At 43.7% G+C, this 144,179-nt stretch overlaps 2 protein-coding genes across 3 annotated transcripts; one reads left to right on the forward strand and one right to left on the reverse strand.

The window, feature by feature from the left end:
- Window positions 1-38,127: 38,127 nt before the first annotated feature.
- plppr5a (phospholipid phosphatase related 5a) lies at window positions 38,128-91,892 on the reverse strand. Of its 2 annotated transcripts, XM_077225505.1 has the most exons (7): window positions 91,873-91,892; window positions 90,894-91,082; window positions 83,465-83,597; window positions 54,738-54,988; window positions 52,368-52,544; window positions 48,678-48,812; window positions 38,128-40,204 (listed from the first exon to the last, which is right to left on the reverse strand). In XM_077225505.1, the coding sequence occupies exons 2-7, from the start codon at window positions 91,071-91,073 to the stop codon at window positions 40,175-40,177; spliced, it is 906 nt and encodes a 301-aa protein (XP_077081620.1). In that variant the 5' UTR covers window positions 91,074-91,082; window positions 91,873-91,892; the 3' UTR covers window positions 38,128-40,174. The 2 variants fall into 2 exon arrangements, with proteins under 2 accessions (XP_077081620.1, XP_077081621.1); XM_077225506.1 differs by lacking the exon at window positions 91,873-91,892 and having other exon boundaries at window positions 90,894-91,438.
- Window positions 91,893-99,504: 7,612 nt separating this feature from the next.
- On the forward strand, window positions 99,505-116,926 carry plppr4a (phospholipid phosphatase related 4a). The gene is made up of 7 exons (XM_077225504.1): window positions 99,505-99,919; window positions 103,279-103,464; window positions 108,815-108,944; window positions 109,236-109,431; window positions 111,989-112,046; window positions 112,179-112,352; window positions 113,373-116,926. The coding sequence occupies exons 1-7, from the start codon at window positions 99,842-99,844 to the stop codon at window positions 114,876-114,878; spliced, it is 2,328 nt and encodes a 775-aa protein (XP_077081619.1). The 5' UTR covers window positions 99,505-99,841; the 3' UTR covers window positions 114,879-116,926.
- Window positions 116,927-144,179: the final 27,253 nt, after the last annotated feature.

The following is a 144,179-nucleotide window of genomic DNA, read 5'->3' on the forward strand; positions in this document are numbered from 1 at the left end:
CTAGTTGGTTCATGGAAGACAGAAGAGGAACATAGATTCAATACTTTATTTAATCAAAAGGCACGGAAGACCGGCAAACAGGTCCGACAGCGTGTAAACACGTACATAGAGCATTTTAACACAAACAATACCGGACACTGAACAGAAGACAGGCAGGAACTAAATACACAGTGATGATGATACAAACGACAGGCAGCTGTGAGGAAGGTAATCAGTGTCCATGGGAACAGATTGTGGCGGGAAACACAGACAGGGAAACACACGTGAGAGAATCCAAAACAAACTGAAAGTCAATGAGCCTATTGGTGAACGAGTTATATAGAATAGTTTCAAACAACGTGAGAGCAGAATCAATTCAAGTCTCTGAGCAGCACAGAATTCTGTTTTTTTTTCTCCTCATTACTGAATGAATCAGTGTTTTTGAATAAATCGGTTAAATTAATAATTCAATGACTCCCTCATTAAGAAAGTGTACGAAATTGCCCCCTTACCCTTATGCAGTGCACTAAGGGGACAGCCGTGTGTATAGGTGTCAGAAGGCATAGTGGACATTATCGAGTGCACTCATTCTATACAAGTGCACCTCAATAATAAATGTACAACCAATGTAAACTGAACAGCTAGCCACTGCAGAATACCCACGCATTGTGAGTGACACGCCAAATGAATTCCTGCATCTCGTTTACAGCCCTTCTGGCTATATTAGTTGAATAATGTTGGGAATAGTGAATAAGGGTACAGAAGGTGATTTCATAGATCCACTGCCCTAAAAGGTTCTATATATGAAACATCTGATAGAACCATTTGAGGTTCTATGTAGAAGCTTTTCATAAGAGTGATTAGATATACAGGTCATACAAAAGCATGTTTGGTCTGACCTGCTGATAATGAAGAAAACTACCAGCTGGATTGAGACTGCTTTTAAGTACCTAAGGCCTCGGCGTCAGGTTGGTTATAATAATCACATGTGAGGTGTTATGTCCAAAGGTCTGCTTGTGCATGCAAGCTCAGACAGAGTCAGTTCACATCAGAAAAATTAGTTTTTCTTCTCGGCAGTAAAGACACTAAAACACTGTGACTTTAAATGTCACCCTTAAACACAGAAGAATTCCTTTTGCAGCTGAAGAAATTCAATCTAAAAACCTTTATAAGCCAGAGGTCTGTTGGCATTGAAATGTCGATATTACTATATCTGTGGTGAATGGTAAAGTGAAAATTAAAAAGGGTGAATTACTGTTATCACACAGAACGATTAGTCCATCAGTGAACTATTCAAATATGTCCTTTAAAGTACATAGATAATGTCATAAAAAATGACATGCAATTATGATTAAAATCACTCATTCTTGAAGTCTTGCTGTTAAACTGCAATATGAAGGAAACCAACATATTAGATTCAGAAGCATATTCTTTAAAAAAAAATCCATGAAGAAATTCAATGATTATAAGTCATTACTGTGCGAATTATTTCTTCCAACAGAAACAATCTGTAACAATTGGTTGAAGCATAGGAGGAAGCAGGATCCACGTGGAATAAGTACTTTTTAAATAAACTCAAATTACAGACTTAGACTAGGGAACAACCAACAAAGTTAAGAACTCAAAGACTGAACTAGACACAGGGATTAAATACACAATCAAACAAGATAAGTGGGCGCGGCTAATCAGAAACACCTGGGGAGACTAATAAACAAGTAAACTACAAAGGACTACAAAACGTGGCACAGAACAGGAAAATAACAAAAGTCCACACAAGACAAGGGGAACACAAGACAGGAATCATGACATAGGACCGGCGGGGACCGGGACCGGCAGTGCAGGAAGCCAGGGCGGAGCCGGCAGTTCAGGAAGCTAGGGTGGAGCCGGCAGTGCAGGAAGCCAGGGTGGAGCCGGCAATGCAGGAAGCCAGGGTGGAGCCGGCAGTGCAGGAAGCCAGGGTGGAGCCAGCAGTGCAGGGGAACAAGGAGGCAAGGCCTCTGAGGCCTTAATCAGGTTTCATAAGCACACAATGTGCCAACTACACACTGATGGTATGAATAAAAAACACATTAAATAACACATCTGGCTTTTGCTTTCTCTGTGCACAAGGTAGGCTATGTCAGTTTGAGGTCATACTTTTGTCATTGTTCTGTAAACATACAGGGATCCAAGTACCAGTACTAGTGTTTATTTACACACATCAAAACAAAAACAAGTGTCTTTTTCCAAGTCAAAACACAAAATAGTAATTTCACTGAGAGAAAAAAAATCAGTCTACATTGTGTCGTCTCTGGGTCTGGCCACAAAATTTCGTCTACATCACAAGCAATGTCCTCTAGTCCAAGGTACTGGGGAAAATATCTTCTGGAATGCCGTATCCAGGCCTGACATGATGCCTGGTCAATGTCCCCACATGCCTCCTCCACTGCCTGTAAAAGGGCTATGCGTTGATGGGGATGACGGTCATAGACCTTCCAGCGCTAGGCAGAGAAGAACTCTTCAATTGGATTCAAGAATGGAGAGTATGGGGAGGTTGAGTACAGTGAAGAGTTGGTGATCTGTAAACCACTTGCGGACCAAAGCAGCCCTATGGAAACTAACATTGTCCCATATGATGACGTATCTGGTCTGCTCTGGTCATTACAGAACCCCTTAGGCTTTGCTTTTGCATGCAGTACTGTGAATATGCTTGCCAATTGAAGGTTCATGAAATGCAACTTTGAGCTATTTCAGAGAACTGATTTCTCATCGTTTGATCTACATTCTCTTCATTAGTGAAAGTCAAGATTCACTTGCACAATTCATCAATTCATGGTACATTTACAAAAAGTCTAATAGAAATGTGTAGAAAATATGCTTGACAGTTTATGACAACTAGATCAACCATTTTGCATTTAATGACTTATACGGTGAACTAATGACTAGATGTTTTGTGGGGTAAGACTATTGCACAGAGAACTATTTAATACATTTTGAGCAACATGGCAATAGCAACTGATAATGTAGGAAACTGCAGGCAATTGTACATAATCAAATGCATGAATGTACTGAAACAATCGCAATTTTTTCAAAAGAATGAGAAACTCCTCGGTTCTGATCCACAGATCTGATATGTGGCACGATTTGTCTCAGTGTAAACATTTTGAACTTTAGCTGAATGACTGACTCGTTCAGAACTCTCAGATCCAAAATAGGACGCAACCCCCATCCTTCTTTGGAACGATGAAATACAGACTGTAAAACCGGTGTCCCTGCTGGAGGGAGGTACATGTTCTATGGCCCCTTTTTCCAACAGGGTTTTCACTTCTTGTTCCATTACCAGAACCTGCTCAGGGCCCACCACGGTGGAGAGGACCCCCATAAACCTGGGTGGGCGAGACCCGATGATAACCCTTTTCTGCGGTCTGTAGGACCCAACGAGAAATATTTGGCAGTATCTTCCATGCTGTCAAAAATTCGACTACAGTTACCAGCCTCTCGAGACTGGCTTCTGGATTTAGTTGTTGTTGAGCAGACTGTAACGGCGAACAGGCAGGGAACAACTGAAATGACTGCTCTGGGACCCTCCTCGGAGGGTCCACCCCACCACTACATTTCCGGGTGGACCCTGAGATATGTGCTCGCCGGAGAACGCTGTGCCCCGAAACACACAAGGTGGCGGGGTTAGCATAACCGTCCCCTGAGGGTGCCGAAGGGCAGCATAATATAATGAAGTGTTAACCGCTTTACTTCGGGGGAGACTGCCCTCATTGGCCTGACCCCTCGGGCGTCAGGACCTTTTCTCTACAGCCTTCTTGGAAATAATGACAGTCCTCAGATCCGTCCTACCCCTTAAAGGCTGCGGTTCAGAGCGTCAGCCCGAATCCCAGTCCTTGGGGGTTCGGGAGCAGACACTCTGCTACCCAGCCACCCAATGGGGTTATATATATTATAAGATGTATTATAATGTATATTATAAGACATAATATATATATACCGTAGTTCCTTAAATAAAGACCGGGGCCTTTATTTACCTGAACTGCAGAAGGTAACAGGCTTTTATTTGAAGCAGACTTTTGTTAGAGGCAGGCCTTTATTTCTAATTCCATCTTTTTGAAAAATAATAGGATTTGGCCGATGGACGATGCAATCATCTATTGCGATGGCTGACAAACATCACTATGTTGAGATGGCATCGCGATCCCCCCCGCCCGCCATATTTCCATGGTGACGCGTCATGCTTGGCACGTGATTCACCACAGCCAAAAAAGCGCTGTATTACAGATGTAGCACTTTTATTTCTAAATATTAACTGTCGGCTGTGTACGGACGTTGTTTTGTGACGCTATTTTGTATTGAAGTCTGAAGTCTTTTTATTTTCCCCTAAAAATGAATCTGTTCAGCGTGAATCTGTTCAGAGACATTCTATGACGTTGTAAGTATACGCCATTGGACTGATTTTACATGTGCTTCATGACGCAATCACACAGAGCGTTCCCATAGCTTCATCTCGATGCAACGTGAGTTCGCTTTTATGATGTGCACAAGTGACTAGACAATGTGGAGGTTGAACAAGTAGTTTTGAGAATTTCATTTCTGATCTGAGAAATGCACCAAAGCGACTGAGAAAAACTGTAATACAGAAATGCTCACATTGTGTATGTTTTGGAAGGTGATGTCATCCTCAATAATGTGCTGCTGTATTTCTCATAGCCTTATGGAATTATTTGCAATCACCATATTGACTATATGGGTCTCATGTTATGCAGTGAACATTCCTCTGCCCCCCGGATCTGGACGTCTAGCAATTCTGTAAAGTAACAATTTCAGTACTTTTACATGTATGGTATTGTTGTGTTTCTCATGTATGTCAGTGCTACAAAACTTAGTTCAAAGTGACTGTACTAACCGATTCTTATTTCGAAATGTCCTCATGATGCTTGCTACAGTGTAGCGGCTCAAGTTAGGCTGAACCCATCGGCCAGCTTCCCTCAGGGTCATTCCATGGTTGATTACATGGTCCACTATTGTAGCTCTGATGTCATCAGTAATTCAATTGCTTACTCTTCTTACCCTTCCTCTTCCCCCTCCTCGTCCTCCTCTTGCTCCTCCTTGTCCTCTTCATCTAACTTCACCTCCTTGTCCATGTCGTCCTCTCCCTCTTGCTTCTTCACCTCTGCGTCCTCTTCCTCCTCCTCTTCCTCCTACTTCTTTCCCTCCACGTCCTCGTCCTCTGCCTCCTCTAATTCTCACTCTTCTCACTCTTCCTGCTCCCTCCATTGTACTCCACACGAACAGCTTACGTGTGGCTTTTTTATAGTGCTTTGGCTGATTGCAAAGTGAACTAATTATCTAAAACAGTTTTCACATGTGACAGTGTGCCAGACAGTTGGCAAAATAGTGTAAATAATAGCCAAACATGTGTATAGTTTTGCTAGGAGTGTGTTGATCATTTGGAAATTGAGTGTAAAGCAGTGAGTTGTGTTTACAGTTCCGCAAAAAGAGTGCTAAGTGTGTGTTACAAAATTGCAAACTGAGTGGAAAGCAATGTTTGTGCTTTTAGTTTTTGAAAACTCAGTGAGTGTTTTTGCTATAAGTATTAGTAGTTTTAGAAATTGTGCTAGAATCACAGTAAGGGTTTAATCATTCAGAAAAAACGTACTCGGTTACTAACGTAACCTCGGTTCTCTCTAGAGAGGGAATGAGTACTGCGTAATATCTTACGCTATGGGGAAAATCTCTTTTCCACGAGATATTGAAGCCAAAAATTATCCTTAATTTTGAATAAATGTAAAACACGTTGCGGCAGCATGCAGACATAGGCAAGGCAGCTTGCGTACCTATTGGCTGACCTGCGGCAAAAGCTGCAGCCTATCGAGAGAGGCCCTGCGTGACGCCATATCCAATGGGGGCGCTTCGCGCCACTACGTCACGTCCCGCCGAAATAGGCGTGGCCTTGACCTATAAATATAGCTCGACAGGCTGATACAAACTGGTTTTCATCGCCGAAGCGAACCAGAGCATGCTGTAAGCACGGCAAGATCCTCAGTACTCGTTCCCTCTCTAGAGAGAACCGAGTTTGCGTTAGTAACCGAGTACGTTCTCTTAAGAGAGTTCCTCTCGTACTGCGTAATATCTTACGCTATGGGGAACACAATGTGAAACGCCGTGCGTACTGGGATCCGACACCAAAGTCCCAAGGGCAGTAACCCGGGGCTCATATAGTGCATAATCACCATAGACTCACAGAGAGTCGGAGAAGAGAGGCTGTAAGCATCATTCCCCATAAATAGCATCCTACAGGAGCTAATCATGTTAACAGTGTTCCACGCAGTCAGGGTGAACAGCGTTCAGCCTGAACTGGGTAGCAGTACGGGTTATTCAACGCCCATGGAGCTGTTCTATCGATCAGTGAACGATGCACAAGCAAAACTCAGCCTTCTGAGCCGGAGCAACGGGGCAGACAGAGCTGATTACTAGACCGACAGAAGCTTAGCCTGTAAGGCGGGAACCTCTAGGTTATAAAACCTTATAAATGTAGACGGTGAGGTCCAGCCTGCCGCCGTACAGATATCCTGCAAGGTAATCCCGCTGGACCACACCCACGAAGAGGCCACGCCTCTCGTGGAGTGCGCTCTGACACCCAAAGGACACTGCAGGCCCTTAGAAGTGTAAGCCAGCTCTATGGCCTCGACTATCCATCTGGATAGGCTCTGCTTTGACGCGGCCAGTCCCTTAGAACGCCCGCCAAACAAAACAAAGAGCTGCTCAGTCTGTCTGAAAGCAGACGAGCGGGACACATAAGTCCTCAGCTCCCTGACAGGGCATAGGAGACTCGCATCCTCCTCCTCATCATGAACCGGAAGGGTGGACAGGGAAATCACCTGGGCCCTGAACGGTGTGTTGAGGGATTTGGGCACGTACCCGTGCCTTGGTTTGAGTATGACCTTCGAGTCATTAGGACCGAATTCCATACATGTCCCGCTCACCGAGAGCGCTTTTAAATCCCCAATGCGCTTCACCGAAGCGAGAGACACAAGAAACACTGTTTTGAAAGACAAATGTTTCATGTCTGACAAATGGATTGGCTCGAATGGGTCACCTTTCATGGCTTCCAGAACCGTAGAAAGGTCCCACACGGGGACTGAAGGAGGTCTGGGAGGGTTCAGCCTCCTAGCTCCTTTGAGGAATCGTACGATCAGATCGTTTCTCCCCAGTGACTGGCCAGATGCTGGTTTAGTAAACGCTGCTTTGGCCGCCACATAAACTTTGAGCGTGGTTGGGGTTCTGCCCTTATCCAGTAGCTCTTGAAGGAATGAAAGAACTTCCGTAACCCCATTAACAGCAGTCTGATCGTCAGCGGGTGCAGCGACCATTCTCCTGCTGGACCATTGTTTCTGGACAGTCTGTCTGGTCCCAGATTCAGGTGACCATTAATTTCTGTCCAGGAAACCCACCCTGGAAACATTAACTAACATTAATAATGTTACAAAAGACAATTTCAAATATAGCTGTTTTAAAGCTTTTTGTTGATCAAAGAATCAGTATAAATTCTAGCAGTCAGTTTATGAAGAAATTCATCTTAAATTTCATCTCATGCTTCTTGTAGTTCTTCGCATCCGAGTCATTGCTTTGTAAGACACTTCTCTCCAAATGGTTCAAAACAGCTCAGCTCCTCAAATTTAGATTCAAACTTAGAGAACGGTTGAGTAAAGTGTTGTAGTTATATGGCATCTACCAGAAGGGACCATGCTAACCACCAAACCTTGACCCCCCTGGCTTCATCGTTATCCTGTTTATTTGTCACTAGTCATGTATTTTCCTTATCAAAATTTGTGCGTGAGGCAATACACTCTTAAGCCCATGACTCATTAGCTCTGTTTACAAATACTTAGCACATCTGATTAAAGAGCACCGTGACAGACTTTGAAACATGATCTTAATCAGAGTTTTGTGCTGGACTGTGCCATTCAGATCGTCAGAACAATAGGTTTGCCCACTCCTCCATCCACTCAGCTGACCCTCAGTTCCCTCGCTGATAAGAGAGCAAAGGCAGGTGTGATATCAGGAAAGCAGGAGCTGTGATGTAGAAAGAGGGTCACAGGTCTGAGTGGCACCTCCAACAGCGGCTCAGCGCCTCACAGTAACAAAGAGAAACGAGTCAAGAGGAGCCACTTGTGCTTTCTACACAAGGCATTTCCTTAAGACCTGGATGCTGGTGATGCCACTAGAGACCTCCATGATCAACCATCATCAGAGGAACTATGCTGGTCAGACAGGACAATAGAAAAATTATGCAAATGAACAACATGAGCAACGGTCAACCATGTGTCTGTCAAAAGCTTAAACAAATCAAAGCAGGCTTTAAGGCCGGGATAACACTAATGTAACTTTTCATGGAGAACATCCCTGGGTTTATTTAGATGGTAGGAATGAGATTTTAAAAAAGGTTCATGACTGAACAATTCACTTTAAATATAAAGCTTTTTTAAGCTAATGAACACTACTGATAATTGAGAATAATATTATTTTAATATCATTTTAAGGTATTGAAAGCATTCTGTGCAAAACTTGAAGGGAAAAATATCCAACTGTACTGTTTTGAACTTATCCGCAAACATATTTCAAACATATTTCGTCGATCTCTCTCTCTCTCTCTCTCTCTCTCTCTCTCTCTCTCTCTCTCTCTATATATATATATATATATATATATATATATATATATATATATATATATATAAGCAATACATATATAAGCACGCAATCAGTTCTTGTAATCAGTGTGTTGCATGCAGGAGAAATGGCAGGAATAAAGATCCTTTTAAAGTGAAAACGGCCAAATAGTTATGGCAAGGCGACTGGGTTTACGTGTTGGAAGTGGCCTCTTTCAGAAGGATAATGCACCCTGTCACACTGCACACATTGTTCTCGAATGGTTTGAGGAACATGATGAAGAGTTTAAGTGAAAATGTTGCCTTGGCCTCCAAATTCCCAAGATCTCAATCCAATTTAATATAACTTAATATAATCATAACCATTTAAGTGAAAAGTTGATTTGTGAAAAGTAAAATTAAATTCTGAATTTCTTAATATTTGGTTTGTCTCACTTTTATTTTAATGACAACAAAACTGGAGCTGCATGAACTCCACAAGTTTGTGTTGATTATGTTCTCCGGCATGAACTGAGATTATCCAATAGCATCTAGAGATTTAATGGAAGAACATCTGACCGTCTGTACATGATCAGGTAATTTACTTGATTCAGTGACCAGGAATGTATTAAACAATTACGTAATATATTCCATAGCATTTCTTTATTTTAAATTTTGTTTAAAAAACTTTTTTTGTTATGTTAGATTTAATTATTTAAATTATATTTTTCTAATTTTATTTTTTTATGTAACCCATGGGACAATTTATATTCTCTGTACTAAACTTGCCCCATACTATCTAGATGAGCTGATGTTGATGATAAATTACATGCCATTATGTCTCTGTGCAAGTGGCCAGTGTAAGCCCCGGGAGCTCTCGCTTTCAGCTTTCTGTTTTATCTCTGCAGTGAAAACTTTCATTGTAAGAGAGGATGAATTTGGGGCACTGAGATACTCGCCTGATTCAATGAGACAGAGAGGCAGGCAGCCCATCATATGACCATTCTTCTCTCTCTCTCTCGCTCTCTCACTCTCTTTTGAAACTCTGAATTCCCTTAGCTCTGTGGCATATAGGCTAAAGAGACACACTCAGCCTGCTTACTGAGGGATAAAATTTACCTAGTCAACACATGAAATTATGCGATGATCACAGTGACATCACACGATTATCATACTGTGAAATTTACAGTGTGAGTATAAGTGAGCTCATTGTGAATTCAAACGATTCTCATACTGTGATACAGTGTGAGTAATAAGTGAGCTCATTGTGAATTCAAAATGTTGAGCAGTGACATCACATGATTATCATACTGTGATACAGTGTGAGTAATATGTGAGCTCATTGTGAATTCAAAATGTTGAGAAAACAGTTTGCATGTCGGTCACCGGGGGAACATTATGAGAGAAATCCCAGAGACTGTCATTTCCTTGAGTTAGCTCTGGTGAATGAAGTGCTGACTATTGTGGCCACGGCCATGTTGTGTGTGTGCACACACATCGGCCTCAGCAAAGATGCCCACCGCTATGCCCGGGTATTCAGCCAAGATGGCCACCACTGTGCCTGAGAATTTGCCGCCGGTCCCTGAGCCCGCTTCAGCCACGAGCCAGCTCCAGAATCCAAATCTCTACCCAAGAAGAATTTGGGGGGGCTATCCGTCCACAGGGGCTGTCCCCGAGACGCTCAGCCCTGAAGGGCCGTCTCCGCCCTGGTCCCCTGAGTGGCCGTCTTATAATGTGATGACGATGAAGATAATGTGTCTCTTTTAACAGTTATTTGTTTTAACATTTTACTCTAACCTATACTCTACAGTTGTTACACTGACTCTGATTTTAAAAATAGACACAATGCAAGAGGAACCAGCTCTGAATTCATAGTAAATGCAATTACACTGGTCATTTTCAGGTCCACAGCCAGATAAAGCATTGCAATGAGACTTGATTTATGTCAAATCAAGTGCAGCTTCATGCAATGCAGAGTTTGTGTCTCAGCAAAGGAAAGCATCCAATTATTGCGCCTCAATGAAAGTGTACATCCACATGGCTGCTGAGGAAATTGGTGCTGTGAGACCTTGCACATCTGTCATTGGCAGATGTGTGTTTGTTATTCACCTCACTCTGCAGTGTGTTATGATTGTGCCATGCTTTGTGATTTACACATTACAATTATAAAAAAACATTACAATTATAAAAAAATCACATTTAAGCCCATTTTATCAACATGATAAAAACTAGGCCCTTACCGTTATGATCACATTATGAATATACTGTAATGGCAGCATATTTGATTGTCACAATCGATAAGCTGTATAGATAGGTTAAGTGTTTACATGGCTGTAAAAAGTACTGATAAATTGTATTTAAGTTTAAAGTTAAAGTACACATAGGCTACCATGTCAAAAATTTGACTCAATTAAAAGTCTAAGTAACTACCCAAAAAGTGATTGAAAGTAAAAGTGTATCCAAAATTATTTGTACTTAAGAATTGAAAAGTTTAAAAATTGAACACTTTTCTAAGGTAAAAAAAGAAACCTTTTGAAAACAAGAGGTGGTAGTGGTTCCCTTTCAGTCGATAACGTCGGACGTAGTCGACGCGACTGAAATGGGATCACGCTAGGGAGCCTATCATCTTCGATTACTATTGAACGAGCCAATGGAATTTGGCGTGCGTGATTTGCATCACACACTCCGCCCCCGCGGCGCGGGTATAAATACGGAAGTGGATGCACGCACTAGTTGCCTTTCGCTGAGGAGCCGTTCGTCTTTGATGTCTCTGAAGAGTGCTGTTGTGTTCAACGAGCGAGTGTGTCGGTGTTCTTGCGGGAAGACCTCTCCAGTGTTGGTGTTCTACAGCGTGGTGCAGCGGTGATCGCGAGCTTCTCAGCTCTCAACTGCTGTTTTAACAGCATCAAATTTCTACTGTTTGTTTGTGTGTTGACGGTTGGTTAGAGGGCGAGAAGTGAGTGCTTCACTGTTAGTTGAAAGACTATTCAGTGTTTGCCGCGGTCATTCCCTGTGTGCTCCGGCACTGGTGACGGTCCCATTTCCTAAAAGAGAAACACGGGTGTGAGTGCGTCTTTTTCAAGATGCCATTCCATCCGTGCGTTTCTGGGTGCGGTCTGGCACTATCCCCTTCTGACGGTCACGAAAGTTGTGTCGCATGTTTGGGCTTACAGCATGCTGAGGCAGCTTTCGTGGATGAGGCATGTTCTCACTGCGGGAACATGTCCATCTCGGTGTTGAGATCTAGACTCGCCTTCGTCAAAAGCGTTGGTGCAGTCCCCACCTCTGGGCCCCGCCCCTGTTCTTCCTCTGGGTTACCTTCCCAGAGGAGGACTGGGGTGCCGTCCAAGCTGGGTGATCTGAGGATCACAGTGAGGGGTAATCCGCCCGGCCACGCCCCGTGGGTCCCTCACTCCTCTTTCACACCGCAACCGGTGGAGCTCCCCATTGATCCCGCTGGTCCCTCTGTAATGGACGGGCCAGCCGTGTCATTTGGGGCCCCTCCAGGGGATACGTTGTCAATCGCAGCATCGGAGGGGGAGCTGAACTCTGGAGATGATGACTCGGCTGCACTGCCCCCCTCCGGGAGACCAGTGTTGCCCGAGCCAGATCCAGAGATGTCAGCTATGCTGAAAAAGGCCGCCGAGGCGGTAGGGCTCGTGTGGAACCCTCCACCGTGTCCCGAGCCGTCTCGGTTGGATGATTGGTATATCGGGGCGGGCCGTACTGGTTCTCAGTCCGCCGCCCCGGTTCCTTTCTTTCCTGAAGTGAATGAGGAGCTTACGAGGGCATGGATGGCACCTTTCTCTGCCAGAAACCGCCTGAGTAGCTCCTCCCCCCTCACTACCCTTGATGGGGGAGCGGTGAAGGGTTACGAGGCTATCCCTCCGGTGGAGCGGGCCGTTGCGATGCAGTTATGCCCAACGGCGGCCGCTTCCTGGAGAGGTGATCCTCGTCACCCCTCTAAAGCCTGTAAGTTCTCGTCCGCTCTTACGGGCAAGGCTTACAAAGCTTGTGGGCAAGCCGCTTCCTCCTTGCATGCCATGGCGTTGCTCCAGGTCCACCAGGCCCAGGCACTCATGAACATGCACGAGGGTAGTTCGGACCCTGAGCTCATGGGTGAGCTCCGCACTGCAACTGACCTCGCCCTCCGGGCGGCGAAGGTTGCAGCTCGCGCGGTGGGTTCGGCGATGTCCACACTAGTGGTCCAGGAGCGCCATCTCTGGCTCAACCTGGCCGATATGAGAGATGCGGACAAGGTTCGGTTCCTGGACTCTCCCATTTCCCAGGTTGGGTTATTCGGCGACGCTGTGGAGAACTTTGCCCAACAGTTCTCTACAGCTCAGAAGCAGACGGAGGCCATCCGGCACATCCTGCCTCGGAGGGACGCTGCTGCCTTCACCCGCCCCCCGAGGTCAGATCCTCCGCCTGCTCGTCGCCGAGGGCGTCCGCCTGCAGCCGCCTCAGCTCCCGCCGGACCACCGCAGCAGCCTTCACCCAGGTTCCGGCGCGGAGCCGGCCGCGGAAGGGGCGCCCAGCCCACTCCAGGCGCTGCCAAGCCAGGTGGTAAGCTCCAGCGCAAAAGAAAACGCTGAACCTGGACGGGCTCTCAGGGATGGAAGAGTTGCTTGTGGAGTGGTCGCCGATCCACTCCCTCTGGCTGGTTGGAGGGCCGGCTGGAGTTTTTTGTTATGTGTGTGTCTGTTCCGCCGCTGGCCCCTATAAAAACGGGGTCAGCGGTACCCACATATTCAGAAAAAGAGCAATTTTTCTATTCCTGAGTCCCAAGTGGGCCAGTATGGCGGATGTGACCCTGTATAATAGCCTTACATCCCCCAGCTTCCCTTGGTCGCCAACAGGCAGCTTGGGGCGTTCGAGGACCCGGTCATCCGCCTTCTCACGTCCCCTGCCGCTAGTGGAGACAGGTAAGTGTTGCACTGCACACTAACACCACTATCTCTACTTTGCTGCCCCACCTCAGGCTCGGCTACCCCGCTCAAGTCAGTGATAGTAACATCACATTAGGTGTTGAGCAGACGTGCTCCTGAAAATTCTGTGATATTCTTCACACCAAGTGTTGAGCAGTGCTCCTGACTTGTGCGTGCTTATCTTATCCTGCTGGCGAAGGATTTGATATAGCCGCTCCTCCAGCCGGTACGAAGGCCAGTTGTAAACTCGTTCTTCGTGCTACTAGGTGGTGGGTCGTGACCATCTTGGCCCAAGATTGGTCTGCAGCTTTGACCTGAAGGACACGTGATGTCCTTCCCCTCGAGTGCTCCAGAGCCCGTTGGGTCTTCAGGTCAACTGGAAGAGAGTAATCTCGCCCACGGGCTGAGTATCTCTTTTTCAGTTTTGGAGAGGTACTCGGTCCAACACGTCTCTCCAGTGAGAATGTGTTCAGCTGGTGTTGAAGTGAGAAAGGGTCCCACTGAAAAGATTCAGAGGCTCCTGGGGTATACGATGGGGCAGCCTAAGTTGGCTTCCTCCGTATGTGACCGCTTCAGCGCTAGCTTTACGATCGAGTCCCGAGGTGACCGTGGCAGAGCAGCTCACCCTGTGTGACTATAGTTCATCCCGGTCTGCTGCCAAACCCTCCTCAGCAGAGGGGACATGTACAAAGGGCGTGTTTTAACGGGGGCCTGGGCGACCCCCGACTACACGGGCATTCGTGCCTCGAGTTGTTAGACATTGCGGGTATCACAAACTCTCCCGTCACCTCCTCCTTGGAGTCAGACGCTTCTGAGGGCGCCTTGTTCCACCCCTCCCGCTTACTCAATCGTGCCGCCATCGAGCCTCACGACAGTTATAGCCAGGGCAAGTGGAGACTCCATCCCCTGGGTCCGCTGGGTCTTGACCATTCCGGGGCCGCTCAATTGCCCCCCCGGTTTTATTTTTCCGCCAGTGTTTGGGTAAACCGAGCGGACTACCCTTGGACAAACACTGGGTCCCAGCTGTCCCAGGGGCCCGCAGAATACGTTTAACCCCAGTGAGCCTTCTAAGAAGTGACGGCGACTCAGGGTCGCCTTGCGCTGCTCAAGTCAGTGAGATCATCACACTTCATGTTGAGCAGAGTTGCTCCTGAAACTCAGTGAAGTCCATCGCACTCAGGTGTTGAGCAGCAATGCTCCTGTAGCTCAGTGAGTCCATCACAGGTAGCGCAGTGAATTCATCACACGCAGTGCTGAGCAGAAATGCTCCTGGTGCTCAGTGAAGTTCCTCGCACTCAAGTGTTGAGCAGTAATGCTCCTGAAGCTCAGTGAGTTTATCACACTCAGGTGTTGAGCAGTAATGCTCCTGAAGCTCAGTGAACTTGTCACACTCAAGTGCTGAGCAGAAATGCTCCTGTCGTTCAGTGAAATTCTTCGCACTCAAGTGTTGAGCAGAAATGCTCCTGAAGCTCAGTGAGGGAATGCTCCTGAAGTTCAGTGAACTTGTCACACTCAAGTGCTGAGCAGAAATGCTCCTGTCGCTCAGTGAGGTTCTTCGTACTCAAGTGTTGAGCAGAAATGCTCCTGAAGCTCGGTGAGTTTATCACACTCAGGTGTTGAGCAGGAATGCTCCTGAAGCTCAGTGAACTTGTCACACCCAAGTGCTGAGCAGAAAATGCTCCTGAAGCCCAGTGATCTTCACATGTTGTGTTGAGCAATGCTCCTGTCTTTTGCGCCCGTCGCTTGCACCTACGTGCCAAGTCAGGAGAGGAACAGGTCTTCATAGTTGCCCCTTATTGGCCCAACTAGACCTGGTTCCCTTCAACAGCCTTCCTGACTTCCCCTGAGAACTCTTTCGGGGACGGGGCACGATGGCACACGCGTTCTTCCCCCGGAGATTCCGGGTGGTCTTACATCTGAACGCGGAGGTTCAGGTGGCTATCACAAGAACATGTGATAGTTACCATCACTAGGTAGCGTGCTTACGCCTTTAGAAGTGGAACCTAGTCGTTGAGTGCGTCTTCTCTCCAGAGGAGATCCTGAAAGCTTTCGATCACTTCAGTGCTCTCTTTCCTGCAAAATGGGTTGCAGTAGGCTGTTTTCCTTCACCCTCAAAATGATGTTGCCTCGGTGTTTAAACGACGCTCATCGTGTTGCAGCAGTATGCAGAAGCACGTTCTGATCGTCAGGTTCCTGAGGAGCAAGGTCTTGTAAATCCTTGTGTCCCTCTTTATCCTCTTGGGCCTTGTCCCTGGTGTGACTGCACTGCAGAGACCGCCCCTGAGCCACTGCAGGCAGTGAGTTAAAAATTCTGTTATATCAGTTCTCCTGCTCGCGTGGTCTCTACTAGAGGGTAGGGACTTGCTCGCTTTCGGTCAACGTATTGTGCCTGGAGTCTGGGCCGGCTAACTCTCACAAGCTGAGACCCCGGCTCGGATTGCGCCCAAGGTTCCTACCTCTCCCGTAGGAGGAGCAGGTGGTGAGCCTGCAAGCGCTGCCCTGGAGGAGGCAGATCCAGCCCTGGCTTCTCTGTGCGTTCGCTTGGACGTGTACAGAATGCAAGTCATAGACCTCAGACCAGCTCTTCAAATATCTGTTGGAATTCAGCAGAGAGGGAAGGCTGTTTCCATGCAAAGTTGCACTTAGTGCTTGCCTTCATTTCGGCAAAGATCCGAGATGCAACATGTCCACTTAGGTGTTGAGCTCCTCTATGATGAGTGTAAAGTGCTCCGCCTGGGCGTTGACGATAAACTTTGCTAAACAGATTCTAGAGTTGGGGGCTGGACGACACCTGGTTGAACCGCTGCTTCCCGTGGGCTCCCTTCTCATGAAGCCAGTTTCACCGTGAGCCCGGTTCAAGTGTCGGCTTGCTGCGCCATTCCCCTCCTATGGACTGGATACGTGCGCCTTTCTACTCCAGTTGAGTTCCCTTAAAATCGAACCCTGTTGAGTTCCTCCACACCCCTCCGACGTCGGACGTGCGGAACGTCTGGTGTTAGGCCTACCACTCGTAAGCAGTGTGGAACCTGTGTTAGGCTGGGTCCATATGTTGCGGTCCCTTCGGTGACCCCTTATGTGTATTCTTCCACGATACGGCTCCCTGCGGTGAGCCCGTGTCTTCCCTCGGCAGAGTCTCTCTGCCGTCACTGTCCGGTGTGTCTCCCCCCGTCTTAGGCTGGAGCCACCCCAGTGACATTCCATATGTTAGACTGCCCGGTTTCCGCCCAGTTCATATGTGTATTCTCCACGTTACCTCCCTCGGGTTGGATGTGGCTTCCGCAGCGTCCCTTCCTTCCAACGTACGGGGAACGCTTTCCCAGTGGTCCTGTAGGAACAGCAGTGACTTCCCTGGCCTAAGCCCTGTCCTTCCCCGCCTTAAATTTGCGGGGGCATCAGGAGGCTTTGGTTTAGGCACTGGAAGGTGGCAGCGTTAGTGGCGTGTTCAATGGTTGATCCCATTTCAGTCGCGTCGACTACGTCCGACGTTATCGACTGAAAGGGAACGTCCTGGTTGCGTATGCAACCCACCGTTCCCTGAAGGAGGGAACGGAGGACGTAGTCCCCTTGCCACTACCGCTGGACCACCGCTGACCTCGGGTTACTCTCGGCTCCTCAGCGAAAAGCAACTAGTGCGTGCATCCACTTCCGTATTTATACCCGCGCCGCGGGGGCGGAGTGTGTGATGCAAATCACGCACGCCAAATTCCATTGGCTCGTTCAATAGTAATCGAAGATGATAGGCTCCCTAGCGTGATCCCATTTCAGTCGCGTCGACTACGTCCTCCGTTCCCTCCTTCAGGGAACGGTGGGTTGCATACGCAACCAGGACGTTCTCTTTTTTGATGCAAAAACTGTGCAAAGAAACCTGTTAAAAATCATTATTCTCTCATTGTTCTTACTATGTAGCAGAACAATATAGAAAATGTTAAGGTAAACCAGTTTCCTGAAACCTAAAATAAGCAGCGGATGATTTTTACAGTGGTTCGACACAGTTACAGTGGGATGTATGATGAATAATTCAAACTAATCATGAACCTTATTCACCTACGAACTCAAGTTCATCCATCTGCAACGATGGTTATCATAAATAACACAATAGCTCAGAGTCTGTGTCTGAAAGGCATAGTTCACTCAAAAAATGATCATTCTGTCATCATTTACTCACCACCATTTTTTAATAGGATAAAAAAAAAATGTATATACTTTATACTTTTAAGTCTACATGAAACTGTAATTGTGTAAAAAGTATTATTTTACCTTGTAAATGTAAAAGTATCCGTAAAGTACTGGTACTGATCAAGTAATACATGGTTCCCTCAAATATTATATTATCTCTATAATATAATATAATATAATAATAATAATAATAATAATAATAATAATAATAATAATAATAATAATAATAATAATAATAATAATAATAGATATATAATAATAGATATTATCTATTAATTATAGTACTGTTACTCAAATATTTACACCTCTGAGAGTTTAACACCCAGCACATGGTCACAGGGACTGAACTTCTGTATTACTCACTTATGGGAACTTCACACACAGAATATGAGAGACGTATACCTGTGTAGTTCTCTTCTATGTGATCTGCGAATGAATGGAGAACAGTAGAGGATGAAAGAGACGCTGCATCCAACTGACACATCAACAACATTTCTCAAGGTCAGGGTGTTTGTTACTCATGATGAAATCATACTGTTCTTCACAACTGATCTGAGATCAGCTTATATGTATAAATTACTGTCAATTGGTTTTGGCCTGAGTTTAAAAATTGTTCTCCTTATTTAATGACTGGGCTCACAAAGTATAAGTTAAAGTTTGACTACAGTGTTAAACTTTTACTCAAAAGTCAAAGTTGCCAAAAAACATACCCAAGTTACAAAGTTTCCACATTTAATTCTTCTAAACTTTTAAAAAGAATGCATTTCTGTAGCTCAGCCAAGGTCATGGGTTGAACTCACACGAACACACAATATGGTAGAATTTCCAGCTTGAATGAACTGTAAGCCATGCACTTTGGCATCAAAGTGTAAAATATATAAAAACAAAAACAGCTTTTGAAATTGACTAATTAAGTGAATAGACATTTAAGATTTTTAATTAATTGAAGTAACACTGCAAATCAACCTGTTTAATCTTGTTTTTATCTTTTTCTTTACATCCTGACTGTATAATATTCTATTAGACACGCCAGATGCTTCCACTGCTTCCACAGTGCTGTTCATGATGGTGAGTGGGGGGAGTGCTGGGCTGTTCCTCCTGAAGTCCACGATCAACTTGCCACAGGAGCTGCTGATTCAGTTCTACTCAGCCGTCATTGAGTCTGTCTTATGCACATCCATCACTGTCTGGTTTGGTTCAGCTACCAAATCAGACATCAGGAGACTACAACGGACAGTCCGGACTGCGGAGAGGATTATTGGTGCCCCCCTACCATCCCTCCAGGACCTGTACTCTTCCAGAGTGAGGAAGAGAGCAGGTAAAACCATCACAGACTCCACTCACCCTGGACACCTCCTGTTTGAACTGTTACCGTCAAGAAGGCGACTCAGATCACTGGCCACTAGAACATCTAGGCACAGGAACAGTTTCTTCCCACAGGCCATTTCCCTCCTGAACAGTTAACACTCCTCCCAAGGCATATACCTTTAAGTGCAATACTCCCACTGTTTAGTGCAATATCCTACAACTCAGGTGATACTTATATGTAGATTTATTTATTTATAATATTCAAAACACTGTAAATATGTTCATAATCTGTAAACCTGGAAATGTCTATTCTGACTAAACCCAACTGTGATAGTTTTATTCTCATATATTTATATTTTTATTCTTTATTCTTATAATTTGTAGTATTATGTTTCATGTTTATTGTTCTAATTCTATATGTCCACTGGAAGCCTCAGCACCAAAACAAATTCCTTGTGTGTGCAAGCACACTTGGCAATAAAGCTCTTTCTGATTCTGATTCTGATTCAGATGTTAACTGAAACCAATATCCTGAAAGCTGCAATTATAAATTATTAAATTCAGTTGCAGATGATTTTATAGTTGTTTTGTTGTTGTTTATAAGCTGATTGCGTTTCAATAATTCCAAGTTATTTTTTAATGATGATTATTAAAAAAAAAAATTGATTTGACTTGTCAGGTTAGCAAGACAAAAAAATATATACACTTACACTACCATTCAAACACTGTAAACCCAGATTTTGTTTCTAATTAAACTTAGGAGTGATCATTACTTATTCTTTTGTTTTGTCAAAACCTGCTATCATTACTAAACAACATTAGTTGTTTGTACTATTTAGCTGAAAGATTAATTGCACTAATCATGTTTAGTAGAGATAACTTGGCATGTTTAGTTTCATAAGGAAGGGGAGGGGCTAATTCAACAACCTGCCTGGTCACGTGAAAAGACCCGCGCGTCTAACGTGCGGCCAAGAGGCTCTACACCTGGCGGGACGAGCACAGGCCTCGGCAGCAGACGGTACCCTGACTAGGAAGCAACATTACTGCAATTGGAATGGTTAGTATTTAAAATAACTATTGTAGCCTAGTTATATTTGTGGGAATTTTTAATACCCAAAAGCTTGCAGATAATTTGTTGACGGAACTTTTTTTTTCCGTCTAATGTTACTGTTTGAACTTGTGCATGGTGTTAATACATGCTTATTGCTAACACTAGCTAACTAAGTTAATCAAAAAAGTGTCATCTGAATGTTTAAGTTAGCTTAGTGTTAACAGTCTAAGGATTGCTCACATACCGGCGAGTTTGCTCGACTGTATCATATATAAATGTCATTTTACAAAATAGAAAAGCGATTCAACCGCTGTTGGGGCAAATGAGTGTAAATTAGCACTCGCTGTGGTGGTGTAAATAATAATGAATAATTATCGATTTTCAAATATTGCTCCTGTGAATACAGAACGGAATATTTTGTAGCCTTTTTTGCCGTCAATACTGCCGACATTGTCTTTGCTGTAATCAAATTTGCTGTAATAATTTTTACCATTATTTATTTTTCACCATGACACTCTTATATTGATTAAAGTTGTTTTTCAAATGAGAAATATAATGTAATGATTGTGCTCTTCTGTTATTTTTTATTTAGGAATCTGATGTTGATGATTATTTTCGTGACCTTGACGTTGGGATACTTCTTATTGAGCGTGAAGGTGCTGTGCTCATGTCTTCCCAGCATCTCAGTCCAGCCTCGTTGAAAATCATCATTGAGGGAGAAGTTGTAATGGAGAACATTCAAGATCTGCCAAAAGCAATGTGCATTCTGTTTGGACTCATGTATGCACTCCATCTTAACTACCCCAAGACCATGAAGCTCACATTTCAGTTCATCCAACAGGTATTGCTATTGTTAGGCCACACTGACCTAAAGCCAAAGATACAGACTTTGAAAAATCAGCTCGCAATGTAAAAAGAGAGGTCAAGTCTACTGTAAGAAGCTGTTGCTTACATTTTTCTTTTTGCCACACTAGTAAAATACTTTCTTACCTGTGGGGTAAACCTTTTTATTTTCTGTAAAACTAGCGGACGAACAGACACACGTAAAATGCAGACACACACGTAGAACACCCACACACAAACAACACTGACACACACTTAAATGCTGTAGGAATCATGCTGAAGGATGTGACTTGTGTGAAAATTTAAACTGAGAAGAGTTGTAGCAGAAAGACATAGGCCTAAGACATTATTGTTCCAGTTCTTCACCAGTCTATGTAGATTGTTCTGATATGATAGTCTGTTGGTTCATGCTCTGTCCTCCCTTCATTTAGCCAGATGAAACAGATCCTGTTTGTTTGCGTTTTCTTGTACATTTGAGTGGGTGTTTCTGGTAAATTTTATTTTGTTTATGGATTTACCACTCAGGGGACATCTATGGTTTTATCTTGTAAATTTGTGACACATACAACACCCACACACGGACAACACCCACACACACGGCAACACCGACACGGGCAACACGCACGGACAACACCCACACACACGGCAACACAGACACGGGCAACACACACAGACAACACCAACACCCACGGCAACACATACACGGGCAACACACACGGACAACACCCACACACACGGCAACACAGACACGGGCAACACACACGGACAACACCCACACCCACGGCAACACACACGGGCAACACACACGGACAACACCCACACACACGCTAACACACACGGACAACACCCACACACACACTGCAACACAGACACGGGCAACACACACGGACAACACCCACACCCACGGCAACACACACACGGGCAACACACACACACGCTAACACACACGGACAACACCCACACACACACTGCAACACAGACACGGGCAACACACACGGACAACACCCACACACACGGCAACACAGACACGGACAACACCCACACACACAAACAACACCCACACACACACAAGGCAACAGACACGGACAACACCCACACACACAAACAACACAGACACGGACAACACCCACACACACACAAACACATATACACCCACACACAATTGTTTCAATGATTTGAAATTACCTTTTTAAGATTCATCATTTTAGATTGGATAATTGATGTTTTGATTGTTGATGTTTACCTGATGTTTGGCTGTGTTTTGCCATTTAAAAATAAAATAAAATGCATGGAAGCATTAAGAGGTGTTTCTTTTTTCCATCCATCCAATTTAATTGAAAATGTTTTATAACATATTTTTGTTTTAAAAATCAAAAGCTAATTAAATTAGTGGAAAATACAGTAATTGTGTTAAATGATGAGTAGCAATAACAAGTCATAATAGCTAGTTTTATCTAATGATTTTGAGAACACACTACTAATAAATATAAATACTAAACTTAAGGTTCCATGTTAATACAACTCAACATGTTTAGTTTCAGCTTGTGTAAAAAGTTAGGGTTCCATGTTAATACAACTCAACATGTTTAGTTTCAGCTTGTGTAAAAACTAAGGGTTCCATGTTAATACAACTCATACCACTTTAGTTTTTACACAAGCTGAAACTAAACATGTTGAGTTGTATTAACATGGAACCTTTAGTTTTTACACAAGCTGAAACTAAACATGTTAAGGCAACGGGTTTCCACGCGATTTGCGAGTAAAGTCAACTAATTCGGGTTAAGAGTGAAAGTTTGATGTCAAAATTTTATTCAGCAAGGATGCATTACATTTAATAAAAGTTACAGTAAAGACTTTTTACATTATTACAAACAAACTTCTAGTATATCAAATAAACATGTGACACTTAAAGGGACACAATAATGAACAATGAATAATGCCAAACTAAGGCAATATTCTCAGAATGTTAGGAACATGGAAGAAGTAATAATAAAAATATTGGACTGGAAATATCGAAATCTATTGGTTTAAACCACATAAAATATGCAGTAATACAGTCAAAAATGTCAGTAATCCCACCTAGGATGTTTATAATGCCTATAATAGACTTTCATTTAATGGAATAAGTGAAGAAACAGAATTGTGACGAAATAAAAATACGAGTTAATTAATATATTGACCAGAAATATGATATGAGACAATTATTTACAGATGGATCAAATGATCCAGGATCTTAGAAAACATGAGTAGCAGTATTTGTACCTCAAAATTAAATATTTATTAAAAAAAGAACTCACGATATTTTCAGTTGGTAGCTATTGTCATGGCCCTCTAGTGGGTAGAGGAAGAATGAAGGAAGCAGTAATATGCTCAGATTCATTTGGCAGCATTAAAAAGTATTCAATCCGGCCAATCTAGCTGCAGACAAGATCTTGTTATTGAAATAATGGAGTGCATAGAATTATTCATCAGGGCACTGCTATTTCATGTATTTGGGTTCCAGCGCATATTGGAGTAGAAGGAAACAAGAAAGGAAAGGAAAAATCATTGAACATAAATAATATAGAAATTAATATAAAAATCATGAGGATTGAATGGCAATGAAACGACTCAGGTTACGTATGTAACCCTGGTTCCCTGATAGGGAACGAGACGCTGCGTTTGAGACGCGGTGGGAACGCTCTGCGTGATACTTCGTGAAGCACGTGTAAAATCAGTCCAATGGAACCCCGCTACGACATAGGTGACATCATTGACCAGGAAACTATAAAGCACCCTTGAAATCAGACCGCGACAGCTTCTGAAAGGCCTGAAGCAAGTCGACCAGGGCATGCAGGAAGTATGGCAGGCAAACGCAGCGTCTCGTTCCCTATCAGGGAACCAGGGTTACATACGTAACCTGAGACGTTCCCTTTCAAGGGAAATCGAGCTGCGTTTGAGACGCGGTGGGAACCCCATCCCCACTATGCCATAATAACAAATGCCCGTTCTGTGTGAAGTCCTGCGCACACTAAGAAGCAAGCAACCTCGCCCCAGGAGTGGAGAGGTCAAGGTCATAAAACCTGACAAATGTATGCGGAGAGGACCATCCTGCCGCATTACACACGTCAAGAAGGGAAACTCCCGAAATAAAGGCCATAGAGGCCGCCATACTCCGAGTACAATGGGCCCGCACAGCCATGGGTGAAGGCTGTCCGGCCGCTTCATAAGCCAATGAAATAGCCTCGACTATCCATTTACTCATCACCTGTTTAGATGCAGGGCATCCTCTCTTGAGTGACCCAAAACAAACAAATAATTGCTCAGATTTACGCCACAGAGCAGCTCTGTGAACGTAGGCATCTAAAGCCCGGACTGGACATAACAGGTTAAGCTGTTCCTGATCTGGGGTATTAAAGGGTGGAGGATAAAAGGCCTGCCGCACTATTGGGCCCCCAACATTTAGTGGGACCTTTGGAATATAACCCGGTCTAGGGTAGAGGAATGCTTTCACCATACCAGGTGCAAATTCCAGACATGAAGGAGCAACCGACAGAGCATGTAAATCACCAATTCTCTTGAAAGATGAAATAGCAAGGAGAAATATAGTCTTTAGAGTGAGGAATTTTTCTGAAACCTCCTAGATGGGCTCGAAGGGAGCCAAGGCCAGACCGTCAAGTACAATGGCCAAATCCCAAGCCGGTGCTCTAGATCAGGGGTTCCCAAACTTTTCCATTCCAGGACCCACGTAGACAAGAATAATCTATCTCAAGACCCACCTAAATAATTTTAAAGCATGAATGTGGGGTGGGAGGCGATAGTTCTCTTTAGAGCAGTTTTTCTTGTCATAGTATGACATATAAGTTTAATTGCAATAAACTTATGGTACATTATCAAAAAGTTTGAGAATTAAAATAGTAGCCTTATGGCTGTTGAAATAATGTGAAGAATACTGAGTAGTTTTTGTCTGCTGCCTCAACTGATTTACCCAAACATGGCAAAACAAATTTAAATAAATGAAAAAGATTAAGTTAGCTTAATCTTAACCAAAGGTTTGATATGACAAAAAAATCAGAATATAAAATATATATATATATATATATTATATACTAATAATTTTATTTGACAGTAGGCTATGCCCAGGACCTAGAATTTCAATACTAATAGCCTATTTATGCTGCGAGTGTTGTTAAACTCATTGCGTTGTTCAGCGCAGAAAACGCTTTCGTGCTCGTGTGTATAAATTTTAATTACTTTTTACATATATATTTTCCTTATGCGTTGGTAGGTATCAAAATGCATGCGAGGGAACACAAAACAACGCACTCTTACGACGACCATATCTCTGAAAGACAACAGCGCTGTGTTGAACAGACGACAGAGATTAATGCGTTTCCCAAAAGCATCGTATGCCTAAGTAGATCGCAGAACCATTGCCACCAATGGTCTCTACAAACAACTTAGCTCACGATGCTTCTGGGAAACGCAGCCCAGACCTGAATCAACCTTTCGTGACATTTGAATTCTGCGGTGTAATGCGATCTCATGCAGAATGCAGTTCAGTGATTGGAGTAAACGAGTTTCTTCTCGTTAATAATGCGCACCAAACATTTTTTGAACGCTTAATGAACCGAAGCCGCTCTGAGACGGTGAAAATTGTTATCACAACAAGTCGCACGCGCGCGCTTCATGAAACACAATACTGACATTTATCTAACTTTAAATCGCTCTAAGCAATATAGCGATTTCTATTTAACGTTGGTTCAACGTGCAACCTGTTTGTATGTGTCACTCATGAAACGTAAATTCAGCTGCAGCCAATAAAGTGATTGCGCGACCCACCTCTTCCCAATCTGCGACCCACAAATGGGTCGCGACCCACAGTTTGAAAACCTCTGCTCTAGATTGCAGTGCAGTCCTGAGCCTCAATGTACTGCGGAGAAAACAAATAATAAGAGGATCTCTCCCAAGAGAAGAAGCCCCTAGAGGGGTGATAAGCAGATATAGCCGCTACGTACACCTTTAAGGTGGAGGGAGATAATCCAGCAGAGAAACGGTCTTGTAGGAAATCGAGAACTGGACCAACCGGGCAGTTAACAAGATTAAAAAACGTTCTCCACGCCATGTAGAGAACAGTTTCCATTTCAATGTACATAGTTTTCTCGTGGAAGGAGCTCTGGATTGATGGACGGTCTCAACGACCTCAGTCAAGAGACCGGATTCTATGAGCTGGGCCCCCTCAGAGGCCAAGCCCACCGTTTCCACAACTCCGTTTAACCCTTTTCTATTATGTGCAGGACCCATAGAGAAATATTTGGCAGAAGTTTCCACGCTGCCAGAAATTCCAATAAGGGAACCAGTCTCTCGAGATTGGCCTCTGCATTTGATTGAACAATCATTTCGGTGCCCTGAAGCGGCGAACCGGCAGGGAACAACCGAACTGACCGTTCTACAACCCTCCTCAGAGGATTGCACGGGGACGCTGACACCTCGGCGCCCTGAAGCGGCGAACCGGCAGGGAACAACCGAACTGGCAGCGCTGCGACCCTCCTCAGAGAGTCGCACCCCAGCAGAACTCCCGGGAGCATTGATATCGGGGGGAATGTGTACAGGTGCAGCCTTGGCCACACCTGCACCATAGCGTCCAGTCCGAGAGTAGCTGGATATGTGAGGGAAAACCATAGCGGACAATGGGTTTTATCGTATGATGTGAAAAGATCGACCTGAGCTTGACCAAAGATCTCCCATAGGAGCTCCACCACCTCAGGGTGAAGTCTCCATTCCCCGGGCCTCAGCCCCTGCCTCAACAGGATATCTGCTCTGATATACGAGATCGTCAGGGTGTTGTCCGGACCCTCCGCCGAGCGACCACTCATGATCACTCCCGACTTGTGAGGGAAGCATCCGTCGATAGCACTATGCGTCGACAAGAAACCCCCAACACTGGGCCTGGGCAAGGAACCAAGGTTCTTCCACATGACCGAGGCACGTAGGCATAGCCGCGTGACCTTGATCATGCAAAATAGGATTTCCCCTCGGAGAAAACCCCTTGGTCCTGAGCCACCACTGTAGAGGTCTCATGTACAGAAGGCCAAAAGTAATTACGTTGGACACAGCTGCCATGAGACCCACAGTCTGAAACTGTTTCACAGTGAGTGACTGGCCTAGATAAACCCATAATACACCTAGAAAAGTGGTCCTCTGAGCTGGGAGGATCACACTCTTCTTGGCGTTGAGTGGCAACCCCAACATCTTTAAATGAGACAGAACGACATCTCGATGCCGAACTGCCATATGCTCAAATTGAGCTAGGATCAACCAATCGTCGATATAATATAATACGCGAATGCCCTGGAGTCTCAAAGGAGCCAGAGCTGCATCCACGCATTTTGTAAAGGTGCGGGGTGATAAACCTAGGCCAAATGGAAGAACCCGATACTGGTATGCTTCGCCCCCGCTTTTAAAGCGAACCTCAGGAACTAACGTTGATGAGGATGGATAGATACTTGGAAGTACGCGTAAGTCCATTGTGACAAACCAGTCCTTGGACTGAATCTGTGATACAATCTGTTTGAGTGTAAGCATTCTGAACTTGAGTTTCTGAACTGCTGTTTAAATGGCGCAGATCTAGAATAGGACGCAACCCTCCATCCTTCTTTGGAACAATGAAGTAACGGCTGTAAACCCCGACTCTCTGCTGGGAGGAGAACCCCTTTCTATAGCTCCTTTTTGAAGAAGTGTCAGTACTTCATGCTCCATAACCAGAGCCTGCTGTGAGTCCACTACCGTAGGGAGGACCCCCTGAAATCTGGGCGGACGAGAACCGAGCTGAATTCTGTAACCCTTTTCTATTATGTGCAGGACCCATAGAGAAATATTTGGCAGTAGTTTCCACGCTGCCAGAAATTCCGATAAGGGAACCAGTCTCTCGAGACTGGCCTCTGGATTTGATTGAACAACTATTTCGGTGCCCTGAAGCGACGAACCGGCAGGGAACAACCGAACTGACCATTCTACAACCCTCCTCAGAGGATTGCACGGGGACGCTGACACCTCGGCGCACTGAAGCGGCGAACCGGCAGGGAACAACCGAACTGGCAGCGCTGCGACCCTCCTCAGAGAGTCGCACCCCAGAGGGCGCCGTTAGGAGAAACGATTTCTCAAAATCGTCCCTCTTTTTTCATTCGACAGGACTTCTTGTCTAAGCTTTATTAGAGATGACGACAGTCCTCAGATCTTGCCTACCTCTAACTAGCTTAGTTCCTACGACCCTCCTCGGAGGATCCTAGGAAAAAGCAGGCACCTCGGCACCCTGAAACGGCAAACCGGCAGGGAGACCGAACTGACTGCTCTACGACCCTCCTCGGAGGATCGTATGGGGACGCTGACACCTCGGTGCCCTGAACGGCGAACCGGCAGGGAACAACCGAACTGGCAGCGCTGCGACCCTCCTCAGACCCCAGAGGGCGCCGAGGAGAAACGATTTCTCAAAACCGTCCCTACCCCGGAGGGGACCACCCTTAGAAGCCTGATAGCCTCGGCATCAGGTCTTCTTCTTTGTACTCTATGCCAGTTTCAGGAACATAGATTGGTGAGGAAGAAACCTCTGGAACGCCGCTGAAAGGTTTAGTTTTCTTGAAAGCGGAGCGTCCAGAAGAACAGACATTTTTATCTTTCTTTTTCTTTATTTTTATATCAGAAAACATATACATATAAACATATATATATATATATATATATATATATATATATATATATATTCTCGAATAGAGTCAATGCTGACACCCTCACATTCATCTATGTCCTTAAATACTTTACCCACTAGTACTGTCTAATAAAATTTATTTATTATTAAAGATGGCTGGTGGGTAACGTCGGGGTTAGAAATGACGCCGACTCGGGAGAGAGAAAGCTGGCAAGCGTCTCTATAATCCAAGGCACTGTCATACCATGATACTTAATACCCATAACATTACTCTAGTTAGACGTTTGGGTATTAAACACGTAAAATAGAAACCGGTTTATTCCCTGATCTCGTCATCTCAGTGTGGAGATAGGGAAAAACCAGTAGTCCCCGACGAGGAGGCTGAGATACAGAGTTTTCCTGTTTTTTTAGATATATTTCATCTAATAAACTCTTTTTATTTTCACTCTCATAATGTTCAGCTGTCCAGTAAATATTTAACTAGCAACAGCATTAGAAAAACCTTCTTTTAAAAGCTCCTCTTTATTCAACAGAGTTATGAGCTGCCTATTTATTGAAAAATCAAACATCTGCCTTTTTCTTAATATTTTATTTGTTTTGTTCACTTTTTCTTAACAAAACACTAACGATACCAATTCCTCAGAACTGGAAATCGCAGCACACTGGATCTGCAGGTGAAAGCTGAGATAGGGCGGGGCCCGTCCCAACCCACGCTGTCAGATCCGTTTTCGAACCCCAAAATGCGAGTCGCCGTCGTGTCTAGGCAACAGCGGGACCCGCGCGGGGAGCGCAAACCGTACCGTCCTCCTCAAAGAACGATCGGCAAGAGCGGAGCGTCTTCATAGATAAACTCATACAATGCTCACAATCAGCCCCCTCGAGGACTGACTGAGCATGCTCCACTCCCAAACAAGCAATACAAAGCTGATGTGTGTGTCCCCACCCGTATATAACGAGGGCAGGGAACAACACACCGTCTATAATCTGGCTTGCTCGCCATAATAATGATAGATATATTGGGCTTGACAGACAACAATAAATAGACAAGGACAGATATACAGAGAGCGCTTGCTGAAGGTGCAGAAGCTGTCGCGGTCTGATTTCAAGGGTGCTTTATAGTTTCCTGGTCAATGACGTCACCTATGTCGTAGCGGGCTTCCATTGGACTGATTTTACACGTGCTTCACGACGTATCACGCAGAGCGTGATTAATGTAAAACGCTGTGCGGCAGCGTGCAGACATAGGCAAGACGGCTCGCGCGCCTATTGGCTGCCCTGCGGCAACAGAATAGGCGTGGCCTTGGCCTATAAATACGCTCAACAGGCTGATACAAACTGGTTTTCAACGCTGAAGCGAACCAGCGCTGTTGTATGCACGGCAAGATACGCAGTACTCGTTCCCTCTCTAGAGAGAACCGAGGTTACGTTAGTAACCGAGTACGTTCTCTTACGAGAGTATCTCTCGTACTGCGTAATATCTTACGCTATGGGGAACACAATGTAAGACGCCGTGCGTACTGGGATCCGACACCAAAGTCCCCAGGGCAGTAGCCCGGGGCTCATATAGTGCATAATCACCGTAGACTCACAGAGAGTCGGAGAAGAGAGGCTACCAGCATCATTCCCCACGAAATAGCATCCCATAGGAGCTAGTTATGTCAACAGTATATCCCGCAGACAGGGTGAACGCGTTCAGCCTGAACTGGGCAAAAATACGGGCTATTCAACACCCATGGAGCTGTTCCATCGATCAGTGAGCGATACTCAATCAAAACTCAGCATTCTGCGCCGGCGCAGCGGGACAGATAGTACTGAATTCTAGACCGACAGCAGCTTGGCCTGTAAGGCGGGAACTTCTAGGTTATAGAACCTTATAAATGTAGACGGCGAGGCCCAGCCCGCCGCCATACAGATATCATGCAAGGAAATCCCACTAGACCACGCCAACGAAGAGGCCACGCCTCTCGTGGAGTGTGCTCTGACACCCAAAGGACACTGCAGGCCCTTAGAAGTGTAAGCCAGCGCTATGGCATCGACTATCCATCTGGATAGGCTCTGTTTTGATGCGGCCAGTCCCTTGGAGCGTCCGCCAAACAAAACAAAGAGCTGCTCGGTCTGCCTGAAGACAGACGAGCGGGACACATAAGCCCTCAGCGGCCTGACGGGGCAAAGGAGATTAGCATCCGCTTCCTCATTGTTCAACGGGAGGGCGCACAGGGACATAACCTGGGCCCTGAACGGTGTGTTGAGGGATTTTGGCACGTACCCGTGCCTTGGTTTGAGTATGACTTTTGAGTCATTAGGCCCAAACTCAATACAGGACGCGCTTACTGAAAGCGCTTGCAAGTCCCCCACGCGCTTCATTGAAGCAAGAGCCACAAGAAATACCGTTTTGAAAGACAGGTGCTTCATGTCTGACAAATGGATTGGCTCGAATGGGGCACCTTTCAGGGCTTCCAGAACCGTAGAAAGGTCCCACATAGGGACTGAGGGAGGTCTGGAAGGATTCAGCCTCCGAGCTCCCCTGAGGAATCGCACGACGAGGTCGTTCTTCCCCAGTGACTGGCCAGACGTCGGTTTTGCAAACGACGCTGGGGCCGCCACGTATACTTTGAGCGTGGACGGGGTTCTACCCTTATCCAGCAGCTCCTGAAGGAAGGAGAGCACTTCCGTAACCCCGCAGTCTACGGGTGAAAAGCCCTGAGCTTGACACCAGGTAGAGAACACTGACCATTTCGAGGAGTAGAGCCGTCTAGTAGACGGGGCCCTAGCCTGCGTGATCGTGTTTAACACTCCCTCCGGGAGGTTAGCGGGTACCCGTTGATGGCCCACACATGTAGGGACCATAACTCCGGGCGAGGATGCCAAATCGAGCCCTTTGCCTGAGAGAGGAGGTCTCTCCTCACCGGTATCGGCCACGGGGCAGTGCTGGCCAGCTGCATCAGGACTGGGAACCAGGTTTGGTTTGTCCATAGTGGAGCCACGAGCAGCACTGGGCATCCATTTTCCCTGATTCGTTCCAGCACTTGAGGCAGGAGCGAGACGGGGGGAAAAGCATAGAGGAGGCGTCGGGGCCATACGTGGGCCAGCGCGTCCCTGCTCTTGGAGAAAAAGTTCGGACAGTGAGCGTTTTCCTGGGACGCGAACAGGTCCACCTGCGCTCTGCCGAATGTCTCCCACAGCAGTTGGATCGTCTGCGGGTGCAGCGACCATTCTCCTGCTGGGACATTGTTTCTGGACAGTCTGTCTGGTCCCAGATTCAGGTGACCAGGCACATGCGCTGCTTTCAGTGAAAGCAGGTTGTGCTGAGCCCAGCCCAGGGAAGCGTTTCGTCAGCCTGTAAAGGCTTCGGGACCTGACGCCGCCCTGGTGATTTATGTACGCCACCACTGACATGTTGTCCGACCGGACTAAGACGTGGCGGCCTTTTATCTGGGGACAAAAACGCCTTAGCGCGTTGTCTACTGCCAGCATTTCTAGACAGTTTATGTGTAGGAGCTTCTCCCGTTCTGACCACTGGCCAAAGAACGGTCTGCCCTCGAGCAGGTCTGCTGGAGACAGGCCGAACGGTAGGACTGTGTATTGATATGCCTGGCCCTCGAAGGCGAATCTCAAGAATCGCCTGTGACGTGACGCAATCTGTATTTGGAAATAGGCGTCTTTCAGATCTATTGACATGAACCAGTCTCCCTGGCGCACGTGCGCGAGGATTTTGCTGGTTGTCAGCATTTTGAACTTGCGTTTCAGAAGCGCTTTGTTCAATTGTCGCAGATCTAGAATGGGTCTGAGACCCCCGTCTTTTTTCGGTACCAGAAAATATCTGCTGTATACACCCCCTTCGCTCTGAGCCTGAGATAAAGGTTCTATGGCCCCTTTGCTCAGTAGTTTCGCTATTTCGGTTCGAAGTAGATGAGATACTTCATTGTCCACCGTGGTTTCGACACGCGCCGTGCAACGGAGGGGACGTCGAGCGAACTGTAGCGAATAGCCTCTCTTTATAGTGTTCAACACCCATTCTGATACCCCGGGAAGCATTGCCCATGCATTCGCGTGGATAGCTAGAGGCAGAATGATATCCGGGCTCTGGCCGCGGCACAGCGGCGGCTGCAGAGCTTCGGTGTGCTGAGACATGAACACTGTGTTTAAAGTGCGCGAGGCGGGGGGCGCGCCGATCACGGCGGGCAGCCTGTTCGCACTCGCTTTCTCTATGACAAATTGTGGAGAGAGAACGAGCGGGACAAACCCCGTAGGGTTCAGCGTGTCTGTGAGTGAATGTGGGCGCGGGACAGCGGGCACATTTACTGCACTGAAAACACCGTCGGCTTGCACTGACTGAATATGTGTTGGTTTCGTTTTTACAGAAACCGTGGGACACGCACTGTGTAGTGTTTGTGGGCACTGTGTCGTGGTCACATTCACTACGTTTGCACAATCGACATGAGTCGATTTTATTTGTGCTAGCCCTGAACTGTGGCGGGCTGTGTCTGTGTGTGGGAATGGGCACTGTGACGTGGGCATTCTTACAACACTCATAACACCATCGGCTATGGCCGGGACACCAGAAAATACACTCTTTATTGGATTTATCTGGGTCGCCGTAAAAATGGCGTTAATGTGCAGGCAAGCGGGCTGTGGTACCGGCTTGTTTACTGCGAAATACACTGGAACAGTCACATTGTTTGGAACTGAACGAGCGAGAGGTTTCGGTGGAGTCTGGCCGCGGCAAGACTTAAACACCGTGGGTCTTAGCTGACTGTATGTGTGTTGGTTTCGTTTTACAGAAAACGTGGCACATGCAGTGTGTAGTGTTTGTGGGCACTGGGTTGTGGGCACATTCACTACATTTAATGCACAATTGACATGAGTCGATTTTAGGGCTGAATCAACTAATCGATAAAATCGATTATAATCGATTATGAAAATCGTTGTCAACGAATGTCATTATCGATTAGTTGGTCTGCTTACGTCACGGGGAGCGTTTACTGGTACGCACACACACGCAAGGTCTCTCTCCCTCAGGCGCTCTGCCGAGCGCGCGCGCTACACGGTTTGGAGCAGTCTCTTGTGTCGCATGCGCGCTCTTGCTTGCGCGCTCTAGATTTCAGGAGTTTGAACTAATTCGCGGGCATCAGGGAGCCGCAATCAATATGCGGGAGACTCCCGGGACTTCCGGGATCTTGGGATGTCTGTATTTTGTCTCGAGCATCAGGTTGCGCAATCAGTTCGCTCGCAACGTAAGTGATGGATTAAAATAGCGCTACCGCAGAAATAGGTTAAATTAAAACGGTCTTTACAAAGCGAAGCACTAAATATAAAGGCAGTTAATAACAGCAGCAGTAAAATATTGTTTTTTAGTCACTGTACTCAGTGGTTTTCAGCGAATGCTTGTGCACTAATGCATAATTTCTCCTGTCCTTTACTCAAGCCTGTTAGCTTGCTGGGTAACGTTACCTCCATTCCGTTCTCTTTTTATAGCATTTGTCTACTAAGTTTTAATTGTTTTTCAAACGCGATCTACTGCGGCTCTACGTTCACACAATTGTTTTCAGTCTTTCTATATTTATTTAATCAATTTATCCTTATATTATTCTTTTATATATTATATATATTATATTCTTTATCCTTATATTCCTTATATATAATTAATTTTAAATAAAAATTAAATGAATTATATATTTTAGATGTTTTTAGTTTGTTTTTAGTTCAGATATTCACATCTGAACAACATGTCTGTGTAAATTTGTTTTAACAAAAATTGTGTTAAAACATAATATCTTGGATATCATTTTTTAAACAATAATCATGTTTGTCAACTTGCCATCAGCAATTATCATTAAAAACAATGCAAATATTGATATTAGTAAACTCAATGTGTGGCTTTTGCACTTTTTAAAGTACACTTTTACACATAAATACCCTGATTTACGGTTTTATTTTGTTATAATAAAAAAAAAACTAATTTAATTTCTATCCGATTAATCGATTAATCGAAAAAATAATCGTCCGATTAATCGATTATCAAAATAATCGTTAGTTGCAGCCCTAGTCGATTTCATATGTGCGAGCCCTGCACTGTGGCGGGCTGTGTTTGTGTGTAGAAATGAACACTGGGCTGTGGGCATTTTTATTACACTCAAAACACCATCGGCTGTGGCCGGAATACCAGACAATACATTGCTTATATGATTTTTCTGGGTCGCCGTGGAAACAGCATTTGTGTGCAGGCAAGCGGGCCATGGTACCGGCTTGTTTACTGCAAAATACACTGGAACAGTCACATTTTCTTGGAACTGAACGAGCGAAAAGTATCAGTGCAAGTCTGGCCGCGGCGAGACTAAATTTTATCTGCTGCGAGAGCTGGGATCTAACACGGGTCTCCCGTGCGATGGCTGTAGGTTTCGCCACTGAACCACAGGGGGAAACGACAAAAGCTTAAAATAGCTCGAGCACATAATAGAGCGTCATCACAGTTTTGTGTGTGTTGGCGTTTGTTTGCATGCGTGCGTGTTATACAACAGGCTCATTGCTGCAATATTGACATTTTCAGCCGCTCAAACTAAGAGGAACTGAGAAATGTTTGAGAAATGGAGATTGGTCCGGCCTCGGCGGGACTAAAAATACACTCTACCCTCATTTCGCCGATGACGCATGCCCTCGGGGGGCGGGGTAGCTTTCTTATAACGTAAAGAAAGCTAGCCACGGTTTAATGCTGGCCCGTTTCCCTGACGACTCGCGGGCAGAAGGGGGAGATCCACAGAGCTCGCCCAATCCTCACTGTCCGACGCGGGGATATAGCAGCTGGCCTCCTCTACAGATGCAGCTATCTCGTCGTCATTAATGGCGGAAGCGGCGGCGCGCGGCGGCCGTTGTCCGTCAGTGAGCGACTCGATTGAAGCTGGTGAAGCTGGCGGGCGAACCGGCGAGCTTTCACGGCTGGAGAAGGATCGGGGACCCGCTGAGTATGGCGCTTTGCGGCGCGGCACTACAGCGGGCGGGAGTCTCACTCACCATGGCAATAGCTGGCCTCCTCTACCGATGCAGCTATCTTGTCGTCACTAATGGCGGAAGCGGCGGCGCGCGGCGGCCGTTGTCCGTCAGTGAGCGACTCGATTGAAGCTGGTGAAGCTGGCGGGCGAACAGGCGAGCTTTCACGGGCTGGAGAAGGCTCGAGGACCCGCTGAATACGGCGCTTTGCGGCGCGGCACTACAGCGGGCGGGAGTGCAGACTCGGAGAGAAAATGCCAGGCAAGTCCTCAGAGTCACCATGGCAATAGTTCCACAGGAACGAAGCGTCTTCAAAAAGACGCTTGCTCTTTTAGAACAGATACAAAACAGAGATAGAGTGAGAGTCGCAGCGGCGAACACACACTCAGCAGTGAAAAGGATATGAACGCCGGAAAGCGTAGCAGGTACGGCGGCTGAAGGCGGCGAGGTGTAGGCCAGCGACTTCAGGCTCGAAGGGTCGTCCCGCAGAAGGCTTACAATCAGACGGCGCGGCTTCTCACTCCGGATCCAGCGATGCAGTAGTGCTTCGCTGAAGAGTTGAAAATCAGTTTGTATCAGCCTGTCGAGCGTATTTATAGGCCAAGGCCACGCCTATTCTTGCGGGACGCGACGAAATGGGCGCGAAGCACCCCCATTGGATGTCACGTCACGCAGGGCCTCTCTCGATAGGCTTGCTGCTGTTGCCGCAGGGCAGCCAATAGGCGCGCGAGCCGTCTTGCCTATGTCTGCACGCTGCCGCACAGCGTTTTACATTAATCAAAATTAAAGGATAATTTTTGGCTTCAATATCTCGTGGAAAAGAGGTTTTCCCCATAGCGTAAGATATTACGCAGTACGAGAGATACTCTCGTAAGAGAACAGCTTCTCAAATAATGTCATGGTTAGTTTTACATTGTCAACAAACCAATATAATTTTAATATTTAGTTATTGTCTGACTGATTAGAGAAAAAGAAAGAAGAAATAAATTAAACAAATAGGATCGTTTGATCATGTTAATTAGGCTAAATGCTGTTTCAGTAGCACTTCTTTTTTTATATCTTCAGATGTTTTATCATAGTGATCAATTTCAGTCAAGCTACATGGTCTTACGTAACTTTTCTAGGGATGTGATGTTATTTACATTGCTCAAAATGTTACATTGCTAACATATGTTTTACAACAGCTATCTTCCATCCTCTTAACAATCCAAACATTCACATCACTTATGAATAGAGATGTAGGAAAATGTGTGCTGTGTTTTTCTGGTTAAATCAGTTCTTAGGTCACGTATCAGCTGCTGGTCCAAGCATAAGCATGCTGGAGTTCGGGGGTCCTCCTGGACGTCCTGCTTTCATCTCCTCCATTAATGAAGCTCATGTGTGGTGGGTGAGTCTCAGTGCCCACCGCCTCCCCTCTGCCCCATTTACAGTGCAAGTCTCCCATGAACAAAATGTAAATTAAAGATGCATTGGATGTTTCGAATGACATTTCAAGAACTCTATACCCAGGAGGAATCAATCTTGATTTAATTTCTGAAGATTTCATTCAAGCTTCTAATAAAATTAATTTAATTCAAAGGAAGGGCATGACAAGGGCTTACGTCTTAGTCCAGATAAAAGAAGACAGGACACAGTCTATGAGATACTGAGATATATTTGAACAGAAACATTTTATTTCAATATCATAAGTCATCACAGTTTTCATGTTCACACTTCACGGTCATCTTGATTTTCATGATTCTATACTTCATATTGATCTATTTTAGAAAGTAGTGAAAACTTTACTCAATTATATTTCTAAGGAAATTAAATACTTTTAATAACTTATATTTTAATTTAGACCTTGAGGTACAAACACAGTTCAGTAGTCACTCACTTTTCAGTAGTCTTACTCGCTAAGAATCGTGTGCTCGCAAAAATACAGTAAAAACAATAATATTGTCAAATATATTACAATTTAAAATAACTGTTTTCAGCCATTACTCCAGTCTGGGTTAGTTAACTCAAAATTTGAATTTCTGTCATTACTCACCCTTGGCCTTGTGGCGTTCCAAACCCGTAAGACCTTTGTTCATCTTCGGAACACAAATTAAGATATTTTTGATTAAATCCAAGAAGCCCATGAACTGTTAAAAAGATTTGTTTCAATGATTCTCAGGCATTAATCACTTAAAGGTGTTAAAAGCCTCAGCGTGGCATTTTACATGATTTAACGTGTTGCAGCAAAAAATGTCAGGTAAATATGTTTGTTGTTTGCATTGTGATAGCCTTCTATAAAAAAAATTACACTATTGCAATCAACAACAATCACTCATTTAAGCCATTTCAGAGAAAATATGAAGATATAAATTGACTATTACAAATGACTAAAAAATGTTTTTTTATTTTAGCTATATCATCCAACTCAACACACATATTTCTGTTTTTTTACATAACAGAACAGTAAATTATAACTTTAAAATGAGAAAATGCATCTTCAAATGACATATTATGGACATTAAAAAAATCACAGAACGCAAGAGATCATACATAAAAGATACAGAGTGACAGTGAGTCTTTTATTACTGTTTGACACCTCGGGCTCAGGGAAAATCTGCTTTCCTTTCCAGCTCAGTCTCAGAGGTCAATGATTGACCATCGACACATGCTGTTTAAATATACTGTCCAACGCATTCACAATATGGTTATAAAATTATTTCAAGCTTTTTCACAATCAAAATTCCATTCACAATTTTTGGGTTTTAGGCTTCAAATCCTATTGTAAACCAAATATGAAGGAAAGTATGTATACTATAAACAACTTTTTAAAAGTTTGTTAAAAACCTCATAGGAAAAAACGAAGAGTTACCATATAGCTTTCATGACTGGAACATAATCTCAAACATGTATATGCATATCACATACTGTACCAACCCAGGGGGGGAAGGGGGTGAATCAAACAATTGTCATTATAAATAACCCTGAATTAAAGTCATTGTGCAGTTAATGCAGTAGCTTTATCTGATTCATTTTAATTTCAATTTATATAGTACTTTCACAATCTCAACGCAGCTTTGTGTGCCTTATAAACTCCTCAGTTAGCTAGCCAAAAACTCTCACAGTAGTTATATTCACAAGCTTTCCATGAGGAAAACATCAACTGCTGACACTAATAGTGGACATAAAAGGGTTGGGGATGTTCAGTAGTACTACATGAGATAAAAATGATAAATGATTTACATCATTAGGAGACACTATATTTAATGTATTCAAGCACTTATCACTGGCCAGTGAGAGATTAAACATATGCTCAGTATAGGATATAAAATCACTCTGCAGAATGTAAATTCAACCAAATACTATTTTTAATTTTTAATGCTACGAGGTCTGTGATACAATTAAAACTTATCCAACTGTGAAATCGCAAATGTGTCCATATGCAAACATTGCTATATAGTTGTATGAACTGACTGAGAAGCACTGTTTTCCACACAATGAAGGTGCATCCCCTCTATCTTTCCTTCTCCATCTCTGTGTCTTCGACATGTACAGGTATTATTCCAGTGTTTGGCAAAAAAAACAAAAAAAAACAACGACAACCAAACAGCCTTCTCTAAGCAACTAGAGACTGTGTTCTCACAGAGGCAACATCAAGGGCAGACTCACAAATACACACACTGGCCATATAAAAGCACACAAAGCAACCCTTCATAGACAACCTAGCACCTTCTTTGGACAAAAGCTTGAGCATCTAATCTTTTGTGAGCCCTGTAATGCATTGCCAGTCACAATTAAAGCCCTCAGCTCTGCCCAAGGTGCTCTCTGCCATTATGACACCAAAATCAATCATGATTTCGGTTTATCACCTCATGCCCACATCAGCTCACTTTAAAGACCCTGTGAAATCAAAATTAGAGGGTTTATTTTTGGTCCATTGAGACTATATGCTAATATATCGCTATAAGTTCCTAGAAATACTCATCATGTTATGACTACAGTGAGTTTGGACCAATCAAATGCTTTCTATAATGAGCATGTCTCCTCCTCCGATACATCTCCACGATTAAGTCGAAAATCATGGTTCATGACTGTAACATAACTGAAACCTATCGGATATTTAAACGTGCTTCAAAATACGGAGAATAACACCTGATTCAACAGTGATACAGTTTCCTGTTCTGAAAAGAAAAACTTTGATACTATCATCAAAGAAAATATCAGAAGAACCAGATTTCTATGAGGATCAACAACAATATTTCTTGTTAGTCAGATACCTCTTCAAAAAATTCTGCTATGGACTCACAGTTGTAAATGGAACATCAGAATTTGTTCAACACATTTCATTTGACATCATGTTGCAATTCCACGTTCACTCCATACCCTCAGCACCTAAAAAATCCTAACAGTGATATGTTTGTATAAAAATATGGATGCGACCCTACCATTCCTATTTTCAAAAAAAGAGTTACAAGGAGGACAACAATTTTTTCACACACTTGAAAATAGAAGTCTAAAAGTAGAACACATCGACGTTGCACTCAAAGTAAGAAGTCACACCGGAGAGCAGCAACATTATCCACAGCAATTCGTCTCGCTAGCAGGCTTTTCATTGTCATGTGATCTCAGCATAGGTGATGGGATTCTGAAAATCAAACAAAAATATACAGTTAAGTATCTGGGTCAATTACATCACACTCATATTTTCCAGATCTAATAAATAATTCACAAACATTCAAATGTAATTCATAGATACTATAACTACAAAACCCCTGTTCTATCCTGAGAATGATTTAAATGTCTAAATTAAAATATTTTTGGTGAGCATTATGGCAGAAATGTCAGGTTGATACAACTGTCCTAAAAACAATTAAGAAAAAACCCTCATAAAAAGATGAATTTCTTACAAAGAAAACCTTATTATCAAAACCTGGTCATTAAAAATATTGACAGTATAATACTTCTTATTAAAGCATCACTGCTTATTAATATAAGATACAAAAAAAATACAGAAAACAAAAAGGATATCATTCCTTATGACTGTATGTCCATATTCACTTAAGATAAAAGATTTATATGACAAGACGATAGGTTTGTTTGGAGCTGCACAGACCGACCGATCGGTGCATGACGTCAAAGTACCGCGAGAACAATTAGAGAGCATACGGCTCTGTTTGCTGTTGAATAGCTCTGGATACTTTGATGTCATAAACCGATCGGTATATACAGCGCCGCTTCAAGTCCAACAAATCTAATGTTTGTTTAGGTTGTAAAATGTGCATCCCTTGTCATGTCTTGGCCCCACCCCCTCGTTTCCTTATCATTAGTCTATTTGCCTCACCTGTTGCCTCTTATTACCCTCTTAGCTTGCTGCCCTATTTATTACCTTTGTATGTGCCAGATAGTTATTTGCCTCTGCTCTCAATATCCAGTTAGTGTTTTTTTGTTTGTTTTTTGGCTCTAGGATTCTCTGCCTGCCCTGCATTCCCTTGTTGTCTACCCCTGCCTGGCTTAGTCTGCATGATCTGGCCTGCTTGGGACCCTGAGATTTTCTTCTCCTGACCTGGTTCTGTTAGCCTGGACTGTTAAATCTCTCCCTTTCTCTTGCCCCGGGTCATCAAGCCAGCACACCTGCCTGTTTCCTGGATTCTCCAGTTGTCAACTTTTGTCTCTTTGTGGTCTGTTAGAGGCCTGTCCTCCAATCTGCCCATCCACTGGTTCTGCCTGCCCTACTGACCCTTCCCTGTCCCAACATCAGTACCAGCCTGCCCATTCTGGGTTTTTTGCCTTCTTGGTTTTTTCCTGCTACACAGTGTCTGTTTTTTCCTGGCTAAGGATTGTTTTCTTCTGACCTTATTGGGCTGGATTTAGCAGAGTTTTGCTTTTTGTATTCATCTGCATGTGGGTTCCCTTTCAGTTGAGAACGTCAGACGTAGTCGACGGTCGACTGAATTGGGAGATCGCTAGAGAGCCTGTCTTCTTCGAGTACTATTGAACGAGCCAATGTAATTGGCGTGCGTGATTCGCATCACACACTCCGCCCCCGCGGCGCGGGTATAAATACGGAAGTGGATGCACGCACTAGTTGCCTTTCGCTTCGGAGCCGATCGTTTGATGTCTCTGAGAGTGCTGTTGTCTACAACGAGCCTGTGGGCAAGCCCCTTCCTCTTGCGTGCCATGGCGTTGCTGCAGGCTAGGGCACCCATGGCATGCACAAGGGTAAGCCAGACCGTGCGCTCGTAGGTGAGCACCGCACTGCATCCGACCTCACCCTCCGGGGTACGGGTGTCGTAGCGTGCGTGATCGGTCTGGCGATGTCCACCTTGGTGGTCCAGTAGCGCCTTCGTTGGCTCAGCCTGGTTGGTATGGCGGATGCGGACAAGGTTGGGTTCCTGGTCTCCCCAATTTCCCAGGTTGGGCTGGTCGGCGACGCGGTGGAGAACTGCATCAAACAGTTCTCTGCCGCTCAAGCGCAGACGGAGGTCATCCGGCACATCCTGCCCCGGTGGCCAGCTGCTGCCTCCACCCGCCGCCGGTGGCAGCTCCTCCGCCTGCTCGTCGCCGTGGGTGTTCTCCGGCCGCCGCTCCTGCTGGCCCTCCGCAGCAGCCTCCACCCAGGCCTCAGCATGGAGCCGGCCGCAGTAGAGACGCCCAGCCCGCTCCAGGCGCTGCAAAGCCAGGTGGCAAGCGACAGCGAAAGCATTCCGGAGCGGGCCGCCCAGGAAGGGATGAGATGCTCTTGGAGTGGCACGATCACTCCCTCCCGCCGGGGGGAGCCTTTGTTTGTGTGTGTGTCTGTTCCGCCGCTGGCTCCCTAAAAAAAAAAAAAAAAAAGCGGAGCAAGCGGTACCCACACTTCAAAGAGAGAGCAATTTCATCTGTTCCTGGGTCCCAAGAGGGCCAGTCTGGCGGGTGTGACCCTGTATAGCCTTACACCCCTCAGCTCCCCCTTGGTCGCCAGCAGGCAGCTTGGTGCGTTCGAGGACCCGGTCATCCGCCTTCTCACGCGCCCCCTGCCGCTTGTGGAGACAGGTAAGTGTTGCACAGCACACTAACACCACTCTCTCTACTTTGCTGCCCCACCTCAGGCTCGGCTACCCCGCTCAAGTCAGTGATAGTCATCACATTAGGTGTTGAGCAGACGTGCTCCTGAAAATTCAGTGATATTCATCACACCCAGTGTTGAGCAGTGCTCCTGACTTGTGCGTGCTTATCTTATCCTGCTGGCGAAGGATTTGATATAGCCGCTCCTCCAGCCGGTACGAAGGCCAGTTGTAAACTCGTTCTTCGTGCTACTAGGGGGTGGGTCGTGACCATCTTGGCCCAAGATTGGTCTGCAGCTTTGACCTGAAAGACAGGTGCTTCAGATCTCTACCTCCCGCACCGCAGGCCATCCTGTGTGTTGCGTCTAAGGGTGGAGTATCAGTACAGTGTCCTTCCCCTCGAGTGCTCCAGAGCCCGTTGGGTCTTCAGGTCAACTGGAAGAGAGTAATCTCGCCCACGGGCTGAGTATCTCTTTTCTAGTTTTGGAGAGGTACTCGGTCCAACATGTCTCTCCAATGAGAATGTGTTCAGCTGGTGTTGAAGTGAGAAAGGGTCCCACTGAAAGAACTTTCAGAGGCTCCTGGGGTATATGGTAGTCGCAGCCTTTGGCTCCCTCCATATGTGACCGCTTCAGCGCTAGCTTCACGATCGAGTCCCGAGGTGACCGTGGCAGAGCAGCTCACCCTGTGTGACTATAGTTCATCCCGGTCTGCTGCCAACCCCTCTTCAACAGAGGGGCCATGTACAAAGGGCGTGTTTTAACGGGGGCCTGGGCAACCCCCGACTACACGGGCATTCGTGCCTCGAGTTGTTAGACATTGCGACCGTTGCGCAAGCTTCCCCTGCATGTCACAAACTCACCCGTCACCTCCTCCTTGGAGTCAGACGCTTCTGAGGGCGCCTTGTTCCACTCCTCCCGCTTACTCAATCGTGCCGCCATCGAGCCTCACGACAGTTATAGCCAGGGCAAGTGGAGACTCCATCCCCTGGGTCCGGCTGGGTCATGACAATTCCGGGGCCGCTCAGTTGCCCCCCCGTTTTTTTTTTTTTTCGCCAGTGTTTGGGTAAACCGAGCGGACTACCCTTGGACAAACACTGGGACTCAGCTGCCCCAGGGGCCCGCAGAAATGCGTTTAACCCCAGTGAGCCTTCTAAAAGTGACTGCGACTCATGGTCGCCTTGCGCCTGCAAGTCAGTGAAATCATCACTCTTCATGTTGAGCAGAATTGCTCCTGAAACTCAGTGAAGTTCATCGCACTCAGGTGTTGAGCAGCAATGCTCCTGTAGCTCAGTGAGTCCATCACAGGTAGCTCAGTGAATTCATCACACGCAGTGCTGAGCAGAAATGCTCCTGGTGCTCAGTGAAGTTCCTCGCACTCAAGTGTTGAGCAGAAATGCTCCTGAAGCTCAGTGAGTTTATCACACTCAGGTGTTGAGCAGTAATGCTCCTGAAGCTCAGTGAACTTGTCACACTCAAGTGCTGAGCAGAAATGCTCCTGTCGTTCAGTGAAATTCTTCGCACTCAAGTGTTGAGCAGAAATGCTCCTGAAACTCAGTGAGTTTATCACACTCAGGTGTTGAGCAGGAATGCTCCTGAAGTTCAGTGAACTTGTCACACTCAAGTGCTGAGCAGAAATGCTCCTGTCGCTCAGTGAGGTTCTTCGTACTCAAGTGTTGAGCAGAAATGCTCCTGAAGCTCGGTGAGTTTATCACACTCAGGTGTTGAGCAGGAATGCTCCTGAAGCTCAGTGAACTTGTCACACCCAAGTGCTGAGCAGAAAATGCTCCTGAAGCCCAGTGATCTTCACATGTTGTGTTGAGCAATGCTCCTGTCTTTTGCGCCCGTCGCTTGCACCTACGTGCCAAGTCAGGAGAGGAACAGGTCTTCATAGTTGCCCCTTATTGGCCCAACTAGACCTGGTTCCCTTCAACAGCCTTCCTGACTTCCCCTGAGAACTCTTTCGGGGACGGGGCACGATGGCACACGCGTTCTTCCCCCGGAGATTCCGGGTGGTCTTACATCTGAACGCGGAGGTTCAGGTGGCTATCACAAGAACATGTGATAGTTACCATCACTTCTGCGAGCACCCCCTAAAATTGGGTAGCGTGCTTACGCCTTTAGAAGTGGAACCTAGTCGTTGAGTGCGTCTTCTCTCCAGAGGAGATCCTGAAAGCTTTCGATCACTTCAGTGCTCTCTTTCCTGCAAAATGGGTTGCAGTAGGCTGTTTTCCTAAATCACCCTCAAAATGATGTTGCCTCGGTGTTTAAACGACGCTCATCGTGTTGCAGAAGTATGCAGAAGCACGTTCTGATCGTCAGGTTCCTGAGGAGCAAGGTCTTGTAAATCCTTGTGTCCCTCTTTATCCTCTTGGGCCTTGTCCCTGGTGCGACTGCACTGCAGAGACCGCCCCTGAGCCACTGCAGGCAGTGAGTTAAAAATTCTGTTATATCAGTTCTCCTGCTCGCGTGGTCTCTACTAGAGGGTAGGGACTTGCTCGCTTTCGGTCAACGTATTGTGCCTGGAATCTGGGCCGGCTAACTCTCACAAGCTGAGACCCCGGCTCGGATTGTGCCCAAGGTTCCTACCTCTCCCGTAATAGGAGCAGGTGGTGAGCCTGCAAGCGCTGCCCTGGAGGAGGCAGATCCAGCCCTGGCTTCTCTGTCCGTTCACTTGGACGTGTACAGAATGCAAGTCATAGACCTCAGACCAGCTCTTCAAATATCTGTTGGAATTCAGCAGAGAGGGAAGGCTGTTTCCATGCAAAGCTGCACTTAGTGCTTGCCTTCATTTCGGCAAAGATCCGAGATGCAACATGTCCACTTAGGTGTTGAGCTCCTCTATGATGAGTGTAAAGTGCTCCGCCTGGGCGTTGACGATATACTTTGCTAAACAGATTCTAGAGTTGGGGGCTGGGCGACACCTAGTTGAACCGCTGCTTCCCGTGGGCTCCCTTCTCATGAAGCCAGTTTCACCGTGAGCCCGGTTCAAGTGTCGGCTTGCTGCGCCATTCCCCTCCTATGGACTGGATACGTGCGCCTTTCTACTCCAGTTGAGTTCCCTTAAAATTGAACCCTGTTGAGTTCCTCCACACCCCTCCGACGTCGGACGTGCGGAACGTCTGGTGTTAGGCCTACCACTCGTAAGCAGTGTGGAACCTGTGTTAGGCTGGGTCCATATGTTGCGGTCCCTTCGGTGACCCCATATGTGTATTCTTCCACGATACGGCTCCCTGCGGTGAGCCCGTGTCTTCCCTCGGCAGAGTCTCTCTGCCGTCACTGTCCGGTGTGTCTCCCCCCGTCTTAGGCTGGAGCCACCCCAGTGACATTCAAAATGTTAGACTGCCCGGTTTCCGCCCAGTTCATATGTGTGTTCTCCACATTACCTCCCTCGGGTTGGATGTGGCTTCCGCAGCGTCCCTTCCTTCCAACGTACGGGGAACGCTTTCCCAGTGGTCCTGTAGGAACAGCAGTGACTTCCCTGGCCTAAGCCCTGTCCTTCCCCGCCTTAAGTTTGCGGGGGCATCAGGAGGCTTTGGTTTAGGCACTGGAAGGTGGCAGCGTTAGTGGCGTGTTCAATGGGTGATCCCAATTCAGTCGACCACGTCTGACGTTCTCGACTGAAAGGGAACGTCCTGGTTGCATATGCAACCCACCGTTCCCTGAAGGAGGGAACGGAGGACGTAGTCCCCTTGCCACTACCGCTGGACCACCGCTGACCCCGGGTTACTCTCGGCTCCTCAGCGAAAAGCAACTAGTGCGTGCATCCACTTCCGTATTTATACCCGCGCCGCGGGGGCGGAGTGTGTGATGCGAATCACGCACGCCAATTACATTGGCTCGTTCAATAGTACTCGAAGAAGACAGGCTCTCTAGCGATCTCCCAATTCAGTCGACCGTCGACTACGTCCTCCGTTCCCTCCTTCAGGGAACGGTGGGTTGCATACGCAACCAGGACGTTCTCTATTACTGGTCCTGACATACATATTAAAGGTGTAAAGATAATATAATTACTAGTAAATATTCGTGGTAAATATGGTATTTTTTACTTGGTTACACAACATTTTTAGATGCCTTAAATTTGAACTTTTTCTCCAACAACAGATTTGCCACGTTTCAAACTTAATTTTAAATATGGTTGGTCATTGAGACATAACAGTTGCTTTTTTACTTCTCCATCTCATTGCAAAGTTAAAGAACTGGTGCACACTTTTCCAAGGCTGTGGAAATAAGTAATAGCTACCTTAAAGATTAATGATTTATCTTTGAAATAACCAAGTGTGATGTTAGTGCTACCCATGCATTGCAGGTGCACATGTCTTGGGCTTATACGTAATCTTGATGAACGGCCTCACAGAGCCCCTGAGCTCACACTTATATGAATTCTAAATGAATCCTGGGAAGTCATATCAAACTATTAATCAAAGATGGGTGGGACTCCTCTGATTTTGATTTATAATGGAATTCAAAGGCAACAATATCTGCTACCGGACTGTGGGATCATGACCTTATGGGGACCGACTACCTGTTGAATATTGTATGGCAGCCCTGCTGAACAATGCTGTTGTATACTGAAATGATCAGCAGTGTATATCTGTTCTGTGGACATATGCAATTTTATAATTAGCTCTCTGAGGTGGAAAACATAGACTTAAAAGCCTAATTCATGCAGCCTGGAAATCAGCAACAGGAAGGTGTGCACATCTAATTCATTGGTTTGGTTCAAAAGCATGAAGAAGAAATTATATATTCAGCTGCATGTGCCTATTTTTTCTGAGACTGGAAGATAAACCCACTGACTAACTCTGATCTGTTGTGACACAGATACAAGAAATTCTGGCCTGCAGCAAAGGAGCCAAATGAACATACTGAAAAGATATAATGGGATTTACTAGGGGAGAACATTTAACATTCAGAACATAATATTCAGTGTCCAAAGGCTGTTCAATGTGATGGCTGTCATCAAAAGTATGTTATTATGCTTGAAGGAACTGAAGTGGACGGAGATTACGTTCAGTTCTCACAAAAAGAAGCTAAAAGGAAAGCTCTTTTTATCAAACAGCTGCATTCCTGTTGATTTCATCTTTGACATTTTTAAGCCCCTTTACCAAAAATGTGTGTTTAATACCGTTTAAGGTTTTATATTCATGTCCCTACAGTAAAAAATTCAATGAAAACTGCCCCAGGGAAACTCATAAGATGACCCACATAAGGCTGACATCGTATTTTGCAAATTTCTAAAGTGTGAATGAATGATTCTGGTTGGAGACGTATGTAAGAAGCTCATCTACATTAGAGTAAAGGACCTTTCACACCAAGGACAATAAATATAACATGAACTATAAAGATTAATGATCGTTCTAATTCTATGAGAACTATAATGACACAGCGCAAATATATTGTTGGAATAACTTTCAAAGCAATTTTTTTCCAGCTGATGAATGATAAAAACAATGACAGCTAATCAGAATCAGAATTTTAAATGAATGGCTGTTAATGCATCCTAATCTCTTTTCCATATACACTGTGAAAAAATTGGCCAACCAATAAGATTTGAGCTTTTGGTCACATGCCCAGAGTTGCTGTTGTTACAAAAAAAATACGACTCTGCTCACGAACAGAGTATTTTGCTAAGCGACAGTGAATATCACAGAAAGAATCCAGAATCGGCTCTTGTCTCTGTACTCTTGTATTTGGTTGTTATGGGATGAACATAGCGAATACAACAACCTAAAATGCTGTTTGAACAAGTGTAAATACTGCTTGACTTCTGTGACAGACAGGTGTCAAAAAAGAAAAGTTGCGGAGTGCTGCTTTGGGTAATTTTTTGGTTTTCAATGAGCACCACCTACTTCAGAGATTGTGTGTTCAATCAACAGTCTAAAGACAAATCACATGCGAAAAGTGGACAGGAATTTCTCATAAAATATTTGTGATGATATAAACAGGCTTTAATATTGTTAATAATCTCATTTTGGATAGAAAATGGCCACTTACTATAATAAATCACTTATATGTAATAATAACTGAATTGTATTAATGATTCTAGACTACATGAAGGCTTGAGGTTGAATACCTGGGACGCTATGTATTTCTCCATGGTGTGCTCCATCCTTGGCTGACTGATCATGGGACCACTGGACACACTCTCCTCCGGCGGTATCTCATCCAGTAAGGGCTTCCCTTTGAAATTTTTCACCACACACACCACCTAACACAAGATTGCCCGTGGGGAAAGAGAAAGGAAAGGGAGAAAAGAGGAAAGTTTTACACCTCTGAAAGGCTTTTTGTAGCACACATACATATGCATGGCTTTTCTCGGAGTGTAAATGATGATTTATGTAAGTCTCGAAAGGGCAAAGATGCTCGCATGACTTGTTGCCCAAAGTAAAAAGGCTCTGTGCTCTTTCGGGAGGGAGGAAGCATGCGAGTCCATGTCCTGGAGGAGATTCATCCATTATCGGACCAAAATGAGTACTTTCAATGAGACACTACAGGCAATGCTCTGCTAGAATGCAGCATAACACAAGGGAGAGTTTCAGTGGAGGACATCTCAGGGCGTCTCATTCCCCGGGGCCCTAAGTTGAACTAAACAGATGGAGGAATTAATTTTCTTTTAAAAAATTTACAGCAGGGCTGTACTATAAAAATGACCCTGGGCCTATCTGAGAGGACAGAGGAGAGTTTGGCATATACACTGTCTTTTGGTTGTTGATAATGTATATGTGTTATTATGCCTTAAATGAAAATGTTTTTGTGATTTTTGGGATGTACTGAACATTGTTGTCCAATTGTACTTATGTAATGTGGCTAAGGTAGCCCTGTCTGATTTTATCACAACATAAAATGACTTGTGATGGTATTAGAAGTATCAGAACTGGTGGAACAATATATCAATAAAGTTTTTACCATATGCCACTAAAAGTGCTTAATTTATGATGTCATGCCACTACTATTTTTTGTATAGAAAACTTAAACACTCAATTACAATAAGCCAAGACAAGTCTTCACAAGTGAGTCAATGATTCATTCACTAAAGTGATTCGTTCAGAAATAAAACAAGTAACTGGTTGCATCCGAAATCCAAGGATGGATTAACGGACGGCCCAAGCAGTGGGGGTCCCTGTCGGCACAATGCCCAAAACACTCTACACTCTATGTACTTTTAGATGAGGCCACAGGAGAGGATTTGTGAATCGAAGTGAAACGACGTAACTGACACTGGAAGGTCACATGATAATGACAACATGCGGAATGAAGTACGCCCAGACTACATTCATTCTACTCACATTCATACTATATACAACATACTTTTTTAGTGGTTGCAAAGTAAGAAATTGTTCAAAATAATTCTAGAGTGAGTCATTGGGCCCTATCAGACACTCGGTGCAATGCCGCGCCAGGCGAGACGTAAGTGTTTATTGCTAGTTTCAGCCTGACGCAGTTATCATTTTCACGTCCAGCGCCATGTTGTTTAAATAGCCAATGCATTTGCTCCCATTTGTGTGCCCATGGGCGTGCTGGTCCGAAAATGAGGCGTGTTCGGGCGCATTGTTGGTGCATTGCTATTTTGAGGCAACTGAAATAGACTGCGCCATTAACCAACTGAAACCTGGTCTAAAATCTATGGTGCAATATTTTTTTTTTGTTATTTAAAGAGCGCGTTAGTAATGTGCGCCTATATGCGGGTCCATGGCACGCATACACTCTGCTTATTATTACACACATAAGGACGCGCAGCAGCATACAAACTAGCCAAATATTAAAAATGAAAGGATTACAATATAAAGTTTAATATTGTGTACATAAAGATATGGTGGAATCTGGCTTGTCCCATAGAAGGTCTGCTTGCGTGCTTTTAATTCGCGCACAAGCAGATCCATTTGCTCTCTGGAGACGCTAAGTTCACATGGTCTTCAAGCCGTGCGCTTTAGACCATGAGTTTAGACCATGAGCTTACTCCTGCTAATAATCGAAACAACAGCCCTCTTGCATGCATGATACTGGTTAAAAAAAAATCCTGACACAAATAAAAGGTCAAGTAAAATCAGAACTACTCTCCTGTCCTGACAATGTCAGCGGGGGTAAAATCTCATTACTGAGCCCTGAGCTGAACTCCACAGCAAAACAAACTGCTATGGAATCAGAAGGAAACAGACATTAGCAAGAATACTGCAATGCATTTACTTAAGCACAAACTGTTGTTCCCCACTACTGCCTCCTTTCTGATGATGTGACGTTTGAGAGATTTGAGCTGACTATGAGTTTGATGTGTATATTCACCTTCCTCCCAGCAACCCTCCCCCAACCTACCCTAACAGCAGAAATAGGTCAGAGCATATCTCATACAGTATGACTAAAGCACCACAAAAAATAAAATATTCACGCTTCCACAAACTCACTCACAATGCTGTTATGCCTGATGTGATGCAAGCATGAATGAGCTCATGTGTGACCTTCCTCTAATGCTCACAATGAGTTTCTCATCTTCACTGTGCACTCTTCAAACAACAGTGTGCCCAGCACTGTACAAACTGTAGTGTTTTGTTGAAGAGGAAGCCACACATGTACCCTTTCCTGTGCCCTGACCTAATTATCTAGCCATATGTCACATTTCTTCTTGAATGTAACATTACTTTATGAATGACCATATTTGTTAATATAAATAATGCACATATATTTATGTATTTCTGGCTTTTACTAAGAAATACAACTTAAATATTTTCTCTTAGTATGTAGGCATATACAGTGTGTGTGATGGGCAAAAGTCTGCATAAGATCAGTGGTTTGCTGCTATATGGCTTCTTTAAATTTCAGATGGCTTGAAGGCAACTCTGTACCGCAGATCCCTCAAACTCTCTGTCAAGATGCACTGTGTACTGTCAAAATGTTGTACAGTGAGTCAGGCACTTTAAAAAAAAAGGTATTTAAACAGAAGCTTGCATTTCTGTTAAAGCACTACGGAAATATTAATTTATTTACAATGTACAATCATGTTTATTTATAATTTGTCTAAATCAGGTGTCTACAAACTTTTTGATGCCCACTTTCTCAACACTGCATAGAAATGTCTTCCTGGTTATATACTGTTATATGGGACCAGATTAAACAGGAGTTGCAATGAAATATTTGCTTTTACTGTTCCACAACACATTATTTTAAACAGTTTTTATTTTAGTGTGTGCATTTTTGGTGACTTCGTAGGACTTCATAGGCATTTAGATTTGTGCAAGGAACAGCACTGAATAAAACTACAGTATATTTTACTTTATTCTGTACAATTGTTCAAAGGTTTGGGGTCAATAAGATGTTTCTTAACACAAATTTTCAACATTGATAATAATAACAAATGTTCCTTGAGCATCAAATCAGTATATTAGAATGATTTCTGAAGGATCATGTGACACTGGAGAATAAATTACTTTTTTTAATATATTCAAATAGAAAGCAGTTATTTTAAATTGTAATATTTCACAATATTACTGTTTTGATGTATTTTTTTAATCAAATAAATGCAGACAGGGTAGAGGCTTCTTCCAAAAAGCATTTTAAAAATTCTTACTGACCTCAAACTTTTGAACGGTAGTTACTATAACTAAACATAATATTAATAAAAGGTATTCACAAATAAGAACAAATAGTTCATTAGAAACACTCAGTACTTGTGTTTGTAAATATTCAAGAAGATCAACTATAACAAAGACATTTGTATTTAAAAATGAATTGAATTTTTATCTTTATTATCAATGTGTTCTCATGAGCTCACCATAAAGACAGCAATGGCTCCACCGATGATGAAGCCAGCGATGACATCAGACCAGTGGTTGCGGTACTCCACCACTCGATTAATCCCAGTTAGGAAAGCCAGACACATGAGCCCCAGAGAGAGCACCGGCTTGGCCAGCCGTGTCCCTTTGGCCTTCACAGAAAATGTGATGTACATCTGAGGAAGAACGGAGCACTCTGTAATACATCTTCATTCTGACCACTGTATAAACGCTTTTCATAGTTCATTCATTCCCTGCTCACGTGTGGACATGTTTGTCTAAATACACACAGGTTTCATTTTTACTGTTTAATCACCTGTTCAATAAACTGCACTCTAACATGCACCAATTACTTTGATCAGTGTACGCAAACATTTGAATGTGTCTGATGCTGCTGACATGAAGGTGCTTTTCAAATTAAATACATTTGCATGGTTCAGCTACATTGTTTCAATTATCCAAGACATTGGCATTGACTGGAAGGGTGACATTAGAAGGCTAGTCTAGTGGTATTTGTAGAAAACCTGTGTCGCTTTAGTCCAGAATTAAGCCCTAGGGGAATGAAGGAATGTGGACAAGGGGGGGGGATTGGTCTTGTATTCATCTGACTGTAAGTCACTGTAATGTCTTGAGCAGGGAGCACCAGCGACATTCAGACAGACGTTATTCTACCAAGCATCCATTTAACTGTTCCTGTGGAAGCCCACGTCTTAAAATTCTGGCCAATACGATAAGCCGATAATTATATCCATGTTTTGTCCGTTTACGGATAAATGGATAATATTATAATTCTATACAATTTTGTCTAAATATAATGCTGCAAATGGTTTAGTCTTTACAACAGTACGGCGTTACATTTAGATTTGATAAATATTACATTTAAATGATTTGTATTTTTCAATATTAACTTCATTTGAGCATTAGATAATGAAAAAGATAATCTAAATTTTAAAAAGCAGCAATTATTAAATAACCAATATCAGCCGAAACTGATCATTTCTTCTTCTTTTAATCTGTAAAATTGTATGATAACCGGTATGGTACTAATATTTCTGTCATTATATACTTTCATCTCAATCTAAAATATCTTGCTGGTATTTTTTAGAAGAAGACAAGTAGACATTTTTGAAGATTTGTTTCGTAGAACTTGTCATTTTGGTGTCAAATATTAAAGTTGAATGATTTTTTAATCTGGATGCAAACTAGATGCACACTTTGTTATGGTATATTTTACAGCTCATGAATTTGTACTTTTGTGCTACACTGGACAAAGATAGCAGAAAATGGGGTTTGAATGAGTGTGAGTGAGTAAATACTATTAATAAATAAATATAGTATAAAGTACTATTTTAAGATTCCATCACAGGCAAAACGAGGTGATTAAAATAGAGCAGCCCCTAGTCATGGTAGATTTATTGAACTCTATGATACAATGCCATTTGGATATGACAGATGAATGTTTTTCTGTCTACAGGGAAGTTATTTGTTTTATTATTGTAATAGGAACCATTTAATGGATCCTCTACCATCTGCCTTGAGGCTTTTAGCATTTAAACGTGCCGACTCAGAATGTAAACCATTTCTGATTTATTTAATGACTGGAGTCATAGAGAGTAATCAATTTGATTAGTATGATTAAAGTTTGAAGGTTGCAATGTGAAATGTGCACTTACATTATTGTTATTTATTTATTTATTAAGACAATGCACAAAAATGTGAAGTTTGATGTGTACACTAACTTGTGACACTGCTTAAAGTTGAATGGATTTGACTGAGATGAAAGCCCTGAGTGAGATCTCACAGGTCAATCCAGATGTTAACATGATCAAAAATCAGAAAGCAAGGCAAAGTAACTTAAAAACCTTAAGAGAACTGATGGAAAATGGAAATCAATTTTCTGTGGCCAAATTGAATGCTGTGTGTTGCTGGGACAGGGCTTGTAGCTTTTAGACTTCAATTATAAATGGAAAATGCATTTTTATGCTTTTTTAAAAAGCAGTACCATTTTTGAAAAACATGTTATGAAACCCAATTCATGCCTGGATCAATACCTTAATAGGGATAAAAAGCTTCTCTAATTAGAAGTTGAAGGAATGTTAGCACAAAATCCTTTAGTCTAAAATGTTGATTCTGACAAAAATTTTACTTTTCCTTGAGCTACACTTATAATTTTTTGCTGATTTAATTTATACATAAACAACCTCTTCACATGTGAAATAACATGCATAAAGCTTCCACAAACAGAATGAAACTGTTTACAAACCTTTTTAGCCGTAGAAAACCAGATACCTATTTGTTATTTGCTGTTTAGATTACAGTGTGATCCTTTTATATTGTGTACTGTATGTGTACAAGCAGGGTTTACTCACAGCAACATAAACAGCTGCATAAACACTGATGGCCGCCTCTTTGGACGGAAAGGATTTGCGAGCATGCAAGACATCATCCTCATTGCCTGTGCAGGCTTCCTGTTGGTTGATGAAACGCACCACCTGTTGGCACCCTAGCGCTGTGTAGTTTGGTTTGCACACCGTCAGGAAGTGTGGGGACAGATTTCCTGTTACCACCTGCCCGGCATTTACAAAGATGTCAGTGGCAAAGAGGCCAAAAGCATACACACCTGCAGGGACACAAAGACACTGTATTATCCAGAGGCCAATTTCAGTCTTAAGGAATTTATACTACCGAGCGGAAGTTTGGGGTCGGTAAGATTTTACAATGTTTTTGAAAGAAGTCTTTTATGCTCACCAAGGCTTCATTCATTTGATCCAAAAAAAGTAAACGTCTCGGTTACATATGGTAACCCTCGTTCCCTGAGGGAGGGAACGGAGACGTAGGTCATGACTGACCAATAGGAATCTCGCTAGAGAGGCCAATCTACTTCGCGTGAAACTAAAACAAGCCAATACACAATGGCTTGCAATCATTTGCAACAGCTGTGCAGCCTTGCAGCGCGGGTATTTAACAAGCAGCTAGTGCGATTGCACACTAGTTTTTTGCTGAGGAGCCAAGCCTGAGAAAGCTGGCCGCCCCGGCGGGCGGCAGCAGATGTGGCGACGGGACCTACGTCTCCGTTCCCTCCCTCAGGGAACGAGGGTTACCATATGTCATGACTGACCAATAGGAATCCCTACCAAAGCGCCACAGCTGTTGCACCCCATCCAGCGCCCCTGTGCAAGCCTCTACACCTTCTTGCCTGGAAGGATGATAGGAGGAGGCTTACACAGAGTGAGTCTGACACTGTTGTTCCGTGATAACCCATACAGTGAGATATTGGATAACACTGGGAAGCGTGCCCTTCTGTTTAGGAAGGAACGCTGCGTAAGCCACTTCTTCAAAGAGTTATGTGGAAATACATATGGACTAGCCCGAAGGCTGTACTGCATATGAATAATGGGTGAGATAGCCCAAGGGAAAGACACGGGCTTCCGATAGGAGCAACCGTGGAGAATATACACCTATGGGATCCCCGTAGGGTCACACATATGGAACCAAGCCCAGATCCGGTTCTCAAGGATTCAGCGGATAAGGGCCTGGCGCCGGACGCTCCGCCAAGTCCGGGCCGAAGGGTTTGGTGGACTCGACAGGTTTTTACTCTGGAGCAATAAGGGTGCACACTAGGGTGCATTAAGCCGACAGAGCCAGACCTCTCAGTGCTTCTACCCGTCTAGGGTGAGAACACGGGAGGAGACCGGCTCTACACGTAGGCTATAGTACCTAGCGAACGTGTTAGGTGTCGCACAGCCCGCAGCTCTACAGATATCTGTTAGCGAGGAGCCACGTGCCAGCGCCCAGGAGGATGCAACGCCTCTCGTGGAGTGTGCATGCAACCTGAGCGGGCAGGGCACGCCTTGTGCTTGGTAAGCCAAGGCGATGGCATGCACTATCCAGTGGGCCATCCTCTGCTTGGAGACAGCCTTTCCCTTCTGCTGGCCTCCGTAACAGACAAAGAGCTGGTCTGAGGTCCTGACGCTTTGAGTTCTGTCCACGTACAAACACAGAGCGCAAACGGGACAGAGCAAAGCCAGGGCTGGGTCTGCCTCCTCCAAAGGCAGCGCTTGCAGGTTCACTACCTAGTCTTTGAAGGGAGTGGTAGGAACCTTGGGCACATAGCCAGGCCGGGGTCTTAATACCACGTGGTTGTCACCCGGCCCGAACTCTAGGCACGATTCGTCGACCGAAAACGAGTGCAGGTCTCCTACCCTCTTGACAGAGGCCAGTGCAACCAGCAACAAAGTTTTCATGGAAAGAAGCTTTAAGTCCACTGACTGCAGAGGCTCAAAGGGAACATCCTGAAGTGCTCGAAGCACCAGGGAAAGATCCCAAGAGCGTATGGAGGGGGGTCGAGGAGGATTTAATCGTCTCGCCCCCCTAAGAAACCTGACGACCAGGTCGTGCTTTCCAACTGTTTTGCCATCTATTTGGTCGTGAAAAGCTGAAATAGCGGCAGCATGTACTTTGAGGGTGGAGGGAGACAGTCTACGCACCAACCCCTGCTGCAAGAAGGAAAGCACAGACCATATCGAACATCTTCGGGGGTCTTCTCGGCGAGAAGAACACCATTCGACGAACAGGTTCCACTTCAGGGCGTAATCACGTCTCGTGGACGGCGCCCGTGCTGATGGTGTTAAAGGGTTAGTTCACCCAAAAATGAAAATTTAGTCATTAATTACTCACCCCCATGCTGTACCAACCCCGTAAGACCTTCGTTCATCTTCGGAACACAAATGAAGATATTTTTGATTAAATCTGAGAGGTGGATCACTGCTACATAGGCTGCCAGAGGGAATGAAACTTGACGGCCCAGAAAGTCATTAAAGAACATGTTTAAATATTCCATGTGCCTACAGTGGCTCAACTATAAGTTTATCAAGCGACGAGACTACTTTTTTCCCGAAAAAAACCCCCATAAATAACGACTTTATTCGACTATTCCTTCTCTTCCTTGTGGGCCTGAGACGAGAGTTCAAGAGATTTCCACGGCGCATGCGCGAGAACTGAACAAGAAGTATTAGAAGAAGAACGTCCTCTTCTCAGTTCACGCGCATGCGTCGTGGAAATCTCTTCAACTCTCGTCTCAGGCCCACAAGGAAGAAAAGGAGTAGTCGAATAAAGTCGTTATTTATGTTTTTTTTTTTCGGAAAAAAAGTATTCTCGTCGCTTGATAAACTTATAGTTGAGCCACTGTGGGCACATGGAATATTTAAACATGTTCTTAATGACTTTCTGGGCCATCAAGTTTCATTCCCTCTGGTAGCCTATGTAGCAGGGATCCACCTCTCAGATTTAATCAAAAATATCTTCATTTGTGTTTCGAAGATGAACAAAGGTCTTACGGGGTTGGTACAGCATGGGGGTGAGTAATTAATGACTTAATTTTCATTTTTGGGTGAACTAACCCTTTAAGTACCCCAGGGGGTAAGTCACCTAAAACCTCCGCGTCCCGTCTAGGGACCAGACATGGAGTTTCCAGAGGTCTGGACGCGGGTGCCATAGGGGGCCCCTCTCTGAGTCAGAAGATCCTTCCTCAGAGGAATGGGCCAGGGAGGGACTGTCACGAGGAGTATGAGTTCTGGGAACCAAGTCCGGGTGGGCCAATAGGGAGCCACCAAAAGGACCTGCTCCTCGTCCTCCCTGACTTTGCACAGTGTCTGCGCAAGTAGGCTCACTGGGGGAAACGCATATTTGCGAAGGCCCCAGGGCCAGCTGTGTGCCAGTGCGTCTGTGCCGAGTGTTCCCTCGGTCAGGGAGTAAAACAGCTGGCAGTGGGAGGTCTCTGAGGAGGCAAACAGGTCTACCTGAGCCTCCCCGAACTCTCTCCAGATCAGCTGAACCGCCTGGGGGTGGAGTCGCCATTCTCCCGGAAGCACAGCGCGTGATAGCTCGTCGGCCACACGGTTGCAGTGTTGCAACGGTCGCAGTGTTGTCCGTGCGGACCAGCACGTCCCTGCCCTGCAGCAGCCTTTTCAAGCGGCTCAGAGCGAGATGTACTGCTACCAACTCGAGTCAATTGATGTGCCAATGAAGCTGGGGGTCCGTCCACACCCCTGACACTGCACGCCCGTTGTACGTGGCACCCCAGCCGGTGGCAGACACCTGTTCCAAGGGGACTCCTGCCCGCAGGAACAAGGGGTCTGACCACGGGCTAAAGGTCTGGCGGCACGCCGGTGTGATTGCCACCCGGTGAGTGCCGTGATGCCACGCCCATCTCGTGACTCGGCCGTAAAGCCAGTGCCGAAGCGGCCTCATATGAAGCAGGCTGAGCAGGGTTACTGCTGCTGCTGCTGCCATATGCCCCAGGAGCCTCTGAAAGAATTTCAGTGGGACCACTGTCCTGCCTTTGAACGTGTTCAAGAAGTTCAGCACCAACTGAGCACGCTGCTCTGTGAGGCGCGCTGTCTGAGCGACCGAATCCAACTACATACCGAGATAAGAGATCCTCTGCACAGGGGAGAGTTGCTCTTTTCCCAGTTGACCTGAAGACCCAACTGGCTGAGGTGCCTGAGCACTAGGTCCCTGTGTTCGCATAGCTGATCTCGAGAGTGTGCTAGTATGAGCCAGTCGTCGAATTAGTTGAGGATGCGAACGCCCTGTTCTCTCATGGGATAATAATGGACAGGGACAGCCCGAAGGGTAGGACTTTGTACTGATATGCTCGACCCTCGAACGCAAAGCGCAGGAACGGCCTGTGTCGAGGAAGAATCGAGACATGAAAGTACGCATCCTTCAGGTCGCTGCAAACCAATCTCGGGGACGGATGCATTCGAAAATCCGTCTCTGCGTGAGCATTTTGAACGGTAGCTTGTGGAGGCTCCGGTTCAAAACTCGCAGATCCAAGATCGGTCGTAACCAACCACCCTTTCTTGGGTACAATGAAGTAGGGACTGTAGTGCCCTGACCTCATATCGGCTGGAGGGACCGGCTCTATCGCATCCTTCGCCAGTAGGACTGCGATCTCCGCACGCAAGACATGGGCATCGGCTGCTCTCACTGTAGTGGAGTGGATGGCCCGAAACTTGGAGGGACGCCGGGCGAACTGAATCGCATAGCCGAGCCTGATGGTGCGAATGAGCCAGCGAGACGGACTGGGGAGCGCTAGGCAGGCTCGCAGAGACCGTAAAAGCGGGACCAAAGGGACCATAGGCGTACCCGGAGTGGGGCAGCGAGGTGGAACACAGGGACGCGGCTCGGGAGGCTCTCTCTGGGAGGCGGCCCGTAGCGGGGTCTGAGTGTGCTGTGCAGCACTTACCTGGTTCCACGGGGCAGGAGGTGCGGGAGGCGGCTCGGTGGCGTTCTCGGGCCGTACACAGCTGCCGGCTGGCGATAGAAGAGGCGGATGAGTGTGGTGAGGATTCCGTCCCCCCACTGCTCTCCGGGTCCTCTTGGGACCCAGAGATGATAGAAACTGCTCTTTTATTGAAAATTTGGGTACCGCTGGTTTTAAGGCCAGCGGCGGAACACAAACAAAATGAAACAAAGGATTTTCCACCCGGCCCTCTTCCGGGGGAGAGAGCGATGCAGTCATCGTCTCCTGGAGAGCAGTCCCTTCCATCTCTGGGTCGCCCATCCTATGGCCGCTTACCCCTGGTTTTGCCGCCCTTCTTGGCGGGGGCCTGGACGGGCGTGGCGCCCTGCTTGCGACTGGCTCCACGGCGCCGTTTAGATGGAGGCTGCTGCTGCGGCGCGGGAGCAGGGGCAGACGCAGGAGGACGCCCACGGCGATGAGGAGACCGAGGAGCTGCGGGTGGTGGGGTGGAGGCAGCAGCTGACCGCCGCGGAAGGATGTGTCTGATGGCCTCAGTCTGCTTCTGTACAGCCGAGAACTGCTGGGCGAAGTTCTCGACCGCGTCGATGAAGAGGCCGGTCTTGGACACGGGGGAGTTAAGGAACCTGATCTTGTCGGTCTCCCGCATGTCAGCCAGACACAGCCAGAGATGGTGTTCCTGGACCATTAGTGTGGACATCGCACGACCCACTGACCGCGCAGTGACCTTCGTCGCACGAAGCGCAAGGTCAGTTTCGGCACGAAGTTCCTGGAGAACTTGCGGATCGTGACCACCCTCGTGCAGGTCCTTCAGTGCCTTAGCCTGATGAACCTTTAGCAACGCCATGGCGTGCATGGCAGAGGCAGCTTCCCCACAGGCCTTGTAAGCCTTGCCGGTTTGGTCCGACGAGTACTTACAGGCCCGGGAAGGAAGACACGGTTCTCCACGCCAAGTGGAGTTAGGACACAGTTGCATGGCAACGGCCCACTCCGACGGCGGGATACGCGTGTATCCCTTAGCTGCCCCGCCATCAAGGGTGGTGAGGGAAGAGCCACCGAGACGGTTTCTGGCAGTAAAAGGTGCCGCCCACGTCCCTGTGAGCTCCTCATGCACCTCCGGGAAGAAAGGCACTGGGGTGGGTTGCTGAGAACCAGCGCGCGCCACCCTCAGATACCAATCGTCCAACCTCGAGGGCTCGGGACACGATGGAGGGTTCCACACGAGCCCGATCCTGTTGGCGGGAAAGCATGGCTATCATCTCCGGGTCCGACTCGGGCACTGCTGACACACCCGAAGGAGGCAGCGGCTCCGAGCCGTCGTCCGCGGAGAGGTCTGACCCACCCTCCGATGCAGCGATCGACATCTGGTCGTCGCAGGGAGCGCCGAACGAAACGACTGGTACACATCTCGAGAATGTTCCAGCACGCTCCGTTGGCAGCTCAACTGGTTGCGGAGCGTGAGAGGGGTGAGGGTTCCTAGGAGGTTGGTTCCCTGAAGGAAGCGCGCTCACCGTAATCCTCAGGTTACCCGTGTCACCGCCCGAAGCAACCCGCGGAGGGGGGTTGGAACGAGGCGTAGGCACGGGGACTCCGCCCCTTTGCAGGAACAAGAGTCTCGACCGTAGCTCCGAGATGGTCATCTTCCCACAATGGGTACATGACTCATCCACGAACACTGCCTGTGCGTGTTCGAGGCCCAGACACACGAGGCAGCGATCGTGACCATCCCGTGACCCCAGGTAACGACCGCATCTAGAAACACACAGATAGAACGTCATCTTGAAAAAAATGCAAACTATCTGTGTAAGCTCTTTTAGGAACTACTCTCATTGGTGCTGAAACACACAGGGGAACAGTCACAGCGATCACAGATGGGAATGTGCACCCGTCTGTGCGCTGAATCTCTCTCGTTCGAGGTCTTACCAGCTGTTATAACAGCTTTTGAGCGCTCTAAGGCGCACCTTACCAGCTGTTACAACAGCTTTTGAGCGCTCGAACCGCACCTCACCAGCTGTTAAAACAGCTCTTTTTTTTTTGCTCAGTTTTAAAACAACAACAAAAAAGAGAAAGAGAGAGAGAGAGAGAGAGACTGCTCGCGCTGTCACGCCCGCACCGGGAAGGAGAGGTTCAGAAAGGCTCGTAGTTGGTTTCACTTTCAACTGAAGCAGAGGCATCAAAGTGTTTGGCTCCGAAGCAAAAAGCTAGTGTGCAATCGCACTAGCTGCTTGTTAAATACCCGCGCTGCAAGGCTGCACAGCTGTTGCAAATGATTGTACCCCAATGTGTATTGGCTTGTTTTAATTTCACGTGAAGTAGATTGGCCTCTCTAGCGAGATTCCTATTGGTCAGTCATGACCTACGTTGTAGTGACCGACCGATAGGGAACTGCAATATTGTGAAATATTATTTATGTTTGAAATAACTGTTTTGTATTTTAATATGTAATTTATTTCTGTAGTGGCAAAGCTGAATTTTCAGAATCATTACTCCAGTCTTCACTGTCACATGATCAATCATTAGAAATCATTCTAATATGCTGATTTGCTACTCAAGAAACATTTCTTAATATACCAATGTTGGTATATTAAGAAATGTACCAACATTGTTGTGCTTAATATTTTTTAGTTGAAATCGTGATACTTTTTTTCAGGTTTTCTTATGAAAAAAGAAAGGTCAAAAGAACAGCATTTATTTGAAATAGAAATATTTTGTAACGTTATAAATGTCTTCACTGTTTTGATGCATTTTAACATTTTAATGCATCCTTTCTAAATAAACGTATACATTTATTTAAAAAAAAAAAACATTCTGACCTCAAACTTTTGAACATAGTTGGATGATTAATTGTGCATTATTAATCACACTAAATTAACATGTTCAATAGATAGCCCAAATATAAATATCTCACAATAGCAATGATTTAAAGATGACTTCTGTTGTTTGTCTGTAATGCCTATTCACTAAACAAATCCTGAAAAGCCCATTCAGCACTGGGTGAGTCTAGAGCTTTTTTACAACCAGAATATTTGGCACGAAAGCAGAGCAACCAGACTTAAATCTTAATGTAAGCGTGGGCAGCTTTGTCACATTGAATGTTGTCTATGAGCGAAGCAGCAGACTGAAACTAGTTTACAATGAGCGCTACCACTGTCAGTTTACTCACAGCTCCTCCGTCGGCCTCCACATTAACGTGCTTATTCATTATGCTCCAGAGGACTCCATATTTAACCAGGGCACAGCACTGAATTCCGGCTGAGTTGTTCTTACAACAAAATTCAAGAATAATCATATGGTTCGGAAAACCACGATAGCACACTTATATGAGAAGCGCGAGGTGCCTTGTAACAGACAAGAGCCAGTAAATTTACTGTACAAAACTTTCTGAAAATACAAAATGAGAATTAACAGCACCATTACTAGAAATGTGTACCATGGATATTATACAATTTGCATACATACAAAATTTGTGGAAAAGGGGACATTTTTTACAAGACTTTTCCAACTCTGACTTTGAACCAATTCTCTGGAATGGCCCATATAAATAACTGCTTCTATGATCAACAGAAGATACAAACAAAAGTTTCACACTTTAAAAAACTGTTTACCACCTGCTTTCGGTAAGTTTGTGAAGAAGGCACATTCTATAACAAGCTTCATAGGAAGGATGTGTTGATTTGAATATTTCAGCACATTCACAATCTGGTTTAGATGTTTTCCAGGTAGTTAGTGACCATTATCAAGGTTTTTGAGCTGAAATGCCACTGTTTAGTACATTTCTTTACAATATTCAGGGGGGACCAAACATATAAGTGAACGTAAAATTGATTATACACGCTTTTTTGATTATATACACTCAACAAAATTATAAACAAAACACTTTTGTTTTTGCCGCTATTTTTCATGAGCTGAACGTCTCAGGTTACGTATGTAACCCTGGTTCCCTGAGAGGGAACGAGACGCTGCGTTGAGACGCGGTGGGAACGCTCTGCGTGATTGCGTCGTGAAGCACGTGTATAATCAGTCCAATGGAAGAGCGAGACGTCATAGGCGGGTGACGCAATAGACCAGGAAGCTATAAAGCACACCAGAAAACAGACCGCGACAGCTTCTGAAAAGGCCTGAAGCAAGTCGATCAGGGCATGCAGGAAGTATGGCAGGAGAACGCAGCATCTCGTTCCTTCTCAGGGAACCAGGGTTACATACGTAACCTGAGACGTTCCCTTTAAAGGGAACTCGAGCTGCGTTGAGACGCGGTGGGAACCCCATATCTACTACGCCATAAAGAGAAATGCCCGTTCTGTGTGGAGTCCTTGCGCACACTAAGAAACAAGTAGCCTAGCCCCGGGAGTGGAGAGGTCTAGGTCGTAAAATCTGACAAATGTATGCGGTTAGTTACAGCCTGCCGCATTGCAAACGTCCTGAAGGGAAACCCCTGAAATTAAAGCCTTAGAGGCAGCCATACTCCTAGTAGAATGGGCGCGGACAGCCATAGGTGAAGGCTGTCCGGCCGCTTCATAAGCAAGTGAGATGGCCTCAACTACCCACTTGCTCATTACCGGTCTCGATGCAGGGCAACCTTTCTTGGTTGAACCGAAGCAGACAAATAACTGCTCTGATCTACGCCACAGGGCAGCTCTGTGAACGTAGGCATCCAAAGCCCTAACGGGACATAACAGATTGAGACTTTCCTGATCTGGGGTAATGAAAGGTGGAGGGCAAAAAGCCAGCAGCACAATAGGGCCCCCCACATTAGTGGGGACCTTAGGAATGTAACCCGGCCTAGGGTGTAAAAATTTTTTCACCATACCAGGTGCAAATTCCAAACATGAAGGAACCACCGACAGGGCTTGCATATCTCCAATTCTCTTGATAGAAGAAATAGCGAGAAGAAATGGAGTTTTTAGTGCAAGGAACTTCTCTGAAACCTCTTCAATAGGCTCGAAGGGAGCCAGGGCCAGACCCTCAAGTACAAAGCCCAAATCCCAAGCCGGTGCTCTAGAGTGCAGTGCAGGCCCCAGCCTCAATGTACCACGTAGAAAACGAATAATAAGACGATCTCTCCCAAGAGAAGAAGCCCCCAGAGGGGAGCGATAAGCAGATATAGCCGCTACGTACACCTTTAAAGTGGAGGGAGATAATCCAGCAGAGAAACGGTCTTGTAGGAAATCGAGAACTGTACCAACCGGGCAGTTAACAGGATTTAAAAACATTCTCCACACCATGTAGAGAACAGTTTCCATTTCAATGAATATAGTTTCCTCGTGGAAGGAGCTCTGGATTGAAGGATGGTCTCAACGACCTCAGTCGAGAGACCGGATTCTAAGAGCTGGGCCCCCTCAGAGGCCAAGCCCACAGTTTCCACAACTCCGGGCGAGGGTGAAATATCGTGCCCCCTGCTTGAGATAACAAGTCCCTTCTGACAGGAATCTCCATGGGAGAGCCGTGCAGAAGGGACACTAGGTCCGAGAACCACACTCGGGTCGGCCAGTGCGGGGCTACTAATAATAGATGAGCCCCTTCTTGGCGAACCCTCTCCAGAACTCCCGGAAGCAATGATATCGGGGGGAATGCGTACAGGTGCAGCCTCGGCCACACCTGTACCATAGCGTCCAGTCCGAGAGGAGTTGGATATGTGAGGGAGAACCAAAGCTGACAATGGGTTGTATCGTAAGATGCGAAAAGATCTATCTGAGCTTGACCATAGTTCTCCCATAGGAGCTCCACCACCTCGGGGTGAAGTCTCCGCTCCCCGGGCCTCAGCCCCTTCCTTGACAGGATATCTGCTCCCACATTCAAACACCCTGGAACATAAACTGCCCTGAGTGACAGTAATTTCCACTGGGCCCATAGGAGGATCTGATGAGCCAGTTTGCATAATAATCGGGAACTCAGACCCCCTTGATGGTTGATGTAAGAGACCACCGATGTGTTGTCTGTGCGGACAAGCACATGATGGCCTCTCAGGTCTGGCAGGAAGTATTTGAGAGCCTGAAATACCGCCATCATCTCTAGTCGGTTTATATGCCACGAAAGCTGATGGTCCTGCCAGACACCTGTCGCCGAGCGGCCACTCATGACCGCCCCCCAGCCTGTGAGGGAAGCATCCGTCGATAGCGTTACGCGTCGACAAGAAGCCCCCAATACTGGGCCTTGGGCGAGGAACAAAGGTTTCTTCCACATGACCAAGGCACGTAGGCATAACCGCGTGACCTTGATCGTGCGAAACGGATTTCCCCTCGGAGAAAACCCCTTGGTCCTGAGCCACCACTGCAGGGGTCTCATGTGCAGAAGGCCAAAAGTAATTACGTTGGACGCAGCTGCCATGAGACCCACCAGTCTCTGGAACTGTTTCACAGTGAGTGACTGGCCTAGTTTTACCATCTTTACGGCTGTGAGAATCGCAGAAATACGTGCTGGAGACAATCGTGCTTGCATAGTTGTCGAATCCCACATCACCCCTAAAAAAGTGGTCCTCTGGGCTGGGAGGAGCACACTCTTATTGGTGTTTAGCCGCAACCCCAACCTCTTTATGTGAGACAGAACGACATCTCGATGCCGAACTGCCAACTGCTCGGAACGAGCCAGGATCAACCAGTCGTCGATATAGTTTAATACGCGAATGCCCTGGAGTCTCAGAGGAGCCAGCGCTGCATCCACGCATTTCGTAAAGGTGCGGGGTGATAAACCTAGGCCGAATGGAAGGACCCGATATTGGTATGCTTCGCCCCCGAAAGCAAACCTCAGGAACTTCCTGTGATGAGGATGAATGGATACATGAAAGTAAGCGTCCTTCAAGTCTATTGTGATAAATCAGTCCTCGGACTGAATCTGTGCTACAATCTGTTTGAGTGTAAGCATCTTGAACTTGAGTTTCTGAACTCTGCTGTTTAACTGACGCAGATCTAGAATAGGACGCAACCCCCCATCCTTCTTGGGAACGATGAAGTAACGGCTGTAAAACCCTGACTCTCTGCTGGGAGGAGAAACCCTTTCTATAGCCCCTTTTCGCAGAAGCGATAGTACTTCTAGCTCCATGACCCAAGCCTGCCTTGGGTCCACCACTGTGGGAAGGACCCCTTGAAATCTGGGCGGACGAGAACCGAACTGAATTCTGTAACCCTTTTCTATTATATGCAGGACCCACTGAAAAATATTTGGCAGTAGTTTCCACGCTGCCAGAAATTCTACTAAGGGGACCAGTCTCTCGAGACTGGCCTCGGGATTCGGTTGTACGGACATTTCGGTGCCCTGAAGCGGCGAACCGGCAGGGAACAACCGAACTGACCGTTCTACGATCCTCCTCGGAGAATCGTATGGGGACGCTGACAACTCGGTGCCCTGAAGCGGCGAACCGGCAGGGAACAACCGATGTGGCAGCGCTGCGACTCTCCTCAGAGAATCGCCCCCCAGAGGGTGCCGAGGATGAACGATTTCTCGAAATCGTCCCTCCTCGGAGGGGACCACCCTCAGAAGCCTGACGCCTTGGGCGTCAGGACTTCTTCTTAGCCCAAGCCTTCTTAGAGATGACAGTCCTCAGATCTTGCCTACCCCTAGCTGGCCTGGACTGCGACCGCCACTCAGGTTCCCCAGATTGTGGAGGAGCCCGAGTGGCGACGCTCTGTTTTTGATGCACTCTGTGCTGTGAGGAGCTTGTACTCGGACGAGACAGCTCGGATTTAATAATAATTTTCCGCCCAGCAGTCTCTGGGACATCGAAACGAGGAGGAAGAAACCTCTGGAACGCAGCCGATTGTTTTTTCGTTTCTTGAAACCTATCGACGACACAATTGATAGCATCGCCGAACAAACTTGAAGGTGACAGTGGTGCGTCCAGAAGAACAGACCTATCTTTATCTTTTATATCAGACAGATTTAACCAAAGATGCCGCTCCGTGGCCACCAGGGCTGCCATAGAACGGACCACTGATTTGGCCGTCTCCTTGGTGGCCCGGAGAGACAGGTCTGTTGCGCGACGCAATTCTCGAATTGCGTCAGCGCTGACTTCCTCACGTTCATCGATATCCTTCAGCAGATCAGCCTGGTATGCCTGCAGTATAGACATAGTGTGCAGACATGACGCATCCTGACCTGCTGCCGAATAAGCTTTACCCACCAGCGAAGATGTAGATTTTAATGGCTTGGTGGGTAACGTCGGGGCTTTTAATGATGACGATGACTCGGGAGAGAGATAGCTCGCGAGCGTCTCTTCAGCCCGAGGCACCGTCAAATAACCATAATCAGATGCACCCAAAACATTACTGTAGTTGGAAGTTTGTGGGTTAAATACTCTGAATGACGCCGGTTTATTCCACGATCTCGAAACCTCATTGTGGAGATCGGGAAAAAACGGGAGTCCCCGACGTGGAGGCTGTGTTTTAGATGGTAGAAATCTTTCATCTAATAAACTTTTCTTAGTAACACTCTGAGAATCATCGGCTGGCCATTCAATATTTAATCTAGCTACAGCACGAGATAAAACCTCCATAAGCTCCTCATCATTACCGGAGGCATGAGCTGGCGAAGACTCAAAATCCCCCATGTCAACACTGACGACATCCAGATCCTCAGAACTGGATAGCCTCAGCAATGGTGCCCCAACCTGGGAAGGAGAGGCCGCAGCGCGGGCTCCTTCCTGGGCAGAGGCACCGGATCCAGCAGGTAAGGGTTGAGAAAGGGCTGGGCCCGTCTCAAGCCCCGCTACTAGATCCATATGCGAACCCCAAGATGAAAGCCTTCGCTGTGCCTCGGCAGCAGCGGGACCCGCACCTCGGGGAGCGCGAACCGAACCGTCCTCCTCAAAGAACGCCCGGCGAGAGCGGAGCGTCCTCACGGACAGCTTCTCGCAATGCTCACAGTCAGCTCCCTCGAGAACTGACTGGGCATGCTCCACTCCCAGACAAGCAACACAAAGCTGATGTGTGTCCCCACCCGTGAAGAAACGAGGGCAAGGGACAACACAACGCTTGAATTCTTGTTTCGCCATAATATATATATATATATATATATATATATATATATATATATATATATATATATATATATATATATATAGATAATGTGCTTGTGACAGACAACAGTAAATAGACAAGGACAGTATACAGAGAGCGCTTGCTGACGGGAACAGAAGCTGTCGCGGTCTGTTTTCTGGTGTGCTTTATAGCTTCCTGGTCTATGATGTCACCCACCTATGACGTCTCGCTCTTCCATTGGACTGATTATACACGTGCTTCACGACGCAATCACGCAGAGCGTTCCCACCGCGTCTCAACGCAGCTCGAGTTCCCTTGAAAGGGAACTCAAAGTTCTAAGACTTTTTCTAGGTACACAAAAGGCCTATTTCTCTAAATCTGTGTTAGTGAGCACTTCTCCTTTGCCGAGATAATCCATCCACCTCACAGGTGTGGCATATCAATATGCTGATTAGACCCAAAGACCCAAAAGACCCAAATCAGAACGACATCAATTCATTTCTCACCAGTATTAATCTGCCTCAACTCAGTAAACTTCAGATAAATACTCTTGAAACTCCCATAACAGAACAGGAATTTTTTTTAATGCCCTAAAACTCATGCCGAACGATAAAGCACCAGGTCCTGACGTATTCCCTGCTGAGTTCTACAGACAATTTTGGTCCATTTTATCACCACTCTTCATCCAAATGATAAATGAATCAAAACTAACAGATAACATGAACACTGCCACAATCTCACTCCTTCTCAAACCCAATAAAGACCCAAACTTACCGTCAAGCTATCGTCCGATAACCCTAATCAATGTAGACATTAAAATCATTGCCAAAGCACTAAACCATAGAATAGAAAAAGTCACACCATCTATAATCCATCCAGATCAAACCGGTTTCATTAAAGGTAGACTCGCTTCCACTAATACACATAGACTTTTTAACTTAATGTATTACTCGTCAATTCAAAAAGCCAAAACCATCATAGCTACTCTCGATGCAGAAAAAACCTTTGATAGAGTCAACTGGAAATTCCTGTTTTCCACATTGGAGAGGTTTGGTTTTGTAGAGTCATTCATTAACTGGATCAAAATTCTGTATTCTTCACCTTCAGCCACTGTCATCAGAAATGGACTTACATCACCTAGCTTCACACTGCATCAGGGGACTAGACAAGGATGCCCACTCTCCCCTTCACTATTCACCATTTTCATTGAACCGTTAGCAGCAGCAATTCGTCAAAACAGACACATTAAAGGTATTCAAACACCAAATATACACCATAAAATTAGTCTTTACGCTGATGATATACTACTATATTTGCAAGACCCCTCATCATCATTACAAGAAACAATTAAACTCATGAATTCATTCTCAAATATCTCTGAATACTCAATCAACTGGAGTAAATCTGCTATCCTTTCATTATATTCAAACAACTTGGATGTGACATCCCAGTCACTACCTATCCCTCTGTGCACCAATTACACCACATATTTAAGTATTAACATTTCCCCCAGGTTGTCAGAGCTGTTTGGACTCAACTTTACCCCATTACTTAAAACAATAGATGATAATCTTCAACGCTGGATGAACTTAACACTATCCATTATGGGCAGAATATCAATAATTATGATGACCATACTTCCTAAATTAAACTATTTATTTACAATGATACCTTCACAACCCACCCTCACCTGGTTTAAATCGCTAGATTCAATCATTATCAAATTCTACTGGAAAAATAAGACCCGAAGAATTAAATTGACTACCCTACAGAAACCAAAAACACTAGGAGGACTGGAAGCACCACATTTCTACCACTACTTTCTGGCCAATCAACTCCAAAATATATACAAATGGACTCACCCTAACCCATTAATAAACACTTGGCTAGATGTTGAAAAAACAATTTGTTAGGACATTACCATTTGAGAATTACCATTCTATGGTCAGGCAATAAAAAAACACCACTGTTTCAAAACGCCAACAATAGCAACAACTCTGACAGCCTGGTGGAAATTACATCAAATCACAAATACTCCGTTTGCACCATCTAAACACACCCCCATCTGGAATAACCCAGATTTTATAGTTAACAAGAAGCCACTCAACTTACGCACATGGGCAGAAAAGGGTATCACACAACTTCAACATATCTTTCATAATAATAACATAGCACCATTTCCCCACTTGGTCCAGAAATATGGCATTGGGAGTAATTTTTTTTTGGAATACTTACAAATCAAATCATCTATTCAATCAAGAATCGACACTCAGACAATTAACCTTGACCTTCCGCCCTCAATTTCAGAGTTGATTAATTTATCCTCTTCACAAAAACTACTCTCCAAAATATACAGAATGATATAAAAATCAGACAAGACATTAAGCCTACCAACTGCTAAATGGGAATCAGACCTATCCATTACTCCCGATGCCGCTTTCTGGACACAAATCTGCAATAATATCTTCTTCATGACAAAAATGGCAACCTACAACTCATACAATATAAAGTACTTCATAGATGTCACCTAACAGGACAAAAATTATTTAAAATGGGATTTACTTCTGAAACCTGCTCACAGTGTACACAAAATACCCCAGATACCTATGTTCACACCATTTGGCATTGCACCTCAATTAAAAGATTTTGGGAAAACGTTACTGACTCACTATCCAACCTTATGGGATGTCACATTCCAGTGTCTCCTTCCCTCTGTATATTAGGTGACATATCCATAATTAATATAAACAATACAAATAGTCAATTACTCCTAGTGGCTATTGCCAAGAAAACTATCCTCATGAACTGGAAATCAAGGAACACCATACATATTATATCTTGGAAAAACGTATTAATAGAGTACATCACCATGGAAAACCTGTCCACCTCCATTCAAAACAATACACTAGAATTACACCCCTCATCTTTTATCAAAGGGGTTTAAAACATTGTTGGGGGTAAGGGGAGGGAAGGATAAGTTAACTATATCTCTCTTTCTATCTCTCTCTCTCTCTCCCTCCCTCTCTCCCCCTCTCTCTCTCTATGTATGCATGTAGGCTGTGCATGTATTTATATGCGTGTATGCTGCACACGTATGTACGCATGTATGCTCTGCATGTATGTACTGTATATATGTGTGTATACTGTCTCTGGACCCAGGTTGGCCGTGGCATCCCAGTCCTTGTTCTATGCAGTTGGCATTAGTTCTGGGCGAGTGTGGGGCGTGGGGCCTGGGGCCTTGGGATTGTACATTCCCGCCGTCTGTCTATACTCTTTCGCCCTGGATTTCTTGCCTCTGGCTGGTTCAGCACTACATGTCTTACTTTTTTAATGCATTACATATTAGTTGAGATACATACACATTTAATTGGTCGCTTAAACAAGGAAAAAAGAAAAGAAAAAAATATCACATACGCAGGATAAGCGAGGCATGGACGTGGTGACCTGGGCTTTGCACAGAGCTGGTTCTACGCTACACGTCTCGTTTTTTTAATGCCACACACTGGCTGACATGCATATACATCGATCACAAGTAAAAAAATAAAATAAAATAAATAACAAACAGGGTAAGCATGGTGTGTGTGTGACGGCCAGAGGTGGGGAGTGTTCTTGGTGATGAGTGATGGGGGAGGTCCTTGGGCCCCAGACTCCAGAGCATCTTCTTAGTGGCCCATTGTAGTGTGTTGTGGCCAGGGGGAGATCAGAGGTAGTTTTTTTTTTTTTTTTTTACATATTAGTAATAGCCTTATTTTTTTGTTTTGTTATTATTTGTCCTCTTCTTTGTCCTCCGACCTCCCCCTCATTCCTGATGAAAAGATTAGTTATTATTGCTACTACTATTATTATGCTTACTTTTATTATATTTTTATAAGACTATATTATCATATCTTCCTCATCCTCCAGTTAATAGTATGTTTTGTTCATGTTTACATGTTGATGTCTATGTATGTGGCCTTGATGTTTTTTGTTGTATCAGTCACTTGTAAGTATTGGATTGCATAATAAAAGATAATAAAAAATCTTTTAAAAAGATGCTGATTAGACAACATGATTATTGCACAGGTGTGCCTTAGGCTGGGCACAATTAAAGACCACTCTAAAATGTGCAGTTTTATCACACAGCACAATGCCACTGATGTCACAAGTTTTGAGGGAGTGTGTAATTGGCATGCTGACTGCAGGAATGTCCTCCAGAGCTGTTGACCGTGAATTGAATGTCTACCATAAGCCGTCTCCAAAGACGTTTCAGAGAATCAGTACATCCAACCGGCCTCACAACCGCAGACCACGTCTAACCCCACCAGCCCAGGAGCTCCACATCCAGCATCTTCACCTCCAAGATCGTCTGAGACCAGCCACCCGGACAGCTGCTGCAACAATCGGTTTGCATAACCAAAGAATTTCCGCACAAACTGTCAGAAACAGTCTCATACTGCCTGCTCGTCGTCCTCATCAGGATCTCGACCTGACTGCAGTTCGTCGTAGTAACCGACTTGAGTGGGCAAATGCTCACATTCGATGGTGTCTGGCACTTTGGAGAGGTGTTCTCTTCACAGATGAATCCCGGTTTTCACTGTACAGGGTAGATGGCAGACAGTGTTTATGGCGTTGTGTGGATGAGCGGTTTGCTCATGTCAACGTTGTGGATCGAGTGCCCTGTGGTGGCGGTGGGGTTATGGTATGGGCAGGCGTATGTTATGGACAACGGCATTTTGAATGCACAGAGATACTGTGACAAGATCCTGAGGCTCATTGTTGTGCCATTCATCCACGACCATCACCTCATGTTGCAGCATGATAAGGATCTGTACACAATGCCTGGAAGCTGAAAACATCCCAGTTCTTGCATGGCCAGCATACTCACCAGACATGTCACCCATTGAGCATGTTTGGGATGCTCTGGATCGGCGTATACGACAGCATGTTCCAGGCCCTGCCAATATCCAGTAACTTCGCACAGCCATTGAAGAGGAGTGGACCAACATTCCACAGGTCACAATCAACAACCTGATCAACCTTATGCGAAGGAGATGTGTTGCACTGCGTGAGGCAAAAAGGTGGTCACACCAGATACTGACTGGTGTAGCGTATGCGTCTGGATGAATCATGATTCGTTTAAGCCGAATCATCGTTGTTAATGAACACATTTTTGCTAAGTTTCCTTAAACTGCAAACTGTGACTCTGTCTAATAATTAACCCTCTGGGGTCCAAGATGTTTTTGGGGTCCTGGAGGTGTTCTGACATGCTCTGACATTTTTGAGATGTTATATATAAACATGTTAATGGCAAAGGTGTAAATTCACTCTATATAGCACAAACAGGGATACCATAATATGTGAGCAAGATGCATGTACATGTTTGTATTTTTGAGAGAATATTGTTTATGCATGGTTATTGAAAAAACTAAAACTTAAAGTTTCTGAAATAAGGCCACAAAACACATACTAAATATGTGTCCACAAGACTTTTGACTAATGGATGTTCTCGCCTAGGATTTTTCCTTCAAAATGATCTGAAAATCATCCTGCCAAATCATTCACATAAAACAATACATTGATTTAAATTTAGTAAAACACTTTTTGTTTGGAAAGGCAATATGCGAAATGGGCGTGACTCATGTTTAATGGTCTGATTCAAACCTGTGAAGACAAAAGACCTGCTTAATGAGCCTGCATAATGAGCTTTTCACAGGTGTGTCAATGAGCCACAAGAAAGAATACAAGGACACAAGAAAAGAAATATATATATATATACTACAAAATTGGTTCACAGTTGGAAACATCTAGAAAAAAATAGTATTTTTCCACTTGTATTTTTGCTTGCAAATTGTATAATATCCAAGGTGAACATTTCTAGTAATTGTGTAGTTCATTCTCATACTGTATTTTCAGAAATTTCTGGATATGTATCCTCTCCCCAAATTTGTCACTAATAAAACACAATAAAAATAATTTGAAGAGAAGGCTTATATTGACCTTTTAAGATTTTTTTACATCTACCTTGTAAATATATTATTTGCTATTTTATTAAAAAGGTTACAATTACAGCAACAATTAAAATAACAATATTTCAAGTGTAATATTTCTTTGTAAAAACTTAAGTATACATTTTATCATACATATTTCAAAGTTAAGGATTCATTAGTTTGAATAAAGCCTACATTGGAACAAACACTATAGAATCCTAGTTGATGACTTTATTTTTGACAAAACAAACATAGCCTAATATATAACATTTGAGCAGAAATTGGTGAACAAAAGCTTATTCAATGTGGCAGTAGTCTAGTTTACAGTAAACAGTTAATAATCTATCCAAAACTAGTCAACGAAATGGTGTATTTCATATTTCGTCTGTAACATAGGCATATCGTTTGTTGTTTTTATGAGCCTATATTAGGGCATATAAATATTAATTTGCTGTTTAATACGTTGCTAATACAAAGCAAAATTTTAACGTTATTTCAACATATTTCAGTCGATTTTCACTCATCTCAGTATAGCAATAGGGTTTGGTAAAAACTGTTCAGTTCATTCACTCACACACAGACGCGATTCATATTTAAACAGTCTTTTTGCGGTTTACATACACTATGATATCGCGATTAGAACAATAATAATAAAAAACGTACTTATCAGATGGATCCGTTGCTCCTCGAAATGAAAATAAACCAGCACATGTTCTGAGGTAAATGTCCCCTCACACAGCCTCGCAAGAAGAAATAGTACATTAATCTGATGATTACATCTGTTGTGTTATCGCGTTTATGACGGGCGTTGACACGTTTGCATGTGTTGCTTCAGATCATTTGCGTTTGAATACCGCGCGCTCTCCGTGGGCGTGTCACATTAGCAGAATAATGAGCTGAGAGAACGATAATGAGATCGGCTGACACCTCTCTCTTTTTTTATAGATTACATAAACAGAGAATATTTATTTTAGTTTTGAATTAGATATTTTAAAAGTACAAACTTAAATGATTATAAAGATATATTGCTCGTGCTTGTGTGAATAGTATTCGCTGAGCTTTGTTTAAGTTTAGAGACGTGCACCAGAAAAAAATTTAACGGAGACAGAGAGGCAGAAAGCACAACCTGTTTATTTTCTTTATTTTACAAAAGCACATGGTTTTGATGTTAATGTGAGTGTACACAAAAAAAGAAGACCCTCTATAGTTTATAATCATGTTTTGATTTTATATATATGACCAAAAATGATGTAGTATTTTAAGTCTATGTTGCTGCTATGTGGAAAAAAAACAGCAAAACGCGCCGGCGCGTTTCTGGACCCCAGAGGGTTAACCAGCTCAGCGCCAAAAAGTCTGGGGAAGATGGCCCTTTCGACACTTTTGTGGCACTCAGAGCGATGCCAGAACGGTCTACACATTCCCCCCAGCTCTAGGTCCGAGCTTCAGAGAGATTTTAATCGGCTCTCCGAAGAGACTGAGAAAGCTCTCTCCAAAACGCACACACATAAACAGACATTCCTTCATTGAAATCTGTAACTTGATGTCACGTTGTCATGTGTTTGTGTTTCTGGTCTGTTGTGAGCACATGACTGTCTTGTTATTTCTTGTGCCATGTGCTCTCCTGTCTATTGTCTAACCCCGCCCATCTTGTTATCAGATTATTGGTTAATTTGTCCCACCTGTACTGCTCGTTACCCTCCTTTGTTTGTTCCCCTATTTAGCCTCCCTGTGTTTGTAGTCCTGTGCTGGTTCGTTGTCAATGTTTCCTGTTTCCTTGTGTTACCTGTTTTTGCCTGAAACCTCTCTTGTTTTTCCCCCTCGGGGTTGTTTTGTTTATAGCCTGTTTTATTTTGTATTATTTAATAAACCTCATCTCATCCTGCTCTTGTATCCTCATCTCCGTTCAACCGTTCCGTGACACTTGACTAATTCTGGAAAGAATACGATATTTTCCTTCATACCCAGGTGTTTTATTGCCATTTTAGTGTAATCATGACTTCTCTAGATGTGTTAGACAAACTCTGAATGACTATATACATGCACATGAATGTAAACATGATGTATTCCTGTATGTTTGAATTTTATACTGTGCACGAGTCTATCTAGGACTGTTAGTTATGTAGTTGACCTAGCTGACTTCTATAAAAGTCTAAGAGTATATATACACTATCTATATATCCTTGTATGCGTAACGTCCTGGTTGCGTATGCAGCCCACCGTTCCCTGAAGGAGGGAACGGAGGACGTAGTCGACGTCGACTGAATTGGGATCTCGCTAGAGAGCCTATCCTCTTCGAGTACTATTGAACAAGCCAATGTAATTGGCGTGCGTGATTCGCATCACACACTCCGCCCCCGCGGCGCGAGTATAAATACGGAAGTGGATGCACGCACTAGTTGCTTTTCGCTGAGGAGCCGAGAGTAACCCGGGGTCAGCGGTGGTCCAGCGGTAGTGGCAAGGGGACTACGTCCTCCGTTCCCTCCTTCAGGGAACGGTGGGTTGCATACGCAACCAGGACGTTCCCTTTCAGTCGATAACGTCAGACGTAGTCGACGTCGACTGAATTGGGATCACCCTTTGAACACGCCACTAACGCTGCCACCTTCCAGTGCCTAAACCAAAGCCTCCTGATGCCCCTGCAAATTTAAGGCGGGGAAGGACAGGGCTTAGGCAAGGGAAGTCACTGCTGTTCCTACAGGACCACTGGGAAAGCGTTCCCCGTACATTGGAAGGAAGGGATGCTGCGGAAGCCACATCCAACCCAGAGGGAGGTAACGTGGAGAATACACATATGAACTGGGCGGAAACCGGGCAGTCTAACATATGGAATGTCACTGGGTTGGCTCCAGCCTAAGACGGGGGGAGACACACCGGACAGTGACGGCAGAGAGACTCTGCCGAGGGAAGACACGGGCTCGCCGCAGGGAGCCGTATCGTGGAAGAATACACATATGGGGTCGCCGTAGGGACCGCAACATATGGACCCAGCCTAACACAGGTTCCACACTGCTTACGAGTGGTAGGCCTAACACCAGACGTTCCGCACGTCAGACGTCGGAGGGGTGTGGAGGAACTCAACAGGGTTTAATTTTAAGGGAACTCAACTGGAGTAGAAAGGCGCACGTATCCAGTCCATAGGAGGGGAATGGCGCAGCAAGCCGACACTTGAACCGGGCTCACGGTGAAACTGGCTTCATGAGAAGGGAGCCCACGGGAAGCAGCGGTTCAACTAGGTGTCGCCCAGGCCCCAACTCTAGAATCTGTTTAGCAAAGCATATCGTCAACGCCCAGGCGGAGCACTTTACACTCATCATAGAGGAGCTCAACACCTAAGTGGACATGTTGCATCTCGGATTTTTACCGAAATGAAGGCAAGCACTAAGTGCAACTTTGCATGGAAACAGCCTTCCCTCTCTGCTGAGTTCCAACAGATATTTGTAGAGCTGGTCTGAGGTCTATGGCTTGCATTCTGTACACGCCCAAGCGAACGGACAGAGAAGCCAGGGCTGGATCTGCCTCCTCCAGGGCAGCGCTTGCAGGCTCACCACCTGCTCCTATTACGGGAGAGGTAGGAACCTTGGGCAGAATCCGAGCCGGGGTCTCAGCTTGTGAGAGTTAGCCGGCCCAGACTCCAGGCACAATACGTTGACCGAAAGCGAGCAAGTCCTTACCCTCTAGTAGAGACCACGCGAGCAGGAGAACTGATATAACAGAATTTTTAACTCATTGCCTGCAGTGGCTTAGGGGCGGTCTCTGCAGTGCAGTCGCACCAGGGACAAGGCCCAAGAGGATAAAGAGGGACGCAAGGATTTACAAGACCTTGCTCCTCAGGAACCTGACGATCAGAACGTGCTTCTGCACACTTCTGCAACACGATGAGCGTCGTTTAAACACCGAGGCAACATCATTTTGAGGGTGAAGGAAAACAGCCTACTCCAACCCATTTTGCAGGAAAGAGAGCACTGAAGTGATCGAAAGCTTTCAGGATCTCCTCTGGAGAAAAAGACGCACTCAACGACTAGGTTCCACTTCTAAAGGCGTAAGCACGCTACCCATCTCTAGGGGGTGCTCGCAGAAGTGATGGTAACTATCACATGTCCCTGTGATAGCCACCTGAACCTCCGCGTTCAGATGTAAGACCGCCCGGAATCTCCGGGGGAAGAACGCGGGTGCCATCGTGCCCCGTCCCTGAAAGAGTTTTCAGGGGAAGTCAGGAAGGCTGTCGATGGGAACCAGGTCTAGTTGGGCCAATAAGGGGCAACTATGAAGACCTGTTCCTCTCCTGACTTGGCACGTACGTGCAAGCGACGGGCGCAAAAAGACAGGAGCATTGCTCAACACAACATGTGAAGATCACTGGGCTTCAGGAGCATTTTCTGCTCAGCACTTGAGTGTGATAAGTACACTGAGCTTCAGGAGCATTCCTGCTCAACACCTGAGTGTGATAAACTCACTGAGCTTCAGGAGATTTTCTGCTCAACCCTTGAGTGCGAAGAACTTCACTGAGCACCAGGAGCATTTCCGCTCAGCACTGCGTGTGATGAATTTACTGAGCTACAGGAGCATTTCTGCTCAACACCTGAGTGTGATGAACTCACTGAGCTACAGGAGCATTGCTGCTCAACACCTGAGTGCGATGAACTTCACTGAGTTTCAGGAGCATTTCTGCTCAACATGAAGTGTGATGAATTCACTGACTTGAGCAGGCGCAAGGCGACCATGAGTCGCAGTCGCTTTTAGAAGGCTCACTGGGGCTAAACGCATTTCTGCGGGCCCCTGGGGCAGCTGAGAGCCAGTGTTTGTCCAAGGGTAGTCCGCTCGGTTTGTACAAACACTGGCAGGAAGACGAAACCGGAGGGGCAACTGAGCGGCCCCGGAATGGTCATGACCCAGCTGGACCCAGGGGATGGAGTCTCCACTTGCCCTGGCTATAACTGTCGTGAGGCTCGATGACGGCACGATTGAGTAGAGCGGGAAGAGTGGAACAAAGCGTCCTCAGAAGCGTCTGACTCCAAGGAGGAGGTGACGGGTGAGTTGTGACATGTAAGGGAAGCTTGTGCAACGGTCGCAATGTCTAACAGCTTCAGGCCCGAATGCCCGTGTAGTCGAGGGTCGCCCAGGCCCCCGTTAAAACACGCCCCTTGTACATGGCCCCTCTGTTGAAGAGGGTTTGGCAGCAGACCGGGATGAACTATAGTCACACAGGGTGAGCTGCTCTGCCACGGTCACCCTGGGACTCGATCATGAAGCTAGCGCTGAAGCGGTCACATATGGAGGAAGCAAATGGCTGCAACTACCATATACCCCAGGAGCCTCTGAAAGTTCTTTCAGTGGGACCCTTTCTCACTTCAAACACCAACTGAACACAACTGAACACATTCTCATTGGAGAGACGTGTTAGACCGAGTCCATCTCCAAAACTGAAAAAGAGATACTCAGCCCGTGGGCGAGATTACTCTCTTCCAGTTGACCTGAAGACCCAACGGGCTCTGGAGCACTCGAAGGGAAGGACACTGTACTGATACTCCACCCTTACACGCAACCCACAGGATGGCCTGTGGTGCGGAAGGTAGAGATCTGTTTTTAAGCACATGTCTTTCAGGTCGGAGCTGCAGACCAATCTTGGGCCAAGATGGTCACGACCCACCACCTAGTAGCACGAAGAACGAGTTTACAACTGGCCTTCGTACCGGCTGGAGGAGCGGCTATATCAAATCCTTCGCCAGCAGGATAAGATAAGCACGCACAAGTCAGGAGCACTGCTCAACACTCGGTGTGATGAATATCACTGAATTTTCAGGAGCACGTCTGGTCAACACCTAATGTGATGACTATCACTGACTTGAGCGGGGTAGCCGAGCCTGAGGTGGGGCAGCAAAGTAGAGAGAGTGGTTTTAGTGTGCTGTGCTACACTTACGTGTCTCCACAAGCGGCAGGGGGCGCGTGAGAAGGCGGATGACCGGGTCCTCGAACGCACCAAGCTGCCTGCTGGCGACCAAGGGGGAGCCGAGGGGTGTAAGGCTATACAGGATCACACCCGCCAGACTGGCCCTCTTGGGACCCAGGAACAGATGAAATTGCTCTCTCTTTGAAGTGAGGGTACCGCTTGCCCCGGTTTTTTTTTTTTTTTTTTTTTAGGAAGCCAGCGGCGGAACAGACACACACACAAACAAAGGCTCCACCCGGCCCTCACACGGGGGGAGGGAGTGATCGTGCCACTCCAAGAGCATCTCATCCATTCCTGGGCGGCCCGCTCCGGAATGCTTTCGCTGTCGCTTGCCACCTGGCTTGGCAGCGCCTGGAGCGGGGCTGGGCGTCTCTACTGCGGCCGGCTCCATGCTGAGGCCTGGGTGGAGGCTGCTGCGGAGGGCCAGCAGGAGCGGCGGCCGGGGAACGCCCACGGCGACGAGCAGGCGGAGGAGCTGCCACCGGCGGCGGGTGGAGGCAGCAGCTGGCCACCAGGGCAGGATGTGCCGGATGACCTCCGTCTGCGCTTGAGCAGCAGAGAACTGTTGGATGCAGTTCTCCACTGCATTGCCGACCAGCCCAAACTGGGAAATTGGGGAGACCAGGAAACGAACCTTGTCCGCATCCGGGACCGTCACCAGTGCCGGAGCACACAGGGGAATGACCGCGGCAACACTGAACAGAGAACTGAAACAGTGAAGCACTCACTTTTCCGCCCTCTAACCAGCCATCAACACACACAAACATTTAGAAATTTGTTGCTGTTAAAACAGCAGTTGAGAGCTCAAAGTTCGCGATCACCGCTGCACTCGCGCTGTAGAACACCAGCACTGGGAGAGTCTTCCTGAAGAACAACGACACACTCGCTCGTTGTAGACAACAGCACTCTCAGAGACATCAAACGATCGGCTCCGAAGCGAAAGGCAACTAGTGCGTGCATCCACTTCCGTATTTATACCCGCGCCGCGGGGAGCGGAGTGTGTGATGCGAATCACGCACGCCAATTACATTGGCTCGTTCAATAGTACTCGAAGAGGATAGGCTCTCTAGCGAGATCCCAATTCAGTCGACGTCGACTACGTCTGACGTTATCGACTGAAAGGGAACAAACAGACTGAGTGGTATCAAACGACATCTCTCGACTTGGCCAAGCCATATATGTATATGAACATAGCGTAAAATGTATTTTACTATGCTGTACCATATTTAGAGTGATTCTGACTAAATTCTGACACTGTCATAAACCATGCAAATGAGCCTCCCGACAGGACAAAGGAACTTTCCTGCTCAAGGTTTGCTGAATGATTATTGGTCAGTGGCACTCCACAGAGGCGTGGACTGAGTTCCTTAAAGAGAACAGTTCATCGCTCTTCTCTCTCTCTTACTTCTCCTCTCTTCGCATCATGTAACTGCTCCGTGTGATTCCCCTCCGGGAATCTTTTCTTTTGTTTGTTTAAGTTTTATTTTTCCTTTCTACTTTGTTAATTTCCTCAGACGAGTAAGTGAACTTAGCTTGAATCGTTTCTTTGGTGTATGTACGTCCCAGACCTTTTCACCTTTGTTTGAAAGTGCGCGCTCCAGACCATCTGCAGACCACGTGACTCTCCCACGGAACAAATCCACATGCCTTCGAAGCAGCCACACAACGAGCAACTGTGCAAGTATATATTTGTATCGAGCTTTTAGAGTATTAAGATGTGTTTTTCCGTGTTGTCTCTCAAAGGTTTTGAGGTCTGTAATTTGCCACTGATCCTTCCAGATTCTCTCTCTCTCTCTCTCTCTCTCTCTCTGATTCGCTCTCTTTATTGATGCATTCTCTTTCATTGTGTCGTTGCCATTATTGTGTTTGTAAATACATTTATTGTTTGTTATAACCGGTATACGTAACTTTTAATCTATTGATTTTGTCTCTCGCTCATATACAAGTCCGTTTAATGTTACGATCCAGCTACGTGCTTTACAAATTTATTGATACTAAAAGAGGTCTCGTTATAGAACAGGAAAGTTGTTACTTGTGCCAGAGGAATAACTTCTCTTGAAAGTCTATAAAGTAGGATCATTTTGTGAGGTTTAATGAGATCGAATCATCAGGTTTACTGGACAAACATTCGATCATAAATTAATCCCCTTAAAGATTATCCTGATGATCGATCTATGATAGACATAATTGATATTTAAAATATTTAATTATAATCCGTTTTGATTAAGTATTGATATACAATTGAGCTGATTATAACCTGTCTGTAAAATATAGTCTACATATACAATTAATTATAATCCTTTGTGGTTAATTGTCTAGGTACATATATGAATGCAGATGCAGGGAACATATTATCCCCTTTTGGGAGATTTAACATGCATGATTATCTGGGTCAAACCCGTATGAATAATTATTAATTGAAAAATTACTAATTTTTGAATACATATCCCCAAAGCCTGATCCAGGTTCCTTACACTTTGTATTTGAGAGAAATAGGCCTTTTGTGTACATAGAAAAAGTCTTAGATCTTTGAGTTCAGCTCATGAAAAAAGGGGGCAAAAACAAAAGTGTTGCGTTTATAATTTTGTTCAGTTTAAATATAATGGAGTCACTAAATTAAATATATTGTGGGGGAGAGTATGCTTCCCTTTTAGTGTTTGCTGGAGTTATGGGAGCTAATATCTAGTCTGGTGTAATTTTAGTGCAAGTAACATTCCATAGTCTTCCCCTTTAACTCCTCTCTGCACAAGAAATATTATAAATAATTTAATAGAATGCTTTGACATGAACCATGAGCGTCTGCCCCACACAAGAAACTTGCAAGTACTGTTTGTCTGCCTGACATCTCGATTTGCCATTTCTTCTGCTGCAGGCGCAAATGCACAAGAAAATAAAAAGTCTAAATCTACATTTGTCCTAATTAGTGACGCTCCAGCCTGTGAAGACATACCAAGAAAGCGAAATGTCCTTCGGACCAGAGGGTTGAGGTAACAACAGTCGCCCATCACTATGATCTTCTCTCGGTTGTCTAGATCTTCAGAGACATACTGCAGCAAGAAGAGCACGGACTCTGTCACTGTAATCTGCGGACAAAACCAAAAACCAAACAAGGCTTTTAATGGCACATTTCGTTTGTAGACCCTCCCTCTCTCTTTTTTTGCTTTTTCCTTGATCTTTACTTAGATCAGTGGTTCCAAACTCAATTCCTGGAGGGCCACAGCTCTGCACAGTTTAGCTCGGACCAGCTCAAACTCACACCTGCAAGGAAGTTTCTAGCAATCCTGAAGACCTTGATTAGCTGAATCAGGTGTGTTTGATTAGGGTTGGTGCAAAACCGTGCAGAGCTCTGGCCCTCCAGGAATTGAGTTTGAGACCAATGACTTAGATCTAAGATGTAAATTAAGCAAAAATCTAATTCTCGGCTTGAAGGCAAAATCAAGAAAACAGGCTGTATTTCGGCTATTTGTAACACTGGAAGAAGAATAAAGACCAATTCATGAACACAATGGAAATGATTGGAGGTCTGATTTTCTGCTGGCCAGATGACAGTTCCCAGCAAGGTCTTGAACCTGATTTTGCCAAACTGGCAGGGACACCTGGGGCAAAGGAACTATGAAAAAAAAAAACACTCGCAATTAGAGCTGGATAGGTTTGAAAGAATAAAGCTGTAGACGGCTATGGGGGTTTTGTGACAACATACGTTGATATATGAAAAAGTTAGAATTCCTGTCATATAAGGAATTCTCTATATTATTTTGCATGTATTTTGACAAAAAAAAATCTCTTGAGAAACCCATGGGAAACCCAGGATCTTTTTCATAACCTTTATGTATTGACCTTTCATTTGAAAGTCATGTGTCTAGTGTCTGTAAAACCGCATTTTTCCATCTTAAAAATATATCTAAATTACGTCATATGCTCTCATTGACAAATGCGGAACAACTAGTTCATGCGTTCATGACATCAAGGCTAGTTTATTGTAATGCTCTACTGGGTGGTTGCCCTGCACGCTTAATAAACAAACTACAGCTAGTTCAAAACGCAGCCGCTAGAGTTCTTACCAGAACCAGGAAGTACGACCATATTAGCCCGGTTCTGTCAACACTGCATTGGCTCCCCATTAAACATCGTATAAATTTCAAAATATTGCTGATTACTTACAAAGCACTAAATGGTTTAGCTCCCCAGTACTTGAGCAAGCTCTTAACGCATTATAGTCCTTCACGTCTATTGCGATCTCAAAACTCCGGCCAGTTGATAATACCTAGAATATATAAATCGACTGCTGGCGGTAGATCCTTTTCCTATTTAGCACCAAAACTTTGGAACAATCTTCCTAACATTGTCCGGGAAGCAGACACAGTCTGTCAGTTCAAAGCTAGACTAAAAACACATCTCTTTGACCTAGCATTCACATAACACTCTATAGACTTCTATAATTCAATATTAGGCTGCTTAGATTAGGTCAGCCGGAACTGGGAACACTTCCCTCATATCCTGATGTACTCGTTACATCAAAAGAAGAATGGCATCTACGCTAATTTTAGTGTCTTTTTTTATCCCGAGGTTTTCCCGCAGCCTGCTGGATCCAGGCCGTTTCCAGATCTGACGAAGGACTTTCGCCTGGACCTGATGACAATGCAGTGCTGAAGTGCCAACTAGTCTCTCCCTATGGAGGATCCCTATACCACTCTACAGATAAAGCGTTGTGGAATTTTTCGGTTCGAGTACCTACCCAAAGTGATAAGATAAAATAAAAATTCTGCATCAAAATTTATAGACAAGTAGTTTGTTTAGGCTTGGTTTGTAAGCAATTACAAACCTGCGCACATATATTCAAACGCACATAACTATAGAATCAATTCTTAATGCGCATGTAAACCCCATCAGCGTCTATCACAGCTTCACGTTTAAAGTCTGTTTAGAGAGAACGGTGTCGTCTTAGCGGCCCCTAATTTAATAACAAATGATTATTTAGACGGAAGTGAATCAATCAAAACTAACTTTAGCTGGAAAAAACATTTTTCAAGAGCCACTATAAAACCAAACCAATCTCTGTTACCTTAAACTATATGTTTATCTCTGTAAAGCTGCTTTGAAACAATCTACATTGTTAAAGGGTTACTTCAGGATTTAGCATTAAGATTTGTATTAATAGAAAACCAGTAGTATTTTCGAATTGCCTTGCTTCCCCCCCTCATTTCCCCCTGATATGAGAGATTTATGTATTTTTAGTCTGGAAAAAATTTTTGGGCCAGAGGCTTAAAACTACAGCCAGTACTAGTAGCTAGTTCCGCATGTTTTCACTACGCCCATATGGGGCGGGATCTCACTCACAGAAAGTAAGATATTGTCAGCCATCTTTCTGTAGAAGCTAAGCTAACAGGCTCTTGCTCTGTGTATAAAGTTTGTATAGTGGGCTAATCACGATAGCGGAAGGTAACGTTAGTTTAGAAGTTGAAATGACAGAAGGGGATTTCGAAGATCAGTTGCGCGAATCTGATGCTCGCGGCTACCTGTACGAGCCGCAATACAGCGATGAACAGTTGCGGGAGATGGAGGAACAAGATGCGGCCGGAGCAGCTGCTGCAGCAGGGGAGCAAGACCTGACTCGAGCCCGGCCAGACTCCAGCTGGGGCGGACTGGAGCTGTCAGTGCTCACGCTGTGCGCCTATGGAAACAGATAGAGAGTCCTATTGCTGTCGCGAATTTCAACGATCCCATTTTCTTCTGGACGAGATAAATTGGAAACGCCAGCCAAAGCCCGCAGGGACAAACGGACGGCTTAGTGTAAAGTGAGTAACGTTATTTGGTTTGTTTTTCTTTTTTTTACCAAGACGTAATGTACAGAGTTTGGACACCCGGCATTATCACAATGTTCTTCCCTCGTAACGTTAGTCAGCTGAGCTATTGTTGTTATATTTACATCTATGATAGTATACTGTGTGCAAATAGTTCGCATTGCTAACGTTGTGCTTACTGTTTTGTAGACAATATCGCCTAACAGCCTATCGTCACTTTATGGAATGGTTCCAGCAAGGCGAGCGACTTGGTAAAGACTATCGTCTCGTTTTGCCCACCTGTGTTGTCCAGGACATCAGACGGAAATATCCAGCTCCTGACTGACAATACTGTGAATGAATATAAGGAAACAGCCGAAGCTCTGGAAGAGCTTTGAGTGTAAAAGTGTTAATATTAATTTTAAGTTAATATAAAAGTTATAACTCCCATCGGTTGTGGTTCTTTTTATAAACCTTTAAACCTTTACTGTTACTAGAGTATGTATTAGCCTAGAGAATGTGTGGAGAAATTTTTCGGATACTGCCGCCTGTAACCGGTAGGCGTGGTTTGGGAGTGGCCTGGCCTCGTAAGGGCAGCAAAGCAAGTGCATTCTGGGAGTTGTTGTCTTTCAGCCACATGAGTAAAAAATACATTTTCTGCCTTTTCTCAGTCTAGAATGCTTCAATTTAAAAAATAATTTCACATTTCTACTATATAAATGATCACTATTAAATACACATTCATGTTCCCAGAGCTGAAGTATCCCTTTAAAAGCGCTATATAAATGAGGATGACTTGACTTGACTTGACTCCCATGCCGGAGACCCCATTCCGAATCCCGCTCTGAGTTGGTCGAGTAGGACCGGTTACATAAACTTGTCGAGCCCTTTTTCCTGAGACTTATCAAAAAAACACCAGAAAGTTTTTTTGTTGTAACTTAAATACATGATTTCGTTAATGTGTACACCTCCTGTTTTCTTGCTACCTATAGCAGCCTCAATAAAACGCTTGACAGGTTACTCATTTGCAACTTTGTTTCACGTCACAGCTAACCAGTTCACAGAATGTGAAGAGTTAAGCTGCATCGGAGCCTGGTACCTGTATTCCAATACTTCTACCAATGTGAAAAATCACAGGAAGTGACAGGTGAACTTGTGAACTCTTCCGCTAAACTCAACAGTGCAGGAAACTCCAGGTTACAACAGCAGTAATATCTCAATATTAGCACGGCTGAGCGAGCTTTTGAAGTGGGAACTCTACGCCAAGAGTCTGAGGATATATCACTGTGACATCACTTGTTAGTACTGCAGTATGAAACTCTTCTATTTATTGATTACATCTGAGGTATGTACAATAAGCTCAGAAATACAAATTGTATTTATTATTTATTGTATTTATTAATAAAATTTAGAAGTCAGATAAATTATGTGTGGTGGTTGCTTCTTTCTACAGAATAATATTACAGAATGACAAATTTCTTATTTACTTCACTTGTATGGCATATTCTTTTAGATCAGCAGAAAATAATACATAAAATGGCAAATTATGAGATTTATGAATGTACACATTTTCATAATTAATAATAATAATAATTCTACAAAAGGAATTCATATTTCTTAACAAATGCAACTTGAGACTGTGATCATGAATTGCCATGACTCACTGTTCATTTCTAATAGACATCAAGCCATCCTGGCCCATATATGTCATACAGCCAAGCCTGATGAGTGAGACGGTTCCTCTTACTGTCATATGGGCCGTCCAAAAATTCTTTCATTTATTTTTTATTTGTTGTCATATTTAATATGAAGAATGTGAGATACAGCCCAAAGGAAGAATTCTATGAATCTGCCTTTTGCCTCCAGCAACACATGGCCTAGGGTCAAGAAGACAATCTCCTCTTTTAACGGGCATTCAGCTAAATTTTAAGTTTTAACTACAACACTTGAGAAGATTAACTATAAGATTTAAGAAATGTAGCTATCAGGGTGCTTTCCCAAACTTGCGTGTGCACTAGCGAACCACATCTGAGCCCACTTGAAAGGGTTGTCTAAAGGTGCAGTCACATTACATTAGCAAAATTTTGACAAAAAAATTGTCAATAGTGTAGTGATGTGTGAGGCTCAAACAAGTCACTTTTAAACAAAGAGTTGTGTTAGTTAACGTGGCGAATTCACATTAGCTTTAGCAGGTTAGCATATATAAGCGATCTGAAAGCACATATTACCTCTATATCATAAAAGAGATGTTTTGTTGTTTGGTTTCAGAGTACTTATACATGCTGACCTGCTAAAGCCTCCATCATTTTTCAGTGTGCTTTTACCTTTGTGTCTTGCCAGTTTTAAATGGCAAAAACCTGCCACACAGAAGGTTTTAACTGTTATTATAGGGTTTGACTGCTTTTACCTTTGTACAGTTTTGACGCTTGAGACACAACCGGTCAGTATATACACGCTATATCACAAGTGCCATAGCAAGTAACTGTATATTTGTTAAATTCTTCTCCTAATACAGAGATGACTTAGTTTGGACAAAATCTAAAATTATGTCATCAATTAATCATCATCATGTCGTTCCCAATTCATATGATGTTTTCCTTTTATCAAACACAAAAAGAGAAATTTTGATGAATATACTTTTTTTTTCATCCAATTACATTAACTTTGAGCTTTCAAGCTTCAAAAGTACACAAACGCACCATACATAAATGTATCATAAAAAAAGCTATATGTGATGAACAAACCAAAATCTATGAAATCCCCATTGCCAACACATAAGATAAAGATAATGATACTTATGACATAAAACTCAAAATTATGAGACAAGTTGAGATTTTGACAAAGTAATAATTATAACAAAGTCGAAATTATGAGATAAAAACATAGTTATGACAAAGACACAAAATGATGGATAAAAAGTATAAGCATAAAAGCATAAATTCAAAATTGTATATGATAATCACAACTTATAATTATGTCTTATGTTAAGTATGTCATAATTAAAACTGTTTATCTCTGAATTATAACAGCTCACCAGACGGGAAAATTGTAACAACTCCAATTTCTTTCTTTTTTTCCCAAACAAAAAGCTATCGTATAAATTCAGAAAGAGTTGTAATACAGCACATGGGTCATTCACTTTTTATGATACTTTTATAATGTTTTGTGTTTAAACTTTAAAGCTCCAGTCAACATTAATTATAATTTCATGGCTAAATGACTTACAGTTTCTTCTGTAAGTCATTTAGAAACTGTCATTTATATTACACAGAAGAAAGAAAGTCACACAGTTTGAAACAACATGAGGATAAATACTTCTGCTTAATAGTCTGAGATACTTAAACTTATCAGTTGTCTTATCAGAAATGGCCGCCAAGTTAAGCATGCCAGCAATATTTGGAGCCTTGCACTTTTTGAACCTGCCAGGCTGATAGCTGAGCTTTACTGTCCACCGCAGAGCACGCTTGTTGCGACCAGATAGAAGTTTTCACTCCACACTTGGCTCAAAAGGGATGCTTTTAGCAAATGGGATGTAATAATAGTCATTTGGGGCTGAATTTGTATGGCCTTAATATAAGGCCATGCAGAGTTTTTCAGATCGATTGAGCAAATCCATTGAAATTCTTATGAGAGATGAGAGCATGGAGTCTCAGTAGTGTTCCTGGTGCTCTTTAATTGATCCTCGGAGCAGCCAATATCTTGCTCATCATAAATTCTCTTTTAATATACTGTAGGCACACAGAGAGTCCACTCCAGAGCCAAAAAAATGACTCTCAAAGACAGATTCCAACATTCAGTGTGAACAGCAACCCTGCAGATGCAATCTTTTCAACTTACATTACTCATTCTTAAAAGACCAACTTCTCTGAATAGGCTATGTTAATTTAAATGACCATTTACTAAGTGTCAATTTTTTTTTTTTTTCTATTTTTGAACGGTAATATTGTGAAATATTATTGCAACTTAAAATAAGTTTTCTTTTTAAATATATTTAAAAAATGTCATTTATTCCTGCCAATTCTCCAGTCTTCAGTGTCACACGATCCTTCAGAAATCCTTCTAAAATGCTGATCTGATGCGTAAGAAAGAAAATTCTTATTATTATCGAAGTTGAAAACGGTTGTAGCCTACTGCTTAATATTTTTGTGGAAATATATCTTTGATACATTTTTATTTTCAGGGTTCTTTGATTAATAGAACAGTATTTATTTGATATATATATATATATATATATATATATATATATATATATATATATATATATATACATTTATATTTATATATATTGTAACATTAGGCAACACGTCTTAGTTGACATTATAAATTGTAACAACGTGCATCCTTGATGATGAAAGGATTAAGGATTCTTTTACTGACCCCAAATTTAATACACTGACCCACCATGAAAGGTGCAAAAATATAGGCTACTGTTAGACTGTAATCAGAAACCACACTGGATAATTAATTTGCAATATAGTATGCATAATCAAATATACATAATTGACATTACGCTATTATATATATAAATAAAAATCTAGCCAAGAACTATATAGGCCTACTGCTCTTTCTAAATTCCTTTATCCTTCATCATACACTCACCACAAGTGCAGGGACACCTGCGACCACCGCGTACAGGACAGCTGGTGGGATCGCACCGGACTCCTCTGGTCCGAGATAGGGCTTCGTATAGGCATTATCGTGACAGAAAAATCCCTGGATGTGCACGCTGAAAGTATCGGTGTACTCAAAGTAGTATGCCAGCATGACAGTACCGGCCATGATCACCAACTGAAAGTAAAGCATTGTCGATAAGGGTCAAACAGACCCTGGGAAAAAGTAAAGGTTCTTCGGCTTCGTCTCCTAATCCTACGATAGCACTGGCATGATTTCCTCTTATTCCATCATTCTGCCTAATAAATCCGCCAGAAATAGTAGCGCATTGTGTCCGTGACAGGGCGCTTTAAAAGTGCGCTGCAGTCTATGAAAATGAATTTAGAGCTCGCGCAGGCTGGGCAGCAGCACGAGCTGTAGGCGTTCCTCTGTTTTTTAAGTGATGGGATGTCTGCACAAAAAATGCAATAGAACTGTCTTAAGTAGCCTATTTATAGATAACCGAATCTTTCGTGCTGTTGTATCACTCCTCCAAATATTTCATAACTGGAGTCTCACTTTGCTGCAGCTCAATTGCATAAGGACTAGTGAAGCAAGTTGCTCTCCATTAACAACATGGTCAAATACGAAGAACAGCTGACAGTTGTCTCTAAACAGAAATACTGAAATAATGCCTGAAAAATTATATAATTGTTTTAAATAATAACAAAAAAATTAAAATGTCTTTCTTCAGGATATTTAATTTGCATACTGTTGATGTAGGAATGCAGGAAAGGCTTCGATGTATTTTTGAAGAGGTATATGGAACTGTGAGATGCTGCCCTCTTGTGAATGTATGTATGTTAGACTTTAAAAAGATTGAGCAGTTTCACATTTTAAAAACAGATAACATTAAAAAAAATACATTGATTCTACATGTTAAATAAAAATGTAAGAAAGATAAATGTGCATATAAGGTTACACTTACGTTTTGTTTGTGCAGCTGCGGCTCTATTATTCCTCAAAATAATGCCAGAGCTTGTTGTGGGTTTTGTATTGACACCTACTGGTCTGGATGCTTTGAAGTTTGTTTAGCCTACCACATGCTGAAGCTTCATTGCGAATTTGTTTGTTTTTCTTTTTGTCTGGTCTGTTTACTAATAATTAAAAATTTTGGATTCAGTTAACAATTTTTTCCACGTTGTTTCATCGCCGCAGCAGGTATCCTACTGACATTTTATTTTTCCACTCTGTCGGTGTGTTTGATTTGCTTTAGATTGTACTATATTTTTAAATAGACCACTGGGCCTGGCTACTACAAGTGTTACATAAAGTAAAGGTATTCTTGCCAGGGCCCAAGCGCTAAAGGTGAGTCTAGTTGGGTGGCCATCTATCCAGTTTTAAGTCGGACCGTTCGGGTTTGAAATAGGACCTGTCATCGCAGCATCCAGATGTAATTTTTTTCCTTTTAAGATCATCACTATTTTATACCCAATGGTGTATAAAATTATAAATAAATGTAAAAATAATATGCTATGTTTTAGTTCATATTAAGTGACGTATATTTTATTTTGCCAATATAGGCTGCTTTTATTCTTTTTCACAAACAAAAATAGATTCAAACAGTCACAGCAGAAGTCATTCAGCGTTTTTGAACGAATACACAATCCAGTGAGTCAATGATTCAATGACCCATTCATAAGAACAGTCTTCGTTCTTAAATAAATCACCCTATTTGGACAAATGGGTTGAAAGCTTTATCTGAAATCACATAATCTAGAGTAGGTACTTATTTTGAATAAGTAATTACTTCACGACATACATACTTCACTACCATTCACAAATCCTCTCCCGTGGCTTCATTGGATAGAAATTGTCCATTGTATGCACACTTCAGAATCTAAGTGGAGATCATCCGGGTACATTTTGTCTAATCTTTTATGAGTACTTAGCCTGGGAAAACCCAGACGAACTTCCGGCAAATTTAGATTTGCTCTGCAAGTTAGTCTGGCGAAGAGCCCATTCAAGCTCATTTCAAATCTTTCCAAATCGAGGCACCAATCACAAATGTTGAGGCGGCCTTTACAAGATTACGATCGATCTGACTGGTTTTAAGGTCTATCCAATTGCGTCCAGAGGCATTTGAGCGACGTCCGTTGGTGACGCCCCTTTGGAAATGAGCTGTCAATGAACCTTCCCCAGACCCTAACTCAGTTACGACTGAGAAGTGTCTGGTTTTAACCAGGCTAATGAGTACTGTGAATTCAGACATACTTCTTTTGTCATATATTCTTTTTTTGCCAACTATTTAGTAGGGAAGTATGCGATTTCGGATGCAGCCAATGACTCAATCATTATGATATTGCCTACTGTCAATTTTAGTTTCATAGTTTAAAGTTGCCATGAAATCAAGATTGACCCTATTTACTTTGTTAGTGCACATTACTAGTCTTGTGGTGAACAATTAAACCGTGCAAGTTAATACACAGAAAAAAAATAGTTTGTTGTGGTAAACTTTAATCAAAATCTGAAAAGTTGCTTCCGCACTGGAATGACGTTCCTTCTCTGATGATATCAGTTTGATGGTTGGGATAGAATATCCTCAACCACTCCCCTCCAACCGTCAGTCTGCTACGAGAAGAGATGGAGAGGAGGTGCATTAAAATAAAACCCAGCCCTCTATTCAATATTCTGTTTCACTTGGAAATGCGTCACAACACTGAAGTAAATTCGGTTGCAACTTCCGGTTCACGCGGACTTCAATACATTTTTTCCCAAAGTTTAAAGGGGGCCTATTATGCCATTTTTCATAGCATTCCAAGTGTGGGTATCTGCAGGTCAGAGTATTGGGCATGCCAAAAGGTATAGGGGGCATTCCTAAAGTAGTGGGCCTTCCAAAAGGTCTTTACAATTGGTCGCGAAAGCTGCCTATTTGGACGTGTGGTAGGGTTAAGGGTTAGTTTCGGTTGTAGTTTCGGCACGCCTCTACCTTTACTACAGTACCTTCCTGTCTCAAGTATTATGTTTTGGGGGTCTACTAGAATAGATTTTCATGCTTACTTGCTTGTACAAAAAAGCACATTATTTTTCACAGAGGTGACAAGTCCAGGTTCAGAAAGTAAAATTCCTCCTCAGTATTTTGTTCCAATCACCTGGATTTGCTAATTAGCACAGTCTTTCAGCCAGGAGATAGAACTAATTAGTGAAATCAGCTGGCTGAGTTAATGGCTGGAATAAACATATGGCAGGACTTTTACTTTCTGACCCCTGGAATTGACACCTCTGATTTTTCACATATTTAAGATTATTGCAGCACCTATCTTCCCAGTCTGTCTGTAACACCAGCTATGGTCTTATTACCAGAGTCTGTGGTTCTACAATTAGAGAAAGCGTAACGTCCAACTTGGTCGGAGTTGTGTGACAGTCAATCACTGTTTGCGTATACCATAAAAATGAATGAGGACTGAATCCTACCTGTCGCAAAATTGTCCGTGACTTCTTATAAAACAGCATTTTTTCAGTGTAAACTCTAAAAATAGATCAATCTACAGCGAATGTTTAATGGAAAACATTTTGAATATTAGCCGATAGGCTATAGATTCATTAAATGTTAAGCTGTTCCCTTTCGAAGGGAACTCAACAATACGTCATCGACGCTATGGAGAACGCCTCAGGCGTGACAGGTGTCTGAAATCACTATCAAATCACATTGACCAGCGACAGCCCATGAATCATCAGAGTAAATGATTAACGTGCGACCTGGAAGTATATAAGGGCGCCTTGCAAACATGACAAATCATCTCATCGTCTTCAGGGACTGTTTGTTTGAAACGCTATTCAAAGTATATGGAAGGAGGTAAGAGAAAGATGAAACGCACAGCAAAGGCAGATTGTTTTCGTAAGTGTGCCGCCCCGTGTCCGAGGGTTCAGCGTCTGGTCCTCATGGTGCGGGTCCCGCTCGTGCCGAGGCCGAGCGGCGACTTACATCATGGGGCTCCCAGATAGAGCTTGTCGATCGCCTCGAGAGGGCTGTAAACCTCTCAGATGATTTGACGGCTGACGAGGGCGAACTGCAGGTCGATGGGGAAGATTACTCACCGACTGTACCTGCAGTTGATGCTCTTCAGGATGCGCAGGAGATGGCTGAGGAGGTTTATGATCAGGTAGATCCTGAACCTCCTCAGCCATCCTGCCCCGTGTATGCAGAGCTGGTGGATGTGATGGAGCGCGCTGCCGACAGGCTGCATCTGCCCTGGCAGCGCGCTAGAGGAGAGACCGCTCGCGGTAGGCTCGACGATCGGTTTCTCCCCGGCCATACACCACCAGCTCAGGTGAGCCTTCCATTCCTTCCTGATCTTCATATGGAGATCGAGAGGGCATGGAAGAACCCATACTCTGCCCGTATCCATCGACATCAGCGGGCCAGTTTCGCTGATGTTGAGGGGATCGGAGAGCATGGGTACATGTCAATGCCGCCCATTGAAGAGACGTTCGCGAACTATCTCGTGTCTGGGCGGGCAGCAACACTGAAAGCTCCAACCCTGCCATCCAAACCGCTGAAAACAACGGCTCGTTTGAATAGCAGAGCATAAACGGCAGCAGGTCAGGGCAGTGCTGCACTGCACACCATGGCAGTGTTACAGGCGTACCAGGCCGACCTGCTGGGGGATCTCGACCAGGGGGCAGGGATGTCCCCTGAGGCGGTGGCTGAGCTGCGCCGCACCACAGATCTGGCTCTCCGGGCTACGAAGACTACGAAGTCTTCTCTCCGTGAGGAGATCCTGAGAACGTTCGGTCATTCAGTGCTCTCTTTCCTGCAAGATGGGTTGGAGTAGGCTGTTTCCTCCACCCACAAAATGATGTTGCCTCTGTTTTCTTGACGCACATCATGATGCAGAAGCATCGGAAGCTCGTCTGATCGTCAGGTTCCTGAGGGAGGAAGGGAATTGCCTTTTAACAGTGAGTTAAAAATTCTGTTTTTAAACAGGTCTCCTACTCGCCTGGTCTCTACTACAGGGTAGGGACTTGCTCGCTTTCGGTCAACAAGTTGTGCCTGGAATTCGGGCCGGCTAACTCTCACGAACTGAGACCCCGGCCTGGATATGTGCCCAAGGTTCCTACCTCTCCCTTTGGGACCAGGTGGTGAGCCTGCAAGCGCTGCCCCGGAGGAGGCAGACCTAGCCCTGGCTTTGTCTGTCCGTCCGCTTCATTGTGGGTTACGTGCACAGAACGCAAGCCTTAGAACCTCAGACCAGCTCTTATCTGTTCAGGAGAGAGGGAAGGCTGTTTACAAGCGAAGTTGGCCCACTGAATGGTGGCTGCTTTCATCTTGGTGAATATTCCGAGATGCACAGATCCACTTAGGTGTTGACTCCTCTTAAATGAGTGTGTGCTCCGCCTAGGCGTTGACACAGAGTGCTGATCGCTGACAGATATTCTAGAGCTGGGGGCTGGGCGACACCTATAGTCGAACCGGGAAAAAGTATTCTCGTTGCTTGATAAACTTAAGATTGAGCCACTGTAGTCACTTCGACTATTTTAACGATGTCTTTAATAACTTTTCGGGGCTGGCAAGTTTCAATCCCTGAAAAAGCCTATGGAGGAGTGATCCAGCTCTCAGATTTCATCAAAAATATCTTAATTTGTGTTCCGAAGATGAACAAAGGTCTTACGGGGTTGAACAACATGAGTGAGGATAATTACTGATAGAATTTTCATTTTTGGGTGAACTATCCCTTTAAGAACATCAAGCGTTGAATGAAGTGACAGTGGATCTACAGTACAGTCAAGTGAAAGCAAATCTGCAAATTAATTATTTTGTTTGCCAGCAATAAAGATCTTTATTAGTTGAACATCTTTGTATGCTGTCTGTGAATGAATGATTCCACAGGACGATACATTCAATTTCATTCATTCAGGTAATAGACACATTTTACAAGCAAACAGATTATATACACATCATTTCTACCTGTTTGATTACAATATGGTAGCCTATTCAAATCTTTCTTAATTCATGTATTGTGGAAAAAATTTGACAAAAACTGTAGATGAAATATTGTTTAAAAATACAGAAAAGAGTTAACAGAAAGCCTAATGCTAGCTTGACTTAGCTTTTTCTTTTTACTAAAAAGACTAAATAAAAAGACAAAAAACACAATATTTTTATGCAATATTTATAGTCTAGCCTATATTATAGTAAACCTCATCACTTACCAGTAGGGGGTGAGCCCTGAATCATGGAAATAACTTCAGAGGTTGAGTAGCTTTTCAATCTTCTTGATGCACCTACCATCTTAAAAAACTTTTGACTTAGGCTAAATAAAACGGCCTAAGTCACACACTTGACATAGGCCATTATACTATAGGGGTAGAATTACATGATCTGTTCAACTGAGGATGTGGGTGATTTTACCAAAGGTGGCCAGCATCATGAGGAGATGACTTATGCAAAACAATAATTTTTGTCAAAAAATTACTTTTAGTCAATTATTTTAGGAAGGTGACAAAATATAAGATAAAGTGAGAATTAATAGTAAATAGTTGAGTGTATAGTCACTATATAACAGAATACAAATAAAACTATATATATACTAAATATAACTAAATAATAAATAACTAAATAAAACAGTATACAGCAAATAAAATAGTAATGAATAGAATAATTATATAATATCATTGTAATGGTCATCAGCTGGAGTGCCCGTGAGAGCCACCAGAGGGCACTCCACATCAGACTATTGTTATTCCCTCACAAACTACATTTCCCATAACTCACTGCCCGGACTCATCATCACTGATTACATTCACCTGTATGTCATTACCTTGTTTAACTCACCCCATATAAGCCTGGTTTTCACACTCACTAAAGTTTTGTATGTTGTTGCGCTGCATTTCTGAGTATTCTCCCTGGTTTCATTGTCTCTTGGTTCTTGGATTTTTGCCTCTGACCCCTGCCTTTTTGTTTGTTTGTTTGTTTGGACTGCCTTCCTGTGCTAGACCCGTTGCCTGTGTTTGATTACGATTCTGGATTACTCTAATAAACTGCATTTGGATCCTCAACCTTGTCTCGGAGCAGTTCTTAACAATCATAAGTACAATAATATAATAATAATATATTGATAATAGCATATAGTTTATGTATAATACTATAATAATAACAATAGAATATGAAATATCAATGAAAGAATATAGACAATAAAAAAATAAGTTAAATAGTGACAAGTGAATAGTACAATAATTTAACAGCATAACTAGGCCTAATAGATTGATAATCACAAGTGGTATAATAGTATAATATAATATAATAGCAAATACATTGTAGGCTAATATCAATTGTAGAATAATATAGACAATAATAAAAATAGTTATGAAGTAGTAGGCCCCACCTACCCGCAACAAGTAGGCTACTTGTCATAAAAGTTGGTTTTATGAAAATGTAGATGAATATTTAGATTTCAGAAAATTTACATTATAAAATAAAATAGAATATTTAAGCTAAAACTATAATATAAATCATGTCAACTATAAATCATGTCTCAACTTTCACAGCTAAGTTAGCGACATCCTAGCTAATTTAGTCTGACTGACTCTGCTGGCCAACTAACGTTAATATTACTAATCACTGTAATAGTTAACAATACTGGAAAGTTCGTCAATGTCTCATTTCAAATTTAAATGTAGGTCCTACCTATATCTTAACCAATTCAATATTTAAGTGGGATATACGCCGTAATGTTTTGCTGATATGCAAATTTTCCAGTGACACGTTAAGTTGAACGTATAGAAACATAACAGCTTTAAAACTGGGCTGATTAGGCAGACAGCAAGTAAAACTAGCCGATAATGTAGAGTTTCTGAACTGTTTAACATGCAGACGATTAGTAGGCTACCATAACCTATTTGACGCTTTTAGCAATAAAGTTGGATGTCGCTAGCCTATTTTTAAAATGCTTGCAATCTCCACTCATCCATCTTGTCATCATGAAATATCCACTAGATGGCGTGTTTGCCCACTGAAACAAAATTCAAAGAAAAGTAGATTCTTGTTGGAGTTGTGCTGTTTCTCATTTCTCTCTGAATGAGTTTAGGAGAACATTTAAGAAACCACTGGGTTATATACTGAATAAAAAAGTCAATTGTTGGCTTGTTATCTAGAACTCCAGACAGATTCTCATTTCATAATGTAGGGTCTTTATTATCACTTTATGTATAGCCTATTTGACAGAAGGAAATGTTTGTATGAGGTCTGAAATGTATTGTAAATGTATTGATGTGTATTGAAAATGTATTGAAATGTATTGTAAGTGCAATAAAGTCCATAGCGCACTGCAATATTCGTTAAGGGATTGTTTTATGTTGAATGCAATATTTAGGCTACAGATAGCTATACTTGAGAATCCATAAGCCTACCAAAAACTGCTTATAATTTTCATATGCTATTTAAAAGACCAGCATTTTACCTCATACCTAATGCTTCCAGTGTATTTATGGCTAGGAAAATCATTACAGAGTTATATAGGCTAAAGGCTATAATCAGTTTACATCCTCTCTGAGCCGTATTTGAGCCATTTGACAATCATGATAGTGTGAACAAGCGTGAACGCCCCCACCTCTCACATACACGTGAGCGCGCTTCTGGTGAAAATGGGTTTTTAGCACACCTCTGACGTCATCTGATCAGCATATTGCCTCTAATCAGAAGGTTTGAAACATTAATCGCTGTTGGACACTGTTAAGATCTCCATCGGCGCTTCCTCAGGGGATGGTGATTGTGTTGTCATGGTTTCAGTCATGATGTCGCCAGGTTTGAGACAGCATCTTTTCGTGTGTCACTATCCGCAGTAAAAGCGCACTTGGGGATGGAGAAAGCGACAGCCTGAAGGAGCGCATTTACTGCACAAGGGGACAAATTCACTATTCCTCTCTTCACGCACCGCGTTATAAAGGGACCGTTCATTATGTCTGCGAAGGAAAGACTCAAAGGCAGGGTGACCAAAGACAGCGTTACCTTGCTGCCGTGCTTTTATTTCGTGGAGGTAAGTGAGTCTAGTAGACTACACATTGAAAGAGATGCTTCTCATGTATTATGTCTGATTAATAGACGAGAGTTAAAGGTATGATGGTCTTCCTTCACGCAATGGCCACGTTAAAAAAACAAAGCAATCAAGCGGATTGGAACCACAGTCTGTTCATTCTGCATGACTGCTCGTTAAGTTTAAAGAGGCATATGCAGTTATAGTCATGAGAAGGACAAAATGCACTGCACTTGTTGTGTGTCGTGTTAATGTTAAGGGGATAGGCTATGTGGGAGGAAATAGCCTACATGGAACAATTGTTTGCTGGCTTTTGCGCATCAAGTTTGGCTTGCTTCTTGATGTCAGCCATTCAAAAACACTCTTTTCCTGATGGTGTAGTATTCATTGGCATAGGCAACATGTCCTTAGTAAAGTATTAAGTCAAGGTGAAGGGAATCAACCATATTGCTTATAAAACAGAACTGGAAACCTTCTGAAAACAAGTCTTGGTAAAAAAAAACAATGTTGTCTTACTGAATTAAGAGGGCACCATTGAGCAAAAATGAGGTAAGAAACTAGGCAGTTATTAAATGAAGGCCAATCTGACGTGGCCTAGATATCACAAACAATGAGTGCTGATGGCTGGTGTCCTGGAGATAATGCTGGCAGTCTTTGATCTGTCTTGTTTACTTGTCAAGCTGCAGTACTGAATTCCCTATTTTATTTTAATAATGAAGAATATTAAACATTCTGTTTTGTGTATTAAACAGCATGATCATGAACGATTGATGTTGTCTTTCTATTCTGCTTTAAAAGTTAATTTTCATTTGAGAATGTGGGTATGATGAACTACTACAAGATGTAAGATGCATATAAAAACATTTTCCCCCATATACTGTAGACGAGATTTGTGAGAGCCTGATTGTAAAAACTTAATGACTGACATAATGCTTTACTCATGTTGTTGATAAATGTATAACAATATATTTATTGATATTACAGATATATTTATACAGATCATCTTATCATTTTGGCAGTGAGAAAGATTTTATGATACATACATGCTCCAGATCCAATGTAAACCAGGTGTAAAAAGCTTCTGTAAACAGTTAACTTGGAATAGTCTCTGTTTTGTCAGATCAGACAGAATCAAAGCTCATTGGCTGTACTGACATTAATGTCATGTCCCCAGGTGTGACCTGGTTGCCTTCTATAGAGTTTCCTTGCTGTATGCAGAGACCTTGTTTCTGTCCTAAGTGGAAAATTAATTAAAAACAGAGTAATTTAATCTGCTTCACTTCACTAATTTTGGCTAATTAACTTCCCTGTTTCACTTATGTTTCAGTTTACTAAATAAATTACAATATGGCCGTGAACTTTAACTTGTCCTCCCTCAAAAGAGAGAGAGAGAGAGAGAGAGAGAGAGAGAGAGAGAGAGAGAGAGAGAGAGAGAGAGAGAGAGAGAGAGAGAGAGATTCGTTTGATAGTTTCTGAAAACGTCATATTTAATGTACACAATGTGCTGACAGATCTCACTTTAGGTTGTAATTTATCATGTCAGCCTTCTACAGTACATGCCCGCATTCTTACAAAAAGTTTCCACAATTAGGCTACATATAATGATGTAATACCAAATTGGTTCTTGTTCATTTGCTCAGCCATAGTTTTTTAACCAAGTTAATGATGTTTGGAATAAAATGCTGTGTTTTGTATGTGACATTAATATCAAAATATGATTTTATTTTGGGTTTAAGACACCGATGTGCTGATACCAATATCAATGGCCGATACCGATAACAGGATTATTTCAGGACGATAACCAATAAATAGCTGAAAATAAAATCCCATGACTATTTTATATATAAAACCACAGAAATCTAAAATAAAGTGCTTTTAAGTGCTACAATAATCAAATAAGTGCATCCAAACCGAATGTTCAGTATGTTTGTAAATATTAACATTTAAGTGATCATTAGATGACAGCAAAGGTAAACGTAAAAATTGTGAATATCAACATGCCCTATTAAATATCCATATGACAATATATTGATAAATAATTAAAAAATCTCAAATATCAGCCGATAACCGATATAGTACCGATATATTATGCATTCCTGGGTTATATATAAAGCCATGCATGTGCACTCTTGAACATTTTTATATTTGTTGCAAGCAACAAATGTTGTTTAAAAAGTAACAAAAAAAATTTAAATTTCATTTCAGTTGTTGCATCATTGTCATAAAACATGACAAAGTTTTGATGAATTGCAACAAAGTTTTGTTCTGGTGTATGTGCATTATAAGTTGAGTTTTAGTAACTTGTATAAAATATTAACTACAAATGTTTTAAGTTTAAAACACTTTTAATTGCAAGTCACTGTTTAAAATCTGTTCAGTCAAAGTACAGAATTAGTAATGGTTATGACTGGTAAGAGTAACTGCTAATCGATCCAGTACAGCATCATAGAGATTATTAGTATCTGTGCTGTAAAATGTAGCAAAAGGAGTTTAGACCATAGGGGCTTTTTCTGCAGATGCTCTCCCCTTTTTAGAATGGGGTTAATTACAGTAATTAAACCCCCGACCCCCACCTTTGATCTTCGTGCTGTCCGTTCAAGTTTTGTAATTATTCAGTATGTTGCACATTTCCACTTTGCATAGCACAGCACAATATATTTCATTGGAGCACTGCTGCTGCTATGACATTTCTGGCTGATTCTTGTTCACTGAGATACTGCTGGGTGAACCGTGTCAATGACAACAGTAATTCTATGATATCTTAAGACGTCCCATACATATTCACCTGAGAATATCCTTCATTCTGCCGTAATCACAAATCTTCTGTCTAACCTTAGCATGAACCTGGTATCGTTGAAGAGTGTGAAAAGCCTTAAGGGATATAACTCCAGCATAGTTTCATCCAAACCCTCATTACATGTATCAGAGTATGAAGCTCCTTTTACGTAATGCTGATCTACACCGCCAGGTTTTTAGAAGCTAGGATCTCCCAATGCATTTCCTGCTTCAACACCAACAGTGTTTTTGATTAATGAGAACAACTTTTACGGATTGCGACTTAAAAGGATAACAGCGGATCGAAATTTTAATCTGTTATCACTGAAATCCTAAGCATGAAACCGTGGCAAAATACAGTTCAAAAGTCACATGATCAGACGCAGTGCCTCCATTGTGCTATAATTGTACTGATTACCTTGTCAATGGAATAATTACTTTCTATCACGTTTGCAACGGTTTTCAAATCAGCCTGGAGGAGTCTATGGGACTGTGCTGTGCACCATTTGATAAATTTAGCATAATTTTATTGTTGTTCGCTTCTCATCTTGCATATTTATCATATTCCTTCTGTTTTATCTCTTCAGCTCCCGATTCTGGTGTCCTCAGTGGTCAGCTTGTACTTCTTGGAGTTGACAGACATTTTTAAGCCAGTGCGTTCAGGCTACAGCTGCAATGACCGGAGTCTCAGCATGCCTTACATTGAGCCCACAAAGGAGGTCATCCCCTTCCTCATGCTCTTCAGTCTGGCTTTCGCTGGGCCGGCAGCAACGGTAAATACCATAGTGCCACTCTTGCTCTAATTTAGTTTAGAGGGCACTCTTACTTATTCATGCAGTCTTAGTGTTTGATCTCAGTTTCATTGAGCAAGGATGAATATTAAAGTGAATACTAAGTTGTCCATTTTTGATGTAATGACTCATAATATGACATGTGACAATATGACAATTTCTATGTAGTCACCTGAAGTTGAACGTGGTAGATGATTTTTAGCTGTATTTGGTTGTAAATTGTTGCTAGCTTTGCATGCTAGCTTTGCAGCTTCCTAGTCTTTTGCAGGTAGCATAAAGCCGGGGACACACTTAACGATTATTAATGTAATTTGATACTTACGACTGATCATTCCCAAACGTCAGAGTCAGAGACAGTTGCGTTCAGTCGGTGTTGACAGTCTGTGTTTTATATCTGCTCTAGTCATTGGAAACAGTCTATAAGTGTGTTCAGTTCTGTCTTAGAATGTTTCAGCTAGTTGTTAAGTGTGTCCCCGGCATTAGGAGGAGGGACATTCTCATTCTAGAGAGCATCTGATTGGACAAAAGTCTGTGTAGTGTAGGATGAGTCATCAATATTTTTGACTAAGATGCTTTCAAAGCTAATAGACAGATATACCAACGTAAGCGTAAAAATTACGTAAATAAAGGTGGGGTTTCCAATTTCAGAGAGGATAGCAATAGCAAGCTAGCTTTGAAAGCATAAGATCCCACCCTCCCTTCAGAGTGCTCTCCAAAGCTATGCTTTCTTCAAAACACATGAACGCACACAGCAGAGTCTGCAAAGTACGGAGAACCGCACATGATATGCAGGAAAAAAATAGTAGGCTAAATCGTGCGCACAATTTACTTTTTGTTCTTGCATGTCATGTGCGGGGCTCCGTAGCAAAGCATCACGAGAGTTGGCATTAAATTATCTAATTTCTCAAAGCACATAACATTACAATTATAAAAATAAATATAAACCACTTACAGAGCTCTGACGTGTACCACCTGACTGCTGCAGATTCATTTTGACATTGATAGTGTTGCCATAGAAGCACATAAATCTGAGTCTGAGGACATGAACAACTCAGGGGTAGAACGTCAGGGGTTGCCATCTTGTAATTACAGTTATGACATGGTGTGTGAACGCAGCGACTGTCTGTCTACAACTCTGCATAGCCTTACGGAACACACTGATGACGTGTGATGCTGCGCAAGCAGGGTGGGCAGAGGTATAGAAATACATATGTTGACAGGCAGGACCGAATGCAATGACAGAATGAAAATTTCTTTGGTCCTGAGACTTCCACAGAATATATATGTACATTTTTTAATATTTAGCCCACTTCTATCATTGACTATCATAAGAATGTGAAGAGAGTCTCAACCAGTATAACAAAAAGTGTTTATGAAAAACATTGCCTACCATACCTTTAAGTATAAGTTTCTCGGCTTTCACCTCGTCTAAATTGTTGTTTGCATATATTCATATCTCTCTCTCTCTCTCTCTCTCTCTCTCTCTCTCTCTCTCTCTCTCTCTCTCTCTCTCTCTCTCTCTTTCTTTCTTTCTTTCTCTATCTCTTTCTTTTATGCTCTTTGCCTGTCTCTTTTGCATGTTGTCTTCTCCCCAAACTGTCATTGAAGTTTTGACTACCGCCTACCCAGCATGCATTTCGAGCATTAGCTGGGCGACAAGGCTCTAAGCCTCTCCAGGCATGTTGTGAGTGTATTATCAAGACCCTGGGTGATGAACTCATGAGTCTAATAGATTGTCCTCAATTGCTTTTCACCATCTGTACATGTTGAGGTTTACAAGAGTGCCACTGCAAAGGCAACTCGATAGAAATATCTCCAATAGCTAATTATCACATTTCCTTTCAAACTTTAGAAGTTAGAAGCTAACTCAAAGTTAGAAGTTTGGAAATGTTTGGAAAGTGTAGCTTTTGAGAGTCATATACTACCATTTAAAAGTTTAGGGCCAGTAAGAATTTTTTTTGTTTTTTTTTTATTCAGCAAGGACACATTACATTTATCAAAAGTGACAGTAAAGATATGGTGAAAAAATCAATACATCATGCATAGTATCACAATGTTTTGCATGGGAATATTGTATTGATACACAGACACCAAGTATCAATCTTTGCAGGGCCTGAATTTCAGCTTGTGATTTCGAGTATTGTACTTAATTTTACCATAAGCTCAGTGTTTACAATGCAGAAAATATTAATAATAGTTTGAAATCTATTTTTCAGACTGCAATTTCACAAACAGCATGAGTAACAGAGACACACACAGTGAGCAGTGAGTAAAGGAAGCATATTTCTGAACATGGACTGCTTGGTGAAGGCTGAAATAAACGTGTTAATTTGACACACAAATGCCATCCCATTACCTGAGAGGCCTAGCTCACCTGTTACATTACTGTTACATACGGTTTGTGATAACTGTTATAGTCTTTTGAAATCATACTTGTTGTTGATTGAGTCTATGGAGTTAAAGGGTTAGTTTACCAAAAATGAATATGTCATTAATTGCTCACCCTCATGTCCTTCCAAACCCATAAGACTTTTGTTCAACTTCGGGACACAAATTAATTTTTAATTACTTTTTAATGAAATCTGAGAGATTTCTGTTCCTCTATTGACAGCTACGCTAATTATTAATTAATTAATATAATTTCATGATGAATTGAAATATGTGGATTGAATTTTAATGTTGTTGTTTTTTTAATAGATCCGAGCCAAAAAAAGATAGCTTTATTGCATTGTCCCAGCTGCTTATCACATTGCATTGTCCCAATGGCTTTTTCAACGTTTGTTACTCCACTGTTGGTCTCATCAACATCATCTTAAAAAATTGCCTCACTCCACCTAAATTCATCACAGAGCAGATTCGTTTAATGTTTAATGACATATTTGTTTCATCAACTCCCCAGCATGTCGCTTGGGTGTTTTCATCACATTAGGTGCTCCACCATACTGGCCTAATTAATTTTGCAAGGGGGCTACGCTCTTTTAAGTGCTATCACTGTTGGTTATCCTGTGCCTTATGCATTTGTCAGCAACTGTAAATGAAAGGGGACTTGGGTCTGCAATGAAGCATGAGTACAAATCTCCTAAGGGAGCTCTGATCAGAATTTTGGGGGCAGATCACAGATAAACGATCAACCAATCACCAACGATATCGATACCGATCATGGGGTCTATATGAAACCTTATTTTTATCATGTAGCGTTATGTATAGGGATGTTTCAATCAGGATTTTACAGACATAAATTCAATGCCTGAATTCTGGCATAATCTATTCTTCCCTGAATGAATTAATTAATTAAATACAGATTAATCCTTACAATTAAAGTTACAAAAGTTATTCATTCAACAACAGGGAGCGATTTTCTCTTTGTCTTTTATTATTTGATTACCATTAATGACACAGACAGAAACCGGTATTTATAGGCTGCTGTCACTTTAAAGGATTAGTTCACTTCAGGATTAAAATGTCCTGATAATTTACTCACCTGCATGTCTTCCAAGATGTTCATGTCTTTCTTTCTTCAGTCGAAAAGAAATTAAGGTTTTTGAGGAAAACATTCAAGGATTTTTCTCCATATAGTTGACTTCAATGGGATACAACGGTTTTAAGGTCCAAATTGCAGTTTCAAAGCAGCTTCAAAGGGCTCCACAAACATGATACCAGACGAGGAATAAGGATCTTATCTAGCCAACGATCTGTCATTTTCTAATATATATATATATATACCTTTTTAACCACAAATGCTCATCTTGCACTAGTTCTGCGATGCGCCATGCATTACGTAATCACGTTGAAAGGTCACGCGTTTCCGGGTTAAAAAAGGTAGGGTGGGGTGAAAAACTCCATCTCATTTTCTCCTCCAAATTCAAAATCGTCTGACATTGTTGTTTTTTACCTTTTATTTATTTTATGTAAATGGCATTTAGTCCTTAGTCTTTCCACATTCACTTTGTAAAAAACAGGTCGGTACTCTCTAGTACTAGTGCAAGACGAGCATTGTGGTTAAAAAGTATATATATTTTAATATTTTTTTAGAAAATGTTAGATCGTTTCGCTAGATAGGACCCTTATTCTTTGGCTGGGATCGTGTAGAGCCCTTTGAAGTTGCATTGGAACTGCAATTTGGACCTTCAAACTGTTGTACCCCATTGAAGTCCTCTGTATGGAAAAAAAAAATCCTGGAATGTTTGCCTCAAAAACCTTAATTTCTTTTTGACTAAAGAAAGAAAGACATAAACATCTTGGATGACGTGCAGGTGAGTAAATTATCAGGAAATTTTAATTCTGAGGTGGACTAATCCTTTAGGACCTGATGCACGGATCCAAAATACAGTTATACATGTGTTTTGAGACGACAGAGATTAAGAAGGTATTCATCTTTATGTGTCCTCAGTATGAGATTGGTCAAGTCAAGTCAAGTCACCTTTATTTATATAGCGCTTTTTACAATACAGATTGTATCAAAGCAGCTTCACAGTGATAACATGAAAATAATATAACAGAGTTTGTTTCTAAAAGAAAATTGAGTCAACGTCCACCTTAAGCAAGGCAGATCAATAATATTATTGAATATTAAATGTCCCCAACTAAGCAAGCCAAAAGCCAAGGCACCAATTGGTGTCTGAGATCGGCAAATTGCGAGATCGCAGATTGAGTCATTAAAAGTGATTATCGACCGATAGCAATCGTTAGCCGATCAGTCTGAGCACCCTTAAGATCTCCACCTCAGCACAAATATTTAAGTTATAATTTTGACTTTTGCTCCATGTCTAATCAGTAATCACTCAAACAACACTCTCTTGATGTTAAATCCCACAACTGAGTTTTGTGCTTCAGTACTGTATGGGTATGATGGCCTGTGCTAGCAGGCAGCATGTGAATGTGTGTCCTGCTGGTAGCTCCAGCTGTTATGGTAGTGCCTGCTACACTCGAGTGCTGCACTTGACTATAGGTGTCTGGCAAGTGTGATCTCAGGGGGGTATGATCACTTGTTCATCTCTTTCACTCTCTATCTCGTCATTCACAGCAGAAGCATTTACATATAAATCTATGGGTTTCTGCTTTTCATTTACATGGAATTAACATTTTAGGCATTGCATTAGTGGAGGCCCGAACGACTTACAAGATACCCCCTTCCCCTCATCGGTTTTTACAGTTTTGGATGAAATCCCCCTCATATGGCTATGAATGGATGGATGAGAGTGATTACTTTAATTTCAGTAATGGGGTTGATGTGTCAGTAATTCTATTAGAAATTACCCCTGGAAGTGGAGGGAGGGGAGTTTTATGACAGTGGTGTATGTTTGGGTAAACACAGATTACCATTTTCCCACAGATTATGATTGGGGAAGGGATCCTGTACTGCTGCTTGGCCAGAAGAAATGTCAGCATCAAAACAGAGGCTAACATAAATGCAGCTGGCTGCAATTTCAACTCTTACATCCGACGGGCTGTGAGGTTTGTGGGTGGGTGTATATTTTTCTGCCCTTTGTGACTCTATAAAAAGCCATATAGCTTGTATAAATATTGTTTGGAATCATACACTCTTGATCTTGACTAATTCTGTCTTTTTTATAGTCTTGTACTAAATTGAGTTTGCTAGTAATAATGAAAGTTCCATCTATTTTATTAAAAGCTTATGAAGTCTACTTGCTACTTATGAAATCTAGTATTTTAAAAAGGTGTGTGCGCGTGTGCATGTATACATGCATGTCTCTGTGTGTGTCTGTGTCTATGTCTGTGTGTCACATTTGCAGGGGTCCACGTGTTTGGCCTGTGTGTCACAGCACTCATCACAGATATTATCCAGCTGGCTACAGGATACCACGCCCCCTACTTCCTTACTGTGTGCAAGCCCAACTACACCAGCCTCAACACTTCCTGTGATGAGAACTCTTTCATTGTGGATGAAATCTGCTCTGGGCTTGATCCAGCTGCCATCAACGCCGGCAGGTCAGAGAGCGGTATCTGTGTCACAGTGGCGTGCACAGGAGGGGGGGCTGGGGGGGCTCACGCCTCTGCCCCTTTTGTCTCAAAATGTATTGTGCCCTTTTCTGATAATTGTGAATAATAATTATTATTATTATAAATATTATAATAAATGAAACACACACACACCCTTGCCACTAACAATAATAATACAAACAAATATTATATTTAAAAAAAAATTGGCGGAGAAGTGGTAGGCGGAGTTTACTTTGCAGCGCCTCATACGCATTTAATGGTTCTGGTACGCACTACGCAGCAGTTCGCGCGAGTCTCTCAAACGAGCAGCAGGTAACGTTTAAGCTAATGAGGAAAATTAAATTTATCCTACCATCACCATGCTACTCTAAAAGTTGCTGCAGGATGCGAGTTATTCTTAACTACAATAAAAGTATAACTCGTTTTCAGACGCATTCTAAGTGACGATGTCATTCGTTTTTATCCAAGGAATAAAAGTGCAAGGGAAAATATATCTAACAGTTAGTTTAATGAAATCTTAAGTCCATGTCCAACTCTAAATTGTGAGGAACTTATATCTTTGATTTCATAGTAACGCTGTACAATAAGGTTCATTTGTTCATTACTCATGTATGAACTAACATGAACTAAGTTAAACATGAGCAACACATTTGTTACTGTAGGCTATATCTTAGTTAATAGTACAACTGTTAATTGTTTATTCATGTTATGTCACAGTCAGTGCATTAACTAATGATAACAAATACAACTTTTGATTTTAATGTTTTAGTATATCCTGAAATGAATATTAACTAAGATTAATAGCCTAAATGCTGTAGAAGTGCAGTTCATTAGCTAATGTTAACTAATGAACATACATTAACATACATTAAATTTACAACATCAACAAAACTAAAAATTAATTTTCCATAATTACCTTCTTGATTCTCACTGTTTTGTTTGGTAAAGTAAATAATATTTAGTAATATTATCATAATTTCCCTATTTTCATTTGATGTGTTATGTATTCTAATAATTGTATCAACATATTTTCTTAGAATGCCAAGGAAAGAAAGAATAAAAACAAAACAAAAATCAAGAAGTAATCATTTTTTTTTATTTAGTGCCCTTTTTGGTCCCTCCGCCCCTGCTCCTGAGGGAAGTCTGTGCACGCCACTGCTGTGTCATATTGTAGTTTGTCGACCCAATGCATAATCATGCTCGATAAAGGTCTACAAAAAAATCTAGGATCTTAAAGTCAACATGAAATGTTGTTTGCAACCCTTTTGCTTCCATATTGTGATGCCTTTCCAAGTGAAACAGGACATTTAACAAGGAAAAAATTAATGGTGAGACATAATTTTATCCATCGGGAATCATTTAGGTAATGGAAAGTGGGTGTTTTAAATCAAAATGGAAACAGACTGAATGTGAGTTTGCTACAACAGTATAGCTATTGGTTAACATTATCCAATAGCCTGTGTGGTCAAAATGATGTCAGGGACAGAGGAAGGCCGTTTTAGAGGCAGAGCAAGCTACTGTTACTCTATAGTTAGATTAAAGATTATGAAAAAATTATTTTATTTTACAAAAAAAAAAAAAAATTTCTTTGTAAGAACGAGTCACAGTTATATATATATATATAAGACTGTGAACATGAGTTTAAAAAGTAAAAATGGTCCATTATTTTGATTTACTTTGTCTTTAAAGTTTTCTTTTATCTCAGTGGATTTTAGTTCACTCCTGCTTGAGCTCAAATTGGCAAGATTTTTGTCCCATTTCAAGATTTATCCTCAAGCAACTCCATTTAAAATACTTGTGTCATGCAATTATGATGATCTTATGAAAAACTGGCTCAGAAACTCCGATAATAGAATGTGGGTGATTAACTATAACCAAGCAAAGATGATTAGACATATTGTGGCTGACCAAATTTAATTGGACCTACTGCGCAACAACTCTACTTACAGTAAAGGTCTAAATAGATCAATTGATTTGTATAAAATCATTGTTGTAAACAGTGTAGATAAATGTGAAGGCAGCCGAATGAATGTGGCGCTGTCCTCTGGCACATGGAGTTCCTTTAAAACCCACACAGGGTTGAGTCTTGATGCTTCACTCACAACATGACTGCCCATTCCAGCACACCCACTCACATCCATTTGCACAGCTCTGCTTTTCAATCTTCCACTCATTTCATGCACTCTCAATAGACACAATTATATGTTGTGCAGACATTTTTTATAACGTAAAAATTAGACGCAAAGAGGGTCAGTGTGGTGTGTGTGTCCCCGAAGGCTTACACTACGGTGACGTGTATTGAAATGTCTCTCCGGAATATCAAGTAGACATGCATCTCCAGACATATCTCTTGGTTTTATGAGAACATTCTTGGAAATTAAAAACTCTGATTCTGTTTGCCACACTATATGAATTGTGGCACTGTGGACGTGATCATCTGTGGCTTTCCGTTCCCATCTGTCCTTTAGCATGATCCAGTACCTCAAATGTGCTCAGTGTGAAAGAGATATAATGATCTAACAAGGCGGTCTGTCTCTCTTTACAGGAAGTCCTTCCCATCTCAGCATGCCACTCTGGCAGCCTTTGCGGCTGTGTACATCTCCGTAAGTAATCCACTTGACTCATGGCACAGTTGACTCAAGCGATTTCTAACTGCTTGCCAAATAATCTCACTGTCCTTTCCACTATTAAGAATTTCCTAAAACTTCAGTCAAAAGGCTGGTCTCCTTCCACAGATGTACTTTAATGCCACTCTGACTGACTCATCCAAGCTCCTGAAGCCACTCCTGGTGTTCTCCTTCATCATCTGCGGCATTATCTGCGGCCTTACTCGTATCATTCAGTTCAAGAACCATGCCGTGGATGTCTACTGTGGCTTTCTTATCGGAGGGAGCATAGCAGTCTACCTGGTGAGTCCTGCTGTCACAGCAATGCAGAAACAAAGGCAATGTGTGGATGATAATTAATTTCATAATCCCATGACCGATATATAATTCTCTATTTAACCTGACTCTGGAGAAGAATCATAGAGGATTAGCAAGGTGCTATAAGACAATGCTGTTTTAATAGAGGTAAAAATAGCTCACACATGCAAATCCCTTGTGGCTCCTTTTCTGCTCTCCACCCACACACACCCCTCACATTCCTCCCACCATTTCTTTCGTTTTCTCTCACTCTCTCTCCTTACTGTCTGCTCTATCTGCTCTGAGGGCTATGTACATCCCGTGGTTTCTAACACCAACAACAATGCCAATACACCTTTAGGAGGAATTAATGAAGCTAAGACAAATCAGTACATCAGGTCCTGGTTTTATTGTTTGCTTAACATAAAGTACATTAATCAGGGCAAGAGATTAGCTATGTAATGCTGTTTGATACTGACTGTGAAGTCCCACATTTAGAGTGTAGACCATAGACCGTATGAGGAAAGTTCTCAGAAGTTAATGTAGGCTCATAATGCACCTTAGTCTGTAGGGGTACCGTGCTGATATAAAAAGGCTGTCAATCACTCAGGTAGTATTAATGTTGAAAATATGTCTTGGTAAAACAATTACTGGTGACATTGGACCTTAGGACAACTCTGTTGGGAAAAGAAAAACTAAATCTTCTGGTCAGGCTGTTCTGTCGACTGGTTCAAGAGGGGTTTGGGTACTTTACAGGTGGTCAAGCTGGGTGTCTTGCCGTATACTGAGCTTCATTAGCCAAACACCCGCTTGTCCAGGCTGGGAGACCAGCTTAAACATCTAGAGGTTTTTTTCAGCAGGGAATACAACCTTTTGAACAGACAGTGCAAGTATCTTGTAGAGCCTTAATTTCATGTGCAAAAAATAAGTACAGTATCACTATCATGACTAACATCTCTATGACATCTTAACTTTATCGGCATTGATTCATTGCGGTAAAAATTCTACCTTTTTGCACTACTTTAGGGTCTGTATGCAGTCGGGAACTTTAAACCTAGTGAAGACACATCTTTGAAGACACATGCACATCCTCCTCTCCGGCAACCACAGCCACCACAGCCTCCACCACAGCCCCAGCCAGTGGTGCCTCCACCTTCTATGCGGGAGCCTCTGAGACCTCTACCCAACTTGAACACAGATCCACCACGCTTACTGCCACCTAAGAGCCTGAGCATGCGTGAACGTCCCACCTCGGCACGCTCTGAAAGTATCCTGTTACGTGGCCCGTCCTACAGAGAGAACTCCATGTCCAGCTTGAAGAGGGCAAGCACAGAGGTTGAGTGCATTACGCCACCCAGTCCTCTCTGCAAGGAGAGCTTTGTGACGTTCAGTAACACCCTGCCTCGTGTGCACTCAACCGGATTTGAAGAACCGGTGCCTCGCCGCCACGCCGCTATCCATGCCTCCATGGACTCCACACGTTCCAAGCAGCTGCTCTCACAATGGAAGACCAAGAACGAGAACCGCAAGATGTCTCTGCAGGTGATGGAGAATGAGGCTGGACCACATTCTCCTCAGCGAAACATGAAGTTCCGCTGCAGCTCTGAACCCTCAGCTGTGGGCTTAGATGGTGAACTCCGTGGTGGACCTCCCGGACAGTACATGAAGCTTGCCGCTAGTGCTGTGCCATTAGCCAATCATAATAACTCTGGGGGCCTAGCTGGTGGAGCCAGGGTATCTATCCAGTCACGACCAGGATCCTCTCAACTTGTGCACATCCCTGAGGAGGCCCAAGAGTATGTGAGCTCCTCACCACAGGAGGATTGTGGAGAGGAGAATGATGGTGGGGGAGGGGGTGGGTCAGCACGGTCAAAATGGTTGAAGGTGGCAGAGAAGAGCACCGTCTGTCGGACTAACAGCCAGCCACGTATAATGCAGGTCATCGCAATGTCCAAGCAGCAAGGCATGTTGCATGGTAGTCCTAAAAGTGAGGGCAGCACCGTGAGTTGTACTGGATCCATCCGTTACAAAGCCCTGATGGATCAGGAGCCTAACTCGGGCATTGTTCGGGTGGAGGCGCACCCTGAGAGCAAGCCTGTGGTTAAACCACCATCCACAGATGGCAGTGGGTCCTGGAGGTGGAAACCGCAGGAGCGGGTTAGCATCCGGCAGTCGCTTGAGCTCAACGACCTGAACCGGGACTCTGAAAGTTGCGAGTCATTGAAAGATGGCTACGGCTCCATAGATGGCAACCGGAGCCTACCTGACATCAGCAACCCTCATCATCCCCATTTCCACCATCACCACCGCCAACAGAGTATCACCACCATCCGAGTCACACCGGTGGAAGCCAGCAGTGAAGCCACCTCGGAAACTCTCTCTACCACCTCAAGTCGAGACTCCACCCTACGCAGGAAAGGCAACATCATCCTGCTGCCTGACAGAGGACCTAGTCCAGATAACACCAGGAACCTGCCTCACTTTTTCAAACCCTCCCCTACACCTCCCCCCATTTTGACTTTCAAAGAGTGACAGAAACCCCTTTCCGTACCAATCCTAAGAGTTGCCTCGCTCTCTTAACTTTGAAGACTGGAGGCTCTGTTAAGGGAATGAGTAGAGCTAGTCATTCTGGTTAAATCTACATTCCCTGACCTTTAGACACACATAAACTCTCCAGAACACATAAGGAAACGTTGTGCTCGTTACGGAAACATAAGCACAAAATATGAAATTTGAGGCTGTTTGGTAAAGGTGATTGTTTGATTTGCCTTTGATTTGCAAGATTAATTTTGTTATTGAATCCATTGTCTTATCGGAATCTGTCTGTTGTCTCATGGCAACGTGGGTGCTTTTGAAAACGTTGTAAATTTATATATATTTTCTGAATATAAATATTTGTATGTATACTGGACCACTCAATCATATGTTTAAGGAAAAGGACGGTTTTCACTATGTCGCTATGAAATATTTAATACGGTCTTTCTATCAGACTCATAGCTTTTAGACAAATAGGAGAATGTTATTGTGATGTTTACAGAAGGTTTTAGCGACAGTGTTTTAACCAAATGGATGTTTTGTTTGGTGGGCTTGTTTAACCATATGCACTGTGTGTTTTGGTGACCATGAATGAGCTATATTCATTCAAACAGCTGAAAGCGCTCTTTGCTGGCATAGAGACAATGAATTTCTAGAGACTCAGCCTTTGGCATTGTAATGCAGAGAACAATACATTCTTCAGATATTAATGTCGTATTGCCTTTGTGTAATATAGAACTGCTATTTGGTTCCACAGGCCAATGAGCACTATTTCAGTCGTATATATTGATTTGCAAGCCCCTGTATTTTGTACTAGTGTGCTTTGAGCACAGGTATAATTGTGTTTTATGGCCCATTGCTGTACGTTTACAGTGATTTAGTGTGCATATTTTCTTGGTTGTCCCAAGTATAGCTACTGAGGTGCGTCGTCCTCTTCATTGTTAAGCGTGTGGGCATAAACAAATGACTCATACTTCCCTGCACATTGCAGAGAAGCATACACAATATAAGAGCATTCATTGCTTATTTTTGTAAACAACTAAAAAACACTAATAATCATATTCATAGAGTGCCTCAAAAAGACTACATGCCTATTAGCTGGTGATTACTTAGCTCCATCATGCAGTAACTGTACAAAAAGTTGCTGTTGTAATTATTATGGTGCAGAATTGACAGATGTTCATTGACTGCTTTTAAATAACCACTGTCTGTGCCATCAAATGGCATTGCATAATGACAAGTGCTGCATAAACAAAAGTTTCAATATAATCCACATAACAGACAATGTTAGGATTTGTCCTGTGTGGCTTGTGTATTTCTAAGCAGTTCTAAACTGTGTATTTGTATTTCTAGCTCATTGTTTACATCCTTGTAAGGATCATGTTGTAATATACATAAATATTACCAAATAAGAATGTACGTTGAAAAGGGGGACTGATACATTTAGTTAATATATGTACAGTGTCATTTATATGATGTTGGGCTTCTTTTTTTTTATTGAACTTAGATTTCAATGATATAGTATATACCTATTTTAATGTGTCTGTTTTAAAAGAGTGAATCAGAACCAACACATTTTAAAGTTTTATATGTGCTTGTACATTATAATTGTACCCCACATTATGGCTTTAACCTGTCCTTAATTATGCATGGTGACTTAATACTGTGTGTACTGTTCTAAAGGATTTGTTTCGTTTTGCTTTTCTTTTGTAAATGATGCCTTTAATAGTGATGGTTGGTACTTTCTGCGGAATCAACCGGATAATCATTAAATCTTTTTTTCCCTGTAAATAAGTATTTGTAACTTTGCCAGCAAACTGAGATGTGAAAGAGATCTGTGGGTTATAATTTGAGTGACATTGACACACTTCCTTTATTAGTGCTCTAAACCAGATCCGATAAAACAGAAATGGCCTTTCAGTTGAACCCGTTGACAGATATTTGAAAGTTTTGCCTTGTTGGGGTTTTGTTTAGCATTGTATTTTAAATGAGGATATGTCTTAATATATATTGAAATAAATATTTGGTATCATAGCCATAAAAAAGCTTTTTTTTCTTTATTTCCACACTTTCACGTAGTATCATAAAATATCAAAAAGTGTATCACCACATTGTTTATGTGCCTATTGTGAAGTGGTCTGTTTCTGCATGTATAGGAAAATATACCTTCTATATTTAGTTAGTTAGTTATTTTATTTCTTCGGTCATTTCGAACTTAGGTCATATGTAATTCAAAAAATCCTGTACATAATACAATGCAAAAAAAAAAAACATAAAACAATGAAACAAATAGAGAAAGAAAAGAAAATTTAAATACATTAGAAAGATAGATACAAAATGAGTACCTTGGGAATTTAAATACTAAATAATAACTGACCGAAGGGGTTTAGGCTGAAGTCAAGACTTATTTTGCCTAACCCCTTTACAACAAAAACACTATGTCCAAAGATGACATAATTATACGGTTTCTCTTAAACCAAAAATGATAACATGTAAGCATCTAAGCACAGAACTTAAACTTCAACAATCAAAATTATATTATGCATCCACTTTCGCTTACTTTTCTAATGTTCTTCATTCAAGTGTTCTATACTTATCCATAATGTTTAACTTATATCTTTTCTTAAATTCATTAATAGTTTTAGAGCTCTTCAGTTGAATAGGAAGACTGTTCCATAAATCATGGATATGTGACAGTATATAGTCTCAGCCTCAAACGACATGCCCACGGACCACCCACAGTCAGTTCACTAAACATCTGATGATGCATATTGTACACAAAACTGGCAAGCACTTTCTCAATCTTGTTTAAATTTAACTGGCTTTGCAATTTTCTGTGAGAACGAGCACAAATTTGATCAGTCTGGAAAACAACAGTTGTTTGCTAGGTTAGTGACATCAAATCTTTGAAAAATTCTCATAGTTTTGTTACACTCTATACATCTGCTTTGATTTCAGTTATTTTTGTGAAATAGAATAATTTCCAATACTGTCCTGTCATGTTTTCTACTATTTTACTTCACTACAATCTTTCATGGAGCCATGACATTATTATTATTTTTCTATGCTAGTCTATTATTTTGGTATAATAAAGCTCAGTATAACCCTGCCCCTAAATGGCACATATGCCCAAAAATAACTGATTAAAATGTCAGTCAGGTGGCTCGGTTCCTGGCCAGAATAAACTCTCTACCATGAGGCCAGGGTTTTCGGCATAGTTGCCAACCCTTTGCAATCCAGTTTCTAAGGTGTTCTGAGTGGTTATTAGCATGTTAACATACTTATCCTTAAGTATTTATGGTTAAGTTTAATACCCAAGTATGAAAAATAGTAATAATGATGCCTTTCAAAATGTCCCTTAAGTTGATATCTCTGAGCCAGAACCCCATTCAGCCAATCCTTTTATTACATGTAATTGCACATTGTAAATGAAAAAAAGTGGGGTACAGTTAAACAAAGACCCTGTTTTCAGCATCTTATTTCAGAAATTGCAAAACAGCGGAAAGTATTTTCCCTTTGTGTGTGTGCTTTAAGGTTGCTTCAGTCTGTCTGTGCTGAGTTGTAGTTTCCATCTCTTTGTACAAGTGCATTCATTCAAGCCTTGTCTGTCCTTAGGACACATCTTAAGTAAACGCACTGACCAGCTCTAACAAATGACCTCACATTATGTTCATAGCTAGAATCAAAGGTCTCCTTCCCTCACAATCACTTCATCTTTATTTATATCCTCTGCCAAGCTCAGTGTTTGGCTCAGAGTACATGTGGCAATTTGGATTAAACACATTCCTCTAGGAAGCGTTAAAAGCCAGGAAAGTGGGCCTGGTTAGCATTGCTGAATCCAATCAGTGGGTCCTAAGTAGGTCAGAAAGCTGACCTAAATTGAGGAGGAGATTCTTACTCCCCTTCATTTCATACAGCATCCCCTGAAGACCTAATGCATTGTGTTGAGAGGGGAGTAGAGCGTGAATAGCCGTGTAATGTATCAGAGACTAAGACAACAAGGAAACAGACATCTAAGAGAAAAAGTGATTAATAGATGCCTGATCCATTACTTTCGAGCTTGTCATTGGGCCGATGCACATCATGTTATTCCCCTGAAGCGAAGAGCCATTGCTCACTAAAAAATACTGCAACATGAAAACATATCCTATGTCACCTGGCTAATGCAAACAACAGCACAGCATCTGTTAAAATAAAGGTGAGCGATGTTTGAGTCCCTTATCATTCCAACATTGGACAGTACATAGTGTATTTTTACATTTTCGCGTTTCTTCCATTTGTTCCATTAAATTGTCATTTCATACCTGAAAGCGCACATTGTGTTTATTCTCTGATATGTAGCTATCAGCATGTCATTTGGCAGAAAATAACATTGCATGTATACATCCGAACCACCTGTCCCCTAAGATTGCTTAACAAAATGAGCAAGGAACATGTGTATATCAAATTTACCAGCAGATTGTCTATAATAAGACTGTCTGATTTCGGTATCGCATAGTATTCATATGCTCTTTTTGCATTATATCTTATTTCAGAGATACAAATTTTGGTTTTCAAAAAAGGAGATATGTATCTGAATAATTGCCATTGTTATCTGAATGTGAACTGATGGTTTAGAAGTTGATCTGCATCTAGACTAGACTATAGACTATAGACCAGTTATTTTTTAGGCTGGTCCAGCTAATGCACACAAGTGTTCTAGAGTAAACAAACTGATGTTCGGCTCTTTTTATGATTTCTCTCCAAATGGCCCATCAATTCACCTTGTAATGTGTCTGCTTTCAACAACAAAAACTTTTGAGATTATACATGCAAGAACGTCTAAACTTGCTTTGCATGATCTAAGCTATGTTTTTTTTTTTTTTTTTTTTTGAGGACAGCCTGAATGCAGTACACAGAGGAAGACAGATGGAGGGGTCATCTGGCAAAGATAATGCGTCCACAGATAAGCTCCAAGGGAGAGAGTCGATGTCAAGTTCATTTCATGGCTGTCAGGCACGACCTGCAGGTAATGTCAAGGTTGTTCCTCCAACAGAGAGGGACATTTATTTTGTCAAATAAAGCCTTCGCATATACTTTGCATTAGAGGTCTGCGCGGGACACAATTTTCAGACCCGCTCCCGCCCGCTTCCGCAGTGTTCAGTCCCGCTCCCGCCCGCTCCCGCAAAGATTTGTCATTTTTAGTACCGCTCCCGCCCGCATCTGTGATATAATGTCCCGCTCCCGCCCGCACTTTCTGTCTGACGAAAGGTCTTGGGGAAAAAAATGCGTGCACACAAAATTCCTTACCAATACTTGGTAACATATTTATTGGTCCCATATTACGAACAGCATAATATTCACAACTGTACTTTATCTGAAGCACTAGAGGCGCTCTGTTCCTCGTCCATGCTGTCTATTTTGAACTTGAACTAGCTTTCGAATTCGAACTCGGAGCAGCGGGAAAGGAATTGTCTCTAAACAAGTGTGCGTGAGATTGTGCCCCGCCCTACCCGACAACATTCACAAGTTTAGGCTGCTTAAAACGTTTTTATTGCTGCCAATCAGAATCTCCCTCACAACTACAAATTATGTACGCTACTTAAAACATTTATATATTTTACTTTACACTCATATTTAATTTGCGGGAGTGCAGCGTATCATCCCTCCCGCCCGCACCCGCAAGTGCACCTCATCATCCCGCCCGCTCCCGCAATGACCTTTAAAAATTTGTCCCGCGCCGCACTGTTTTGCGTCGGGACCCGCGGGTCCCGCGGGACTCCCGCGGGAGTGCAGACCTCTACTTTGCATATTCTGGACTACATTGTATGTTGCATTAGACCATATTAACAGGTAACATTGGCAGCACATAAATATTCTTTGTTCTTTCGATGCTCTTTAACACATAATGCGACTTGTTGTCGGTTTACAAGGCACCATTATGTCACATCTAATGAAGCATAAGACATAACCAAGCAAATATTTGATGACTGTGCAGAATTATCAGCATAATTTATCAGCAGAAATGCAACTTTAAATGGAAAGTTCACCCAAAAAGGACAAATCTGTAATTTACTCACCCTTATACCGTTAAACACAAACTAAGATATTTTAATGAAACCTGAAAGGTTTCTATCTATTCACTTACAGTCTTAATCCAAGTCCTGTGAATATATAAGATCGCTTTATATTAACATATTTCATTTAAGCTTCTTTTTTTTACATCTAAACAATAGTCAACACACATATATAGAGCACATCAAATGGTAAACACAGAAGTTCAAATGCGAACCAATGAGTTTTATTTTAAATGTAATGTGATGTAGGCACATTTGAGCTTCCGTGTTTACTATATTTGATGTGCTCTATGTATGTTTTTAGATGTGAATGAAAGCCGACATTAAATCTGATCATCATATAAGCCATCATATCTCCTCACAAGACTTTAAGCACTTGATTCATATGGATTCATTTTACTATGCCTTTATGACCTAATTGGATCTTTTAAGTTTTCATGGAATTAAATAAAATAACCATGGGTTTGGTACGACATGAAAGTAAGTATAACTGGGTGAACTATGCCTTTAAGTTAAATAAAGGGGTGAAATGACATTCATGAATTCATTTACTTTCAATGTCTTCATCAGATGCTATTTGTAAATGTTTCACCGTCCGCCAAAACCGCATGCATGGCATGCTTCCTTCAAAAACCATCCATACAAAGGCATCTTAGTTGACCGGATGTTAGGCTACGTAAACAGTGGATTTGGACTTCCTTTGATGCCCTCCTACCTCCATTGCCTCAGAAAGTGGTATTTTTCCACAATCACATATGTACTTTCATAAACAGATATCATCACAGACTCACACAGAGTCATCAGGCGCATGTACCTAGCACAATCAGCTCTGTCCATCATACATAGTGCTATCAACACAGGACAACACACTGTCCTATTTAACCACAGCCAGACGATGAATCTGTGAGGCAAAGAACTGCAAGTTTTCCATCTCTGCACGGTTGCCATGGCAACTCCTCAGCAGACTCTGGATAGAACGATCCAATCAATGCTTTTTTTCCCCTCTAAGATGAGTGTGAGAGCACATTGTGTAGCCGATGGCCTTGGCTGTGCTGCTTCTGAATCTGAAAAACAACATTTTAGACACTATTCATACCCTAATGCTTGATATAAGCAAGGTGCAAAAAGCTTGTGCAGACATCTTGAGGTTACCATAAGGACATGATACCTATGCTTATCCTCGGATTTTTCAAATTTCAGCTCAGGCAACTAACCATTTACATGTCTACGGTATGTCTCTTCTTACAACACCTCATTGTGGCAACAGAGGCAGGCAAAAGGCTGAACTTTTAATAGAAGCCAGTCCATTATGGGGAGCTTATTGGGGTTTAACCGCAAAATGAAAACTCTTTCATGAGCTGAATGAGGAAATTGTATTTGTGTTTCCTATAGAGTTTTTCCTAATTTAATGGGATCGCCCTGGGAGGCATAGAGAGCTGCTTGGGAATAGTGGTGTGTAAATAAGTTGTAAAACTATATTCATCCCCAACCTGGCATGTAAATGAAGTCGTTTGGCTATTATGATATCATTAATTTCCATGTGAATATAGAAGAGACTGTGCATGATGATGTAGCAGTATTATCAGTCTAGATGTTTCTCCTGGGATGCTTCACTCATTTTTCTCTCCTATTTGTTTTAACTTGTATGGTTCCTCACAGCATGAGCAGAAGAAACAGTAAGTTACTTTTCTAATGATGACAATACTTTGTATGCAGAATATGGAGTCGAGTCCAAATCCAACCAATCAAGTCCGAGTCCAAGTCTGAGTCCAAAGGGGGCCGAGTCGGACTTGAGTCCGAGTCCTTAACATCCGAGTCGAGTCCGGACGAGTCCACAAAGATTTAAAAAAAGATTTACCTTTCACAAAGACCCATCCCTCTTAGTTACTCTTGCTACGTCCGACAAGCCGCTCCGCTCTCACTCCACACATCATGTTCTCACACAGTCAAAAATATATTGCAGAGCGAAGAGGACACTGACAATGCGCCTGTGCTGCGGCAACTGCACAAACCTATGGGGAGTCGGCTAGGATACACGAACCAATCAGGATGCTTCACGCCCGTGCACGTCAGAGCCCGCCAGAATGGGCATGGCTTATAGCTATATAAGCCCCCATTTCGCCATAGAATTCAGATTTAATCTCAACTTAATGGTAGGTGCATGGCGAACTTGACGGTGTTTGAACGTCATTTTTGGTTGAACTTAACAGAGATTAAAGATGCAGATAGGGCAGCTTTTCTGGACTCCTCTATCTCCACCACCGGTCTGTTCCACCCAGCAGTCAAAGGTTTCGTGGAACGTTACACCGAGGTTCAGAAAGCGTCGCAGGATATGCGTCACTTCATCCCTAGAATCCAGGCTAAACGATTCGGGCTGCCACAAGAGGCCGCCGCTTCCTCGGCTAGCCAAGCCAGCGCCGCCAGTCTCCCAGCCCTGCCCGGCGGCTGAAGTCCACCACCACACTCGCTCAACGAAGCGACAGCAGTTCCCAGAGTGATGGTGACCCCGACCCAATATTGTGTTGGACCCGAAGCCTCGGAAGCCTTCTTAGCCACGGTGACAAGAAGGAAAAGAGAGTGTTTGAGTCCCGCTGAGGCCAGACCAACCTCTAAAAAGCTTTTCCCACATCTCTCAGTCCCCATTTAGTTCAGGTGGCTGGGAACGTCAATATTGCAGGAAACGAGTCTGTTTTAAAACATGCACACCTGCAAACAAACGCCGTTTTTATGGAGACCAAAATAAAGCTACGTGCCCACTATAAAGTACGCACCCCTGCACATAAGCACTGTCCCCACTGCATCAGTTTTCCCTCCGGCTCACGCTGGAGATGTAATAAATGTAGATCGTGTGCCCACTATGAAGTATGCACCCCTACACATAAACACTGTTCCCACAGTGTTAGTTTTCCCCCCATTTCACGCTGGAAATGTAATGAATGTAGGTTGTGTGCCCACTGTGAAGTACACACCCTGGCACGTAAGCACTGTCCCCACAGTATCAGTTTTCCCTCTGTTCACGCTGGAGATGTAATAAATGTAATGTGTGTGCCCACTATGAAGTATTCACCCCTACACATAAACACTGTTCCCACATTGTCAGTTTTCCCTCCAGCTCACACTGGAAATGTAATGAATGTAGGTTTGTGTTCCCACTATGAATTACGCACCCCTGCACATAAGGCAAGGCAAGGCAAGGCAAGGCAAGTTTATTTATATAGCACATTTCATACACAATGGTAATTCAAAGTGCTTTACATAGAAGAAATTAAAATAATCAAAAGAAATCAGAATAATTAAAACAGTTTAGAATAAAAGATAAAATACAGAAATCAGAATAATTAAAACATAAAATAAAATACAGTGCAAACAGTCGGACGAACAGTGGCACAGTGCTCATTCAGTAAATGCACAGCTAAACAGATGTGTTTTGAGTCTGGATTTGAATGTGACTACTGTAGGAGCACATCTGATCTCTTCTGGAAGCTGGTTCCAGCTGCGGCTGGCATAGTAGCTAAAAGCAGACTCGCCATGCTTAGAGTGAACCCTTGGTATTTCTAGCCGATGTGATCCTAATGATCTGAGTGATCTGTTGGGTTTATATTCAGTGAGCATATCTGCAATGTATTGAGGTCCTAGGCCATTGAATGATTTATATACCAGTAATAATACTTTAAAATCAATCCTAAATGTAACTGGCAGCCAGTGTAAAGACCTGAGGACTGGTGTGATGTGTTCATATTTTCTGGTTCTGCTCAGAATCCTAGCAGCAGCGTTCTGTATGAGCTGCAACTGTCTTATGGTCTTTTTGGGAAGGCCAGTGAGAAGTCCATTACAATAATCCACCCTACTGGTGATGAAAGCATGCACAAGTTTTTCTAAGTCTTGACTGGAAAAAAGCATCTAATTCTTGCAATATTTTTCAGGTGATAATATGCTGATTTAGTTATTGCTTTGACATGACTACTGAAACTAAGGTCTGACTCCAGAGACACACCCAGATTCCTGACTTGATTTTTAGTTGTTTGACCCCTAGACTGAAGGTATGCGTTCACCTTGAGAACTTCATCTTTGTTTCCAAACGCAATGACTTCAGTTTTGTCTTTGTTTAACTGAAGAAAGTTTTGGCACATCCAATTGTTTACTTCATCAATGCATTGGCAAAGGGAGTCAATGGGGCTGTAATCGTTAGGCGATAGGGCTAAGTAGAGCTGTGTGTCGTCTGCATAGCTATGGTAAGCGATTTGGTTCTTTCTCATTATTTGGCTCATTGGGAGCATGTACAGGTTGAATAGGAGTGGCGCAAGAATTGAGCCTTGAGGGACTCCGCATGTCATGGATGTCCACTCAGACTTATGGTCTCCTATACTCACATAATAACCTCTGCCTCCTAAGTATGACCTGAACCATTTTAGGACTATCCCAGAAAGCCCGACCCAGTTTTCCAGCCTGTCAAGAAGTATTTTGTGATCGACAGTGTCAAATGCAGCACTGAGGTCGAGTAGTACCAGCACTGATAATTTGCCTGTATCAGTATTTAAGCGAATATCATTTATTATCTTTATGAGCGCGGTCTCTGTACTGTGGTGCGGTCGGAAACCAGATTGAAAATGGTCAAAGTATCCATTCGAGCTTAAGAATTTGTTCAGCTGATTGAAGACAACTTTTTCAATGATCTTGCCTATGAAAGGAAGATTTGAGATCGGTCTATAGTTGTTTAATATGGTCTTATCCAGATTGCTCTTTTTCAGGAGGGGCTTGACAACAGCAGTTTTCAGGGAGGTCGGAAAACTCCCAGAGAGAAGTGAGGCATTTACCACTTCTAGGAGATCTGCTTCTAAGCTGTGTAACACATTTTTGAAAAAAGATGTGGGAAGTGCATCAAGGGCGCAGGTTGATGTTTTTAGTTGCTGTACGGTTTCTTCCAAAATTTTGCCATCAATTTCTTCGAAATCAGACATAGTGGCTACTTTCTCGTGCTGTTGTTTGATCTGCCTGACCCCAGCGCAACTCAAGGATGAGCTGATCACCTTTCTGATATTATTGATTTTCTCAGAGAAGAAAGAAGCAAACTCACTGCACTTTCTCACTGAGAGCATTTCACTGGGAATCTGGCTTGGGGGGTTTGTCAGTCTCTCTACAGTAGCAAAAAGAGTGCGCGTGTTGTTTATATTCCTGTTTATAATATTCGAGAAAAAAGTCTGTCTAGCTTTGCTTAGTTCCTTATTGAAAGCATGGATGCTGTCTTTGTAGATGTTATAATGGACTACAATTTTTGTCTTCCGCCACATGCGCTCTGCTTTTCTGCATTGTCTTTTCATATTTTGCACTGCTGTTGAGTTTCTCCAAGGTGCTTTTTGTCTGCCACTCTTCTTCCTGACTTTCACAGGAGCAATATCATCAATTACACTCTTAACTTTTGAGTTAAAAGAATCAAGGAGAAAATCAACAGAGTCAGCAGATATGCTTGGTGTTAAAGATATAGCCTTCATAAATAGTACACTAGTATTCTCATTTAAGCATCTCTTCTTGACAGACACAGATCTAGCTTCAATGGCAGGAGAGATCAATATATCAAAGAAAATACAAAAATGATCAGACAGTGCTACATCCTTAATAACAATTGATGAAATGTTTAGACCCTTACTGATAAGTAAATCTAGAGTGTGTCCACGATTATGTGTGGCTCCATGTACATGCTGAGTCAGATCAAAAGTTTTTAAAACAGTTTTGATTTCTTTTGCCATATTGTTTTCTGCATTATCTATGTGAATGTTAAAATCTCCAGCAATGGCAAAGCAGTCAAACTCTGAGGAAATAGAACTTAACAGTTCTGTTAAGTTCTCAGCAAAAGCTGGAGAGTATTTTGGAGGCCTGTAAACAATGATAAGTAAAATGCGTGGAGCACCTTTTAACACAATACCCAGATATTCGAAAGACGGGTAATTCCCAAATGATATTTGCTTACATTGATAGACATCTTTATAAAGAGCAGCTAAACCTCCGCCTCTTCTGACAGCTCTGCAGACACTCATAAAAGTAAAGTTAGGAGGGGCTGTTTCATTGAGGACTGTTGCACTGCAACTTTCTTCTAGCCAAGTTTCATTTAGCAACATAAAATCCAGGTTGTATGTGGTTATTAAGTCATTGACTAAAAGTGATTTATTTTTAAGTGAGCGGATGTTTAAAAGTAAGCACTTTACCCTCAGTATCAGTTTTCCCTCCGGTTCACACTGGAGATGTAATAAATGTAGTTTGTGTTCCCACTATGAAGAATGCACCCCTACACATAAACACTGTTCCCCCAGTGTCAATTTTTCCCCCAGCTCACGCTGGAAATGTAATGAATGTAGGTTGTGTGCCCACTAGTACGCACCCCTGCACATAAGCACTGTTCCCACAGTATCACATACACAAAACAGCTGGGCGGCTGGGTCCCTATCACAAAGCGTCCCGTCCCCAAACTTCATTCAACTCCTAGCTATGTGGGCCAAGGTCTGGTAAGCCATCCCCGGAATATCAAAATGGGTGTTGAACATAATAAAACGAGGCTACTCGCTACAGTTTGCTTGCAGACCACCGCGCTTTCTATCTGTGGTCGAGACATCGGTGAGAAGCGACGCAGCTCATGTCCTTGGCAGCAAAGTGTCAAAACTGTTAGTGAAAGGGGCTGTAGAGCCAGTCCCCTTATCACTAAGCAAGTCTGGCTTTTACAGTCCATATTTCCTCATTCCAAAGAGAGGTGGGGGCCTCAGGCCCATCTTAGATCTCAGACACCTGAAAAAAGCGCTTATGACGCCCCCGTTCAGAATGCTGACAACCAAACAAATCCTTGCGCAGATTCGCCCGGGGGATTGGTTTTTCGTCGATTGTCTGGTTAGAGGGAATTGGAGGCGCAGTTAATAACTCACAGATCCTGGCTCCTCAGCCATCTAGAATGCCTAGGTCTCAGGATCAATGCTTCAAAAAGCGGACTGTCTCCCAGCCAGAGTATACCTTTTCTGGGAACAGTCATAAATTCTACACAGATGAGAGCGCGGCTGATGTCAGAGCGCGCGCTCGCCATTCAGCGTCTAGCGGCATCATTCAGAGCAGGCGCTTGCGCTCCTCTCAAGAGATTTCAGAGAATGTTAGGCCTCATGGCCTCAGCATCATCAGTACTCCAGTTGGGTCTACTGTATATGCATCCCCTCCAGCGCTGGTTAAAACCCAGTGTACCAGCTCACGCGTGGCAATCTCACCACTTACGTGTCAAAGTGAACCACGGCTGTGTCAGAGCCCTGTCTCATTGGAAAGCAGCCAACGTGTTATCAGTCCGGCGTGAGTATGGGCGTGATTTCGAGGAGGAAATTGATCTTGACAGACGATTCCAACAGAGGTTGGGGGACCCTACACGATGGTAGGCCCATCTCCGGCCTTTGGTTGAGCCAGGAGAGGTGCCTACACATAAACTGTCTAGAGATGAGAGAAGTCGCTCTATCACTAAAAGCTTTCCTACATAAAAGTTCACCACGTCTTGGTCCGGTTGGATAACATGTCAGTGGTTTACTATATAAATCACCAAGGCAGTCTCAGGTTGAGCAACCTGCACACCATGGCCAAACACCTCTTGCTATGGGCTCAGCTCAACCTGCGCTCGCTAAGAGCGGAATTTGGAATTCCCGTCCCGACCTGTGGGCCCTCCATGTATGGCCCCTCAATGGGTATCCAGGAACCTTCCGGATAAAGTGCTAAATACCATTAATGATGTAAGAGCGCTTTCAACCAGGCGTCTTTATGCTCTAAAATGGTCAGTGTTTTCCAGCTGGTGCACAGCACGGAACCTGGACCCCTACTCATGTGGAGTAACAAGGATACTTTCCTTTCTACAAGAGTTTTTTGACCCAGGTCGCACCCCCTCCATGCTCAAAGTATATGTGGCGGCCATAGCAACATTTCATGCTCACGTGGCTGGGCAATCACTGGGACGAAGCAACCTAGTCGTATGCTTCCTCAAGGGGGCCAGAAGGCTAAACCCACCTCGATCCCCCTCTATACCTATCTGGGACCTTTCCACGGTCCTGGAGGCCATGAAAGGGGCCCCTTTCGAGCCACTTCAGTCTGCTGACCTGAAGATGCTTTCACTCAAAACTGCCCTCTTGCTAGCACTGGTATCAGTCAAGCAAGTGGGTTATTTGCAAGCACTCTCAGTGAACACTTCCTGCCTTGAATTCAGTCCCAACGACTCCAGAGTCATCCTTAAGCCAAGGCGTGGGTATGTTCCTAAAGTGCTCTCGACTCCGTTCAAAGTGCAGGTTATTTTGCTGTCAGCTCTGCCTTCGTCAGAAGACGAAAGCGACGTGAACCTACTCTGCCGTGTGAGAGCTCTCAGAGTCTATTTTGAGCGTTCTGCCCCCCTAAAGGCAATCAGAACAGTTCATGCACCAGAAGTTGTGCGGTCACGAAGCAGAGACTGTCAAGCTGGATAGTTGATGCTATCTCGCTGGCTTATGAGTCTAAGGGCCTCCATTGTCCCATAGGCATCAAAGCTCATTTCACGAGAGGCATGGCCTCGTCGTGGGCATCATGTTCGAGTGGAATACCAATTGAGGATATTTGTTCGGCGGCAGGCTGGGCCTCACCGTCCACATTTATGAGGTTTTATAATATGGAAGTTCCCGCTTTGCAAGCGAGGGTTCTTTTTGTATGAATAAAATGTTAAGCACATTTTTACAATTATAAGCCCTGACATCTGTCTGGTCCTGGGTAAACATGTGGTTCTATATACCATATAAGAAGGAGAATGGCCCCTTATAGGCCCATTCCTATTCTTTTCCTATATAAGGCTCATTACTGATCTGACCATATTCGGACTCATAACTTTACTCTTCTATGAGCCTCGGTGCTTAGCCCTAGGCTATAGTATGGGGAGAAGTTTTTAAAGGGTAACTAAACCCTAAACCAACTTTTTTTAGTTAATGATCTGTAAGAATGAGGCTTTATTAGTACTGTTCATTGATTCGAGTAACTTTTTTGACATTTGTGTATAAAGTGTTTTAATTCTACAATATATTGTGTAAAAACGTCTGAGTGCTGCCCTCTTCAGGTTGAACGGTGGCTACTGCAGTTGAATTTTCCTATTGGATGTTTGGGGTGGTTCGTGACGTGAGGGGTTGTTGGTGAGGTAGGCAAGTTCCATACAGACAGATGCGTCTCAGTGGCACACCCCGCTCCGCTGGGCTCTGCCCACTTTTCCAGCATTTTTCAAATATTGCCAGTGGGTGGAGTAAGGCTCTGACCAGGGGTTTAGTTACCCTTTAAGCACGCACAGCATTTGAAAGGGGTTCCCATAGCGTAAGCTAACTTACGCAAAACGAGAGACCTCTCGAAAGGGAACGTCTCGGTTACTAACGTAACCTCGGTTCCCTGAGAGTAGGGAACGAGTATTGCGTAACTCGGCGTGCTACTGTGCTTTGATCAGGGAATCACTTCAGTTGATTTAACCTGAATTCTTTGGCGAAATTGGGGCTTATATTGCTATAAGCCACGGCCATTCTGGTGGGCTCTGACGCGCGCGGGCTCGAAGCGTCCTGATTGGTTCGTGCATCCTAGCCGACTCGCCATAGGTTGGTGCAGCTGCACCGTGTTTAAAAAAAAAATACTTCAATATTCTCAAAAACAGGAGTTTTCCCATAGCGTAAGCTAATACACTTACTTTAGCAATACTTGTTCCCTACTCTCAGGGAACCAATGTTACATTAGTAACCGAGACATTTTCACTGTTTTGCACCTTTTTTTGTAGAATTATTTATGCTTTTGTTGTTGTATCTGTTTCACATTTTTCTCTGGCTCTCATATGTAGCTGAAAGGTCGAAGTAGTGTGTCCTTTGGGCTGAAACACCTGAAAATGGTGATTGTGAAAAATGTAGGTCATGCCTTGTGAGACCCCCAATTCCTGTTACAAGGATCCACACTGAGGCTTTGGGAATGCAAAAGAAACTGAAGTGTTGATGTAACAGAAACACTTCTATAAAATATGTCTGTTTACTAAAATATACTGATCCACATAGTTAAAATCTGGCTTATTATTGTTTTTGCATTTCCGGCACTGACTTTGAGGAAAATTCTGTTGATTGAAACATGGTAAATGTGTTAAAAAGCTCTGAGAGTAATATACGCTTGCTTATTTTTAGATAATGATAGTAATGAACTGTTGCTTAATCTATTGATGTATATTTTGTACATTTTAATGTACACGTTTCTGTACTCTATCAGAGTATTGACAAATCCATTTAAACAAACTAAATTTACTCTTGTCAAGCATGTAAATGTGAAGCTGAATGACAAACACTCTACCCCACTTATAGGGAACGGGAACTTTTTTTCTTTAAACTATTTGGTTGGGCGTTCATTTAATGTTTTTTTAATGTTACTACTTGTTTCAGAATTTTCAGAAAACAGTCAAAAGCAACATGCCCATTATGTTTGCAAAATGTTCAAATGGAATGTTCCCTTAACGTTCGTATAACCAATAAAAAAGATTTAATAAATTGGATGTTTTGAACGTTCTGAGGAAAACATTCTTAGAACATAATTTTGTTAGCTTGGTAGTTATTGTGAGGCTCATATGTCATGTTTTGTTTCTGCACGGACCCTCTGTAATATTGAAAATAAATGTGTATAGTGTTTGTTTGTGGATTGGAGTGATCAGCAGGCAGCTTCATTGCCTGCAGGGGGAGAAACTGTTCTCATGCATGTGAACGTGCAGCAGTCTTTTTGCAAAAAAAAAAAAAAAAACATTTGTTAGCCTCCCCCCTGCTGGGCAGCACACACAGAACTGCACAGAACTGGCAGAAGCTCAGCCTGTATGTAGGAAGTTACACCTTGGCCTGGATGGGAGTCAGAAGAGTTGGAATTGAGTGGTAAAGTAAATGTTTTGTTACTGGCAGTGATGGGAGATCTCAAACCCACAAGGGCTGCAATGCCTAAGGCAAAATGCATTTGTTTTTCACATGTGTTTTTCATTATTTACTCATCTCTATGTCTTTTCAGTCCTGTATTCTTTTCTTTCTTCGGTGAAAGAGAAAAGGAGATGTTAGGTAGAATGCCTGGGCTTCTGTTGTTGTTTATTTAAAGTGCCCCTATTATGCTATTTTGAAGTAACACCAGGTAAATTTTGCTCTCGGGGTCCCCCTACAGTTGGGAAACAGTATTGTCCTCTACTACTGTCGTAAACTCTGTCATCGTGCATTTCTTGACAACCAAGATAGCCCTGAACACTGTATGAGGAGGTCACATGCAGGTGTTCTGCTTGCATCGCGTGTGAAATGTATTCATTCCAGGTACAGTGGCATATATTTCAGCATGTCATATGAATATAATTTAATGGGTTTTATTTTTTTTCTAACGACAAATGATCGCGATGATGCACGTTTACAAGCCAGTGTCATTATAGTAGATTAGTCTATTGGTTTCCGTTTTACTGAATCTATATGATACTTCAATGCAATGTTTGAGTGGTAGATAATAACCATATATCGTCAATATTATAATATCAAGCTACCATAAATAAATCTGCAAATTACAAATCGATTTGCATTATAGCTTGAGGCAAGACAAATAATCATTACCTGATTCATGAAGATAAACGGAGGATAAGATAGCTTCCGTAGTCAGGCAGACAAAAAAAAACACCCCAGACTAAGGGGTTTCATTGGTTGCGTTAAATGTTACCCAGATACAATAGTGCTATTTTCTGATTGGCTAACAACACCAGACGAACAACACCAGAGGAGACGCGCTTGAATTCATGCCTGTTCCACAGTGAGAGCGGCGCGGCCAGAGTTTTGGGCGCTGCGGCATATTAAATGCATTACAAATCGTTTTTCAGCGTGAGAAATACAATGTGTGGCGGGAGAGCGTGACAAAGATCGAAATGAGTGACTGTCACGCTCAATGCGTGACACTTGACAGCCCTGCGATTTTAAGGAAGTGGGGGTGGTGGTGGAAGTGACGCATATGCCGTAAAGCAGTCGAGTTTTTTAGTTCTCTTTGTTCGCCGGTTACTACCCGAAACCCGAAGTTTAAAAGTACGATTAAAAACGCTACAGACCCCGTCAGGCTATGGCAGACGTGTCATTCGACCTATTGTAAGTCGATGTACCATCACAAGAGACTTGGAAATATATTATGAAGGTTGAAAAGTTACCTGGTGTTACTTTAAAGGTTTCTAATTTTGTTTTGAAGGTCTCCTACAACAGGTTTACATGTATCAAAGGTCAAAAAACACTTACATTTTTCCACATAATTGCACATCACAACATTTTTCAATGATTCTCAAACGACTTGTTCGAAGATTCAGTCTCTCAAAATCTCTACTTTCCGCCAGCCTAATCTGCTCTGGTTGGCCAGATGGCCCAGTCGGTTGTGATTGGTCTACATCTTGCAACACGTGTTGAAAGCTAAACGCCCATTACCATGACTGAATTTCAGCTCTGGAAGCTTAAGCTCAGCGATTGATTCACACTTAAAGACAGTACCAATGGTGTCTATTTAACCATATCAATTCGAGTGCAATGATGAAACATGGGAAGAACTATAGTTCCCTATCAAGGGAACTCCCGCTGCGCTCCCCGACGTGTGGGTCCCGCTGCTGCCGAGGCAAAGCGGCGGCGCGCATCTTGTGCGCATCTAACAACAGGGTTTGAGATGGGCCCCCCCCCCCCCCCCATCTCAGCCCTTACCTGCTAGATCCACTGCCTCTGCCCAGGGAGTAGCACCCTCCGGGGTTTCTCCTCCTCGGGTTGAGGCACCAATGCTGCAGCTATCCAGTTCCGAGGAATTGGATGTTGCTAGTATTGTTACAGGGGATTATGAGTCTTCGCCAGCTCATACCTCTGGTGATGAGGAGCTTATGGAGGTTTTATCTCGTGCTGTAGCTAGATTAAATTTTGACTGGCCAGCCGATGATTCTGAAGGAAGTGTTGTTAAAAAGAGTTTACAAGATGAACGATATCTAACATCTAAAACACAGCCTCCACTTCGGGGACTCCCGTTTTTTCCCAATCTCCACACTGAGGTGTCGAAATCGTGGAATAAACCGGCATCATTCATAGTTTTTCTGATTATGGTTATTTGACGTTGCAGGCGGGAGAGACGCTTGCGAGCTATCTCTCCTCCGAGTCAGCATCATCATTAAAAGCCCCGACGTTGCCCACCAAGCCTTTAAAATCCACTTCCACGCTGGTGAGTAAAGCATATTTGGCAGCAGGTCAGGCTGCGTCATGCCTGCACACAATGTCTATACTGCAGGCATACCAGGCTGATCTGCAGAACGTGAGGAAGTCAGTGCAGACGCAATTCGAGAATTCCTCCGGGCCACCAAGGAGACGGCCAAAACAGTGGGCAGGTCTATGACAGCCCTGGTGGCCACGGATCGCCATCTTTGGTTAAATCTGTCTGATAGGTCTGTTCTTCTGGACGCCCAGCTTTTGCCTTCAAGTCTGTTTGGCGATGCTATAAATTGTGTTGATAGGTTTCAAGAAACAAAAAAGCAAGCAGCAGCATTCCAGAGGTTTCTTCCTCGACGTTTCAATGTCCCCGAATCTGTTTGGCGGAAAATAAATAATAAATCTGAGCAGTCTCGTCCGTCTACAAGCTCCTCACAGCACAGAGTGCAACAAAAACAGAGCGTCGCCGCTCGGGCTCCTGCACAAACGGGGGAACCTGGGTGGCGGTAGCAGTCCAGGCCAATTAGGGGTAGGCAAGATCTGAGGACTGTCATCTCTAAGAAGGCTTGGGCTAAGAAGAAGTCCTGACGCCAATGGTGTCAGACTTCTGAGGGTGGCCCCCTCCAGGGAGGGACGGTTTCGAGAAATCATTCGATCCCCTGAGGAGGGTCGTAGTACGGTCAGTTTGGTTGTTCCATGCCAGTTCCCCGCTACAGGGCACTGAAGTGACTGTTCAACCAAATCCAGAGGCCAGTCTCGAGAGACTGGTACCCTTAGTAGAATTTCTGGCAGCGTGGAACTACTGCCAAATATTTCTCAGTGGGTCCTGAATATAATAGAAAAGGGTTACAGAATTCAGTTCGGTTCTCGTCCGCCCAGATTTCAAGGGGTCCTTCCCACAGTGGTGGACCCAGAGCAGGCTCTGGTTATGGAGCAGTAAGTACTGACGCTTCTGCAAAAAGGGGCTATAGAAAGGGTTTCTCCTCCCAGCAGAGAGTCAGGGTTTTACAGCCATTACTTCATTGTTCCGAAAAAAGATGGTGGGTTGCGTCCTATTCTAGATCTGCTTCAACTCAAGTTCAAGATGCTTACGCTAAAACAGATTGAATCACAGATTCAATCCGAGGACTGGTTTGTCACAATAGACTTGAAGGACGCTTACTTCCATGTATCTATCCATCCTCATCACAGGAAGTTCCTCAGGTTTGCTTTCGGGGGCGAAACATACCACTTTCGGGTTCTTCCGTTTGGCCTAGGTTTATCACCCCACACTTTTACAAAATGCATGAATGCAGTTCTGGATCCTCTGAGACTCCAGGGCATTCACGTATTAAATTATATCGACGACTGGTTGATCCTAGCTCAAACCGAGCTGATGGCAGTTCGGCATCAAGATGTCGTTCTGTCTCACATAAAGATGATGGGGTTGCGGCTAAACGCCAAGAAGAGTGTGCTCCCCCCAGCTCAGAGGACCACTTTTCTAGGGGTGGTGTGGGATTCGACAACGTTGCAAGCACGATTTTCTGCGATTCTCACATCCGTAAAAGGGGTAAAACTAGGCCAGTCACTCACTGTGAAACAGTTTCAGAGACTGTTGGGTCCTTTGACAGCTGTGTCCAACGTAATTACTTTTGGCCTTCTGTACATGCAGTGTACACCCCTGCAGTGGTGGCTCAGGACCAAGGGATTTTCTCCGAGGGGAAATCTGTTCTGTAAGATCAAGGTCATGCGGCGATGCCTACGTGCCTTGGTCATGTGGAAGAAACCTTGGTTCCTCGCCCAGGGCCCAGTGTTGGGGGCTTCTTGTAGACGCTTAACACTATCGACAGATGCTTCCCTCACAGGATGGGGGGGCGGTCATGAGTGGCCGCTCTGCGACAGGTCTCTGGCAGGACCATCAGCTTTCTTGGCACATAAATCGGCTAGAAATGATGGCGGTATTTCATGCACTCAAATACTTCCCGCCAGACCTGAGAGGCCACCATGTGCTTGTCCGCACGGACAACACATTGGTGGTCTCCTACATCAACCATCAGGAGGGTCTGAGGTCTCAATTATTATGCAAACTGGCTCATCAGATCCTCCTATGGGCCCAAGGGAAATTACTGTCACTCAGGGCAGTATATATTCCAGGGTATCTGAATGTGGGAGCAGATATCCTGTCAAGGCAGAGGCTGAGGCCCGGGGAGTGGAGACTTCAGCCTGAGGTGGTAGGGCTCCCATTGGAGAACTATGGTCAAGCTCAGGTCGATCTTTTCGCATCATCCGATACAACCCATTGTCCACTGTGGTTCTCCCTCACATATCCAGCTCCTCTCGGACTGGATGCGATGGTGCAAGGCCGAGGGTGGGCCGAGGCTACACCTGTACGCCTTTTCCCCGGTATCAATGCTCCTAGGAGTTCTGGAGAGGTTTCGCCAGGAAGGGGCTCATTTATTATTAGTAGCCCCGCACTGGTCGGCCTGAGTGTGGTTCTCAGACCTAGTATCAGCCCTCACCTTTGGCTGTCCGTGCCCATTCTACGAGGAGTATGGCTGCCTCTATGGCTTTAATTTCAAGCTTCCCTTCATGACGTTTGTGATGCGGCAGGCTGGTCCTCGCCGCATACATTTGTCAAGTTTTATGACTTAGACCTCTCCACTCCTGGGGCTAGGTCCCTTACTTCTTAATGTGCACAGGGACTTCACACAGAACGTGCTCTTGTCATTATACCATAGTGGGTATGGGGTTCCCACAGCGTAACTACGCAGCGGGAGTTCCCTTGATAGGGAACGTCTCGGGTTACGTATGTAACCTTTGTTCCCAGAGAGGTAACGAAACGCTGCGTACGCCTGCCATACTTCCTGCATGCCCTGATCGACTTGCTTCAGGCTTATCAGAAGCTGACGCGATCTGCTTTCAGGGGTGCATTATAGCTTCCTGGTCTATGACGTCACCCGCCTATGACGGCCTAATTCCATTGGACTGATTATACACGTGCTTCACGACGCAATCATACAGGAGTGTTCCCACAGCGTAACTACGCAGCGGGAGTGCCCTCTCAGGGAACAAAGGTTACATATGTAACCCGAGACGTTTTTCAACCCGAACCTCTACAATAAAAAACGTCTCGGTTACGTATGTAACCCTAGTTCCCTGATAGGGAACGAGACGCTGCGTCAAACGCTGCGGGAACGCCCCTGCGTTGTGCGTCATGAAGCACGTATGGAATCAGCCCAATGGAGAGATGAAACGTCATAGGCGGGTGACGTCATCGACCAGGAAACTATAAAGCACCCCAAAAACACAAGCGCATTAGCTTCTGATAGGCTTGAAGGAAGCGCTAACGGGAGTGCCGGGAGTATGGCGGAGCGACGCAGCGTCTCGTTCCCTATCAGGGAACTAGGGTTACATACGTAACCGAGACGTTCCCTTTCAAGGGAACTTCGAGCTGCGTCAAACGCTGCGGGAACGCGAATACCCACGTCGCCATAGGACCAAATGACCGTCATGTGAGACTAGCGCACAGAGGACGAGAGCACCTGTGCCCCAGGGGTAGAGCTTAAGTCTAGGTCATAGAACTTAATAAAAGTATGCGGTGAAGACCATCCAGCCGCATCACAAACATCACTCAGGGAAACCCCCGACAAAAGAGCTTTAGAAGCAGCCATACTCCTGGTAGAGTGAGCTCGGACAACCAAAGGTGAAGGCTGGCCAGCCGACTCATAAGCAAGTGAGATAGCCTCAACCACCCACTTGCTCATTCTCTGTTTAGACGCCGGACACCCTTTCCTGGGTGGCCCGAAACATACAAAAAGTTGTTCTGATTTCCTCCACAGGGCAGCTCTGTGGACATAAGCGTCTAATGCCCTAACAGGGCAGAGTGAATTAAGTTTCTCCTGGTCCGATGACATAAATGGAGGAGGACAGAAAGCCTGCAGAACCGTAGGTCTAACAATATTAGTAGGAACCTTAGGAACGTAACCTGGTCTAGGATGCAGAAAAGCTTTAACCATGCCAGGTGCAAATTCCAGGCACGAGGGTGAAACCGACAGAGCCTGCAAATCTCCGATTCTTTTTAGTGAAGAGATAGCAAGCAAAAAGATAGTCTTAAAAGTGAGAAACTTCTCGGGAACTTCTTCGATAGGTTCAAAAGGAGCTAGGGAAAGACCTTCTAATACAATGGCCAGATCCCAAGTCGGCACCCTCGTACGAACTGCTGGCCTCAGCCTCAAAGTGCCACGGAGGAAACGAGTTATAAGCGGGTGTCTCCCAAGAGAAACTCCACTGAAAGGGACGTGGTAAGCAGCTAGTGCCGCCACATACACCTTTAGTGTGGAGGGGGATAACCCTGTGGAGAAGCGCTCCTGCAGGAATTCCAGCACTGCACCCACTGGGCAGTTAACTGGGTCCTGCAGGTGTTCTCCACACCAAGAAGTGAAAAGTTTCCACTTCAAGGCATAAAGCTTCCTCGTGGATGGAGCTCTGGAGTTAAGAATGGTCTCAACAACCTCGGTTGAGAGACCGGAGTCTATGAGCTGGGCCCCCTCAGAGGCCAAGCCCACAGTTTCCACAATTCTGGGCGGGGGTGAAGTATCGTGCCCCCCGCCTGGGAGAGTAGATCCCTCCTGACCGGGAGCTCCAAAGGAGAACCGTCCAGGAGAGAAATCAGGTCCGCAAACCATACTCGGGCCGGCCAGAACGGGGCTACTAGTAGTAGACTGACCCCGTCCCGGCGGACCCTCTCCAGAACTCCTGGTAACAGAGCAATCGGGGGAAAGGCGTACAGACGTGACCTCGGCCACGGCTGCACCATAGCATCCAACCCCAGGGGGGCTGGAAGAGTGATGGAGAACCACCGATGACAATGAGTGGTCTCCTTGGAAGCGAATAGGTCCACCTCGGCGCGACCGAAACTCAACCAAAGGAGCTCCACCACCTCGGGGTGGAGTCTCCATTCCCCTGGCCTCGGCCCCTGCCTCGACAGGGAGTCTGCTACCACATTCAAATACCCAGGGAGATACATTGCTCTCAGAGATAGTAGCTTCCCTTGGGGCCACAGGAGGATCTGACGGGCCAACTTGTAAAGCCGGCGAGACCGCAGGCCCCCCTGATGATTTATATAAGAGACCACCGACGTGTTGTCTGATTGAACTAACACATGATGGCCTCTCAGGTCTGTTAGGAAGTGTTTCAGAGCCTGAAACACAGCCAACATCTCTAGACAATTTATGTGCCACGAAAGATGATGATCCTGCCACAGACCTTGGGCTGGGCGACCACTCATGACCGCCCCCCACCCTGTGAGGGAAGCATCCGTCGTTAGCGTTATGCGACGACAAAGAGCCCCCAGCACAGGACCTTTGGATAGGAACCAAGTTTCTCTCCACATGACCAGAGCACGAAGGCAGCGCCGCGTGACTTTGAACGTGCGGAGCGGATTTCCCCTCGGGGAGAATCCCTTGGTCCTGAGCCACCACTGTAGCGGTCTCATGTACAACAGGCCGCAAGGTATAACGTTGGACGCTGCTGCCATCAGACCCAACAGTCTCTGAAACTGCTTGACAGTGAGTAGCTGGCCTAGCTTCACTTGTTTCACAGCTGAGAGAATCGAAGCGATGCGGGTCGGAGAGAGTCGCGCCCGCATCGATACCGAATCCCAAACGACACCCAGAAAAGTGGTCTTCTGGGAAGGAGATAATACACTTTTCTTTGCGTTCAGCCTCAACCCCAACTTTCTGATATGAGCGAGGACGACATCTCGATGCCGAACCGCCATCTGCTCGGTCTGAGCTAAAATCAACCAATCGTCGATGTAATTGAGAATACGAATGCCCTGAAGCCTCAGAGGCACTAGTGCTGCATCCATGCATTTCGTGAAAGTGCGGGGAGATAAAGCTAGGCCAAACGGAAGAACCCTGTACTGGTACGCCTCGCCCCCGAAGGCGAACCTCAGGAACTTCCTGTGTTGTGGAAGGATGGACACATGGAAGTATGCGTCCTTCAGATCTATCGTGACAAACCAGTCCTCGGACCTGATTTGAGACACGATCTGCTTGATAGTGAGCATCTTGAATTTTAGCTTCCCTACCGAGCGATTCAATATGCGCAGGTCTAAAATTGGACGCAACCCCCCATCCTTCTTTGGAACGATGAAATATCGGCTGTAATAACCTGACTCCAAACTGGGAGGAGGAACCCGTTCTATAGCCTCTTTTTGAAGGAGCGTTTTCACCTCTTGTTCCAATACCAGAGCCTGCTCGGGGCCCACCACTGTGTGCAGAACCCCTCTGAATTTTGGTGGACGACACCTGAACTGGATAGCATAACCCTTTTCTACTGTCTGCAGGACCCAATGAGATATTTTTGGAAGGCTTTTCCACTCTGCCAGAAATTCTACTAAGGGTACCAGCCTCTCGAGACTGGCCTCTGGTGTAACTTGAGCAGCAGACGCAGCGCCCTGTAACGGCGCACCGGCAGGGAACAACTGGTCTGACCGCTCTGAGACCCTCCTCAGAGGGAGCGAGCGTCCCTCGGGAAAGCGCTCGCTGGGATCGTCTGTGCCCCGGCATAAAGGCGGGGTTGGCAGAACGAGCCCCTGAGGGCACCGAGGAGGAATGGGCACCGTAAAAAGAGGTGAACACCTTTCCGCCTCGGTGGGGACCACCCTCAGCATCCTGAACGGCTTGGCGTCAGGACTTCTTCTTAGCCGAAGCCTTCTTAGCCAATATAACTGTCCTCAGATCAGTTCTACTGGGAGAAGGCTTCGGCTGAGAGTGTCGCGGCTGAGCCCACTGTCCAGCAGGGGGAGCACGAGACGCGACACTCTGCCTCTGCTGCGCTCTATGTGATGAGCTCGAAGACGGCCGGGGCTGCTCCCGCCCAGCAGCCCCAGGGACATGAACTTTAAGGGGAAGAAACTTTTTAAAAGCTGCAGTTTGTTTCTTTTCTTCTTGGAATTTATCGATAACTGAATTCACAGCATCACCAAACAACCCCATGGGAGAAAGAGGAGCATCTAAAAGAAAAGCTTTTTCTCTCTCTTTAATATTAGTCTGATTTAACCACAAATGTCTTTCTGCGGCCACCAGAGCTGCCATAGAACGACCCATTAATTTGGCCGATTCTCTGGTGGCACGCAGGGATAAATCAGCAGCCTGACGCAGTTCACGAACTACGTCAGTACTGACCTCCTCACTCTCACTCATGTCCCTTAGCAGATCAGCCTGGTATGCCTGCAAGATTGACATAGTATGCAGACATGACGCAGCCTGACCTGCTGCCGAATATGCTTTACCCACTAAAGCCGAAGTGTTTCTTAAAGGCTTGGTGGGTAATGCCGGTGCCTTAAAAGATGATGCTGCTTCGGGGGAGAGATGGCTCGCAAGCGTCTCTTCCACACGAGGCAAAGCACCATAACCATGAGCCTTGGCTCCCATAATATTAGCGTATGTTGAAGTCTGGGGACTAAACACTCTATATGACACCGGTTTTCTCCATGATTTCGACACCTCGGTGTGGAGATCATGGAAAAACGGCAGGCACCGGCGTGGAGGCTGCACACGTGACGGCAAAAATCTCTCATCCAACTTTGATTTAGAAACAGACTCCTGTCTAGTCACTGGCCATTCAATATTAAGTTTTTCAACAGCTCTTGTTAACACCTCCATAAGCTCATCACTCTTAGGAGTGTGGGGTGGCGAATCCTCCACATCTCCCTCAACACTAACAACATCAAGTTCCTCAGAACTGGATAGCTGCAGCATTGGTGCCTCAGCCCGAGCGGAAGAAACCGCAGCGCGTGCTTCCGAACCCGGGACTGAGGCACTGGATCTCACAGGTGAAGGGAGAGATAAGGCAGAGCCCGTCTCAAACCCCGCTGTGAGATCCATCTGCGATCCCCACGATAAGCGCCGCCGCTCTGCCTCGGCAGAAGCGGGACCCGAACCGCGGGGAGCGCGCACCGAACCGCTCTCCTCAAAGAGCGACCGGCGGGAGCGGAGCGTCCTTAACGGCAAACGCTCGCAATGCTCACAGTCTGCTCCCTCGAGAGCAAACTGGGCATGCTGAACTCCCAAACAAACAACACAAAGATCATGTGTATCCCCGCTCGTTAAATAACGCGAGCAGGGAGGAACACACTTTCTAAACTGCTGTTCGTCCGCCATAATCTCTCAATATATATATATATAGGGATAAATTGTTTGTGTGGTGCAGGGTATGTAAGACAGACAATATCACACAGGGACAGATTCACATGTAGCGCGACTGAAAGCACAGAAGCTAATGCGCTTGTGTTTTTGGGGTGCTTTATAGTTTCCTGGTCGATGACGTCACCCGCCTATGACGTTTCATCTCTCCATTGGGCTGATTCCATACGTGCTTCATGACGCACAACGCAGGGGCGTTCCCGCAGCGTTTGACGCAGCTCGAAGTTCCCTTGAAAGGGAACACAAAATTACATATTTTGAACACCCGGTAGAAAATAAATACATCAATTATCAATCAATTAATAATTTTCCTGTTATCATAGTAAAACTGTTTTGAAATAATCTATATTGCAAAAAGTGCTAATAAACGTGACTTGACAAGGTGATTAAGGAAAATAGCATTTAGCACTACCATTCAAAAGTGTTTTTTTTTAAAGAAATTAAAACTTTTATTCAGAAAATATTATGAAAAATGTTATATTGTTTAAAAGTGACAGTAAAGAGATTTTGAATGTTACATAAGATTTCTGTTTTAAATACATGCAGCTCTTTTGAATTTTCTATTCATAAAATAATATATATCATGGTAATTATCAAGCAGCATGCCTGTTTTCAACATTGATAATAATAAGAAATTTTTCTGAAGGATCCTGTGACTCTGAAGACTGGAGTAATGGCTATTGAAAATTCAGCTCTGCCATTACAGCAATGAATTACATTTTAAAATATTTAAGATAGAATTTTTGTTTTAAATTGTAATAATATTTCACAACATTACTGTTTTTAAAGTTTTTTTATCAAATAAATGCAGCCTTGTTGTGCATAAGATACTTATTTTCTCACAAGCTAATTACCCTCCTCCATCCCCAGCTCCTCCTCTAGTGCAGTCAGTATTTGGCCCTCTGAGTGCCCTTTGAATGAGAATAAATTCTCAAATTATGTTGTACTTTAAAATCTTGAATTAATAATATCTGCAATACATTTATGTTGGTTCTGTTCTGTTTACCCTAAGGTTTTTTTGTTGTTGTTTTTTTTGCTGCTCTCCCTGCTCTTATCCATGCTAGGGTACATGGGAGTTCTCGCCCAGAACAGAACCATACCACCAATCCTAACTGTATGCTAATTGTCAATCGTATTTGACGATAGTGGTTCTGACAGAACTACTGATCCTATATTTTTGAATGGCCTAGTGTGTATGTGGTCCATAAGTATATGTGTGTACTATGTGGTCCACTATATTCCTGTCTTCTGAAATCAAATAATAGTTTTATGTGACTGCCATTTTAGCCATTATTCACTGAAAATCCCATCTGTCTGAATTTGTGTTACCTTATGTAAGCTACTGTATCGTGATGACAAGTCTGAAAATCAACTTACACTTTTATTTTATGTAGTGGGAGCAGCACTGAAATTCTGCATAGCACCTCATTTTAAGTTTATGAAAATAAATCAAATAATATACAGTTGGAGTGAGATGAGGGTGAGTGACATAATTGATGACAGAATTATCTTGTAATGCATATACTGTCAGGTACAACCTACAGTATATGATTTATCACATGCATTACTATTAGAAATAGATGTGGGAACATAAAAAGCTATTTGTGAAATATGAGTTCAACTAAGTATACTCAGATTGTTCCTCCTTTGCAAACTCAGTGATGTCGCTATAGACATGAAGTGGATGAATCATCTTCAGCTCATCCATGAATGACACTCATTAGGCATCGTCCTGACAGGGACAGAATCTTTGAAGAACTTACATTGTGTGCTTGTGTCTACTTGGCTAAATCAGTCTGTGCATCTGCAAGCATGCATGCTTGTGTGTCTGAATACTGTAAACCAGAT

Source organism: Siphateles boraxobius, unplaced genomic scaffold (assembly GCF_051911475.1).
Source record: "Siphateles boraxobius isolate OS27281-9 unplaced genomic scaffold, OSU_SipBor_1 1, whole genome shotgun sequence".
Classification (NCBI taxonomy): domain Eukaryota; kingdom Metazoa; phylum Chordata; class Actinopteri; order Cypriniformes; family Leuciscidae; genus Siphateles; species Siphateles boraxobius.

Coding starts and splice junctions, on each gene's coding strand:
- plppr5a (XM_077225506.1), bottom strand. CDS start 91,097: ATGCTTTACTTTCAGTTGGTGATCATGGCCGGTACTGTCATGCTGGCA. Junction 48,813..52,367: donor GAGCCATTGCTGTCTTTATG/GTGAGCTCATGA, acceptor ATCTTGTGTTAG/GTGGTGTGTGTGGTGAAAAA. Junction 40,205..48,677: donor AGAAATACATAGCGTCCCAG/GTATTCAACCTC, acceptor TTTGATTTTCAG/AATCCCATCACCTATGCTGA.
- plppr4a (XM_077225504.1), top strand. CDS start 99,842: ATGTCTGCGAAGGAAAGACTCAAAGGCAGGGTGACCAAAGACAGCGTT. Junction 103,465..108,814: donor TCGCTGGGCCGGCAGCAACG/GTAAATACCATA, acceptor ATTTTCCCACAG/ATTATGATTGGGGAAGGGAT. Junction 112,047..112,178: donor TTGCGGCTGTGTACATCTCC/GTAAGTAATCCA, acceptor CTCCTTCCACAG/ATGTACTTTAATGCCACTCT.